The sequence below is a fragment of the Bubalus bubalis genome, chromosome 16 (assembly GCF_019923935.1).
Source record: "Bubalus bubalis isolate 160015118507 breed Murrah chromosome 16, NDDB_SH_1, whole genome shotgun sequence".
NCBI lineage: Eukaryota > Metazoa > Chordata > Mammalia > Artiodactyla > Bovidae > Bubalus > Bubalus bubalis.
Window position 1 is genome coordinate 3,116,473 of NC_059172.1, and position 111,306 is coordinate 3,227,778.

Genomic DNA, 111,306 nt, shown 5'->3' on the forward strand with positions numbered 1-111,306 from the left:
GACTCTTTGCAACTCTATGGACGGTAGCCCGCCAGGCCCCTCTGTCCATGGAATTCTCCAGGCAAGAATACTGCAATAGGTTGCCATGCCCTCCTTCAGGGGATCTTCCCAACCCAGGGATCAAACCCACATCATGGTTCTTTACCACGAGCACCACCTGGGAAGCCCGTCTGTCTTGGATGGTTTGCTTTAATTATTTAATGCACTCACCGTGCAGGTATTAGTTCTCCCGTGAACTACCAGGTATCCTCTAATTGCTCACCATTCTGCAAAAATCCAGTTCTAGGGCTTCCCTTGTGGCTGGTAAAGAATCCGTCTGCAATGCAGGAGACCTGGGTTCAATCCCTGAGTTGAGAAGATCCCCTGGAGAAGGGAACGGCTACCTACTCCAGTATTCTGGCCTAGAAAATTCCATGGACTATACAGTCCATGGACTGCAATGAGTTGGACATGACTGAGCGACTTGCACACACACAGAAAAAGAATCCAGTTCTAGTCTTTCATTTGCAAAATCCTCTATGAGCTCATCCTCTCCTGTTCACACGCAGTCCACTTCCCAGATGTTTCTTTGCCTCCACATTCTCTCCCTTGAGGCAGTTTCTGCCAATTATCTAAAGTCATCATTCTTTTTTCTGTTTCTTTCATTTTCCTTGGCCATGCCACGCAGTTCCCCAACCAGGAATAGAACCCATGCCCCCTGCCTTGGGAGTGTGCCGTTTTAACCACTGGACCGCCAGGTAAGTCCCAAGGTCATCTTAATTTGGATATTAAATAGCCATCTCAAGCTGAGTTTAGGGAGAAGAAACCCCTCCCCCTCCTTTAGAGCCTGCTCTCCGTTTTGCTTCTTAAACACAGAAAGGCTCAGGGTGCAACATTGAAAGCATCTGTGCTTGCCCACACTCTTTCCTCACGTTCAGTCTCTCACTGAGCACTCCTCTCCTCTCCATCCCACCCTCAGATAACACTGCCCTCACGTGCCTTTTTCATCCTCCTCTCCAGCTAAATTCGTGATCATCTTCCTGAGTTCATTTAATTTTTTGCTTCTACACTTTCAAACCTTGCCCTAAAAAACTACTCACTTTCCTTTTTCACACTTCCTTCTATTTTCCTCAACAAATTCTTCCTCCACTTACATTTCCTTCCTCATCTGCTGTCCAGATGAGAACATTTCCCTCTTCTTTCTTTACTCAGTGCTACCTGTCAATTCCAAACCTCTGGTAACATCACTCAAGATACCGACTTTGTGTTTTCAGAATCTACCTTAAACCGAAGGATATTCTCGGATGGTTTGCTTTAATTAATTCATTCACCGTGTTGTGTATTAGTTCTCCAGTGAACTACCAGGTATCCTGAAGAAATATTCAGAATTCCTTTCACTTTTTCATACCCAGTTAGCATTGCCTCCCATTAACCTCATTTCCCTACCTTAACTTTTCACTCCCCCCTTTACTTGTGAAAAAGTACTTTTTCTGAACGTTCACCTCGGTTAGAAATCTAGGTTTTTACCTTAGAGGGTATGTTCTGTGTCTACATACTTTAGCAACTTGCAGAGGGCAAAAGTTTATGAGAAATATTTTGGCTCACATGAAGTATAACTGGAAACTGACAGAAAAATAGTACGAAAGATGTTAAGTTCTTCATAAGACACAAATTTGGCCTGTGCCTCTTGAGCTATCAGAATTTAAGAGTAACTCCACGCGGGGTTGAGGGGTATTCAAGTTGAGAACACTGTTTTGAAATGCCAGTAACTACTGTTTACTAGCTGTCTATCAGGTGCCAAGCTTTTTTTTTTTTTTAGATGTTTACATATTATCTCACTTTACTTCACATGTCCCTGTGGTAAATATCAGCTTCATTTAGCAGAAGGAGAAAACAGGGGCACACAAGTTATCAGGAACTGGCCCAGTGGTTCCTGGTAAGTGTATTGGCAGAGCTGCGATTCCAACTCACGTCTCTTCCGAGACCAAAGCCAGACACTTGGACAACGTCTGAAGATGCAACTCAACTGCTGTTTTTTGAGCATCTTCTGTAGGCAAAGCTCTGCACTTGGCATTGCAGTCCTGGGATGCAGAGAGGAGTTTCCTTTTTCCCTCAAAGTTCAGAGCCCAGCAGAGAATCTTATGTAACATGGGTGTCTCCGTGCGTGAAGCACAGTTCATTTGGAAGTAGTCGATAAGAGGTTTGCCTGTCAGAGGTCATTTTTGGTCTGTGACTCCTTCGGGGGCCGGGGGGGGGGGGGGGTGGGGGGTGGGAGGTGTTGAACCGGAGGCTTTGAGGCTTGGAAGCGCCTGGTACAAGCTTGGGGGCGTCCCATGCCATCCGTGACCATTAAAATGGCTTGCTTTCCCCCACATCAGTATCAGAGCTGAAATGGGAAATGTAGCATCTTGACTGTGCGCACGGTGGGTCCTGACTGTGAATCCGGCTCTCAGCCTCTCGTCTTTGGTCCAGCCCCGCCACCCGTACCGCGGACTCCATCCTTGCCCAGCCCTATCCTCCCCCCAGCTTCTGGCGGTCTCCTTGGCCAAGGGGCCCTCCTCCCCAGCACCCCGGCTCCCCTCCCTGCCCGCCCCTGGCTCGCCCCCCGCCCCCCGGGCATCGCTGCCCCAGCCCCAGGCCCAGCCCTCGACGCCTGCCCGCTGCCTGCCTCCCAGCCCGCCTCCTGTGTCTCCCAGCCCCGCTCTGACGTGGGAGGTGAGGGGGGTGGGGGCCCGGATGACTCACAGTGTTATGATGCAGTCCCACAACACACAGCTACATTCACCCACAGACCGGGGTACCGGCGGGAGGCCGCCTCTGGCCCCCCCCCCCCCCCCCGCCCCCCGCAGCTGGGCCAGCTTGGCAGCCCGGGTCTGGAGCCCCTCACCACCACCCTCCCCGCCTCCCGCCCCTTCCCCACTGAAGGAGCGGAAGGAGCCGCGAAGAGAGCGCAGAGAGATTGAGAGAGAGAGGGGGAGATAGACGGAGATCTCTGGAGCCGGCCTCAAGGTGAGGGGGCAGCCCTTCTCCAAGCACACCTTTCCCCGTCTGTGCGTCTCCCCCTCGGGCTGCGCGTGGCTTTCCCCCCTCGCCAAAGCATTTTCCATCCACCCTTTGTCCTCCCTTCCCCCTCCCCGCCTCATCCCTCTGCGAGCTCTTCCCGACAACTTTGGCCGCAGCCTCAGGCACCCCTGTTTGATCAAGCAGCCCTGTTTATATTGTTTGGCCGCTGGGGTGCAGACCCCCCCTCCCCTGCCACCAAGCACGCCCGGGAGCCTGCTGCACGGCTCATCATTGGGACCATACCGTACCGAGGATGCCAGGCCTTCGGGGGGGGCTCGCGGCCTCCGAGCAGATGCGAGCATCCATTGTGAGCAGGTGTCCCCCTCCCTTTTTCCCTTTTCCTTTTTTTCCCCCCTAAGAGGCACGGGATTCGCACCTGGCTCCGCCAGCCTCCGCCTCTGCCGTCAGCGCCGCTTGCTCAGCAACCCCTCCCTCCCCCCCCCCCCGCCTCCCACGGTCCAGCCGCGGCTCATTCGGGGGGCCGTCCGCACCCCGGCGCGCTTCTGCCCCGGTCACTGGCTCCCCTTGCTTCTCCCGGTCATCTGAGATGGGAAGAGAAGTGACCCCGACGCCCCCTGCCCCCGCCCCCCCCCAGAGGGGCTCTCTGTGCAGCCTCCCCTGGGCGGGATGGAGAAGCAGGGAAAACAGGCGGGGTGAGGCTGGCGGGTCCTTGCCCCCTCCCCGGGCCCCGAGAAAGGGGGAGGGGGGGGCGCCAGGTGGAGCTTGCAGCCGGGAACTCATTGGCGGGCAAAGTTGAAGGCAGACGTGTCCAGCGGAGGCTGGCCGGTGTTCTGCTGGTGAGGACCCCAATGTCACCCTGAACTCAGCCCAGGGTGCTCTTCCTGAGTCCCACCAGGGGCCAAGGGCCTGAAACGGCCGATGCCCTCTGCCGGGAGGCTTTGCAGACAGCCGACCTGGCGGCCCCAGGCAATGCTGGAACAGCTGGGGTGCTGGTGGTCCCCGCGGAGGGCAGGACGGAGCCTGCGCACACCGGCTCCTCTGCCTACTGTTGCCAGGGCACCCGGCTGGCATCCCCGAAACAGACCGGCGCTAAGCCACACAGAGCCGGCCAGCAGGCCCCACCGAGGAGCGGGCCGAGGCTCCCTGGCTTATCAGGGCCGACAGAGGACACCTCCCGCCTTATCCCTGCCTCCAGCACCCGCGGCCACTGTGGGGCTGAAGCCTGCGAATCCTCCTCAAGATTCTTAATCAGAACCAGGCAATTCTTTTTATCTCGCGTCACCCAGAGTGCCTGCCCCTGGGAGAAGGGGGAAAGAAACATCCTGTACCTTGTGCCCCCAAACCACGGGGCTGTGACGCTGCCCATCATGAGACACCGCGCCCGCGCCGCAAACACGGCCCGGGACCGCCGGCCTCTCTGACACCGGCCCTACTTGCCATTGGCCCCCAGCGGTCAGACGCGCCCAAAGGGAAGATCATTTCTCTCCTATGCTGGGTGCTTCACTGAGAGCCAAGACAACAATCCTAGGGGGCAGTAGAGAGAGACAGACGAGCTCAGAAGCTGAGAAGATAAGCCCAGTGATGCTCCAGGGCCAGAATGAGCGGACCCCAAGTGCAGGGCCGGGCAGCAGCCCCGTCCGAGGCCTTCGGTCCCAGCAGAGACGTCCATCAGGCTCTGGGCCCCAGCCCCCCGAGAGGACTGGAGTGTGCCTGTCTGCTTACCTGCCCGCGCTCCTTCCGTTTCTCATCACGCTCCTCCCACCCACACAAATCGTGTGCTGGGGCCAATTACCTTGCAAACCGAGGTCACGGGAAGGAAGGACCGGCATGCACCCCCAACTTTTTCAAGGCTTTGAGCCCCAGAGACACAGAGCCTACCAGCGCACGTGGGACGCATCCTCACAAAAGGATGGAAAAGCGAGGGAGGAAGGAACATTTGCCAGTGACGCGGCTCCCATGGCAGCGGGCCGCTCCCGGTGGAAAATGGTGGAGGCTGGCTCTGGCCCCAGGAGGGCGAGACACCGCCTCCCGGGCTGAGACCCCCCCTATCCGCTGCGGGGCCGGCCCTAGCAGACGGTCAGCCCGGGTGGCAGATGCAGTGTGAGCGCGCGCGCGGAGCAGGGCTGCTGCGGATGGGTAAAGCAGGAGTGGAAGTGATCGCAGGCGCCCCGGCTCTTCCGTGCCCCCGGTAGGGGCTCCCCCGGCTTTCCTGGTGACCCTGCCCTCCTTCCCAGGTGACCTCCATTTCTGCCTGGCTCACGTCTGGGGGGGCCCTGGCCCGGCAGCCCCCCCGCACCGCTCCCGTCCTGAAACACGGCTCTAGCCAACCTGCTCCGCTGCTTCACCTGCGACCGTCTGTGCGGGGGCTGCACGGCGCCCGCGCCCCCCGCCCGCCAGGGCATCGTCCTCCAGCCCGTCATGCCCAGCTGCGACCCTGGCCCGGCCCCCGCCTGCCTCCCCGCCAAGACCTTCCGCAGCTACCTGCCTCGCTGCCACCGCACCTACAGCTGCGTCCACTGCCGCGCACACCTGGCCAAACACGACGAGCTCATCTCCAAGGTAACGCCCTTCCATCACTCCCACCCCCACCCTCGCCCCCCGTATCAGGCTCCTCCAAACATCACCCGGGGATGACACCACGAAGCCTGGCCTCCCTCCTCCATGCCCCCGCGGGGGGTTCAGGGAGCGCGTGACCCCCGGGGTCAAGGGTTCCCCGCAGTCACCGCCCGCCCTGTGTCTCCGCAGTCCTTCCAGGGGAGCCATGGCCGAGCCTACCTGTTTAACTCCGTGTGAGTCTACCCCTCTCCCTTGTGCGTGTGTGCCGGTGTGGGTGAATAGCTTTCCTCTCTGGAGAGAGGGGCTGAGCCGCCCGAGGGGGGTGCCCTGCGCCCTCTGGGTTTGCCTCTCCTTTGGCGGAAGCCCGGTCTGTTGCTCTTTTGTGGGGAGCCCGGGAGAACTGGGGTGCCAGGCGCTAGACAGCAAGGGGTGGGGTGCTGGAGGCAGGGCTCTCAGCTGGGTGGGTTGCGCTCTCTCCAGAGGCTGGGCCTTCTGGGCTGTTTTTGGGGTGCGCTGACGGAGTGACACACCGCCCCGCCCCCCCCGCGTGCTGGGTCCTTCCCGTCTCCCAGGGTCAACGTGGGGTGCGGGCCAGCTGAACAGCGCCTCCTGCTCACGGGGCTGCACTCGGTAGCTGATATTTTCTGCGAGAGCTGCAAAACCACCCTGGGGTGGAAATATGTAAGTACTCGGGGGGAGGGCCACCCTCTGAAGGCCGGGAGTGGGGGGGGTCTCCGTGGCCCCCCAGGCCCCAGTGGCCACCCGTCAGGTGTCTGCCTGACCCAGAGGGAGGCGGGAGCTAGGAGTGGGGGGACCGGGTAGGGGGCGGGCTTACGCCGGCGGCGGTAGGCGGGTCCGTCGGCCCACATTGCCGGCCTCCCCCCGCCAGGAGCAGGCTTTTGAGACGAGCCAGAAGTACAAGGAGGGGAAGTACATCATTGAGATGTCGCACATGGTGAAGGACAACGGCTGGGACTGAGGGCTTCCGGCGGCCTCTGCCCTCCCGACGCATGCCCCACCCTCCCACACCTGCCCCCGCCCGGCCGCGCGTCCATACCAGCATGAGCACTGCCCCACCCCTGGGGGGGACCCTGCTCCCGCCGTCCCTCCCCCCGCCGCCACCCCATCACGCCCAGGCCCCCTTGGAATGGGGGTCTGCGGTACCCCAGGGGTGTTGAAGGTTCAGGCGTGGGCAGCAGTCAGGGAGAGGCAGAAACGGAGGGGAAAGGGGTGGCCGTGGGGACTTGTCGCCCCCAAGGTTCTGAAAACCGAGGGGCTGGCGGGGCAGAGGCGCAGGCTTAGAGGACCCTCGGGAGGAAGCCGTGTTTGCTCCACCTCTGCGAGCGAACAGAGGACCAACCTCGAGTCTTGGCACTGGGAGATCCTAGGCCACAGAATAGCAGGTGAGAAGAGGCTCGAGGTGGAGTGAAATGCTGACCTCAGACGCCGGGAGGTACCGGAGTCTCTTAAGGGTGACGTTTTCCACCCCCCATTTGCAGCAGCCGGGATTCGTGGGGTGGGGGGCGGGCGGAAGAAAAAAAAAGTCCGGAGTCCCAGGCCCTGGGAGATCATCAAAGCATCCCAGGGGTTTGCATTTTACTCCACTTGGCAGTTTACCTTGGCACTGAAGAGGCACTTTCGAGTATCTGACCTTTGCCATGGGGTGGGGTGGGGGGAGGTCCCCCCGGAACAGCCCCACCCCCGGCTGGCAGTCTCCAGAGCGAGCAGGGTTGGTGGGCGTCCTCCTGCCCGGCTACTGCTCCCTGGGACCTAGGCCCTCGGAGGGAAGGTGGGGGATCAGTGCCATGAGGCTAGGCGTCCTCGCGGCTGCCACCAGCGAACGAAACTTTTGTATGATATATAAAGTGTTCGGGTCTATTTTTAATAAAAAGGGGAAAGCAACATGTGAGGCACTGGGTCCTCTGACTTTTCTTGGCAGGTACCACAGATCGTCCCACGCACACCCCTGCCCCAGGCCTGACCCTCCTCCTCTGTTGTTTAGCAGCTAAGTCGACTCTTTTGCAATGTGGACTGCAGCCTGCCAGGCTCCTCCGTCCATGGGGTTCTCCAGGCAAGAATACTGGAGTGGGTTGCCATTTCCTTCTCCAGGGGATCTTCCGGAACCAGGGATCAAACCCAGGTCTCCTGCATTGCAGGCAGATTCTTTACCATCTGAGCCACCTGGGAAGGCCGCCCTTCTATCCCTAGGGGGCAGCAATTGCTCTGTCTATGGCAAGACACCAGGGGATGGAGATTCAGGTGAGGTTTTGCTTCTGAGATGGTTTGTTGTTGTTGAGTGAGATTCCAGCGGGAGCATCCTTAATAGCTTCTATCTTTTGGAGCCCTTGACAAGGAATCCACTTTTGCCAAGTTTGAAGAGATTCATTCCAGAACAAGAGCTTTCTTGGGTCCCATTGCCTTTCAGCCTGGTTCTGGAATCTTTTGGTCAGCTCATGGCTGCTCTTGAAGCTAAAAGGAAAATCGATCAGCCAAGGTGCTGCCCTGGCAGCGGTTACAAACTGGAACAAAATAGCTCAACGCTGCAGCGTCAATGCAACCACGTGACCCACGTGCGATTGTTGGCAGTGCTGTGAAATTCTTATTGTTGTGGGGTCACCAACAACTGCAGGGAGGGTTGGATGCACCATAAAAATCTTTTTTTTTTTTTTGTAAGCTAGCTTGTTATTTCCACATTCATTCATTGGTACTGTAAATATTTGTAAGAGCACTTCTTCCTTGCCAGGCCTTGTTTAGCACTGGCAAAGCAGTGGAGAAGAAGGCAGTCATGGCCTGACTTCATGGAGCTTCCTGTCTAGTGGGAAGACGAACAAGATGCAGGCAATTCCAGTAGAAGGGGACAGGGGAGTGAGCGCAGGGCTTGTACTAGAGGGATCACCTAGAATTGAGGAAAGCAACCTTTGCAGAAGTGATGACTTTGAAAGCTGAGAGGCTGGGTGGGCAGAAAGGAAGAGTAAGGGGAGGGGGTAGTTCAGGCTGAGAGAACTGTGTCAGGTGGCTCAAGTTTAGTTAATTTGAAGAGAAATAAAAGTTTCTTTCCTAAACTGGAGCGCAGATACGAGTGGGTGAGAGGTGAGCCAGCCCAGGAAAGACAGGCTGGGGCCATGAAACACTCAAGGACTTCATCCCAAGGGCACTGAGTAAACACTGAACATTTCTTGTCCTTTAACAAGTGGACTCACATCACCAAATGGCCTGAAAAGAGGCTCAAGTAGGAATGCTAAGAATGAAAAAAAAAGAGACTTGAAGCTAACTGTAGTCTCAGATACTGTTGTCAACATCAGAATGAAAAGGCTATCTGGGCAGAAGAGCTCTGGAAGACACAGGTGCTAGAAGGCAAATCAAGCCCTGAAGGAATGATGTCCAGCACCCCCATCTGGGGGACCTCGGGTGCCCAGCACCCCCATCTGGGGGCCTTGGGGTCCACCCCAGCACCCCCATCTGGGAGGGCTCGGGGTCCGCCCCAGCACCCCCATCTAGGGGGCCTTGGGGTCTACCCCAGCACCCCCATCTGGGAGGGCTCAGGGTCTGTCCCAGCACCCCCATCTAGGGGGCCTCGGGTGCCCAGCACCCCCATCTGGGGGGCCTCGGGGTCCGCTCCAGCACCCCCATCTGGGAGGGCTCGGGGTCTGTCCCAGCACCCCCATCTAGGGGGCCTTGGGTGCCCAGAACCCCCACCTGGGAGGCCTTGGGGTCCGTCCCAGCCTGCCTGGCGATGCCCAGAGCCTTCTCTCAGGTTCCAGCAAGGGACCCAGAAACCCTGTCCTTCTGAATCCCACTTCTTGCACTAAAGTTCAGGAAGGCTTGTCCTTGAATATTTCTGACCTTGAACATCAGGCACAAACTAGCTGCCTTCTTAAAGCTCCCCAAATCTGCCTCTCTCTCAATTTACTTATTAAGCCAACTAGGAACTGTGGGAAACAGGAAAGTAAATGGCACCCATGAGTCTCGGTTCTTTGTAATCTCTCCTGGAAGAATCATTCTGCGAGTTGGGTTCAAGGGATCCTATGTAATCTTTGCGATTAGGCCATGGGGCGGGACTGTCCAAACTCTGGATGCTCAGACAGGTGTCAAGTACCCTGTGACCAAGAGGGGTAGGTGGAGAGGAGGTCTCCTTTTTCTGCCTGAGAGCCAGGGAAGGAGCTGCAGGCACGGAATGCCAGGGGCGTACCAGCCCCTCCCCAGGGTGCAGTCCTTTCGGGTTAGCCTTTTTTCCTTGCCTGTGCACCCCCTTTTTCTAATGGAGGTCTACTCTGGACCCAACAGTGATTCAATCTTCTCCACCCACCCTCCAATCCCAAGCTGAGTCTGGGAACTTCTTGGCCAACCAGTCACTCCCTCCTTTCCTCCTTAAAGCATTGAACCTTTGGAAGATACTCATCTACAACCAGCAGGTGGCACCAAAAACCCTCTACCCCTCAGCTCGACACCCTTCCTCAACCCTCTCCAAGACTGGTAAACTGTGATTTAGGACAGGATTAGATCTAGGCTCTGAAACGTTAAGCACCATCAAACTCTGGCCGTGCTGCTTAAGCCTCTCCTGACTCAGTTTTTCCATCTGTAAAATGGGGATGTTACTTTTCGGTCCTGAGGACCCACCATGATGCACTTGGTGTCTGGCACACAGGCTGCAGACGGACGTGCTTCCGTAAGTGTGAGCTATTCGTCTGACTTACTCAGAGGGAGGCCTCCTGAGTTCCCACCAGGTGGCTGAGGGGTGCCCAGGCCGGAGAGGAGGGTCGATGCCTGGGAGGCAGCCGGCGCTGGGCAGCGCTGCGCGGCCAATGCCCTTTTAACATTGCACTGCTAGTGACAGGCGCAGACAGTAGCACAATGTGAAAAGAGCCCCGGCCCGCAGCAGAGGGGCGCGGCCCTGCTCCCAGGCCCCTGCTTCCCCAGCCCTTCCCCACCCTCAGCACAGCCCCCCTCCTTTCTCCAGGGTCCCTTCTGTTTCCTTCCACTCCTCCTCCTGTCTTCTTCCTCACCTCCTTCCTAACATGGAGATCATCTTTCCCCGGAGGTTTCAGGGCAGGGGGAACAGAGTGCCAGGAAGCAGCCTGGCATTCCGTCTTCACGGGAAAATGACTGGGAGACACCCCTGCCCCCAGATCCGGAGGTGAGGAGAAGCCGGGTTTACCTGGGTTTGTAGGTCTTGTCAGCTTCCCTCCAGAGAGGAGCTGGCTGCCCCAGACCACAGAGCTTCCTCCCCGCTCTAAAGCTCTCTCTCCTTTTTTACTTTAGATAAAGGGTAGGTCTAGGCCTTCACGGGACAGTCTCGGATGGGGGCGAACAGGCTGCACAGACAGACCCCCAGGTCTGCAGGCGGAAGCTGTGGGTGAAGTCCCACCTCTGCAGCTCCTCTCGGAGGCCTGCAAAATCCACTGAGTGGATTCAGCGTTGAACAAAATGGTGCGGTTCATTCCCTCGCCATTAGAGACAGGCTTTCCTTGGCAGTAGGGTCAGAATCTGTTTCCTGTTTATCCAGGGACTCCGGTTAGGGGGTTTTTCAAGCTCACCGGCATCTTCAGACGTCCCCATCCTATCAGGTCTAAGGGGCTTACACCCCCGACAAACAATCCTGAGACCGACCAAAGGTTCAGAGTCGGGCAGAGATCTGGGGCAGCAGGCTCCTGGCTAGAGCTGCGGCCCTCGGGGGCCGGGCTGTGGGGTAATTCCGGGGTGCACCCATCAGAAAGGCCCCTGGGGGATGCCCGGTGCCCTCCCCGCTGGGAGCTCTTCCTGGGGGGGAGGGGGGGTTCCCTCCCACTAGCTCGAAAAGCAGGAGAGCCTGTCCCCTGCCTTTCCATGCAGTCTGTTCCTGTAATCGGGGCCCGGGGCCCACAGTTCTAATGGACGGAGATCCAGGCTCCGCGAGGGTCGGTCACCAGCTTCTGCTGTTGGGTTGAGCAAAGCCGTCCCCGTGGGGAACCGGACGGTGTCAACAAGGGGCCGAGGGGCCAAGAGCACGGGCCAGCCAGCTTCCTGGAGGCCAGGGGGAGATGCCCCCCAGGGGGCCCAGATCGCACCCGGGGTGGGGGGCGGGGGCCGGACCCCGCGGCTCTCACGGCCCCCTCCGCCCAGAGCCGGGCGCCCCGGTCCGGCCGCCGGCGGGGCCCTCCCCAGCCCCGGGCCCGGGAGCCGCCCCCCCGGCTCCTGGCAGAGGCGGGCGTGGAGGCCGAGGAGGAAACGGGGGAGGGGCGGCTCAAGTTCCCCGCGCCCCACTCCTCACCGGCCACCATCTTCCGGCCCTGGCCCCCCGGAGCAGCGGGGGATGGGGCCCAGCCCGCGGCAGGGAGAGAAAGGGCAGGTGGAGGGGCGGCGGGAGCGGCGGGGCAGGCCGGGCCCGCGGCCATGGCGACCAGAGGGGCAGCCCGGAGGGCTCCAGGAACGGGGCGCGGGGGACGGGGTGAGGGGGGCGTGCGCTCCTTCCACACCCAGCTCTGCGCCGCCCCCCCACCCCCACCGCCCCCGGGACACACACACCTGAGGCTGGACCACACACGGGCGCGAGCGCACACACTCCAGCCACACTTGCCGCACGGCTCAGCTTACTACACACTTACCCAGACGGCGTGCGTGGGGGGGAGCCCGCAGCTCGCGCTCCGAGCGCACCCCTCCAGGCCCGGCAACTCTTAAGGCAGGGGCGGGCCTCACTCCCGCGCGCAGCCCCCCGGCTCGTCCCACAACTTCTCCCGACGCACAACTCCGCGCTGGGTTCAGCCCTGCGGCCCCTGCATTCCCCCCTCAACGCCCCCGCCAAGTCCCCTGTGCCCCACAGCCCCTGCACACACACACACAGACACACACACACCCCCTGCGCGCGCGCACACACACCCCTGCGCGCGCACACACAGACACACACACACCCTGCGCGCGCGCGCACACACACACACCCTGCACACAGACACACATACACGCACGCCCGGGCACACACAGATGGCCCAGCGGAGCCCCCCGCCCCGGCCCCACCACACCCCCACTGGAAAGGCGCAGGGAGCCACGCCAGCACGACACGCCTGCTGCTCCCCCGTCTCAGTTGCGGCGAAAGAAGAAACCAGAAGAGATGCCCGCGCGGAGGGGACGGCGAGGGCAGAGAAGACGGAGGAGGGGCCCGGCCCGCCCCCGGCCCTCGCCGAGAGGATGCGCCCCCCCCCCCCCGTCCGCGGCGCTGGCCCTCGGGGCGCCCCGATACCTACATGCCGCGCCTCCTTCCGCTCCTCGGCCCGCCGCCTCCCTCTTCCCGGGCCCTTTCTCTGCCCTCCCCGCCCCGGCGCCCCCCCCCCCCCCCCCCCCGGCGCCCCCCCCCCCCCGCCCGCCGCCCTCCCGGGCCGGGCTCGGGCCCCGCGGCGGCCGCGGCCGAGACGGGGGCCGGGGGCGCCGGGCGCCGCGCCCGCGCCGGGTCCCCCGCGCCCCCTTCTCCTTCCACACTCCCTGCCGTCCATCTTGAATACTTGGGATTCTTGAATGGAGTGAGCAGGATCCGCTGCCCCAGGCTCCCATTGGCTGCGGGTTCACCCTTTTGAAACGAGATCCTCCCGCCCATTGGCTGCCGGGCTCCCCTCTTAGCCCCCAACCCCCATCCCCCGCGCCCCCCCACGGCCAGCGAGGTCGGGGCGCTCCCAGGCGCCCCCTCCGCGGGCCTCCCCCCACACCCCACGGGCACCCCCCACCCCTGGAGGTCGGCCTCCCGGCTCGTTCCATCACGTCCCCCACCCGGCTGCAGGTGAGGGCGGACCGGGTTCCCGCCAAATGCGGCTCCCGAAGCCCGGCTCGCGGACGCCCCTGGTGCCGGACTCGGAGACCCTAGGAGACGAGAGGTGCGATTTCCTGCCCGCCTCCCGACGCCCCTTGAGCCGAAGTCCCTCTCCAACCGGGACCCTCCTGGCCTTTCAGCCTCAGCCCAGGCGATCAGAGCAGCGCTCCTGAACCAGCCAGCCCCCTGGGCTGGGCAGGAAGAGGGCAGCTCCGGAAAGATCTGGGCCCTTCTGAGCGGCTTCAGCCTGGTTGCCGCGGGGCAGGTCTGACCCTACCAGGAATGTGCAGCATCTGGAGCTCTGCTCCGTCACACACGTCCCCTGGGACCAGCCCGCCCAGCCCCGCCCGGCCCAATACTGGGCCCACTCGGAGCTGGGAGCCCAGACCGGCACGGAGGAACTAGGGAGTAAGAGCAGTGAGTCAGGCCTGGACGTGGGGGTCCCTTTATTCTGGGCCCGGATTTGCTGTAACATGCTTCTCGAGGTCACGGTCTCCTCTCTGGGCCTGTTTCCTGATTTACAAAAGTTTGATCTAGAACTTCCTATAGAAGTTTCTATGTGAGGATAGAAATGATCTGTACTGTACCATCCAATGTGATAGCCACTAGCCACGTGCAGCTACTGACCCTTTGAAATTGGCTTCTGTGACAATTGTTCAGCCGCTCAGTCATGTCCCACTCTTCGTAACTCCATAGACTGCAGCACGCCAGCCTTCCCTGTCCATCACCAACCCCCAGAGCGTACTCAAACTCATGTCCATTGAGTGGGTAATGGCCATCCAACCATCTCATCCTCTGTCACCCCCTCCTCCTCCTTCCCTCAATCTTCCCCAGCATCAGGGTCTTTTCCAAGACTCTGACTGAGGAAATGGGGTTCTGATATTATCTAATTTTAATCACTTCTAATAGCCATATGTAACCAGTGACACCAGTTTGGACACTGCAGGTCCAGGATGCTGGTGTTCCTGCTGGTGAAGAGCATTCTAGGAATCTTGCTTGGCAGAAAGTCTTTTCTCCTTGTCCCTAGGTGCAAAGTCCTCCAGATCCAACGTGTGTTAGTGTCTAGAAAGTGAGGCTCAAATCCCTGCCCCCTTCGTCAGGAATGCTTTCCTTACCGCTGTCGGATTGTCAGTCTGCTCTGTGGGGCTGAAGTTACACATACCCACAGGACACAGAAGGTTAGCGGTAGTAGAGGATTTGCAAGTTTGCCCAACCTTCATGTTTTTCCAAGGATAAACACCAAGGTGTTGACCGGAGTTAGGGTGGGGGATGTCCTTGGCCCAAAACTTCCCTCGTAGCTCAGTGGGTAAAGAATCCGCTTCCAATGCAGGAGACCAGGGTTGGATCCTTGGGTTGGGAAGCGCCCCTGGAGAAGGAAATGGCAACCCACTCCAGTATTCTTGCCTGGGAAAATCCCATGGACGGAGGAGCCTGGCAGGCTACAGTCCACAGGGTTGAAAGACTTGGACACGACTGAGCGACTAAACCACCAGGGGCGCACAGCACTTAGTACATCTTTTCTGAGCTTTACAAGGCGTGTGGGATCTTACTTCCTGGACCAGGGATTGAACCCATGTCCCCTGCAGTGGAAGCATGGTGTCTTAATCGCTGGACCCGGAGGGATGTCCTCTTCAGAGTTTTTGTGAGCCTGCCACCCCCACCCCGCTGCTGCCACACACACCATTAAGTTCATTCAACAAATGCACTTCTCTGACCCAGGACATAGAGGACCTGGGGTGGAAATCCACCAAGACTGATACCGAGGGACAACCAGCTCCATGGGAGAGGCTGAGCTCCTGGGTCTGCCAGGGTGATGAGAACATGGGCAGCTCAGAGCACGTGTCCTAAGCCAGGGTGGTTCAGAGACCCCAGTGTGCACCACCCCCAGCATGAGGAGCAGAAGCTGTGAGGCAGAAAACCAACTCTGGGTTTATCCTTGGGTTGACCAGGAGGCCGAATTAGCAAGCAGCTGTGGTTTCTGCAGGTGGAGTGGAAGGGTATGAGTGTCCAAGGTTCTGGTGGTTACAGGCAAAGACTGGTGCACACAGGGCCCTAACCCAGCAGAGAGAGGAGCCACAGGGGTTGGTAAAAGGGACTGGGCACCTGCCTGAACTTGTATGGTATTGGTCCAGTCCCTGCTCTTGGAGGACGTCTGCCTGGGCAATGCGCTGTGGGTAAGGGGAAGACCCAGAGCTGCCTGGGGAACGGCTTCTGTGCTCAACACTGCGTTATTACAGCTGAAAACTGCTAAAAGACTTCTCTGGTGACAGACGGGTAAGGAGTTCGGAGGCAAGGATGGCTCCCAGTGGGGAAGGGAATCTAAGAAGTCTTCCTGGAGGAAGGAGCATCTGACACTTGAAGATGAGAAAGGATTTAAAGGAAAAAAGATGAGGACTTCTCTCGTGGTCCAGGGGCTAAGACTCCACGCTCCCACCGCAGGGGGCTCAGGCTCGATCCCTGATCAGGAAACTAGAGCCCACGTGCCTAAGACTTTTCAGGCCACGACTAAAGATCTCGCGTGCTTCAACGAAGATCAAAGGTCCCGCCTGCCGCATCTAAGGCTGGCACGGCCTAATTAGTTATTAAATAGAAGACAAGAAGATGGGAGGAAGGAAGACCAGAAAACGGCAAGAAGAGGCAGCAACACAAAGGCTGGAAGATGGGGAAGCGGCAGTCTGTACTTAGAATGGGTTGTAAATTCCGTGGGAACCCAGGAGGTAGGAAAGAGAATGGCCAGGATGGAAAGTCAGGCTGAGACAGGTGGTGGCGGCCTTGGACACTTCCCCCTGGGCCTGGCTCAGCTCCAGTGACATCATGTTTCTTTCTTTTTTTTTTTTTTTGACATCATTTTTTCTTGAAGACGCCCTAACCCTTTTCCCTGCTGAACAGTGATGCTTCTCAACTGTTCATCAGGCTCCCAGCGCCTCCACCCTCAGCCTTCTGCAGCTTCTACCTTCGTCTGCAGGCCCCCATTTGCATTCCACAAACATCCTTCCCACGGCAGAATGGACTCTCCTCGGTCTGCCTCAGCTCTGTGTCCAGTCTCTGGATTCCCTGTGCCCAGGAATGAGCCTCACAAAGCTCCTTTCTCTCTCATGTCTGTGCTCAGCCCTCCAGGCTCCTCTGTCTGTGGAAATTCCAGGCAGGAATCCTGGAGTGGGCTGCCATGTCCTTTTTCACTTATCATATTTTAAACTCCATCCCATCTTGGGAGTTTAAAATGGAGGCCAGGGGACTTCCCTGGTGGTCCAGTGGTTAAGACTCCACCCCTCCACAGCAGGGGGCACAGGTTCGATCCCTGGTCAAGGAACTAAGATCCCCCATGCTGGTCAGCTGAGGGTAGGGGTTAGGGGGGAAATGAGGGCCAGGAGCAGATAGACATGGTCTAACTTGTCATCAGTTCAGTCACTCAGTCGTGTCCGACTCTTTGCGACCCATGGACTGCAGCATGCCAGGCTTCCCTGACCATCACCAACTCCCAGAGTTTACTCAAACTCATGTCCGTCGAGTCGGTTATGCCATCTGACCATCTCATCCTGTGTCATCCCCTTCTCCTCCTGCCCTCAATCTTTCCCAGAATCAGGGTCTTTTCCAATGAGTCAGTTCTTGGTATCAGGTGGCCAGAGTATTAGAGTTTCAGCTTCAGCATCAGTCCTTCCAATGAATATTCAGGACTTATCTCCTTTAGGATGGACTGGTTGGATCTCCTTACAGTTTAAGGGACTCTCAAGTGTCTTCTACAACACCTCAGTTCAAAAGCATCAATTCCTCGGCGCTCGGCTTTCTTCGCAGTCCAGCTCTCACATCCGAACTTGTTATAGGAGTGTTAAAAAAGGCACTAGGAGCTATTTGGCTCCAGCCTCCGCCCCTACATTCTTTCCCCCTTGTCTGGGAGTTCCAGAATGCTCCTGGGCTCTGCAGAGGCCTCTCTTCCGCATCGTCTGTGTCCAGGGTCACTCAGGAGGTGGCCCTCTGCCTTTCTCACTGATCTCCAGGGTCCCTCCAGATCTCTACTCGGGTATGTGTGTGTGTGAGAGCTCAGTAGTGCCCAGGAGATCAGTCGTGTCCAACTCCACCACCCCCTGGACTGTAGCCCCACAAGCTCCTCTGTCCATGGGATTCTCCAGGCAAGAATACTAGAGCGGGCTGTCACTTCCTCCTCCAGGGATCAAACCTGTGTCTCCTACATGTCTCCGGCATTGCAGGCGGATTCTTTGCTGCTGAGCCACCAGGGAACCTCGTGGAACTGGGTAACTGTGAGTCAGCAAGACCTTCTGCCCCAGTCCTCTGCCCCCTGGAAGGACCGAATCCGAAACACTGGAGACATGCTGCCTCTCTGATTGAACGTCAGTGGAGGGGACCGGGCTTCATGGCTCCACACTCACCGAGCCGACACAGGCCTTTCCATGAGGAGCTCTTTCCTTCTCCTCCTTCCACAATGAGCTGTTTTGTGTCTCCTCTCAACTGCTTCTGTGTCTGAGGGCTTCCTGTGTGGAAATCTCTGGAATCACTGCTGGGAGAATTCCTAGCCCTGAGGTGCTCCTAGTTGAGGGTTGAAAGGCAGACATACGAAGAGGGAGTCTGAGAGCCACAAGTGTCCAAAGAGGTGCGAGAACCTTCTCTCCGAGGCAAACCCACCTCCCCAAGGTCTTGATGCTGGTCTTCCTTCATCAGTCGCCCCGTTTACTAGCATCTCCGATCCCCTTCCAGAAGCCCAGAGCAAGGGTCAGCGAGTTAGAGCCCACAGACCGGGTCCTGTCCGCTGCCTGCTGCAGATTCTTTTGTTTGTTTGTTTGGGACGTTTGGGGTTTTGTTTGCTTTGGGATTTGTTCTTTGTTTTTGCGATTAAGGTTCACCGGGACGCAGCCCTTGCTCCCTGGGTTACACACCGCCTGTGACCGCCGTTGCGCTACAGTGGCTGGGTTGAGTGGTCGTCACCGCAGAGATCCCACAGCCAGGACAGCTGAGCCTGTTTCTTAGCCGGCTCGTTACAGCAAAGGCCTGTGGATGCTTAGGGCCCTGATGTGTCGGCTGTACCAGCGCTCAAGGAGGGCCACTGAAATTACCCTGAGATGGGGATGGAAAGACGTAGCAGAGGCGTTCGCCATCAGCCTACACTGAGGCTCAAATCGGGCCAAGTCGACCACTTCTCGCAGAGCCGGTTGGCTTTCCACATCTCTCCTTCACGTCCCACTCACTCGTAAACCCGTGCAGTCCAGCCCCTGCCCCTGCTTTCTGCTGAAACGGTTCCCACTAGGACCACCCCGACCCCCTGAAGCCTGGTCCGTCATCCTTTGCTCAGTCCCGCCACGCTCGAGCTCTCTTTAGCACCTGCCTCTCTTGACTACATCCATCTTGAAATTCTGGTGGCTTCCAGGAGACTAGACCAGCCTTGAGTTGCCTCTTCTCCCGCGATTCCTTCTCCGGTCCCTTCCCTTGGGTCTTCTTCCTTCCCCTCCTGCCTAAGCACACGCTCTGCGAGGATCTGCCCAGGGCCTCTGTCTTCCCTCGAGGTTTCTCGCTGCACAAAATCATCCCTTTGCCTGCTTTTAATATTAATACTCACGTTGGTGTGGGTGTCTTTCCAACATCTAACTTCTGACCTGACAGCCCAGATTTTCATCTTCCTGAAAAAAAAAATCCCCGGCAGTCCAGTGGTCAAGCCGTCACCACCCAATGCAGGGGATGTGGGTTCGATCCCCGGTCAGGAAGCCAAGATCCCACAGCCTTGTGGCCAAAAAACCCCAAAGAGAAAACAGAAGCAAAACTGTAATGAATTCCAGAAAGGCTTATAAAAATGGTCCACGTTAAAAAAAAAAAAAGGTGGTGGAGGGGGAAGCCCAGGTTTCTAACAGAATGCAGCAACTCCTCAGATGCTTGTCTCCTTGACCAGATAAGGCAAATTCATTCAACGTGAAGGAGAGGTAACATGCTGACCCCTTCCCTGCCCTGCACGCGTCTGCCTATCCTCCCATCTCCGCCTTCATGGCTGCTCATCCTAAGAGATCCTGTCCTCGATGCATCCCTCCTCGGGGGCAGTCTCATCCATTCATGCAGTTTCAACAGCCACCTGTGCGTGAATCACTGCCCAGTCCATCTCTGGGTGTGTTCTCAGCTGCCTCCTGCATTCCCAGCGTATGAGGTAGGTGTCAGGTGTTTCTGCCTGCCCAGACTCCATCCTGAACGTGGTAACTGCCCCTTAGCTTTCCTTTGGGGAGACAACCGTCCCCTGCTTTCCCTCCGCGTGGGTCACCCAAGGCTGACCTCGTCTGCCCCTTCGGGGGGCAGTCCCAGAAACCAGGCGTATCAGTCATCTCTGGCTGTGTAACAAATTAGCCCCAAACTCAGGGGCTTAAGACAGCACACATTTATTTTCTCGCAGTTTCTGTAGGTCGGGAATCTGGACAGGCTTCGGTTGGGTCCTCGGATCGTGGTCTCTCGTGAGACTTTAATCAAAGTGTCACCCAGCACTCGGGTCTCATCTGAAGGCTCAACGACGCTTTCAGGGTTGTGGGCAGGATTCAGTTCCTCAAGGGCTGTCGGACTGAGGGTCTCGGCTCTTTGGTGGAGATTGGCCACCCTCGGTTGCGGGCCACGTGGGTGTCCGCCCCGTGGAGGCTTGCATCAGCAAAGCCAGCGAGTCTGCTAGAGAGACGGAAGTCCAAGCCTTGGGTCACCGCACCCCAGAAGTGACAACAGCAGCGTGTTGCCTTATTTGGTGAGAACTAAGCTAGTCACGAGGAGACGGCGGCACAAAGGTGCCAGCTAGGACGCAGGCTCACTGGAGGCGCAACTTCCAGGCTGTCAGCCACAGAAGTGTCAGCCAATGAAACCACAATAATTGAGTCAAGGCTGGGTCTCTAATCAAAGTCAATCAGAATTAGACCTGAGATGTTTGCCAGGAGTGTGGAGAGAGTGCAGCTGCTGGCATTGTTCTGGAGGAGAGGGTAAGCTTGAAACTGCTGGAGGTCATAACCTCTGTCTTGTGGAGGAGAATCTGCCTAAACTGCAAATGGATTAAGGAACAAGATGAGGAGAGAGATACGCCTGATACAGCCACACCTGCAGCAGAACCTCGAGAGTCTTTGGTGATAGCAGCCCGGATGTTCCTTCTGCTTCCATCGGTTTCAGACGAATTCTGCCACCCACAGCCCGAGGATTCCTAGTGGATAAAATGTCTCAGAAATACCTGGATTCAGTTTGCCCAATTATCTTACCTTGGTCTCCCCAACAGAGCTGCTGCTTTTCCTAGGTCCTATTTTGCGGATGAAAGCATGACGCAGTTGCTTAGGGCGAAAACCTTGAAGCCATTTTTGCCCTTCCTCATCTGCTCTGGAGGTGAAATAGCCTGTGCAACATGGATTCTATAGAACCGGTAGGAGAGACTGTCTTCCTTCGCAAAGATGGAGGAGGCTCTACGGTGACCCAGAGAAAGGTAAGCTGAACAAGTGAGCAGGTTTTCCTCCTAGTCGTTTGAATTCTACAGAATTTCTGGAGGTGAATCCCATGATTTAGAGGAGGAAAATAGTGTACCTGACTCTCATATCAAAACATACCACAGACAAAATGAAATTCTGACACTGCCTGGTGACCTTGGCGCTTGGCTGGTGTTGTGAAAATATTCCCTCTGACTCTAAGGCAAATCATAAGAAGTTGCGTCGTTGGAAAGTCACTCATACTTTCTTTGTCATCTTTCTCCTTGGAGTCCCAATCGTAATTCTGATCTTTCTTGTTCTTTCCCTGTGCCTCTTTCATCCAGAACTGCTCTGAATCCTGTGCGTTTAGATGCTATTCGCCTGTCAGCTTAATATCCACCCTGGGGTTTTGGATCATCCTCTGAAAAGCCTTCCTTCCAACCTCCCCTCCATCAAAGTATGAGTCCACAACACAGACCTCTGACCATTCATCTGCCCCGAACTGTGATGGCTTTCTAGTGCCCAGACCACATTTTCTAACCTTTATTGGGTTGTTGTTTTTTAGTCACTAAGTCGTGTCTGACTCTTTGCGACCCCACGGACTGTAGCCCACCAGACTCCTCTGTCTATGGGATTCTCCAGGCAAGAATACTGGCGTGGGTTCCCATTTCCTTCTCCAGGTGATCTTCCCAAACCAGGGATCAAACCAATGTCTCCCGCATTGGCAGGCAGATTCTTTATCTCTGAGCCACCAGGGAAGCCTTTATTGGGTTAAGGATCCTTTTTTAAAAAGCTGATGAAATCTATGGGTAAGGTAGATCTTTCTAGAAAAATCTATATTTTGTGTTTTGATGTACATTTCAAGATTATGAACCCTCCGAAGTCCATTTACTACATATTGCGCCCACCTTTCATCAATTCAGGTTAGCTTCATACAGAGAATACGTTCCGAACTTGTTAGAGTGGCATTCAATGCCTTCCAGACTGAACCCTACCCGCCTTTCTAATTGCAGCTTCTGCCTCGTACAGTCCTGGTTGGTTTATGTCTGATTCCCCATCAAGCCCCGAGTCTCCCTGAGAGGAGAGAGTGCGCCTTTTAATTTTTCCTTGTTACACCTCCCCAGACAGAATAACAGTTTCCCAGGGGCAACAGTCAGAACACTTAGTACAAGATCAACTGTTAGTTCACTGCTAGATTTTTTAAAAATTATCTTATTATGGTCAGTATGCTTAATATTTAACATGAGATTTACCCTGTTAACAGATTTTAAAGTGTACAATGCAGTATTATTAACCACAGACACAGTGTTGTACCACAGATCTCTAGAATTTATTCGTCTTTCCTAATTTAAGCTTTATGCTGGTTGATTAGTAATTTTCCATTTCTCTTTCCCTCCAGCCCTTGGCAATCACTGTTCCATTCTTTGATTCTGAGAGTCTGACTATTTTGGGAACGTCGTATAAGTGGAATCACACAGCATTTGTCTTTCTGCGATAGGTTTATTTTATTTAGCGTGATATCCTCAAGGTTCACCCACGTTTTCACTCATTGCAGAAGTCCCTTCTGGTTTTAAGGCTGAATTCTACTCCAGTGTGTGCCTTTACCACATTTTCTGTACCCATTCGTTGTCAATGGACATTTATGTTGTTCCCACATCTTGACTATTATGAATAGTGTTGCAATGAGCAGCTAGATTTATTAATTTCTAGCAGCAAAAGGATTTTAGGGTGACATGCCAAGCCAGTATGATTCAATGTCATATGCCCCAAATCTGTATCTGCAGAGAGCTCTGATTTCAAAACTTTCCAGTTGTCGTGGACCCCACAGGGACAGGCACTGCTCAGACACTGTGCCATGATTTTGGTTTAGAAAATACAGGTCTCCACTGGGGAACTTTTTACTGCCTTGGCCAATACTAATATCAGGAATTGTTTTCGGCAGCTGGAGCCCTTTGGGACGCTGGAGAAACTTAAAGAACCGGCTCCACTGGTGGATTCTCAGGTGAGTTCATTGATTTCATATTGCAGCTCTCGGCTCCACCCCCATCCGCAGAGCAAGCCAGAACAAGACATAGGAATGTCTCCTCTGTTGCTCCAAAATGGGCTTTCTCAGGAGATCTCCTGAGAGTCTCGGGAGAGGTGCAATTTCCTCTTGCCCTCTTTGGCCCCATTTAAAAATTCCCTCCCCCACCCCCACCTCCCATGGGCGAGGGACATTTCGTATCACACGGTAGGAAGTAGAAAGAAGACAACGTGAGTCCATAACAGTCCAGGACCTCTGGGGACCAGGGCTCTGTCTGGTTTGACACTGTATTTCCAGGGCTACAGCAATGCCTGGCACATAGTGAGGCCTCAAATTATACTTGTTGAATGAATGAATGGGAAAACAGGAGAAGTCAGTGGTCTTGGCTTCTAATCTGTAAGTGTTTGTCTCCAGAACCTCTGTGCTTTCTCTGTGGGCACTTGGTGTCTTGTGATTTCATCCAACAATCAGCCCTAGAGCATCTGGGTCCCGCTAGGCCTGTCAGGACCAATGAGATGACCTCAGACCTCTCACATATGCAGCAAACCCATCGTTGATAAGTCAGAGCCCTCCTTGTGTGCAGGGGCCTTACATGATGGTATCGGTGTGCTACGGTTGGGGTTATCAGCTAATATTAGTTTCTACCTCATGATCCATAATGGCCACTCAAGCTCCAGCCATCATGTTTTATTCCAGCCTATAGAGGGGAGAAACAAGGACTGAAGAAGGATGTGCTCCTCTTTTAAAGAGACTTTCCAGAGGTTGTCTATGATACTTCTTACATCCCACTGGCCGGAACGTAGTCACATGGTCCCAGCAGATTTCGAGGGAGGAGTTCTTTATATTTCAGGTGGCCGGGTAACCGACCAGCTAAATATCAAGGGTTCTATTACAAAGGAAGAAGTGGGGAGCGTACTGCGGGGGACTGTTGGCATGGTTGAGGAGGTGGTTTGGCCTGGTAAGTCTGGCCTTGCAAAGCCAGAGGACTTTCTCTGCTCCCAGTCTCTGCTCTCATCTGTGCAGTGGTGGACTCCAGCCCAGTCCTGCGTGAGGGTGCAGGCGTCCACAGCGGTCAGAGAGCATGGCTGCTGGGAGGCAGATGGCCACAGGCTCAAATAGGCCTGCAGGCCTCTCTGTTCCTCCCTTTATGAAGTGAGGAAAACAGTACCCATCGTGTACGATTACGGTGAGTGCTTCACTCCTTGGAAATCCCTGGGACAGACTTGTGGCCCATGAATGGTGCTTTTTTGTTTGTTTGTTTGTTTTAAAGAATTGTGGTTAAAAAAGTATACAAGTCACCTTTGGGGCCATTTTTAGTGTATAGCACTACTATACTACTACTGCACGTTGTCGCGTAACAGATTTCTAGAACCTTCTCGTCTTGCAAAACTGGACCACCCCAGCTATTAAAGATCAAGACCCCTGCCCCCTCTCCCTCCAGCCCATTCTTTTCTCTAAGAATTCGGCTCCGTTAGACCCCTCGTATCAGTAGACTTGGACGTTATTTGTCTTTTGTCCCTGGCTTATTTCAGCAGTGACCAGAGGCAAATAGTGTCCAAGTCTACCGATATGAGCATGACGTCCTCAAATTTCATCCATGTTGTAGCATATGGCAAAATTGTCTTTTTCTTTTTTAAACTGAATCACATTGCATTGTATGGATATACTTCCTTTTCTGTAGCCACATATTCTTTGTCCAAATGGATGTTTAGATTGCTTCTGCCTCTCAGCTGTTGTGATTGATGCTGCAAGATTGGTGCTTCTTGGAATTTCCCTGGTGGTTCAGTGGTTTGAGTTTCCATGCTTCCCATGCAGGGGGCATGGGTTCCATTCCTGGTCTGGGAATAAGATCCCACATGCCTCATGGTGCAGCCAAAAGCTAGACAAACAAATAGCTACAAAAGAGAATGGTGCTTCTTATCAGAGACTAGTTAGCATAAGAGACTAGTTCTCCCCTTTCTTTCAATACGTTTGGCGGGGAGCTTCATGGTTTGCTGGTTTTTTGTTTTCCGGGATGTAAATAATTGTTAGATGAAACATCTTAGGTGGAAACAAACAAGGTGGATGGATCTGGGAGTTCTGTAGATGCTGCATATCATTTAGAGGGACAGGGGACAGGGAAAGGGGACAGTTACAGAGCGCAGATTCTCTTTAGGTGCCCATTTGAATAGATGAGACATCTGCAGTGTCACGCTGTTGAATCCCAGAGTCACGAACATTCCAGGCTCCAGACGTTTCATTACAGGCAGGGTGCAGAACCATCACCCAGCTCCCACTGAAGCCAGCCCTCCACGAGTCCTCAATCCCGACCCCAGGGACACAGGCCTGGAGCAGCAGGGAGGAGGAAGGACCATGCAGTGCAAATGTGTGATTCCTTCCTTGAGAAATAACCTGTTAGGCAAAACCCTAGCTGATAATAACGACGAGAAGCGATGCCTTGGGTTTCCTACCTCCAGCGGTTTCCTCAGGAGACACAAAAGCTAAGAATAATGTCTCATTGTTTTAGGGAAAAAAGGATCTTTACCCAAATACGGACGTTGCCCACTTTGAAGCAAAAGCGTTTATAGGCCTAGATGGTGTCTGCGGTATTCCCAAGGAGCTTCCTAGTAGCTGGAGTGAAAAGGCAACCACTCATGAATATGCTGGTGTTGACTGGGAAGCGCAGAGGGCACTCCTGGGGGAGGGGAGGACGTGGCTCGCACTGGGCTCAGGAGTATGACAGCATCTGAATAAATGGACAAGGAGTTCCCTGGTGGCGTGGTCGATATGAGTCCACCTGCCAATGCCGGGGACACAGGTTCAATCCCCAGTCCAAGAGGATCCCACGTGCTGGGGAACAAACAAGCCCGTCCATCACAACTACAGAGCCTGTGCCCAGGCCTGTGCTCTGCAGCGAGAGAAGCCACCGCTGTGAGGAGCCCGTGAGAACACTGCCACTAGAGAGCAGCTCCTGCTCGCCACAGCAGAGACGGCCCGCACGCAGCAACGAAGACCCAGCGCAGCCAAAAGTGTAAAAAATAGAAACGGACAGGATTCAGAAAGGCGTCTCCCTTTTGTTTCGTTTCAGCCAATAGGTACCGAGTGCCCGCTTGGTAGGTTCCAGGCTCCCTGCTTGAAGCTGAGGCTAATGACAAAAAGACACGGTCCCTGCCCTCCAGAGGTTTTTCAAAATTATCTAGGCAAGGAGAGCAGCTTTTTCTTTTTTTTTTTTCAATATTCATTTTCTTTTTCTTTTTTTTAAAAAATTAATTTATTTATTTTAATTGGAGGCTAATTAATTTACAATATTGTAGTAGTTTTTGCCATACATTGACTTGAATCAGCTATGGGTGTACATGTATCCCACATTCTGAACCCTTCTCCCACCTCCCTCCCCATCCCATCCCTCAGGGTCATCCTGGTGCACCAGCCCTGAGTGCCCTGTCTCATGCATCGGACCTGGAGCAGCTTTTTCTAATGAGGACCACACTGCCCTGGTCCTCACGCTGTGAAGGGGCACAGAGTCATCTCCAGAGGACCCAGTCCCCACGAGGCAGGGCTGGATGAGCAGGGGTGGGGACCAGGGCTGACCAACCCACTGTGGCCGCAGGGCAGGAGCTGGCCTTGCCGGTGATCCTGGAGCCGGCTGTCAGGCACCTGTGTGTCTGGTGGCCCCAGACCCCCCCTCTCATCTCACCCTGTAACCAGGCATCTTCTGCTCGGCCCCTGACCCTTGGCCCTGGGGCTCCTGTTCGTGTCCACTGTGGATCTCCTTGAGACTCTGGCCCTGAGGCTGGTTTAGGAGAGAAGAGGAGGACGAAGTCCCCGTGGGGTTTCCAGGAGGAACTCCTCAGCTGTGAGCAAGCCCTTCACACCTGAGACCTGAGCTGGGGAGTCCCCAGCCCAGAGGTGGGGCAGGCTGGGAGACGCACCGGGATCCCAGGCAAACTGCAGAGTCTGGTTTGAACGCAATGGAGCCTTCCCAGCTGGGGTGACCTTGAGCAAATCATTTCGTCGAGGCTCCTTTTCTTCATCCGCGAAGCGGCCCAAACAGTACCAGGGATGACTGCAAAGTTTCAGGGAAATGCTGAAATGGAAGCCCGGTGTGGGGCAGGTGGGAAAATCCCCGCGTGAAGGGGGCTTAAGCAAGGGAGGGGAGTGGGGGATTCATGGGAGCCCCCAGGAGAGGAGAGGCGAGGAGGGCGTCAGCTGAGCCGGACCCTGCCCCTGACTCTGTGGAGCCGGTCTGCTTGGTCACCCAAGGAGAAACGGGGCGGCGGGGCGCGGGGCCGGGCGGCCAGGCTGTCACCGCAGGATGATGGATGAGCCTGTTTCAGGCTTGTAATTAACATAGAGCAGCTCTGAGATCCTTCCCCTGGAGGAGTGCTCCCCGGGTGAACACTCCAGGGAGTGCCTGGGAGGCCCTCCTCAAGGGCTTGGAGCTGAGGCGGGGTGTAGAATTTGCAGGGAAATTCTGACACAGCCTTCCAGAAGTTTGTACGTGTGTGTGTGAATGCGAGTGAATGTGTATATTTGTCACCCAAACATTAGCGTTTTTAAAAAAATATTTAGTTATTTACTTGGCTGCTTTGGGCCCTAGTTGCGGCAAGTGGGATCTGGTTCCCTGACTGGGGATCGGACCTGGGGCCCCCGCTTTGGGAGCGTGGAGTCAGCCACTGGACACCAGGGGCTTCCCTCGTAACAGTGAGTGCGTGTACGTGTGTGCGCATGCGCACGTTTGCATGTACTCGCACATACCTGGGCTTCCCTGGCAGCTCAGCTGGTAAAAACTCCTCCGGCACTGCAGGAGACCCTGGTTCAATTCCTAGATCCGGAAGATCCGGGGGAGAAGGGATAGGCTACCCACTCCAGTATTCTGGACTGGAGAATTCCGTGGACTGTATGGCCCATGGGGTCGCAAAGAGTCGGACATGACTGAGCGACTTCCATATCTATGGGCTTCCCAGGTGGTGCTGGTAGTAAAGAACCCGCCTGCCAATGCAGAAGACGTAAGAGACGCAGGTTCGATCCCTGGGTGGGGAAGATCCTCTGGAGAAGGGCATGGCAACCCATTCCAGTACTCTTGCCTGGAGAATCCCATGGACAAGGGAGTCTTGCAGCCTGCAGTCCATGGGGTTGCAAAAAGTTGGACACGACTGAGCAACTTAGCATGCACAGCAGGCACACGTGTCTATATGAATGTACACGTGTGCTAGGTTGCTAATCAAGACACGGTTAAATATACAATGAGAGGAATATGTAAAATGTAGATTTTTGTCTGGGTCACTTAAAGCAGACTTGCAGTTTGAACAATTCACTTGGCAGGTAGGTAGCCTGGGTCCCCAGGGAGGAAATAATGATGTGTCCTTGCCCCATCCAGGGCAGGTCAGGATGGAAGAGGTGTCCCAATTTGCTTAAAAGCTTTTTTTCTGGGAGAAGGGAAATTGATATTTCCCCAACATTTCTTCTCAAGATTCAAGATGGTGGAGATCTCCCTGGTAGTCCATGGCAAAGACTCCGTGCTCCCAATGCAGGGGCCTGAGTTCGATCCTGGGTCAGGGAACTAGATCCCACGTGCCACAGCTAAGACCCTCTGCAGCCAAATACATATATTTTTTCAAAAGTCGAGATTGTGGAGAGATTTTGGTAATGGGTGAGTACAATTTCAAACAAGTCTTAGGACAGAGAATACGTAAGGTTGTTACAAAAAAAATTACCTTGAGAAAAATGGAATCTAGGTTACTAAGCACTGGGGTCTACTTCCAACTCTGCTATGAGCCAGTTTAGAGGCCTTGAGGGGCTGGATTAATTACTCTAAGGCTCCATTTTCCATTGGCAAAAAGAGGATAATAATGATATGAATTCTTGAGAGTCCCTCAGACTGCAAGGAGATCAAACCAATCAATCCTAAAGGAAGTCATCCCTGAATATTCATTGGAAATACTGATGCTGAAGCTGAAGCTCCAACACTGTGGCCACCTCATGTGAACAGCTGATCATTTGAAAAGACCCTGATGCTGGGAAAGATTGAGGGCAGATGGAGAGGGGATGGCAGAGGCTGAGATGGCTAGATAGTATCACTGACTCCATGGACATGAATTTGGGCAAATGCCAAGACCTAGTGAAGGACAGGGAAGCCCAGCGGGCTGCAGTCCATTGGGTGGCAAAGAGTCAGACACGACTGAGTGACTGAAGAACACGGTGGTGTGGGGCCATCATATTTTATTCAAATTCGAAAAGCAGCAAATCTTAAATTAAAAAAATCAAGGTTGCATGATTTCAGAATTGGTGTGCTGAGCGGTTTCCCCGCTGTTTACAGCTTTGGCCACCTGGCAGCGTCCTTCGAGTTGGCAAAGGAACTAACCTCCGTTAGGTTTCCATCGTTAAGCAAACTGCTGCTTATGTGTATCGTAACCTCCGACAGTGACATTACTGACAAGCGTGCTGTTATTCCAATATTCAACATTATCATTAAAACATTTTCTGTGTCCTAGAATGACGTTATCTTAGAGTCATTAAGTGGCTGTGTTCGTGCCAAAAAACACTCTCCAAAATCAATAGCTTTGTAATGGAAGTTAGATATGATAAAAAAACACTATGAAAAAGCCCAAGTAACTGTCATAACATGCCAAGAAGTTAATTTAGGAGTGCCTGCTCAGTGAAACACGAGATTTTTAGTGTTTAGTAAATGCAAAATAGCCGAAATACACAAGTGGTTGAAGATCCCTCTCCCTGTTGTAGTTTTTGTCGCTCGGTCACTAAGTCACGTCCGAGTGTTCACGACCCCACGGACTGCAGCACACCAGGCTCCTCTGTCCTCCACTCGCTCCGAGTTTGCTCAAATTCATGCCCACTGAGTCGATGATGCCATCCAGCCATCTCATCCTCTGTCGCCCCCTTCTCCTCCTGCCCTCACTCTTTTCCAGCAGCAGGGTCTTTTCTAATGAGTCAGCTCTTAGCATCAGATGGCCAAAGTATTGGCGCTTCAGTTTCAGCATCAGTCCTTCCAATGAATATTCAGGGTTGATTTTCTTTAGGTTTTTTTTTTTTTTTGCACTTTATTTATTTTTTTAATTGAAGGATAAATGCTTTACAGAATTTTGTGGCATTCTGTCAATCATCAACATGAATCAGCCATAGGTACACCCATGTCTCCTCCCTCCTGAACCTCCCTCTCACCTCACTCACCATCCCAACCTTCTAGATTGTCACAGAGCCTGTGTTTGAGTTCCCTGAGTCTTACAGCAAATTCCCATTGGCCATCTATTTTACATATGGTATTGCAAATTTCCATGATACTCTCTGTATGCATCTCACCCTCCATTTCCTTTGGGATTGACTGGTTTGATCTTGCTGTGCAAGAGTCTCTTACGAATCTCCTGCAGGACCACAGTTGGAAAGCGTCAGTTCTTTGCACTCAGCCTGCTTTATGGCCCAGCTCTCACAACTGTACACAAGTACTGGAAAAACCGTGGCTTGAAATACGGGCCTTTGTCAGCAAGGTGATTTCTCTGCTTTTTAATATGCTGTCTTTCATGATTATTCTTCTGGAAAATACAGTGTCAAATTATGTAAGTCAAATTATCCAGTGTCTTTGGTAACATATTTTTTTCATAAGGTGTGATCTCCTCTTAAAAGAAAGTATGCAACCCGTGAAAGTTTCTCAGTTTGGTAAATGCTCGGTGCCTGTTTCGGTGGGTTCACTGGTACTGTGGTTCTCGGTCGAGCCCTAAGGGTTTATGGAGACCAAGCAAACTCGCAAACAGCATGTGGCTCAGATCAGGAAGTCTTCTGGAATCCAGGCAGATCCTAAAGAACCACTGTTTTAAAATCAGTGGCTGAATGAGTATAAACTGTTAATTTTGGAGTCAAAGTGTAAATCCCCACATCGGCGGTTTAGGGCTTCCCTGGTGGCTCAGCTGGTAAATAATCCACCTGTAACGCGGGAGGCCTGGGTTCAAACCCTGGGTTGGGAAGATCCCCTGGAGAAGGGAACAGCTACACACCCCAGTATTCTGGCCTGGAGAATCCCATGGGCTGTATAGTCCACCGGGTGGAAAAGAGCTGGACAGGACTGAGCGACCTTCACTTTCACTTTTGGCTGCTTCAGAATCTTGGAACAGGTACTTCCCTGGTCGAGTGGCTAAGCCTCCTTCCTCCCAGTGCAGGAAGTTTGAGTTCAGTCTCTGGTCAGGGAAGTAGATCCCACATGCTACAACTAAGACCTGGTGCAGCCAAATAAATAAATAAATATATAAAAGTATTTTTTAAAAAAATCTGGAAGAGATCATGTGTGCAAGAGGCTACAGAGGACCAAGTTTCAACAGTGACACCACGCAGCAGTAAGGACTCACTGCAGCGCAACTCGAACCACTTCAGGATTTTTTCTCAGAATCAGTTCAGTTCAGTTTAGGCGCTCAGTTGTGTCCAACTCTTTGAGACCCCATGGACTGCAGCATGCCAGGCCTCCCTGTCCATCACCACCTCCCGGAGCTTGCTCAAACTCATGTCCATCACGTCAGTACCATTCACCACACCCACCAGGAGAGGACTGGGTCCCTGGGGATGGGTAGCAGACCCCTGGAAATCTGCCTCTGCCAGGGTGGGACAGCGGGGCACATCAAGAGGACGAGGGTCTCAGGTATATATGTCTATGAGTGTGTGGCCTTCTGTCTTTCTCAAAAGTGACAGTAGCCAAATGGAGGAGCTGGGGGTTAAGGATGCCAGTCACAGAGCTAGCCGAAAAGGAAGAGTGAATTATACACAAGTAATATGACACCTCATGTAAACCTAATAAATTGTTTCTAATATCATAATGATACAGACAAAAAGTTCTTGATGCCTTCAGGAAGATGTCAGAGTAGCAAGTTTCTGGGGCAATTCGCTAATACTTTCTGTACATACACGCTAAGTCCGCTGTGGTCGATTAGAACGGTGGTTACCATCATTCTTGCTTCCTTAAAGGCATGCCTTTAGCAAAAAGACTCTGCAGGTCTTTTCTTTAGAAGTGGACACGTTTGTTGAATTCCCTGGTGGTCCAGTGGTTGGGACTCTGAGTTTTCACTGCTCAGGGCCTGGGTTCAATCCCTGGTTAGGGAACTAAGATCACGCGAGTTGTGAGGCATGGCTGAAAAAAAAATGTGGACAGCTTTTCCTGACTCTTTGAACCTAAGCTGGACTGGTAACTTGGTTTGGCCAATAGAACGAGGCATCAGTGATGTGATGTTACTTCCTGGCTTCAGACTCGAGAGACTTTGCTTGTCTCCATTAATTTCTTAGACCCCTCCAACCTCCGTTTGAACAGGACCAGACTAGCCTCCTGGAAGAGGAGAGACCCACTGGAGCAGAGTCCATGAGCCGATTCGTTTCAGCCAAGGTCCCAGCCGTATGGAAGAGACTGTACAAGCCCAAAGCCAAACCTCATCAAACCCGCCAGCTAACCCCCCAGCTGACTGCAGCAGGCAGATAACCAAGGCCACCCTGACCTGCGGGGCCCTCATGGACTCACTTACTCACCAGCTAAGTAAATGTTAATCATATTAAACCAAACCCCCCAAACTGACACGTGCCCTCTTACAAGAAAATCCTCAGAACTGAGAATATTTAAATTCCCTTCAATCTCAGACTTTCTACTCTGTCTAGATGTAAAACAGTCTCTTCTTTCCCCCTACCTGGATGTGGTGATTCATTCATTCAATCATTCACTCAATAGTTTTGTTTCTTTTTTGTCTTTTTTTTAAGGGTAGAGCACTTTGATAGGCATGGTGGGGCACATGGTGTAGGACATAAACAGAGAGATCTGATTTATGGTCTCGTTTGGGCAACAAGGAGATAAGCCTGGCCAAGGAAGCCACCTGTTCAGGCAACCCTGAATCAGTTTACAGACGTGTGGTCTTAGGGCTTCCCAAATGACTCAGTGGCAAAGAAAGCACCTGCCAATATGGGAGATGTGGGTTCCATCCCTGGGTCGGGGAGATCCCCTGGAGGAGGGCACAGCAGTCCACTCCAGTCCTCTTGCCTGGAGAATGCCACGGACAGAGGAGCCTGGTGGGTTGCAGTTCATGGGGTTGCAAAGAGTTGGACATGATTTAGCCACTGAGCACACACAGTCTTTGGATAGTTGCTTAATCTTTCTGAGTTTCTGCTTCCTTATCTCACAAACAGAAGAAATACCCGACTCTCAGCGTGGTGGGGAGGATCACAAGCTCTGTAAAGCTCTGTGCCCATGGGTCAGGAGTACCTTCTCCTTCAGATTTGGGGTTGGGACTCAACACCGTATTCATCGCATCAGGGTCTCCCCAAAGAGGGGTGAATCTTCTGACATTTGGGAGGTGACTGCTTTCAACAGCTCCTCATGGAAGACTCAGTGCAAAGCCAGCCCCCTTGATGGAAATTTGGCATCTTCCCAGAAGGCCGAGGAAACGGGAAGAGAAGGGCCCGCAGAGATCGCTCTGTACACGGAGCGGGATGAGTGTCTCCCCGCACCCACCGCGCTGCCGGTCACGTCTGGATGACTCTTGGCTGTTAGCCTTGGTTGGAAGACTGAGCTGCAAGGAAGGCTCTGTCTGGGGACCTGGCCTCTGAGGTTTTGCCCCCAAAACAATCCACACGGGGAGCTGGGTCTGGAAGCACAGGCTGAGATGGGGAAGCAAGCAAAAGTGGATGAATAACAGGGAAGGGTTAAGCCATGAGCACCCGCCACGTCTTCCATTTCCCCCTCTCAGAACCCCCCGACAGAAACCAGAATACCTCTCAGAAACCAGAATGTGTGTGACCTAGAAGTAGCACATGGGAAGCTTGACCTCCCTGACGGGCCAGGGGCTAAGAGTCCGTGCTTCCCCTGCAGGGCGGGGGGCGTGGGTTCAATCCCTCGTCGGGGAATTAAGATCCCACACGCCACATGGTGCAGTTAAAACACAGGAAACTGGTACCTCCGATCCTGGCTTTCAGCCCTGAGCGTGGCACCCCAGCCCAGGACACGGAGAAGGAGACCAGCCTAACTCCATGGGGGAGGCAGGGTAAGTGGGAGAGGGCAAGGATGACCAGGCCTGCAGCTGAAGGGCTAAAGTCAGAAATTAATCGGCATGTTTAAACTGACAACACTGGAACAAGGAGAGGAGAAGAGGCCACAGGAGAGACGTGGTGGGCCGGGGGTGGGAATGGGAGGGATGGAGAAACATAAATAGAGACAGGAGACAGAGCCAAAACGATGGGATGAGAGGAAGCAGAACGGGAAAGAGGGAACGAGAAGGGCTCAGAGGTGGAGCATCCGTGAGTCTAGTGGTACAAGCTGGAAATGGGGACAACGTGTTGAGAGACATCTTTGGAGACTAAAAAAAGAGTGCTCTGTGTTAGAAGTCTATCTTCCTTTTCTGTCTCCCCCATCAAGGTGTAGATCTAAAGGGCCTTAGGTTCACGCCATCTTTGTCTCCTCTGCACTTAGCACAGTGCCCGACACATGCTGGGTGCTCAATAAATTGGTTGAGCAAAGGCACTATGAAGAAAAGCAGGATTCAGAGAGAGAAGGCGAGGGACAGAAGAGAGTGGATGAGAGCTCAGACTTCAGTCATAAGAATGTACTTTGCAATCCCAGGTCTGGCACCTAAACTGCAGGATTCTGGGCAAGACTTAGCCTCTTCAAGTTTAGAGTTTACCATATCAAGTTGTGAGGATTGATGTCTGCAACCTGCCTGCCAGTGCAGAAGACACAGGAGACGAGGGTTTGATCCCTGGGTTGGGAAGATCCCCTGGAGAAGGAAAAGGCAGCCCACTCCAGTGCTCTTGCCTGGGAAATTCCATGGGCAGAGGAGCCTGGCGGGCTACATCCACGGGGTCCCCACTAGGCATGCACGCATGCAGAGCTCTCAGCGGACGGCCTGTGTCAGTTCTCAACAACGTTAGCTACTGTTATTACTGTTGTTGTTGCAAACAAATGAACAAGATACAGGCTGTGATAAATAGATGGCATTGGAAGCGCTCAGTGAGTGGCTCCGCCCTTCCACTCTGTAGCGCTTTCCCACTCTGCTTCTAGGTCTGGCCATGTGCCTTGCTTTGGCGAACAGGACTGTAGATTTGATGCAAGCCGAGCCGCAGGGTGTGAAAAGGACTGCGTCTCTGACTCTTCACTTGGAAACTGTGCCACCGCAGGTGAGTGTTGCTGGAAGGATCCAGGAGACGGACGTGCAGAGGAGAGCCAAGGTGGTCCAGCCGAGGCCACTGTAGGTCAGTCACCCCCGGTCACCCCACCAACTCTTACAGACATATGAGCGAGCACAGGGAAGGTCTGCCTGGCCCAGCCCAGATCAGTGAGATCAGCCCTAACTCCCAGGCTTCTGTGAAATAATAAACAGTTGCTATTTAAAGCCATTAAGTTTGGAGTGACTTGTTACACCGCAGTAGCTAGCTGATACGGGGCCATGGAAGCCCGCATCTTCTAAAACTGGAAGGCAAATGAGAGAGAAAGTCATGGTTTGCCAGGTTTTATTTGTGAAGTCTGCTGTATCTGTACCAGAGAAAGTGGCAAAAAGTGCTTTGGAGGGGTCACGGTAAGGGAGGAGGGAAGCCGGGCCCCTCACGGGACCCCAGGGGAGCCCTTCGTGTGGAGGGCAGGCCTGAGGTGGGAGGCGGGGACGGGCAAGTGCTGCAGCTAGGTGAGCTGAGGCCCCGGGGGCGGGCTCAGCCCTTGGGGTCGTACACCCGGCCCATGAAGACCGGGAACTTGTGCTGCTGGTCCCAGAGCAGGAAGAGGAAGGGCTGCTGCACTTCGAAGAGCAGCAAGTTGCGGGCCACGGAGACGACCGAGGCCGCAGTCGCCTCCACCCCGCTCTCCGTCAGCTCCAGGGTGGCCTGGTGCCGAATCCCAGACACCTGCATGTCCGGGTCCTCCGTCAGCCCGCACAGGTTGACGTCGTAGATGAAGTCAAAGTAATCTAGGGCGCAGACGGGGGAAGCGACACGTCAGAGGCCTGCATGACTGTCAACACGGGGACGCGGCCCACGGTCGGCAGTCGCTGTAAACGGGAAGCAACCTCTAAAAACTATAAAAAGTGAAATTTAAAAAAGTCATCTAAAGTACTTTTTAAATTAAAATATTACATTAAGAAACAAAACCAAAAAAGACCAGCACGGAAACCTCAACAGTTGGAGACATGGGTCCTGATTTCCTGGGCTGATCCCAAGTTCCAACCCTCTCTTTCTCCTCCTCTTCCTTGCTTATCGAATTGTAGTCACGCTACAATGTGCCTTCCAGTCCCGTTCGTGGGCTCCTTAATCCATGGGCCCATCTTCACTCCAGTCACCACTTCCTCTCAAGTGATCAGAGGCCGGGCCCCAAGCCCCCCAAAACCCTGACAACTGATGCCGTGGCTTCCTCATCAACAAGGACCTTGGAAACGAGGTGACGAATCAGAAGGAGGACGTTCGTTCTCAAATGACATCACGTACCAGGGCGTGAAACGAGATCAGGAAATGAGATCATCTATTAGGAGACCAAGTTTGATAAAAGAAAACGAAGGGATGTGTATGGCATGTGTGTGTGTTTAGTCGTTCAGACTATGTGACCCCATGGACTGTAGCCCTCCAGGCTCCTCTGTCCATGGGATTCTCCAGGAAAGAATCCTGGAGTGGGTTGCCATTTCTTCCTCCAGGGGATCTTCCTGACCCAGGGATCGAACCCGGGTCTCCTGCATCTCCTGCATTGGCAGGCAGATTCTTTACCACTGAGCCACTTGGGAAGCCCAACCTGAGATGATGGATGTGAAAAATACTCAAGAGAGTGTTGACCACATTTTACGGCCCATCCCCCACACACACAACCTCTTCCCCTCCGGGGGCCTGGGATCAATCCGGGGCTGCCAGGACTCACCCAGCATGTCCTGGTTGCTCTGCACTTTGATGCGAGGCATCGTCAGGTGAGTGGGATGGAACTTGGTCATCTCCAGCTTCTTTATGACAGCTTTGAAAACGGCGGGGCTGAGAGCCTGCTCCAGGTCTTGGAGATGGTGTTTCACGGTCTGGGGCACCAGGATCACAAAGCTGAGGTTGTGAGACAGCTGCAGGCGGCCCACCTGGACAGGAAGAGATGCACCTTATCAGTCTTCCTGCCCCGCTCTCTCCTGGCCCCTACCTTCTGGGACCCGAAGCTGGTCTCCAGTCTGTACTGTTTCAGGAAGGAGCCAGAACTAGGCTCGCAGGCTTTGCCACAAGATGGGGTGGCCAGGTAGGCAAACAGTGCTGGTCTGACCCTGTGCTGGTGAGATGCAGAGAAATGAGCTAGAGTTTCTGATTTCACAGGCTGAAGGTCACACCCGTACTCTGCCACTGCTGAGCTGTGCGATCCAGGCAAGCAATGGGACCTCTGAGCCCAGTTCCTTTCACGTATGTCGTGCATAAAGTGTAGAAAGCACATGATGTACCATCAGAGTTATCAGGTCTGTCCTTTCAAAGACTTTTGATGGCTTTTCCCTGCCTATGAGGGTAGGTATAAAGCTCCTGGTCTGGCATTCAGCATGGTATACAAGCTGATCCCAGCCTACCTTTGCAGTTTGCCAGTAGAAAGACTTACAACCGGTGGCCAGACGAAAGTAGGAGAGAAGTACAGGAACCACAAGCGCCATACACGAGTGTTCTCAACTCGGGACGCTTTGCCCCCGGTGGACGTTTGGTGACGCTTGGAGCTGGCAGAAACGGGCGCTCAGAGTGCTACTGGCATGTAGCGGGCAGAAGTCAGGGTTGCTCCTGAGCCCCGCAGGGCCGGGGCCAGCGCCTCGTACGAGGAGTCACTGCCCCAAAGTGTCAGGAGTGCCAAGACTGGGAACCCCGGACGGAGAGGACAGAAGACTATCACCGAAATGGCATTAGGGTCGAGGCTGAGAGACGGACAAGAACAATCTAGAATGCAGAACTCCACTGGGCAATGAAGACGTTAACTGAAACCAATCAGTTGTTGGAATTTGAAAAACTGGTCCAGAAGAAGCAGGTTGCACACCGCGGTGTCACGTGAAGAGCACGGCCGCTCGGGCGCTGTCGACAGAGGGCCTGCACGGGGGCGCTGGCCAGACGCTGCGCCCTCCACGTCCTGTGTACGGGCCTCGCCTCTCTGACCAAAAATCACCACGCTGTGGCCTTGAAATTTCCAGCTAGTAACCCTAGCGTACTTGAGTTGGTAAACCTAACCCCCTTCATTGGGGAAATATTCCTTAAATTCCAGGAAAATTTAGAATGAAGTATGGGAATGACAGAATAAAGCAATTCTGTAGTATGAACGCTGGGTGATAAGTTCAGAGTAATCTGTGTTTGTTATTTAAAATAGCGTGTATAATTTTTAAGAGTCAGACATGCTAGCTTTATGCTTTTGGACAAAGAGGGGTAGGATAGGTGCATTCGGTTTGAGAATAAAGTTGAGATGTTGATTGAAAGTTGATTTACTCTTCAAATTTAATTTTCACAAGTGGGCTTGAGGTACCATAAGATATGGACAAACAGGGCTGTGATTCTGTCCAGTCAAGTATTTAACATGTTAAAAAAGAAAATCAAGTATGCCAAATGTACGAAGTATATTTATAAAGTATATACATAAGCTCATAATGCTTAGGAAAAGATTAATTAACCATATTTGTAAATGAAACAAATGGCTTAAAGGAGTTTAATCTGGTCAATATGGTTTAATTAAAGAACAAATGAAAATGTTTTATAAAAAATTATGATTAATAATGTAGTAACTTCAGCTAAAAATTTAAAAGCTTAAGTAAAACTTTGATGTTGAATTTATAATGTGACTACATCAAATAAGTGAAGTGAAGTGAAGTGAAAGTCAACTCAGTCATGTCCAGCTCTTTGTGACCTCACAGACTGCAGCACACTAGGCCTCCATGTCCATCACCAACTCCTGGAGCTTGCTCAAACTCATGTCCATTGAGTCGGTGATACCATCCAACCATCTCATCCTCTGTTGTCCCCTTCTCCTCCCGCCTTCACTCTTTCCCAGCATCAGGGTCTTTTCCAGTGAGTCAGTTCTTCACATCAGGTGGCCAAAGAATTGGCGTTTCAGTTTCAGCATCAGTCCTTCCAATGAATATTCAGGACTAATTACCTTTAGGATTAACTGGTTTGATCTCTTTGCAGTCCAAAGGACTCTCAAGAGTCTTCTCCAAGACTCTATACTCTTCTCCATGGACTCTATACAGTCCATGGGATTCTCCAGGCCAGAATACTGGAGTGGGTAGCTATTCCCTTCTCCAGGGGATCTTCCCAACCCAGGGATCGAACCCACGTCTCCCGTATTGCAGGTGGATTCTTTACCAGCTGAGCCACAGGGACGCCCATATCAAATAAAGTATTTGTTTAAAACCCATGGAACTGTAAAGAGTGGGGAAAGTGAAAGTGAAAGCCTTAGTCACTCAGTCATCTCCGACTGTTTGCAACCCCGTGGACTGTAGCCCGCCAGGCTCCTCTGTCCATGGGATTCTCCAGGCAAGAACACTGGAGTGGACTGCCATTTCCTTCTCCAGGGCATCTTCCCAATCTAGGGATCAAACCCAGGCCTCCTGCCTTGCAGGTGGATTCTTTACCGGCTAAGTCACCTGGCCAACCCCAAAGAGTGGGAGGGGGGTTGCATAAATACCCTCCTCCTTTGTCATTAAAAATCCCTCACCCTGATACTCTCCCCCGAAATACTCTGAGTTAGAGTGATGCCCCAAGCCTGCCCGGCATCCTCACGCTTTCTGCCTTGCACACGTATTCTGGTTCTGTTAAACAGTTGGCAATACTGAAAGCCATTGGGTAGGGATGGATGGATGGAGAGGTGGAGAAGTGCATGGGTGGTTAAGAGTGGTCAAAAGTAGCCACTTCTGTGACATCTTCCTAGCCACTCATTCTGAGTGAGCTGCTCCCTTTAGCATCTTCCATTGAACGCTCATTAGCAAACATAATGAGCACTTTTTATATGTGGCATTGCTCTAGGCCCTCAGATATTGTAGGGAAAAGAGAGAGAAAGTCTCGATCACAAAATCTCAGAGAGATAGACAATACTGCAATTAAATAGGCAAATAGACAACGTAATTCAGATAGTAGTAAGAACCCTGCTTTTGAACTGTGGTGCTGGGGAAGACTCTTGAGAGTCCTTCTGACAGCAAGGAGATCTAACCAGTCCATCCTAAAGGAAATCAACCCTGAATATTCATTGGGAGGACTGATGCTAAAGCTGAAGCTCCAATACTTTGGCCACCTGATGCGAAGGGCAGACTGCTGGGGAAGATTGAGGGCAGAAGGAGAAGGGGGTGACAGAAGATGAGATGGTTCGATGGCATCACCAACTCAATGGACACGAGTTCGAGCAAGCTCTGGGAGACAGTGAAGGACAGGGAAGCTTGGCGTGCTGAAGTCAATGGGGTCACAAAGAGTTGGGCACAACTTAGCAACTGAACAACACAAAGACAATACAGTCCATGGATATATTAGTAATAAAACGTTATTAGGAATAAAACAGGGTGAGGAGGAGGGGACTTTAAGCAGGGGGAGGTCTCCTCCACCTAGGTGACCTTTCAGCTCACACCAGATGAGCCAGAGGAACAAGTTATGTGACAATCTGCCTGCAGAGGGTCCAGCAGAGGGGAAGGGTAGGAAAGCTTCCCGGGTGGAAACAGCCCTGGCATGTTCCAGAACAGGTCCTGTCTTTCCCAGCCTGACCCCACGTCACTGGGCATTTCCTGCTGTTCCCTGTCTCACAGGTCTGTGGCCTGCTACCCTAACAAGGCAGAAATATCTGGTCACTCATGTGCACGGTGCTATATTTAAAATGGGAAACCAACAGCGACCTGCTGTACAGCACAAGGAACTCTGTTCAGTGTTATGTGGCAGCCTGGATGGGAGGGGGTTTGGGGGAGAGCGGGTCCATACACATGCAGGGCTGAATCCCTTCACTGTTTGCCTGAAACTATCACAGCGTTGTTTGTTAACTGGCTATGAGTGTGTGCATGTGTACGAGTGTGCGTGTGTGCTCAGTCCTGTCCGACTTTTTGTGACCTCATGGACTGTGGCCCACCAGGCTCCTATGTCTATGGAATTTTCCAGGCAAGAATACTGGAGTGGGTTGCCATTTTCTTTTCCAGGGGATCTTCCTGACCCAGGGATCAAACCCACATCTCTTGCATCTCCAGGATTGGTAGGCAGATTCTTTACCACTGAGCCACCTGGCAAGCCCTAACTGGCTGTACACCAAGAGAAAATAAAAGGTTTAAGAAAGAAATAACAACATAAAGAAGAAAACCAAGAAAACATCTGGTCTCTCTTCCTTCCCTCTTCATTCACTGAAATCATACTGTTCAATTTCTGCTAAGGAACTTAAGCCATTTAACACATGCACACGCATGCATTTACTACATACATGAACACATGGATATACCCAGACATGTGCACACATACGTACACAGATGCATGTGTACACCAGACACACACAGAGGAGTTCCTAAGCAAGCAGGGTCTATTGGTGGGTTGACTGGGAAGAGAAACCAAGACACAGAACAGGAACACGACTCACTTTTTGCCATTTGACGCAGTAGAGACGCAGGAGGAAACTAGAATCTTGCTTTCCAACCTCAAATATATAATGCCTCCCTTGGCCCAGGCTGGAGAAGGGAAGAAGGAGAAAAGATAGGGTGGAAACAGAGATGGAAGCAGGACAAAAGATGGGTTTTCAGTGGAAGGGTGTGCCCCACACCAATGGAGCCAGAGCAGAAAGGAAGTCAGGATGCGCAAGAGGCTCTGAGACAGGAGTGGGGAGGGCCAAGAACTCACCCGGGCGTTCAGAGTCCGGTCTGTGAAAGACGCCACAGGGTACTTCTTGCTGTTCATCATGGGCACTTTGATGGCAGAGGATTTGAGGTGAAAGGGCATTGTGCTTGTTCTGCCTTTATCAAAGGCTATCTTCCACTTGGCTAGAGGGAAGAGCAGGGGGAGGGTAACTCTAAGGCGGGTGGGGACCAGAGGAAAGGGAGTTAAACGCTCTGTGGGCACGGGGTGGGGCAGGTACCGCGGATCCAGGGGTGCAGCTTGGGGTTGAGTGGATTTCAAGCCAGGAAGGGAAGGAAGACCTCAGGATGGGGAGACGCCCCCTTACCGCTCAGGGCGACAGCGTTGAGGAGGATGAGGCGGGTGTCCTCAGGCAGGCTGTCCAGCAGCCGCCTGATCCTGAGGTTGGTCTTCTTGGCCACCCAGTCATTGATGAGCTCCAAGCTGGCTGTGCTGTCATTTCCCAGGGGTCTCGGGCTGCTGCCATAGAGCCTCTGAGAGGCGTCGGCGAAGGTGTCCCTGATGGTCAGGTCTGCAGGGATGGGGAGGAGGGGAGGGTGAGAGACGCAGGCTCGAGATCCGGGACACCCTCTCCCCTTCTGGGAGTAGCCCTACAGAGGGAGCTGGCTTCGACCCCGATGAACGCGGTGTGGAGCAGGGCTGCAGCCCCTCCTCTGACAGATGCTCTGTAGCCCAGACCCTGAGCTGAGAGCAGGAGGCCCCATCCCAGGCCTCTACTGCTAGGCGGCCGCGGCTCAGCAAGGCAGCTCTTTGACATCTTAGCTTGCATTCGCCTGTATTTTTCTTCTTTTCTTCCCTTCATTCAGACCGCTTTCTAGTCTCAGTGGAACGTTGTAACAGGACTTCCTGGGTTTTGCTCTCCAAAACCCAGGCCTACTAGAGAAAAAAAGTGTTCGAAACAAAAAATTTTCCCGAACTAAATATGAAATATTGACTGCAGCTGTATTTTCTGCCAACCTAGCAAGGCAGAGGATAAATTCGATTTATAGCAAATGAGTAAAAAAGGCAAAGTTTCTTGAACCCCTCTGAGTCATAATTTTCCCATCTCTAAAAGAAGTTTTTTTTCTTTTTTTTAAAGATGAGTTTTCTTTCTTTCTTTCTTTTTTCTTTCCTATATTTTCTCTTTTTTTTTTTTTTGGCCACGCAGAGCAGCACACAGGCTCTTAGTTCCCGGACCAGGGATTGAACCCGTGCCGCCTGCAGTGGAAGTGTGGAGTTCTAACAAGTGGATGGCCAGGGAATTCCAATATTTTCTCAGTGTTTTTTTTTTTAAACAATGAATGGGTATTGCTTTTATAGTTAAAAAAAAGACAGAATTTTTTTCCCCAGTTTAAAAGTGGATCACACTAAACCTGTAATTTTTAAGCTCAGGAGAACTGAGGTTTCAAATGTAGTCATGTCTGAAGCCCACTACACTAAAGGGCTCTGGTTGAGGCTGGGTGGGAGTTCAGAGCCCACCTGGCTCCATCCCTGTCTCACAGAAAGTGCTGCCCCACCCCCCACCCCCATCCCCTCCCCCCACCCAGCCCCCTCCCCTCAGCCTCCCTAACTCCCACTCCCACCTGCAGCAGTTCTGCAGAAACCTCGGGCTCTGGGGAACAAAATCTGAATGAACTGCATTAGATCATTTTGGAAGCTTATTGCTCTGATGTTGTTATCGTTTAATTGCTAAGTCATGTCTGCCTCTTTTGCAACCCCATGGATTGTAGCCCGCCAGGCTCCTCTGTCCATGGAATTTTCCAGGCAAGAATCCCAGAGTGGGTTGCCCTTTCCTCCTCCAGGGGGATCTTTCCGACCCATGGATCGAACCCATGTCTCCTGCATTGGCAGGCGGATTCTTTACCACTGACTGCTCTGATCACCTTACCTAATAATGCAACATGCATAAATGGCAACAAATTCATGTAACAAACATACAAAGAACAGGAGTCCCAAGACCCCTGACCCTGGTTCACACACTTTCTCTGTTTTTTGGCCTCACAGCTGGCGGGATCTTAGTTCCCCAACAAGGCTCAAACCTGAACTCAGCCAGTGAAAGGTCAGTCTTCAGCACTGGGCCACCCGGGAATCCCCAGACTGACATTGTTTGGTCTATTTCACGTCTAGAGCCCTCCAGCCCTCCAGCCCTCTCTGCTCCTGAATGCAGAGGACTGTTCTTACTTTGATGAAATTGATGACTGCAAATGACTTGCCCACGGTCTCACCTGGGCACCTATCTGGCACCCAGGAGCCACCTGGTGTTTCTCAGGCCCCGCCCTGCTCTGCATGCCTCCCCGCCCTCCCCGCCCCCGCCCTCCGGCTTCTGGTTCTAACATTCCCTCTGTCCTCTCTTTCCCCAGTGCTACAGATGGATGGTTTAGTCGCTCAGTCATGTCCTGCTCTTGCAACCCCACAGACTGTAGCCTGCCAGGCTCCTCTGCCCATGGGATTCTCCAGGCAAGGATCCTGGAGTGGGCTGTCGTTTCCTCCTCCATCCCCAGTGCTAGGCACCCACTCAAATCCTGAGGGCCCAGCTCAGCCCTTGCTGTCCTTCCCCCTGACGCTCACCTGAGCTGTGGAAGATCTGAGAGAACGAGGTGAAACCTTCGGACGTGAAGGCCTTCAGGGCGTGGTGGACACAGCTGAAGTTCTGGGGGTAAGAGAGGAGGCGCTCCAGGCTGACCCTGGTTTCTCCTCCAGCCCCTGCAGCCAAGAGCAGAGAGCGGAGGGGGGTCAGGGTTAGGAGACCAGGCTGCAATGGCGGGGCGGGGGTTTAACCCCGTATCATCAGAGCCAGAAATGGTTTCAAAGACAACACATGTCAGAAAGAGAAGGGTGGGGGAATTATGAACAATCCAGAATTTTCTAGGACTAAATATTCCCTTCCTGCATTTTCCTATCTAATTTTAATACCACTCGTCACCCAAAGCCTGGTCCAGTCATCACCTGTCCCACATGACCTCTTATTTAGTCGGTTCAGGTTTACAAAGGTTCAGCCTGTAACCAGGGACACTAGCTCGTCATTAAGAAGAAAGAGCAGAGACTCATAAAAGATGCCCAATACCCTTTCCCTTGTTCATCATTAAATACTGATTGTCCACACCTTCTGTGTAGTAATAGATAGAACTCAGCAAGCACTCACTTTGTTCCAGGCATCGTAGGTGCTTCTCCTATAGTATCTCTTTGAATCTTCACTATAACCCTTTTATGTAAGGACAGTTACTATCCCCATTATGCAGATGAGAAAACTGAGGTATAAGAGAGGAAGTAATCTACTCATTTTAAGATCATGGAGTTCATAACTGGAGGGTGGAGAAAAGATTCAAGCCAGTTTTGGGGGGAGGGGCAATAACAAAATTAACTGAAACCAATCAAACGAAATGTGCATCCCAGGGGACACTTGGCCACATGTGGAGACATTCTGGGTGTCACACCTGGAGGTGTGGGATGCCGCTGGCATCTATCGGATACAGGCCAGGGACGTTAGGATTCTGGGACTCTAGTAGAAAGGTTCCCCTGTTCCTCACTGTATTGGCTGCAGTAGCCTTCCTGGAATTCCCCTTTGGAGCAACAGCTGTTCCCATTGCCTGGAGCACTTTTTTGTGCCATTTCTAAGGTAAATTACCCCAGGGGACTTGACAGTGGTCTTTCAGGGAAGTGGAGGGATTAACACTTTTTTGACCTCCTGCCACATTAGGCACTGGGCTATCTGCTTAATTTTTCTTTTTTTAAGGGTGGCTCAGATGGTAAAGTGTCTGCCTGCAATGCGGGAGACGAACCCTGGGTTGGAAAGATCCCCTGGAGAAGGAAACGGCACCCCACTCCAGTACTCTTGCCTGGAAAATTCCATGGACTGAGGAGCCTGGTAGATTACAATCCATGGGGTCGCAAAGAGTCAGACATGACTGAGCAACTTCACTTTCACTTTTCACTTTCACAACCATTTCCATTTTACACAGAGGACTCAGGCTCAGAGAAGTTAAGTGATCCACCCAAGGTCACACAGCTGAAAAGCAGCATTGTTATGGTTCTACTCTATGTCCCTCTCTTGTCGTTTCCTTATGGCCTTGCCCTGAACCATGATGAATGGGCTGCAACCTTATTTACATGTTCTTGCACAGTTCATAGGATTTTATAAGTCATGCTGCTGCTGCTGTTGCTTAGTCACTAAGACGTGTCTAACTCTTTGCAACCCCATGGACTGTAGCCCGCCAGGCTCCTCTGTCCATGGAACTCTCCAGGCAAGAATACTGGAGTGGGTTGCCATTTCCTCCTCCAGGGGATCTTCCTGACCCGGGGGTTGAACCCATGTCTCCTGCAATGGCGGGCAGATTCTTTACCACTGAGCCACCTGGGAAGCCCTTTAGTATAAGTAGTGCCTATTAAATCATTGTTAAATGAAAGAATAAATGTAAGTTCCAGAATAAAAAGATTCCCACCCCCAACGTAGCCCATTTTCACAGCTTCCTTCCTTTGGCATAGCTGTATCTATATCCAGATACCTACCCTGCCTCAGTGAGTGAAAGTGAAAGTCACTCAGTCATGTCTGACTCTTTGTGACCCCATGGACTATACAGTCCATGGAATTCTCCAGGCCAGAATACTGGAGTGGGTAGACTTTCCTTTCTCCAGGGGACCGTCCCAACCCAGGGATTGAACCCAGGTCTCCCACATTACAGGTGGATTCTTTACCAGCTGAGCCACCAGGGGAGCCCAAGAACACTGGAGTGGGTAGCCTATCGCTTGTCCAGAGGATCATCCCGACCCAGGAATCAAACCGGGGTCTTCTGCATTGCAGGCGGATTCTTTATCAACTGAGCTATCAGGGACCCTGCCTCAAGGGAACGTCAAACACAGGAGCTGGAGAGAACTCGGGTTCTTACCAAGCAGGATTTGGGTGAGGAGGTTGGCAATGCTGAAGGGGGAAAAGATGAAGTTGGTCTCCTTCTTCTTCAACACTGAGAAGTCCTGGTAGAGCCTCAGGGAGAAGTCTGTCAAAGCCTCCCCCAGCACCACCTCTGCTGAGCGGATCTCCGAGTCAGAGCAGGAGGTGACGGGCGCCGGGCAGAAGGGCTCAGCAGTGGGCTGGATGGTTGATTGGACCGGTTCGGTGGCAGGCTGGCTGAAGGGCTTGGTGACATTGGCTTGCACGACGGTCAGGTTAGTTATCAGCAAGGTGGGAGAGTCCTCGTTGCCTTGAATGGACTCGCCGTCGAGAATACCTCCTTTCTGGCTGTCTTCTTCACTTTCCCCTTCTTGTAAGTTCCCTGGGCCGACGATCATATCTGAGGTGACTCTGTCCTGTGGTTCAAGAGACTTTCTTTCTTTCTTTCATTATGAGGCACAGTCCCCTTTAAACACAAACACTCAAAGAGAAGGTGGGATGTGTTGCTTGGTGGCTAAGTCTGTCCGACTCTTTGCGACCCCATGGACTGTAGCTCACCAGGCTCCTCTGTCCGTGGGATTTCCCAGGCAAGAACGCTGGAGTGGGTTGCCATTTCCTGCTCCAGGGGATCTTCCCAACCCAGGGATTGAACCCGCGTCTCCTGCATTGGCAGGTGGATTCTTTACCACTGAGCCGCCAGAGCATCAAAGGTGGGATACCAGAGAATTGTTCCTGACAAAGCTTGGTAGGACAGGGGCCTGCCCTGGAGCCTCACCATGGATTGCTTCAGAGAAAGCCCGCATTATCCCATTTAACTGATAAAAGAAGCCGATGCTGAGACAAATTCAGCAACTAGCACAGGGTCTTAAGAGAAGCTGGAGGAAAAACTAGGGGTCAGACTTGGGTCTCTGCTTCCAGATGCCTTGATCACCACCACATCATCTGATCCATCTCAAAGGGCAATGCTAAAGTCAACTTCCGCACACGCCCACTGAATGCACAAGCCAAGGCAAACACCCCCCTTTCTCCCTGGCTCACCCCTTACCCCTGACCTCCGGCACCACTGGGGGGAGCCTTCCCACCCTCACCCCGCAGCTCAGGTTTCCACGAGGAGCTCTTGCTTTTTAGTTTCAAAATGCTGTCCATCTCCTTCGCCTTTCTGCTTTATTCTCCACCTTGTGCAGCAGGACTGGTCAGCTCGCCTAAGTGCCAGGCTCCCGGCCACCGCAGCGGGTACGGGGTGGCGGGCCAGGCAGGATTAGACCCTAGGTGGGTCTGAGTCCTTGCTCTTTCCAAGCTGTGTACTCAACTCTGGTGGGAGGACCCCTGGTGTCGATCCCAGGAGGAGCTCTCCGAATTCCCCGGAGCCTGAAGGGTTAACCTCAGCCCTGCTCCCGCCTGGCCCGCGCAGGGGTCACTCACCCCAGCCAGCAGCAGCAGTAGAAGGAGGGTCAGCGGGGTCAGCCTGGAGGCCATCTGGGAGGCGACTTCAGCCCGGACCTGCAGGGTCAGCCAGCTTCGGGTGCCAGCTCGGAGCCTGGGGTCTGGGGGCCCTCCCGCACGCCCACCCCCACGGAGCCCGCCCCCATTCAACTCCCTCTACCGCCTCCCGCCCGGGCGCCTCCTCCCGGCGCCTCCCCCTGTTTTGTTGTTCCCAGACCGCGTCCCTTTCCCGGCTCGGCTGGCCCCTCGTCCCAGCCCCCTCCCAGGCCCGGGGGCTGGTCCACCTGCTCCATCTAGAGGGTCCCGCTGCAGCTCAACAATGAGGCCGGGCGGGGAGGGGGCGGGTCGGAGGGGAGGGGAGGGAAGGGGCACTGGCGACGCCCAGAGACCGCAGAGACAGGGGGGCCTGCGGGAGGGAGGGAAGTGAGGACGGGAGACCGCCTTCCTCCCCAAACCCCCATCTGCCAGCACAAACCTGCTCCTAAGTTCCGATCGCTGCGCTGCCTCGGGCCGACTCAGCGGCTAGTCCCCCAGGGTTAGGGAGGCTGCGATGGGTGGGGGTTCGGTCGTAGCTATTGGTTGGCCCAGGACACTGCCCAGTTACAAATTAAGGCGGATAGAGCGCTGGTGTGGTTTCCCGTAAATCAGGCTGGGCCGGACCACTTGGTCCAGCCCCCTCCTGGAATTTCAGCTCAAAGCCCCTGGAGATCCGGGCTGGGGAAGCTGGGGTGCGGATCTCAGCTGGACACAGCTGTGTCCTGCTCCCTCTGCACCGGGCGGTGATGGAGCCATCCCAGACCCCAAATGTCCCAGACCTGCAGCTTACCAGCAAGCTGCCTTCCTGGAACTGCTCTTTGGACTGGATCCCTAAAGGAACGCTCTGGAAAGAGGCCCAGCGGTGCCCATTTGATGTAATAGCTAAGAGCCTCTGGCTTACTTGGTGAGCCTTCTCCTGAAGATAAAGCCTGGACTGGACCTCCTGAGGTCCTGACTTCACCCCTGCTCTCCTCCGTGGCTGTTTCCCCTTCTTTTCTTGGCTACCTGGAGTCCGTGGTTCTACCTCTCTGTAACACGCGAGGAATCTGGGACACCCAGTTCAGCAAGCATTCACCTTAAGTGAAAAACAGAAAACTGGGAAAAGCAAAACCAAAACCAGAAAGAAAAAAAAACAACCCAGAAAGCTGGGTATCTGTGTCAAGGGGTGGGAGGCTGGAGACTGGGGGCCGACGGACCCCGCTGTGAGACCTGGCTTGTGTGTGAACCGAGCAAGTTGCTTTCCCTCTCAGTATCTAGCTTCCCTCTCAGGGTTCCCAGGTAAAATACACGAAGAAGCTCAATTAAATTTGAATTTCAGATTAACAAAGAAAAGTTTCTTTGAAAATATGTCCCATGCAATATTAGGACCTACTTACATTAAAAAAAAATTTTTTTTTGTGGACGTTTATCTGAAATTCAGATTTAACTAGACATTCGGCATCTTATTTGCTAAATCTGGCAACCCTACCTCTGCAAAACACGGTGATCTCTGGTGGCCTGATACAGCTGTGATGCCCTGTGGTCGGGTCACTGCCAGGCCTGTCCTGTTTGGCACATTCTGGAAAGTTGGCTGCTAGTACCAGAGCTGCTGTTCCAATGGGCCGACCAGGAACAGGGACAAGAGAACACTTATGGGCTCCTGGGGGCATCCGTGGGAAAGACTCACAAAGACGGTACCGGCTTCGCAGGTCCTCATTCCTTGGGGCCGCAGGGGAACCTCCCAAGTCGGGGGTGGGGGGGAAGTCCCTTTACATCAAGCCGTGGCCGCCAACAGCTGTACACGCAGTGATACTCCTCTGTCCCCCGGGCTCGAGCTGCGCCAACCTGAACGTAGGAGACAGCTGAACAAAAAGAAGCTGGTGGAAAGCCACCTCCTTCATCCTTTCATTAATGCTCATGACATCTACGACATGGGTGCTAACATTAATTCCATCTGAAACGAATTTTAAAAAATGAGACTCTGACTTCCCGGGTGGCGTAGTAGATAAGAATCTGCCTGCCAATGCAGGGAACCCGGGTTTGATCCCTAGTCTGGGAAGAGTCCACGTGCCTCCAGCTCGGCCTGTGTGCCACAATTGCTGAGGCCTGCCCCCCCGCGCCCCCGCCCCCATGCTGCAGGTACTGAAGTCCATGTGCCCAGAGCCTGTGCCCCAGAGCCAGAAAAGCCACCGCAGTGAGAAACCCGTGCACCACAATGAAGGGGAGTCCCCGCTCGCCGCAACTCGAGAAAGCTTGAGCACAGCAACGAAGACCCAGAGCTACCAAAAATCAATTAATTAATTAAAAAAAACGAGACTCAACAGAAAATTATTTGATTCACCTGACATCACACAGCTAGTGACAGAGCCAGGGTGTGTCCCACGTCTGTCTGAGCTCCAGACGCGGCGCTAACCCCTGTGGATTCCCAGCACAGGCCATGAGCCCATCTGAGGCTGGCAGCAGAGTGAACGCCCTGTGTCCGGCGGCAGGACCGTGGAGCTCTGTGCACCAGGGTCTCAGGGCGGACAAGAACCGGCGCAGTGGTCTTCCCAAGCTCCTCCGGACTCCTCAGCTCTTTGCCAAAGCATCTCTTCTGGACATTTAAAGGGTGTCTCTGCTTTGTGGCTACTGTCTTGCCCGATGAAACTGGGAACCAACCTGAAGCCCTTTTCCACTGTGAATGGCCTGAGGTTGACTTAAGCAGGGTGTTTGCCTTAGTGTGGGCAATCGGATGGCTTCCCTCATAGCTCAGTTGGTAAAGAATCTGCCTGCAATGCAGGAGATCCTGGTTTGATTCCCGGGTCTGAAAGATCCGCTGGAGAAGGCATAGGCTATCCACTCCAGTATTCTTGTGCTTCCCTCGTGGCTCAGCTGGTAAAGCATCCACCTGCAATGCGGGAGACCTGGGTTCAATCCCTGGGTTGGGAAGATCCGCTGGAGAAGGGAACAGCTACTCACTCTAGTATTCTCGGGCTTCTGTGGCTCAGCAAGTCCAGGGTTTCTCTGTCATGAGAACCTTCCCTTCCAATGGGTGAGGATGGATAAGCTCACAGGAGGCCCTTTCCCCTCCATGTGTGTGCATGGCTTTTCCTTCCTGCAGGGCTCCTGGTGTTGGATAAATTTAAGTTCGCACTGAAGCTCTTTCTGTAAAGCGTTTTATCTTTTTTTCCCCATCTCTGGTCCACCCTCAGGTACCAACTGCTATGGGTGAAGCTTTCTCACAACCTGCATGCCCGCGGTTTCTCCTCAGAAGAAGAATTACCCAAAAGCCGGGATTAGGGCAGAAGACTCAGGGTCACCAGACTCCCAGAACACAGAGAATCATTCGGAAGATTATTTCCTCGTTTCACTCACAGAAGCCACACGAGTATCACTACAGACCCAGAGAGGTCGTGATTATGCACAAATAGTGTCTTGGGCATTAGGTCTCAGTCCTCTCTTCGGAATCCTAGCTGAGGAACACCATTCAAGGAGAATAAAATTTTGTTTCTTTTTTTTTAATTTATTTATCTGGTTGCACCAGGTCTTAATTGAGCCTGTGGGATCTAGTTCCCTGATCAGGGATTGAACCTGGGTCCCCTGCATTGGGAGCCCAGAGTCTTAATCCCTGGACCACCAGGGAAGTCCCTCATTTTTTATTTACTATGGATCAGGGCCCAGGGTCTGTAATATCAGATGTTGACCTGCCAAAAAAGGATAAGATGCAAATCTTTTCTGTCTGCCAGAGAGGCAAGTGAGGTGTAAACATCTCTTCTGTATTAGCCCTGCCAGGTAGACCAAATGCATAGCTTTACCTAGGATGTGTATGACTTTTAGCTAATTGTCTCTCTTATGTATGTGCAGCAACACACCGCCTAATCGACCACACGCGCGCACGCACGTGCACACACACACCAGCTTCTTACATTGTTCTTTGAACCTGCTCTGTCAAACTGATGGTTGTCTCATTAATGGTCTTGCTGCATATTTGTGTGGGAATCATGTTTCTGCCATTCTGAGGGCTGTGTCTTAGCTTTCGTTTTTTAACTCTTATTTTTTTTTTCTGAAGGGGAAGGGAGGGGAGAAACATCCACAGTGGCACCGGGGCAGCCCGGCCCCTACCCTGGCTCTCCCTTGTGTGGGGGGTGGTGCTTAGTGAGGACAGGTGGAGTGCTGGCTGAGCCTGTCTCTGGTTTCCTGCAGTCTTCTCGGTGGCAGGCCAGGGTTGGCCGCCGTGGCTGGTGGCCAGGTGAGGGTCCGCAGCCGATACCCCTTTACATCTTCTCACCAAGCTGCCCCCTGTGGGCTGTTTCCTGCCCCACATCCCAGGGAGTGTGATGTGTACATACAGTGCAGAAATATTCAGCCATGAAAAGGAAGGACATTCTATAACACGAGACAACAGGAGTGGGCCTGGAGGACACGATGCTGAGTGAAAGAAGCCAGACATAGACAAGTATTACACGCGATACCTCAAGTAATCAAATCGATAATATCAGAGACTGGAATGGTAGTTACCAGAGTTGGGTGGGAGATGGGGATGGAGAATTATTGATCCCTAGGCATAAAACTTCAGTTAAGTAAGAAGAACAGCGCTTGGGAATTCCCTGGTGGTCCAGTCGGTGGGATTCCATGCTTTCACTGCTGAGGGTGCAGGGCCAATCCTTGTCAGGGAACTAAAATCCCACAAGCCACAGCCAGAAAAAGGTAAACAAGCTCTAGAGATCTGCTGTACAACGCTGTACTTACAGTCCACACCAATGTACATTTAAAACCATTTAAGAGACTAGATCTCATGTTGTTATCACAATAAAATAAAATAAAACCCTCTATTTTCATCTTCCATCAGTCAACTGGTAGGACATAGTTGGGAATGAAAGACAAAGACTTGGATTAGGTCCAAATAATTATTGAGAAGCACACACCAAACCCTGACTCACAACCTATTTGAAGACCCTGGAAGGTCAAGGAAAATAAAGCTTTTCTGATTGGAACAAAAATGTATTATGACTCCTGATGGGTATTCTAAATGGGCTCATTTACTTCTTTTTAAGGAAATTTTATGGGCTTCCCTGGTGGCTCAGACGGTAACGAATCCACCTACAGTGCAGGAGACCCAGATTCAATTCCTGGGTTGGAAAGATCCCTGGAGAAGGCAACGGCTACCCACTCCAGTATTCTTGCCTGGAGAATTCCACGGACAGAGGAATTCTCTGTCCTGGCGGGCTACAGTTCATGGGTTGCAGAGAGTCTGAGACGACTGAGCAAGTAACACTTTCACTTTCAAGGAAATTTTATACTATGCTTTCAAAATTACCACTACAACATCACATGTGTACTTTGTAAAAAATTTTCAAACAATCCAGACATTTATAAAATGAAAAGTTACTCCAGATACAGCTTTGGGTAACAGTTTCTAGTGTATTCATAGAGACTCTCTAATTGTGAAGTTACGTCTGCCTCTCACACACATAATTATTACTCTTCCATAATTTCTTGTCTCATCTGAGTGTCACTGACATCGTTCCATGTCGTTGCAGGCAGCTGTGCCTCGTTCTTCCTTATGGCCGCCTAGTGTTCCTTTGTGTGCATATATCACCATCTGTGGACGGAGGTTCCTGACATTGTCCAGGAGACAGGGATCAAGACCATCCCCATGGAAAAGAAATGCAAAAAGGCAAGATGGCTGTCTGAGGAGGCCTTACAAATAGCTGTGAAAAGAGGAGAAGCAAAAAGCAAAGGAGAAAAGGAAAGATATAAGGATCTGAATGCAGAGTTCCAAAGAATAGCAAGGAGAGATAAGAAAGCCTTCTTCAGCGATCAATGCAAAGAAATAGAGGAAAACAATACAATGGGAAAGACTAGAGATCTCTTCAAGAAAATTAGAGATACCAAGGGAACATTTTATGCAAATATGGGCTCAATAAAGGACAGAAATGGTATGGACCTAACAGAAGAAGAAGATATTAAGAAGAGGTGGCAAGAATACACAGAAGAACTGTACAAAAAAGATCTTCACAACCCAGATAATCACGATGGTGTGATCACTCACCTAGAGCCAGACATCCTGGAATTCGAAGTCAAGTGGGCCTTAGGAAGCATCACTACGAACAAAGCTAGGGGAGGTGATGGCATTCCAGTTGAGCTATTTCAAATCCTGAAAGATGATGCTGTGAAAGTGCTGCACCCAATATGCCAGCAAATTTGGAAAACTCAGCAGTGGCCACAGGACTGGAAAAGGTCAGTTTTCATTCCAATCCCAAAGAAAGGCAATGCCAAAGAATGCTCAAACTACCAAACAGTTGCACTCATCTCACAGGCTAGTAAAGTAATGCTCAAAATTCTCCAAGCCAGGCTTCAGCAGTATGTGATCCGTGAACTTCCAGATGTTCAAGGTGGTTTTAGAAAAGGCAGAGGAACCAGAGATCAAATTGCCGACATCTGCTGGATCATAGAAAAAGCAAGAGAGTTCCAGAAAAACATCTATTTCTGCTTTATTGACTATGCCAAAGCCTTTGACTGTGTGGATCACAGCAAACTGTGGAAAATCCTGAAAGAGATGGGAATACCAGACCACCTGACCTGCCTCTTGAGAAACCTATATGCAGGTCAGGAAGCAACAGTTAGAACTGGACATGGAACAACAGACTGGTTCCAAATAGGAAAAGGAGTACGTCAAAGCTGTGTATTGTCACCCTGCTTATTTGACTTATATGCAGAGTACATCATGAGAAATGCTGGACTGGAAGAAGCACAAGCTGGAATCAAGATTTCCGGGAGAAATATCAATAACCTCAGATATGCAGATGACACCATCCTTGTGGCAGAAAATGAAGAGGAACTAAAAAGCCTCTTGATGAAAGTGAAAGATGAGAGTGAAAAAGTTGGCTTAAAGCTCAACATTCAGAAAACGAAGATCATGGCATCTGGTCCCATCACTTCATGGAAAATTGATGGGGAAACAGTGGAAACAGTGTCAGACTTTATTTTTGGGGGCTCCAAAATCACTGCAGATGGTGACTGCAGCCATGAAATTAAAAGACGCTTACTCCTTGGAAGGAAAGTTATGACCAACCTAGATAGCATATTCAAAAGCAGAGACATTACTTTGCCAACAAAGGTTCGTCTAGTCAAGGCTATGGTTTTTTCCAGTGGTCATGTATGGATGTGAGAGTTGGACTGTGAAGAAAGCTGAGTGCTGAAGAATTGATGCTTTTAAACTGTGGTGTTGGAGAAGACTCTTGAGAGTCCTTGGACTGCAAGGAGATCCAACTAGTCCATCCTAAGAGATCAGTCCTGAATATTCATTGGAAGGACTGATGCTGATGCTGAAGCTCCAGTATTTTGGCCTCCTGATGCAAAGAGCCGATTCATTAGAAGAGACCCTGATGCTGGGAGAGATTAAAGGCAAAAGGTGCTGGAAGCAGAGGATGAGATGGTTGCATGGCATCACCGACTCAATGGACGTGAGTGTGAGCAAACTCTGGGAGATGGTGAAGGACAGAGGAGCCTGGCGTGCTGCGGTCCGTGGGGTCGAAAGGGGTCAGTCATGACCTGGCCACTGAACACCAGCCAGGCTCCTCCCTGCACTATGGTTCCAGGAGGCTCCCTCTGGCCTGCGTGCTTTTACTCTCCTTACTCAGCCGCTTGCCTGGCTTCTCTGCTATATTTATGCCTCTAACCTTTGGTTCCAACTCTCTGCTGTCACCTTTTTGGGTACAAAACCCAGATCTGGACAGTTCACTCAGTTCTGAATCCAGTTCCTCCCGGACTGGGAGTTCTTCTTTTCACCCGCTACTCCTACCTGCCGCCCCCAGGGATGACAGCGCCCGCCCCAGCCCCAGGGGGCCAGCCCGCCTGCCCATCCCTTATCCATCCCCGCCTGACAAGCGGGGCAGGGAGCCAACACCCTGGTGCAGCCGGAAGTGGACGCAAAGCCCACGTAACCGCTAGCCCCGCTGAGGACTCTTCTCCACTCCACCCTCTAACATGTAATTTACCTTTGCCCTACAAACCTTGCAAGCATCTCATGATACAAATATTTACCTGCCACAAATGGGAGTTTTTCAGATAGAAGAGGGGCTATCTGCAGCCAGGGGCCCTGTAGTCAGATACAGGGCAGAAGGGAAAGCACATGTATCTTTGAGTCACCCTGACTCAGATTCAAATCCTGTTTTTCTACTTTAAAAAATTATTTATTAAAAAACATTTATGTATTTGACTGTGCTGGGTCTTAGCAGTGGCACACAGGATTTTTGGTTGCGGTGTGTGAACTCTGAATTCGAATGTGGGACCTAGTTCCCTGATCAGGGGTTGAACCCCTGCCCCCTGCATTGGGAGTTCGGAGTCTTAGCCACTGGACCACAGGGGAAGTCCTTACTTTTCTACTCATTGACTGTCTTGGGGAGGTGGGGGGTGTTAACCTCTCTGAGGAGTCACAGTTTCAGAATCTGATTGATATGGAGTTTGTACTATCTCCCCTACAGGGTCATTTTGAGGCTTGGGTAAGACAGGTGACAAATACTTAAAACGTATTTGAAAAGATAGCTTTTGAGTGGTGATGACTACCTTCCCATAAGTTCCAGAAAAAGCCATCATTTTTGTTTCCCGTTAGTGTGATCATAAATTGGGTGCTCATGAATGGGGTTTTGCATCAAAAGGGGTTTGTTCTTGAGTCAAGCATCCTTGCAAGCCCATCTAGACTCTTAATTCTATTTACTTTTATATTTTGGTCTCACCTCCCAGCCTGTGGACCTTCATTCCCCAGCCAGGGATCGAACCCACATCCCTTGTGCTGGAGGCATGGAGTCTTTACCACTGGACCATCAAGGAAGCCCCTAATTTCATTTTATGATGAGACACATAACCCAAAAGAAAACTGCAATGGCCGCCCGGTGTCTTTGTGTTTGTAACATTAAAAAACTACAGTGATTCATAGAGAAAATTACACAAGATAAATGTACAGTTGAACAAATATTATAAAGTTCACATCCACGTAACCACCACCCTGCTCAAAAACTAGGTTATTATTGTCGAGCTATGAGCATCCTCTGTTCGCCTCTTAATCACAAGTCCATTTCCCTACAGGAAGCCACGGTTGGAACGCTGCAGTCACCACTCCCTTACTTTTCTTTATGTGCTTGCCTCCTATGTCACCACTCTCAGGCAACATTGTTAGTTTTGCCCATTTCGGAAACTTATATAAGTGAAATCACGCAGTGTGTATTCTTAAGCATCTGCGTTTTCTCACTAGCAGTGTGCTTTTATGATTTGTCCGTACTGTGGCATGGAGCTATGGTTCATTCATCTCCGTTGTCCTGTAAAGTTCTGTTGTGTGAACACACCCACAGTGTCGTCTGCTCTGGTACGGACGGACACTTATTTCCAGCTCTGTACGAGGCAGCTATGAATATACCTGTGCTGTGGCCAGTTTCTCTAGGGTCTGTACCCAGGACGGTCACTGCTGAGTCAAAAGGTGTGAGCACCTTCATTTTCTCTACCACTTCCAAAGTCAGTTTGCGATTTAAACTCTCATAGCAATGTATCACGGAGAAGGCAATGGCACCCCACTCCAGTACTCTTGCTTGGAAAATCCCATGGACAGAGGAGCCTGGTAGGCTGCAGTCCATGGGGTTGCTAAGAGTTGGGCACGACTGAGCGACTTCCCTTTCACTTTTCACTTTCATGCATTGGAGAAGGAAATGGCAACCCACTCCAGTGTTCTTGCCTGGAGAATCCCAGGGACAGGGGAGCCTGGTGGGCTGCCGTCTCTGGGGTCGCACAGAGTCGGACACGACTGACGCGACTTAGCAGCAGCAATTTATCAAACTGTTGTGTTAGACCTTGGGATGGTGAACTTAATGAATCAAATGGACTGGGCCATCGTGCCCAGTATTTGGTCGAACATTATGCTGGAAGTTTGGATATTTCTCTGGAGCATTTTTTTTTTCATAAGATATTAATATTTAAATCAGTGGACTTTGAGTAAAATAGATCACCCCTTATAATGTGGATGGGCCTCATCCAATCAGCTGATGGTCTTAATTGAACAAAGACTGCCACCCCTAAACAAGAAGAAACTCTGCCAGCAGACAGCCTGTGGACTCTACCAACGATTCTTCCCTGAGTCCAGCCTGCCAGCCTACCTCATCAGGTTTAGGACTCACCAAGCCTCAGAATCATGTGAATCAGTTCCTCAAAATAAACTTCTCCCTTTCTCTCTCTCTCTCCCCTTGTCTGTCAAAACATCCAGAACACACACATACACCCACACCATATATATATGAGATTCTGCACACACAGTGCCAATGTTCCAAGTTTGACCCTGCATGCCATGGACGGAGGAGCCTGGTGGGCTGCAGTCCATGGGGTCGCTAAGAGTCGGACACGACTGAGCGACTTCACTTTCACTTTTCACTTTCATGCATTGGAGAAGGAAATGGCAACCCACTCCAGTGTTCTTGCCTGGAGAATCCCAGGGACGGGGGAGCCTGGTGGGCTGCCGTCTATGGGGTTGCACAGAGTCGGACACGACTGAAGCGACTTAGCAGCAGCAGCAGCAGCCATAACTAAAGACCCTGCATGCCTCAGCCAAGGTCTGGTGCAGCCAAATAAGAAAATAAATATTTTTAAAAATTTTCTGTCCTAACTTGAACCCTTGACCTCCACCTCGGGCTCTCTGTATGAGGCTGGAAGGTGGTAGGAGACTGACTAACCTCTCATCCAGGGAGTCTGGAGCTTTGCCTCCATCCAGTCCATCAGCAGGCCTTTCAGTAACATCTCCAGAATGTATCCTGAACCCACTCACCTCTCTCGTCTGGGGATGACCCCAGTCCCCCAACAGTCCATCATCACCGGGCCACTGAACAGCTCCCTAACTGGCTTCCATGCTTCCGCGCTGCCTCTTCCATGCATTCTGCATTTGGCAGCCAGAATTGTAAAAAACAGCAGATGAACTTCCACGGAAGACCATTCTGATGGGAAGTCACACGAACAACTTTCTTTCCGCACTCATAATAAGATCTCAGCTCTCTAGCCTGTCTAGCCTGCGAGGCTGGGCCCAGCTGACTTCTGCTTTCCTGTCCAGTCTCCCCTGGTATTACTCGGCTCCCCTATCCCATCAAGTCCCCATTGTCTAGAATATGGACAGTCTTGCTGCCTCTGTCCTTTCTGTTCCTGGGACAGGACTTTTCCTTCACTTTCTGCACGGCTGGTTCATCCTTTGGATCTGAGCCTTTATATTCTTTTAAATATTTTATCTATTTATTTGGCTGCACTGGGTCTTAGTTGTGGCATGGTGGATCTTAGTTGCAGCAGGGGGATCTAGTTCCTTGGGAGGGGCTCGAACACAGGCGCCCTGCATTGGGAGCACAGAGACTTAGCCCCTGGACCACTAGGCAAGTCCTACGTTTGAGCCTTTGAATGCTTCTCCTCAGAGTGGCCTTTCTGACCCCTTTCACTGTTATTCTCTTCCACACTGTCCTTTGGTTTTTCTCACTATGTTTATCATGAGGGACAGTTATTTTTTTAATTTATTTGTTAATTGGAGGAAAACTGGTTTACAATGTTGTGCTGGTTTCTACTGTACTGGATGTATCTTGCCTGAGTGAAAAGGCAGAGGTCCTGAGCGTGGGGACTGCTCATGGGAACTTGATGAGCTGCTGAGAATCTCAAGGGATCACGTGTAACCATCAGGGACAGCCTCACGTGTGTGTCTGGGAGAGGAGTTGGGTCACTGAGTCTCGTGGACACGTTCCCCACCCAGTGAGAGCATGCCAACCACAAACTTGCTGGGCACCGGCTCCACAAGGATGGAGGCACAGGCCCTGGAGCCACTGGCCTTCAGCACCCCCTGAAACGGGTTCAGGGAGGAGGTCAGGAACGAGGAACTCTGTGCTCCAAGAAGAACTGGCAGAATAGGGCTTCAGATAGTTTCATGTTCTCAGGAGAAGATTTTATGAGCCCAGTTATTCCTGCATCTCCTCCTATTCAGAAAAGCACTGAAATCATCAAAGTTGGTGTCTGGTGGTACATATATGTAATGGAATATTACTGAGCCATAAAAAGAAGTGAAATTGGGTCATCTGTAGTGACGGGGATGAACCTAGAGTCTGACATACTCAGTGAAGTAAGTCAGAAAGAGAAAAACACATATTGTATATTAACACATATATAGGAAATCTAGGAAAATGGTGCTGATGAACCTGTTTGCAGGGCAGGAACAGAGACTCAGATGTAGAGGGTGGACGTGTGGACACGAGGGGAAGGAGAGGATGGGAGGAACTGCGAGAGTAGCATTGATACAGAAACCACTGTGTGCAAAGCAGAGGCCTAGTGGGGAGCTGTTGTGCAGCACGGGCGCTCAGCCCGGGCCCGTGATCACCCAGAGCACGGGCGCTCAGCCCGGGCCCGTGATCACCCAGAGCACGGGCGCTCAGCCCGGGCCCGTGATCACCCAGAGCACGGGAGCTCAGCCCAGGCCCGTGATCACCCAGAGCACAGGCGCTCAGCCCGGGCCCGTGATCACCCAGAGCACAGGCACTGAGCGCGGCCCCGTGATCACCCAGAGCACGGGCGCTCAGCCCGGGCCCGTGATCACCCAGAGCACGGGCGCTCAGCCCGGGCCCGTGATCACCCAGAGCACGGGCGCTCAGCCCGGGCCCGTGATCACCCAGAGCACGGGCGCTCAGCCCGGGCCCGTGATCACCCAGAGCACGGGCGCTCAGCTCGGCCCCGTGATCACCCAGAGCACGGGCGCTCAGCCCGGGCCCGTGATCACCCAGAGCACAGGCACTGAGCTTGGCCCGTGATCACCCACAGCACGGGCGCTCAGCCCGGGCCCGTGATCACCCAGAGCACGGGCGCTCAGCTCGGCCCCGTGATCACCCAGAGCACGGGCGCTCAGCCCGGGCCCGTGATCACCCAGAGCACGGGCGCTCAGCCCGGGCCCTGATCACCCAGAGGGGTGGGGCGGGGTGGGGGGCTCAAGAGGGAGGGGAGGTGTACACACAGGGCTGACTCACTAACACCAGGCAGTAAAGCCATTCTACTCCAATTAACAAAAGAAAATAAAGGAGGGGACCTCTGCTCTTTGTGGCCAGCAGCAAGCATTTGCCAAAGTGTGTGCTTGACGGTAATACCCCTTCACCGAAATCACGGAGAATACTGGCTTTCCCGCTGTGAGTTAAAAATATCAAGAAACAAAGGGTGTGGCAATTGTGAAACCATCATTAGAGCCACCCGATCGGTGAGCCCTGAGGAGCTCAGGGTGGAAACGGCAGGCCTGCCATTGCAAGCACCCCCCACACACCCCGACGGTGCACCCTGAGGAGGCTCAGGGAGAAAACGCAGGGCACTGGCCCCAGGTAGCCGGGGTGCGTGTCAAAGGAGTGATTTCTATGGGCCCAGGTTTTGCATCTTCCCAAGCACAGAAAGGGCTTCCCTGGTGGCGCAGATGGTAAAGCGTCTGCCTACAACGTGGGAGACCTGGGTTCAGTCCCTGGGTCGGGAAGATCCCCTGGAGAAGGAAATGGCAACCCACTCCTGTACTCTTTCCTGGGAAATCCCATGGATGGAGGAGCCTGGTGGACTACGGTCCATGGGGTCGCAAAGAGTCGGACACGACTAAGTGATTTCACTTTCACTTTCTTTCATACATAGAAAGCACTAAGTTAATTTGAGATACCTTGTTTTCTTTCATTAACAATAACCTTTTGATGTCCCAACTATCTGGTCTTTGTCACAAAAACTCCTGTATACCCTTCCTATCTCCCCCTTGCCTCTTCGAAGCAGTCCCTCAGAGTGATCTGAGAGTCTTGTCTCTGGGCTTGAAGTCCTCAGAATGTCTGCTGAATAAAACATAACTCTCAACTTTTAGGCTGTGGTTTTCTTTTTCTTTTTTTTTCAGTCAACACCTACCTCTTCAGAGAAGTTTCTCTATGAAATTCCATCTTTCAGGCTACAGTCCTCATTTTTTCCGGAATAAAACTAACTGGTGGTCCAGTGACTTAAGAATTGTCCTTGAATTCTCCTTGCGATGCAGGGGACCCAGGTTCAATCCCTGGTTGGGAACTAAGACCCCACATGTCCTGGGGCAATTATTCCATGACTATAGCATCCCCATGCCATCTGATACAACCAAATAAGTAAATAAATAAAAGTAAGTTAAAAAGCTTAACTCACAACTCCCCCATTGTGCATTTTTTTTCCCATTGACCAGGGGATTCCATCTGCTGGTCCCTAACAATTCCATCTTTCTGATCCCTCCCCACCCTCACTTGAGTGGAAGGAAGACAACCACCCATAAACAGGAAGAGTGGGCATTAAAGAAGCATGCCAATGGCGCACTGGTGCCAGCTGCTAACTTCTGCTGCGGCTGGGGGCTAACAGGGTACACTCTCACGGTTCAGAATCAGACTTCTCACCAACCTTGTGAGAAGTTCTAATTCCATTCCTGGTCCACGCGATTTCCTTTCACCCGCTGGTCAGATCAGATCAGTCGCTCAGTCATGTCCGACTCTTTGCGACCCCATGAATCCCAGCACGCCAGGCCTCCCTGTCCATCACCAACTCCCGGAGTTCACTCAGACTCATGTCCATCAAGTCAATGATGCCATCCAGCCATCTCATCCTCTGTCGTCCCCTTCTCCTCCTGCCCCCAATCCCTCCCAGCGTCAGGGTCTTTTCCAATGAGTCAACTCTTCGCATGAGGTGGCCAAAGTACTGGAGTTTCAGCTTTAGCATCATTCCTTCCAAAGAAATCCCAGGGCTGATCTCCTTCAGAATGGACTGGTGGGATCTCCTTGCAGTCCAAGGACTCTCAAGAGTCTTCTCCAACACCACAGTTCAAAAGCATCAATTCTTCGGCGTTCAGCCTTCTTCACAGTCCAACTCTCACATCCATACATGACCACAGGAAAAACCATAGCCTTGACTAGAAACCTTTGTTGGCAAAGTAATGTCTCTGCTTTTGAATATGCTATCTAGGTTGGTCATAACTTTCCTTTCAAGGAGTAAGTGTCTTTAAATTTAATGGCTGCAACCACTATCTGCAGTGATTTTGGAGCCCAGAAAAATAAAGTCTGACACTGTTTCCTGTTTCCCCATCTATTTCCCATGAAGTGATGGGACTGGATGACATGATGTTCATTTTCTGAATGTTGAGCTTTAAGCCAACTTTTTGACTCTCCACTTTCACTTTCATCAAGAGGATTTTGAATTCCTCTTCACTTTCTGCCATAAGGGTGGTGTCATCTGCATATCTGAGGTTATTGATATTTCTCCCGGAAATCTTGATTCCAGCTTGTGCTTCTTCCAGTCCAGCATTTCTCATGATGTACTCTGCATATAAGTTAAATAAGCAGGGTGACAATATACAGCCTTGACATACTCCTTTTCCTATTTGGAACCAGTCTGTTGTTCCATGTCCAGTTCTAACTGTTGCTTCCTGACCTGCATACAGATTTCTCAAGAGGCAGATCAGGTGGTCTGGTATTCCCATCTTTTTCAGAATTTTCCACAGTTTGCTGTGATCCACACAGTCAAAGGCTTTGGCATAGTCAATAAAGCAGAAATAGATGTTTTTCTAGAACTCTCTTGCTTTTTCTATGATCCAGCAGATGTCGGCAATTTGATCTCTGGTTCCTCTGCTTTTTCTAAAACCAGCTTGAACATCAGGAAGTTCACGGTTCACGTACTGCTGAAGCCTGGCTTGGAGGATTTTGAGCATTACTTTACTAGCGTGTGAGATGAGTGCAACTGTTTGGTAGTTTGAGCATTCTTTGGCATTGCCTTTCTTTGGGATTGGAATGAAAACTGGCCTTTTCCAGTCCTGTGGCCACTGCTGAGTTTTCCAAATTTGCTGGCATATTGAGTGCAGCACTTTCACAGCATCATCTTTCAGGATTTGAAATAGCTCAACTGGAATGCCATCACCTCCACTAGCTTTGTTTGTAGTGATGCTTTCTAAGGCCCACTTGACTTCACATTCCAGGATGTCTGGCTCTAGGTCAGTGATCACATGATCGTGATTATCTGGTCATGAAGATCTTTTTTGTACAGTTCTTCTGTGTATTCTTGCCATCTTTTCTTAATATCTTCTGCTTCTGTTAGGTCCATACCATTTCTGTCCTTTATCGAGCCCATCTTTGCGTGAAATGTTCCTTTGGTATCTCTAATTTTCTTGAAGAGATCTCTAGTCTTTCCCATTCTGTTGTTTTCCTCTATTTCTTTGCATTGATCACTGAAGAAGGCTTTCTTATCTCTTCTTGCTATTCTTTGGAACTCTGCATTCAGATGTGTATATCTTTTCTTTTCTCCTTTGCTTTTCGCTTCTCTTCTTTTCACAGCTATTTGTAAGGCCTCCCCAGACAGCCATTTTGCTTTTTTGCATTTCTTTTCCACGGGGATGGTCTTGATCCCTGTCTCCTGTACAATGTCACGGACCTCATTCCATAGTTCATCAGGCACTCTATCTATCAGATCTAGGCCCTTAAATCTATTTCTCACTTCCACTGTATAGTCATAAGGGATTTGATTTAGGTCATACCTGAATGGTCTAGTGGTTTTCCCTACTTTCTTCAATTTCAGCTTGAATTTGGCAATAAGGAGTTCATGATCTGAGCCACAGTCAGCTCCTGGTCTTGTTTTTGCTGACTGTATAGAGTTTCTCCATCTTTGGCTGCAAAGAATATAATCAATCTGATTTCGGTGTTGACCATCTGGTGATGTCAATGTATAGAGTCTTCTTGTGTTGTTGGAAGAGGGTGTTTGTTATGACCAGTGCATTTTCTTGGCAAAACTCTATTAGTCTTTGCCCTGCTTCATTCCGTATTCCAAGGCCAAATTTGCTTGTTACTCCAGGTGTTTCTTGACTTCCTACTTTTGCATTCCAGTCCCCTATAATGAAAAGGACATCTTTTTTGGGTGTTAGTTCTAAAAGGTCTTGTAGGTCTTCATAGAACCGTTCAACTTCAGCTTCTTCAGCGTTACTGGTTGGGGCATAGACTTGGATTACTGTGATATTGAATGGTTTGCCTTGGAAATGAACAGAGATCATTCTGTCGTTTTTGAGATTGCATCCACGTACTGCATTTTGAACTCTTTTGTTGACCATGATGGCTACTCCATTTCTTCTGAGGGATTCCTGCCCGCAGTAGTAGATATAATGGTCATCTGAGTTAAATTCACCCATTCCAGTCCATTTCAGTTTGCTGATTCCTAGAATGTCGACATTCACTCTTGCCATCTCGTTTGACCACTTCCAATTTCCCTTGATTCATGGACCTGACATTCCAGGTTCCTATGCAATATTGCTCTTTACAGCATTGGACCTTGCTTCTATCACCAGTCACATCCACAGCTGGGTATTCTTTTTGCTTTGGCTCCATCGCTTCATTCTTTCTGGAGTTATTTCTCTACTGATCTCCAGTAGCATATTGGGCACCTACTGACCTGGGGAGTTCCTCTTTCAGTATCCTATCATTTTGCCTTTTCATACTGTTCATGGGGTTCTCAAGGCAAGAATACTGAAGTGGTTTGCCATTCCCTTCTCCAGTGGACCACATTCTGTCAGATCTCTCCACCATGACCCACCCATCTTGGGTTGCCCCACAGGCATGGCTTAGTTTCACTGAGTTAGACAAGGCTGTGGTCCTAGTGTGATTAGATTGACTAGTTTTCTGTGACTATGGTTTCAGTGTGTCTGCCCTCTGATGCCCTCTTGCAACACCTACTGTTTTACTTGGGTTTCTCTTACCTTGGGCATGGGGTATCTCTTCATGGCTGCTCCAGCAAAGCGCAGCCTTTGCTCCTTACCTTGGATGAGGGGTATCTCCTCACCGCCGCCCTTCCTGACCTTCAACGTGGGATAGCTCCTCTAGGCCCTCCTGCGCCCGCACAGCCACGGCTCCTTGGACGAGGGGTTGGTCTTCCCAGCCACCGCCCCAGGCCTTGGGCGTCACTGCTGGTACACAGAAGAAACTCACCAGATATTCCTTGAATGAGTGGATGAGCAAGGTGGCTGGACACTGGCCATCAAGGACAGAGAGGAAAGTGGCCCACAGCAGCGTCTAGCAGTTACTTCCTCCTACACACACCCCAGGAGGCACTTTTGGCAGCTGCTACTGGGAGGCTGGTGACGCCCGTTGCCTCCTTGAAAGAACTGATACGGCTAAGAGAGGGGAGACGCAAAGACATTACATGGAGGTAGGGGTGGACCGGGGAGAGCACACCCTCCCCCAAATTCCAGAGCAACGGCTGCACCAGGAGCTGTAACAATTCAAGGCCAAGGCGTAATCTCTATCCTACCCCAGCCTCAGTACTATCCCCTGGAGAAGGAAATGGCAACCCACTCCAGTATCCGTGCCTGGGAAACTCCATGGACAGAGGAGCCTGGCGGGCTACAAGTCCAGGGGGGTCGCAAAGACTTGGACACGACTGAGCATGCACGCACAGCCCCAAGACACACCACTCATGCTTTGCTTGTGACCGCAAGCCCTGATTTACTCTCATTTTCCTCCCTTACCAAATACGTAGACATTTAAACATTACCAGGAATCGCATCCATTTACATGTGGGCTACAATAAAAAGACCTTTTGGTTAAAAAAAAAAAAAATTTAATGTCACAGATAGGGCTAGATTGACGCTTCCTAGCCAACTCAAACACATTCCGTCATCGCTTCACCTCATCCAGGTTTTACTTGTGTTTGTTGAGGATCCAGATCTGGCTGAGTTTTTTCATTCCGTCAGAAACTCCCCACGGCCTTTCCGGCCAGGCTTCAGACCACAGAGCAGCTCGGACTAGTGGCAAACGCTCCCAGCTCAAAGGCCTCTGGTCCTGTCCGCATTTCAAAGATGACCATTTCATCTCCCACTGTCAGTTCTAATTGCCATCCAGAGAGCTGACCCAGAAAGCTGGCTCCCTGGCTGGGTTCTGCGTTTCCCGTTAGGTCTCTGGACTCTGCCCTTGCCTCTTCTCCTGTGGGCTGAAATGGAGAAAGAAGAGGGGACAAAACTCTGGGGGATGGGAGGGCCAGGGCCCTTCTTCCCAGCTGTGGAAGTGTCCCCGGATCAGGATGTGGTTCCCTGGGTGATGAGTCAGGTCTCAAGCCTTTGACGCAGCCGAGCCTGAATGCTAATTCACTCTTCTTCAAAGCTCCCTCATTGCTTTATTATTATTGTTATTCTTAACAAGGGGCTGCCAGCTGGATTTCAAGAGGCTTTGTCTTTTCTTGGCCTTTCAGAATAGTTTTGAAAGCAGTGTTCTGATGGAAACAAAACCCACTTCGGAGTAATTTCCTTGTAGTGTCCTCTGCACAGCAGACTCCCCAGTCCCAAGGGCTTGGCCAGAACAGGCTGTGGGGTAAGCCCCCAACTCCTGTGCTGAATGTCCAAGGCTCAGGGATCATCCTATTCCAGGAAATCCCATGGACGGAGGAGCCTAGTAGGCTACAGTCCATACAGTCCATGGAAGTCTGCAGGCCAGAATACTGGAGTGGGTAGCCTTTCCCTTCTCCAGGGGATCTTCCCAACCCAGGGATCAAACCCAGGTCTCCCTCGTTGCAGGCGGATTCTTCCCCAGCTGAGGCACAAGGTGCCTTGTCACAGACTGTCCTGAAGGATTGAGAAGGCTTAGGAACTCCAGTCCTGGCCCCACACGGTTTTAATCCCTAGACCTCTCATCTGTAAAACAGTGGGCCTTTTTTTTTTGCCATGTTCTCTCACTGCTGTACTAGTATGTACTTCCATATTTGCTGGGGACCGAGTTGTTTCTCCCCCGTGTGCCCGCCAAATTCATATGTTGAAGCCCTAACCCTCAGAGTGACTGAATCTGGAGATAATCTTTAGGAGGTAAGTAAAGTTCCATGACCCACTCCAGCATTCTTGCCTGGAAAATCCCACTGACAGAGGAGCCTGGTGGGCTACAGTCTGTGGGGTTGCAAAAGAGCCGGACCCAGCTTAGTGACTAAACAGCAACAATAAGTCCAGTGAGGGACTTCCCTGGCTCTCCAGTGGTTAAGACACTTTGCTTCTAATGTAGGGGGCTCGAGTTTCATTCCTGCTCAGGGAACTAAGATCCCACATGTCTTGAGGCCAAAAAAAGGTTCAGTGAGGCCCTAAGGGTGAGGTCTTAGTTCAATAGGACAAACGGCTTCTAAGAAGAGGCAGAGAGAGACACACACACCTCCTCCCCCTGAGGACACAGAGGAGAGGGACCTCCCTGGGCATCTCCTATGCTGGCGCCCTGATCTCAAACTTCCAGCCTCCAGAACTGTGAGAAAATTAATTTACATTGTTTAAGCCACCTAGAAGAGGTGTTAGAATTTTGTTATGGCAGCCTGAGCTGACTGTGGGACTCATTTTGCTTACTTGAATACACGTATATAAAAAGGAAATTTGACATTGCCTCTGTACATGGAAACTCAGTAGCCCTCACCAAAGACGGAATGAATCAGGGCCAACCAGACACAGGGCCTTGAGCCCAGAACACTTTCAGGGGCCTGTGAAAAGGCTTTAATTTTAATTTCTTTTAAAATCAGAAGGAAAAAACAGAAGTAGAGTCACGGATGTAGGAAACAAAGTTATGGTTCCCGGGGGGGAAGCTGGGTTGGGGGTGGATAAACTGTGAGCTCGAGATGGACCTACACACACTGCTGTACATAAAACATATAATTATTAAGGGCCTGCTGAATAGCACGGGGTTCTTCTCAATATTCTGTAATAACCTATATTGGAAAAGAATATAAAAAAGAGTGGATATATGTATATGGATGATTGGTACACTTTGCTGTATGGCTGAAACTAATGCAACTTTGTGAATCAGCTACACTCTGATAATTTTTTTTTAAATCAGAAGAAAAAATAAATACAATAACAAATCCAGTCTTGATTATACTCTTTTTTTTTTTTTAGCTTGCAGGATCTTCACTGCATCACGTGGGACGCTTGGTTGCCCAACAAGGACTCTCTAGCTGTGGCAAACGGCCCCGGAGCGCTCCAGCTCAGCAGCTGCGGTGTGTGCTCTGAGTTGGTGCAACTTGTGGGATCTTAGTTCCCTGATCAGAGATCAAACCCAAGCTCCCAACATTGCAAGCAGGATTCTTAACCACTGGCCCACTGGGGAAGTCCCTTGAGTATATTCTTATTTATATCAAAGAAGAACAAAGAAATAGAGGAAAACAATGCAATGGGAAACCCCTCTCTTCAAGAAAGAAAGAGATCTCTTCAAGAAAATTAGAGATACCAAGGGAGCATTTCATGCATAATAAAGGACAGAAACAGTAAGGACCTAATAGAAGCAGAAGAGATTAAGAAGAAGGGGCAAGAATACACAGAAGAACTGTACAAAAAAGGTCTTAAAGACCCAGATAACCATGATGGTGTGGTCACTCGCCTAGAGTCAGACATCCGGAAATGTGAAGTCAAGCGGGCCTTAGAAAGCATGACTGTGAACAAAGCTAGTGGAGGTGATGGAGTTCCAGCTGAGCTATTTCAAATCCTAAAGGATGATGCTGTTAAAGTGCTGCACTCAATATGCCAGCAAATTTGGAAAACTCAGCAGTGGCCACAGAACTGGAAAAGGTCAGTTTTCATTCTAATGCCAAAGAGGAGCAATGCCAAAGAATGTTCAGGCTACTATACAATCGTGCTCATTTTGCATGCTAGCAAGGTAATGCTCAAAATCCTCCAAATTAGGCTTCAACAGTACATGAACTGAGAAATTCCAGATGTACAAGCTGGATTTGGAAAAGGCAGAAGAACCAGAGATCAAAATGCCAACATCTGTCGGATCATAGATGAAGCAAGGAAATTCCAGAAAAACATCCATTTCTGCTTCATTGACTACACTAAAGCCTTTGAGTGCATCACAACAAACTGTGGAAAATTCTTAAATAGTGGGAATACAAGACCACCTTGCCCGTCTCCTGAGAAACCTCTGCAGGTCGAGAAGCAACAGTTAGAACCAGACATGGAACAACTGACTGGTTCAAAATTGTAAAAGGAGTAGGTCAAGGCTGTATATTGTCACCCTGCTTATTTAAATTACATGCAAAGTACATCATGTGAAAAGCCAGGTTGCATGAATCACAAGCTGAAATTAAGATTGCCAGGAGAAATATCAGTAACCTCAGATATGTAGATTATAACACCCTAACGGCAGAAAGCAAAGAGGAACTAAAGAGCCACTTGACGAAGATGAAAGAGGAGAGTGAAAAAGTTGGCTTAAAACTCAACATTCATGCCATCTGGTCCCATCTCTTCATGGCAAATAAATAGGGGAAACAGTGGAAACAGTGACAGACTTTACTTTCTTGGGCTCCAAAATCACTGCAGATGGTGACTGCAGCCATGAAATTAAAAGATGCTTGCTCCTTGGAAGAAAAGCTATGACCAACCTAGACAGCATATTAAAAAGCAGAGACATTACTTTGCTGACAAAAGCCTATCTAGTCAAAGCTGTGTTTTTTCCAGTAGTCATGTATGGATGTGAAAGTTGGACCACAAAGAAGGCTGAGCACCGAACAAATGAATTGTGGTGCTGGAGAAGACTCTTGAGAGTCCCTTAAGGAGATCCAACCAGTCCATCCTGGAGGAAATCAACCCTGAATATTCATAGGAAGGACTGATGCTGAAGCTGAAGCTCCAATACTTTGGCCATCTGATGCGTAGAGCCAACTCATTGCAAAAGACCCTGATGCTGGGAAAGATTGAGGGCAGGAGGAGAAGGGAGCAACAAAGGACCAGATGGTTGGATGGCATCACCGACTCAATGGACATGAGTTTGAGTAAACTCCAGGAGTTGGTGATGGTGTGCTGCAATCCATGGGGTCACAAAGAGTCAGACACGACTGAGTGACTGAACAACAGCATCTACTCTCTAAGCAACTTTCAAATATAAAATACGGTATCATTAACTATTAGTCACTAGGCTGTACATTACTTCTCCAAGACTTACTTACAACTGGAAGTTGGAACCTACTTCCCCCACCTCCCACCCCTCACCTCTACCAACCTACCTGTTCTCTATATCTATGTGCTTGGTTTTCGGTTTGTTTTCAGTTTCAGAGAGGTGACTTAGAGGTCTTTTCCCCGCAACCTTTTGCTGTCTGTACAGACACACGTCTCTGATTCAATGGTAAAGACAAAGGTTGACCTCAGCCCTCTCCATGTCCCGCAGAAAGCTCAGCACAGGCCTCACAGAAGCAGGTGCTGATTAAATTTTGTGGAAGAAATGAATACAAGCCAACTACATTAGAGAAAAGTAAAAACAGTTCTTCTGAAACCTTGTGACTCAGACTTGGACTTGAACCCACGGTCTTTTAGCTGAGATCACACACCTTAATTTCAAGACTTAATGAAGCTCTTGATGTCTCATCGCAGAGAGAATTTTGTGAGAGACAAGGTGATAGGTAGGAAGTGGATTTATTTAGAGAGCAACACACTCCACAGATAGAATGGGAGCCATCTCAGAAGAGAGTGGCCCTGAAACCTGGTGTGGTTAGTTTTTACGGGCTGAGTAATTTCATAGGCTAATGTCTGCAATTCACTTGTAATTAACTTTGTCTCTTCCAGGAAACCACTGCCCCTCTCTGAGGCCGGATCCAGTACCCTCCTGCAGGCTCCCACAGCATCAGATGATTGTCTGTAGCCTAACGCTTATCACTTTGCATTAAAAATGCAGGGACTGTATTCTTTCACCATCTCAGTAGCCAAGAACTTCTCAAGTACAAGGACCCCACGTTCTCACTGTGGTCACTGCCTGGTGCTCCCTAGTAAATGCTTATTAACTGAGATGAACAACCAGAGATGGGCTCAAAGGCCTCAGTTCCTTCATTTATACCTATGCTAAGAGCTTGTGGACAGTGTCCCGTTCATTTCTGGCAGAGAGAAGACACCCTGTTTGGGAATTCCCTGGCAGTCCAGTGGGTAAGACTGTGCTTTCACTGTTGTGGGCTCGGGTTTGATCCCTGCTCAGGGAACTACATTTTAAAAAAAGAGAGAGAGAAAGAAAGAAAACAAGAAGATTCCCAGTTAAAACTCATTGAATTCAATGAAACAGAGAATAAATCATTCTGCAAACACATACTGCACACCAGCAGAGAAGTTGTTTGGTATCAAGACACCTAGATAAACAATAAGTGAGGCCGTGAATTCAGAACTCAAAATATGTGCCCAAAATGTTCTCTGGTTTTCCGCCTCCTCTGAGCTGAAAGAGATGAGGGTAAGGGAGACGGGTTCACCCAGTCTCACCGTTACTGGGTGATTGCTCCCCAGATGCTGCCCCGTGCTCTGGGGCTCCAAGCCCATGAGGGCGTCACCTTCATGCTGGGGGAAAGAGCCCCGGCCCTCGCACAAGGGCGGAGAGCCCTGCCTGTGTTCTGGGGCACACAGTAGGCCCGCGGTGTGTGCTGGACCCATGCTAAGATAAGGGAGGCCCCTGAAGTCTATGCTGGGGTGCCACCACCCAACTGTCCCCCAGATCTGCGTGTAATAGGTGCTTGTGAGCGTCCTTAGTCGCTCAGTCGTGTCCGGCTCTGTGTGACCCCATGGACTTTAGCCCACCAGGCTCCTCTGTCCGTGGGATTCTCCAGGAAAGAGTACTGGCTTGGTTTGCCTGTGCCCTCCTGCAGGGTAGTAGGTACTTCAGTCAGTCAGTCAGTCAGTCAGTTCAGTCACTCAGTCATGTCCCACTCTTTGTGGCCCCATGGACTGCAGCATGCCAGGCCTCCCTGTCCATCACCAACTCCCACAGTTTGCTCAAACTCTTGTCCATTGAGTCGGTGATGCCATCCAACCATCTCATCCTCTGTCGCCCCCTTCTCCTCCTGCCCTCAATCTTTCCCAGCATCAGGGTCTTTTCCAATGAGTCAGCTCTTCACATGAGGTGGCCGAAGTATTGGAGTTTCAGCTTCAACATCAGTCCCTCCAATGAACACCCAGGATTGATCTCCTTTAGGATGGACTGGTTGGATCTCCTTGCAGTCCAAGGGACTCTCAAGAGTCTCCTCCAACACCACAGTTCAAAAGCGTCCATTCTTCGGCGCTCAGCTTGCTTCATGGTCCAGCTCTCACATCCATACATGACCACCAAATAACGAAACCTAGAAAAGGACTGAAAGGCCCACCAGACCCCCGAAGCTAGAGGATGGGTCTGAGGGCGCCCCTCGGGGTGCTCTGCACCCAGTGGTCATGCGGGGGAGGCGTCTTTGCCTCCCCCACCCAGTGCCGGACAGCACAAAGGACCCCAAACTCCCAGGGGAGGGCCCTGGGGGCGGACATCGTCTCCGGTGTCTCCCAGCCATTTGTAGAGTTGGGACACGGGCCCGAGAGGGTTAATGGTTTGCCCGGGGGGGGGGGGGGGGCTCCGGGAATCCGCTGGAGGGGCTCAGGGCGCCGACGGTGGGGACCCCAGGCGGCCGGTCCGGGAGCTGCGCGTGCACGGCGAGGATCTCGTGTTTTCTCGGGGCCCGCGCGCGTCTGGAGCAGAGAGGGCTGAAGACGGGGGTGGAGCCCCGGCGCGGCCTCGGGCGAAGGCCGAGGCCCCGCGCCCCCCGAGTGCTCGCTGCCCGGTGCCCGGCGCCCCGCGATGCCGCGCGCTCCCAGGCCCGCCGGGCTTTAGACAAGAAAGCGCTCGAGCTCCCGGCTCTGGAGCCCATCGGGGCCCGGGCGCGCCACACCCCCTCGGTGGCCCCGCGGCCGCGGTGGGCGGAGCGGAGCGCGGGCGGGGCCCGTGGGGGCGCGGCCCAGGGGCGGGGCGCGCCGAGCCCGCAGGCCGCTCCAGAGTCTGGCTAGTCCCCCGGAGCCCCGCACTTGGTCCTAAGATGACGGCGAGCAAGCGGGTGGCGAAGGTAACCCCTCCCGCGCGGCTCCGCGCGCCTGCCCGGGCCCCCTCTCCTCGCATCCCGCCCTCTGCTCCCCGAGCCCGTTTAGGGGACCCGGGGCCGCTGAGTCCCTGCGTCCCTGCCCCCTCCCCGCGGACCAGTGGGGCTGCGAGAGGGGCTGCAGTTTCGGGGGGTGGGAGGACATGGACCGGGGTGTCGCCAGCTCTCTGAGCTGTGCTGGGGGATGAGCCGCCTCCCCCGAATCGGTTTCAGTTTCATTTCTCCTGCCAGAAACTGTGACAGTTACCTGCGTCCCCGGGTGCGGGGCTTCCCCGAGGGCTCAGCTGGGAAAGAGTCCGCCAGCAAAGCGGGAGACCTGGGTTCGACTCCTGGGTTGGGAAGATCCCCTGGAGGAGGGAAAGGCTACCCACTCCAGTCTTCTGGCCTGGAGAATCCCATGGACTGTATAGTCCACGGGGTCGCAGAGTCGGACACCACTGAGCGGCTTTCAGTTTTCGGTGCGGGAAGGGTTGGTTGGTTCCTTGGCGTCTTCCTGCAGCCAGGCGCTGTGGTGGCAGGTGCCTTTTAAGCAGAGATAACCAGGACCCCCGTGCTTTGGTGCCCACATTAGAGCCCCGAGAAGGGGGACGTCCCTGGCGGTCCAGTGGTTAGGACTTCCACTGGAGGGGCACGGCTGGATCCCCAGTCGGGGAACTAAGATCCCTCAAGTCGTGCAGTGACACCCCGCCTCCCCGCCGCGCTCAGGAAAAAAAAAAAAAAAAAAGTCCCAAGAAGTATGGGACGTTGAGTAGGAGTTGAGAGCAAAGTTCTCAGGGTTTTTTCCGGAAGAAAAGCTGCCAGGGCGAACCCAGGAGGTTACTTGGAGTAGATGGTGTGAGTTCATTTGGTCTACAGATGTTGTTGAACGCCTCCCATGCCCTGGTTCCTGCTCTAGGAAGTACGGAGGCAGAGAAAATGAAAAAAGTCTATCTTTTTTCTGATCAGGGACACAATTTTGAAGTGAGGTCGGGAAGGATGGTGAGGGAGGGATTTTCCCCAGGAGGTGGGAAAACCCAAGGTGTTTGGGGGACTGGGGTGTGGCTGGGATTGGAGATAGATGGGGAAGGTAGGGGAGTATTCCCTGGTGGCTCAGATGGTAAAGAATCTCCCTGACGGTGGAGCAATTCTGGGGAGGTGGGTCTGACACCCCTGAGGCTTTGAGTCTCTCAGAAGTGCCCCTCCTGTGTGCAGGCATGAGGAGGGTGAACAGGAGGTGCTACCCTCAGCCCCTGGGAAGAAAATGATCACAGGTTGGGGCACAGAGAAGGCTCAGCCCCAAAGGACTGAACTCTGGAGGTTGGCAGCGATGAGGCAGAGAGTTTTTCCCACCAAGCAGGAATGCTGGGAGCCAGCTTGTGTCTCCCCGGCACCATCAAATGGCAGGTAGTTTACAGCACTCATTTCAGCAACCCTGTGAGATGAGTCCTCTACCCCATTTTACAGATGGGGACGTTGAGGCTCACAAAGACTAAATTGATTGTCCTGGGTCACCCGGCAAGCAGTGGTGGGGCTGGGATTTGAGCCCAGGTTGGTGAGGCTCCAAGCCAGAGGTTCTTTCAGAGGCTTCTCTATTTTCATTTTCTGTTCCTCTGAGTCAGGTGATTTCTGAGCAGGCCTCAGGGAACAGCTGTGTCTCAACACAGCTGTTGAGACAGCTGTGGGTTTCAACACCTCCAGGCTTTGCAAAAGTCTTGACAGAACTCATGTATGACAGGTAAAGTCCAAGTTCCTTCAGTTTTGGTAAAGTTGGGAAAATGTCTCTTCCAGGGCTTTTCTGTGCACCATGGGGCTTCCTTCTTGCTCAGGAGTCACAGACGATCCTGGAACTGGTAGCAGCAGATGCTTCTAGTAGCAGATCAATGAGGTGTCATAGACTCTGGGCCCTTTGTTGGCATGAACAGAGGTGGAGTGTAGAAAGATAAGAAACAGGGGATAAGGGTGTGCTTATATTTTGGGGCTCAGAGAAAGTATAGCAGGGGCACAGTGTGAAGGGTTCCCCCAGCTGTGGACCGTCTTTGGGGACCTTTCTCTCTGCCTTTGTTTATACCAGAGTTTCACAACTTTGTCGCCACTGATATTTGAGGTTGAGTCATTTTCTGAAGGATGTTATCACACCCCCGGTCTCTACCCACTGGACGGAGCAGCACTCCTCCACATGTGGCAGCCAGAAATGGGTCTCAGTTCAATTCAGTTCAGTTCCGTCGCTCAGCCGTGTCCGACCCCATGAATCGCAGCACGCCAGGCCTCCCTGTCCATCACCAGCTCCTGGAATTCACTCAGACTCACGTCCATCGAGTCGGTGATGCCATCCAGCCATCTCATCCTCTGTCGTCCCCTTCTCCTCCTACCCCCAATCCCTCCCAGCATCAGAGTCTTTTCCAATGAGTCAACTCTTCGCATGAGGTGGCCAAAGTATTGGAGTTTCAGCTTTAGCATCATTCCTTCCAAAGAACACCCAGGACCGATCTCCTTTAGAATGGACTGGTTGGATCTCCTTGCAGTCCAAGGGACTCTCAAGAGTCTTCTCCAACACCACAGTTCAAAAGCATCAGTTCTTCGGCGCTCAGCTTTCTTCACAGTCCAACTCTCACATCCATACATGACCAGAGGAAAAACCATAGCCTTGACTAGACGGACCTTTGTTGGCAAAGTAATGTCTCTGCTTTTGAATATGCTATCTAGGTTGGTCATAACTTTCTTTCCAAGGAGTAAGCGTCTTTTAATTTTATGGCTGCAATCACCATCTGCAGTGATTTTGGAGCCCCCCAAAATAAAGTCTGACACTGTTTCCACAGTTTCCCTATCAATTTTCCATGAAGTGATGGGACCAGATGCCATGATCTTCGTTTTCTAAATGTTGAGCTTTAAGCCAACTTTTTCACTCTCATCTTTCACTTTCATCAAGAGGCTCTTTAGTTCCTCTTCACTTTCTGCCACAAGAATGGTGTCATCTGCATATCTGAGGTTATTGATATTTCTCCTGGAAATCTTGATTCCAGCTTGTGCTTCTTCCAGCCCAGCGTTTCTCATGATGCACTCTGCATAGAAGTTAAATAAGCAGGGTGACAATATATAGCCTTGACATACTCCTTTTCCTATTTGGAACCAGTCTGTTGTTCCATGTCCAGTTCTAACTGTTGCTTCCTGACCTGCATATAGGTTTCTCAAGAGGCAGGTCAGGTGGTCTGGTATTCCCATCTCTTTCAGAATTTTCCACAGTCTGCTGTGACCCACACAGCCAAAGGCTTTGGCATAGTCAATAAAGCAGAAATAGATGTTTTTCTGGGTCTAGACATTGCCAAAAGTGCTGGGGGCGGGTAGATAAAGGAACGCCCCGGTTGAGAACCTCTGGTTTACACCCATTCAGTGTTCCAGAAAAATATGACCTGCCCTTGAATGTCTCTTTTTAAATACATTTATTTATTTTTTGGCTGTGTCATGTGGCTTACAGGATCTTAGTTCCCTCGCCAGGGATCAAACTCTGTGAAGGCGTGGAGTCCTAACCACTGGACAGCCAGAGAATTCCCTAAATGTCTTTTTATCTATTTTTTTTTTTTAAGATCTATTGCTGAGGGGAGAGGGAGAAGGGAGGGGCAGTGTTGAGTAGGGAGTAAGAGGTAGAAACTATTAAGTATAAGATAAGCCACAAGGATATATATACTGTACAATATGGGGAATATAGCCAATATTTTATAATCACTATAGACAGAGTATAACCTTTAGAAATTGTGAATCACTGTATCATAACATATAATATTGCCCAGCAACTATATTTCAATTAAAAAAAAACTTCTTTAAAGAAAAGAAAATACATTTTTGAAAAGGTCAGTTGTCCCATGAAAAGAACCCCAAATGGAGAGCAGAAGTCCTTGGTCTAATACTGAATCTGAGGTGTGCTGCACGCTGGGGTGCATGTCTCAGAGCATGGCAACGTGCAGCAGAGTGTTAAGGGCTTTGGAAAGTCCCTCAGGGAAGAACTCGGTTTAGCCTAGAGTTTCCCAGCATGCTTGACCGTGGAATCCTTTTCCCGTAACAACTGTGAACTTCGCACAGGACACGCTGTACACATCTGCTCTAACTGGGCCCTCTGCCCTGGGGCCTCGCCAGCTCTCTGCACGGCAGACTCCTGTTCATACTGCAGGGCCCAGCTCAGTGTCACTGCTGTGAGGCTTTCCCGCTCCCCTCCCCTTCCCTCTCCTCTCTTCTCCTTTTGAGAGGGTAACTGGCAGGAAGGCCAGGGGTCTCCAAACGGAGGAAGCAGGCTGCAAGCGTCGGACGTTTTTTATCGCTCTCTTAAGCCGCAGGAGGGAACAAACAACTGTGGGATTTTTTTCCCTTCTCTATATTTTCCCTTCTCTAAATTTAAAAGGAGGTTTTTCTTAAAATTCTGTGTTGCCATCACGACCCCTGGCTCCACCTGAAGTTAACTTTTCGCAAACCTTGAGTTTACCAACGCGTTTTCTATGGAAATGTTTGTCTTACGCTATGTTAATGAGCTGTGTATTTACCCTGGACTCTGTCTTTCTTCAGGTCGGTTCAGAACCGATAAGGGCTCGACAAACCTGTGTGTTTTACTCATACATTGTTTTCCTCGTCGATGTTAAAGAAACTATATATTTCCTTGGAAACCTGTGTTTCTTCAGCATTCATGTCAATTGCTTTATGGCCCGGGATGACTCACATGGTGCCAAGGTCATCTCAGAATGCATACTGTGGGTGAGGGGCCTGGTGCCACTCTGAGGTTTGAGACATCTCCTGTCTCTAGTTAGCAGCGTGCTGAGAGTGTGTAACATGCTGCTAAAGGCTAGCAGGGCGGCACTCTTTCTGCCCTCTTCTGATGTCTATGTCAGAAGCTTTCTCTTTTTATGTTTTAATAAAACTTTATGACACAAAAGCTTTAAGCAATCAAGCCTCGTCACAGGCCCAGGATTGAACTCGGTCTCCTCCAGAGGCCAAGAATCCCGGCGTCTTTCACGACCCAGCGACCACCTTTCCGTTTCCCCTCCTATTATGCGTCCACACTTTATTCATAGAATCACAGCGTCTTCCTTCCACCACTCCAGTGAAGCTCTCGAGGGCAGGCCTGTGCCCTAGCGACCTGTCTGTGGAGGACGCTGTTGGGAGAGCTCAGTGGTGCTCAGGGGACGGGCCGCCTTCCTGGGAAGGCGAGTGGTCGCTTGTCCTCTGGTTTCCCTGCTTGCCGTGTGGCGTTCTCCTCTGCTGCCGTCTGCCTGAGCGGTGCCCCCTCCCCAGGCCTGCTCTGGGGCAGTCTGACGGGGACAGGCTGATGTCTCTGCTGCCTGCCCACCCTGCCCCGGGCACAATGAGGGCGCGTCACCATGCTGCTCACCAGTGGGTAGAGGGAGGCAGGGCTTCGTGGCTCCCTAGAAGAGAACCAGAGGACAGACGTGAAGCACCTTGGTTTCTGGAGAAAAGGCTTCTCGGAGAGCTGTGATGTTGTTATTTAGTCACTCAGTCGTGCCTGACTCTTTGCAACCCCGTGGACTGTAACCTGCCAGGCTCCTCTGTCCATGGGATTCTCCAGGCAAGAATAGTGGAGCGGGTTGCCATTTCTTTCTCCAGAGGACCTTTCCCACCCCGGGGTCAAACTGGTGTCCCTTGCATTCCAAGGCTGATTCTTCACTGAGCCACCAGGGAAGCCCCAAGAGGTTTACTCCCAGGTTATAATATCAAGACCTGGTGATTTGCATCATCCTCCACCTGGTACCTACTGAGCTGGAGTGAAGCTAAAAATCTGGTGATTCACTAAAGGCCCAGAGCACCAGGCCGGACGCACTCTGAGTGCGCAGTGAATGCCGGCTTCTGTCCTGCTTGGAACTGGGGACGGTCTGCTGTGGGGGGCAGGGGGGAGGGTGCCGGAGGAGGGGAGACTCGGCCAGCTGCCCGCTCTGTGCCCCTGCAGGAGCTGGAAGACCTGCAGAAGGAGCTTCCCAAGTACCTGCGGAACCTGTGCAGCGAGGAGGACAACGTGCTGGTGTGGCACGCGCTCCTGCTGCCTGTGAGTATCCGGGGGCCCTCCTGGGACTGGACCACTTAGGGCAGGGGCCGGGGCAGGGAGGGCTAGACTGGACGAGGACTTTCCCTGCCTGAGAATCCTTTCTTCTTATTTTTGGCTGCACCGGGTCTTCGTTGCTGCACGCGGGCTCTCTCTAGTTGTGGCTGGGAACCAATCTCTAGTTGGGTGCCGAGGCTTCTCACTGGGGTGGCTTCTCTCGTTCTGGAGTGCAGGCTCAATGACCAGCACACTGCCTTAGCTGCCCCACAGCGTATGGGATCTTCCCGGGCCAGCGATGAACCCGGGTCCCCTGCACTGGCAGGTGGAGTCCTAGCCACTGGCCCATCAGGGAAGTCATGGAATTCTTTTTTCACTGGAGATGATCATTGGCAGACGGGGGTGTCTCTCTCTACACTGATTGCTTCTGAGGTCCAGGCCAACTGATGAAGAGGCTAAAAGGCTTTTGGACTTAGTTGGAGACCCCTTTTTCAAGCCAGTAGCTACTAGCTCATCTTGGAAGCTTCGGCAGACAAAGAGCATCAAAAAAAAAAAAAAAAAAAAAGGCTTCCTTGTTGACTTAGTGGTAAAGAATCCGCCTGCCAGTGCAGGAGACATGGGTTCAATCCCCGACCCGGGAAGATCCCACATAGCCGGAGCAACCAAGCCCATGCACCACTCCGTTAAGCCTGTGGTCCAGAGCCTGCGTCCATGATGCCGGAGCCCACCTGCCACGACTGCTGAAGCCCGAGTGCCCTAGAGCCCCCCTTTGCTGAGGCCTCACCCTTGGTCTTGCGTCTGTGTCCCAGCCCCAGCCTCTGCACGTTATCGAGAACACATTTTCTTTATCTGTCCAGCATTTGCTCAGACACACCCATTACTACCACAGCTTCCTTTCTGCCTTCTGCTCAAGAAGAGGAAATTTCTTAAAACCTTGACTCTGAACTCGCGTATGTCATTCTTTTTTCAAAAGGTTTATTTATTTGGCCGCACCAGGTCTCAGTTGCGGCCTGTGGAATCCGGCTCCCTGACCAGGGATTGAATGCGGGCCCCCTGCATTGGGAGCACGGAGTCTTAGCCACCAGGGAAGTCCCACATATGTCATCCTGACGGTCATTCTCCTGCCTTCTCTGCCACGAAGGTTCTGAAAGGGTTTGGAGCTTTCGCAGCAGCCTGGAGGCCCCCGTGCACTGTGCTGGGGTCATCCGAGCCCTGGGGTCCCCCCACTAGGGGTGTGGATTACTGCTCCCATGTGGAACAATCCAGTCGACCGTGCTGAATCCCCATCTGGGCAGTGTTGCTGTGACCCTGGGCAGGTTACTTGTATGCACTGAACTTGTTTCATCTGGAAATCCTGATGCTAATACTATGAGTTCTCAAAATACTTACCCTAGTAGCTGACACGTATGGAGTGCTTGCCATGTGCCTGGCCATGCTCTACATCCCTAACGTGAATTAGCGCAGGACTTCCCTGGGGGTCCGGTGGCTAAGACTCTGTGCTCCCAGCACAGGGCACCTGGGTTCCATCCCTGGTCAGGGAACTAGATTCCACATGTTGCAACTAAGACTCAGTGTAGCAAATACATAAATAAATAGTAAAAAAAAAAAAAGAAAAAGAAAAAGAAAAGAAAAGCTGGTGCACTCTTCATTACCTTAAAAGAAAAGTGAAGTGACTCACTTAATTGTCACCCAAGCCCTGTGGAGAAGGCTGTGACTCTTTTTTTAAGGAGAGCACAGAGACATTCGGCTGCTCGCCTAAGGTCGCACAGGCATGGGGTTGACAGAGCCACGACTCACACTCCAGCCACGTGGCCCGAAGACCACATAACCCCTACACCCCGCTACGTGGGCTAATGCGTGTCAAGCCCTTAGCAGCAGGCAGCACAGAGCGGATGCAGGAAAGCCTTCCTGTTGCTCAAGTCTAGAGGGTCTTCTGCTGGCTCCTGGCAAGGCTTAGGCACTCCAGTTCCGAATTGTTGTTTTAAGATGGTAAAATACCCATAACAGTATGTACCGTCTTAACTATATATATATATATATATATATTTTTTTTTTTTTTTTTTTTTTTTGGCTTTGCTGGGTCTCTGTCACTGCAAAGGCTTTTCCCTAGTTGCAGTGAGCAGAGGCTACTCTCCAGTTGCAGTGTTCCGGCTTCTCGCTGAAGTGGCTCCCTTGTCGTGGAGCATGGCTCTAGGGCGAGAGGGCTTCTGTATTTGCAGCTCCCGGGCTCTAGAGCACAGACTCAGCGCTTCTGGCGCATGGGCTTAGTTGACTCCCTGGTGGCTCAGACGGTAAAGCGTCTGCCTGCGATTCGGGAGACCCAGGTTCAATCCCTGGGTCGGGAAGATCCTCTGGAGAAGCAAATGGCAACCCACTCCAGTACTCTTGCCTGGAAAATCCCCTGGATGGAGGAGCCTGGCGGGTTACAGTCCATGGGGTCACAGAGTTGAACACAACTGAGCGACTTCACTTTCATGAGCTTAGTTGCTCTAGGACATATGGAATCTTCCTGGACCAGGGATCAAACTCACGTCCCCTGCACTGGCAGGCGGATTCCTAACCACTGGGCCACCAGACACGTCCTAGAAAAATGGTCAAGAAAGTAAATCCTAAAGGCTCTCAGCACAAGGGGACATTTTTTTCCTTATCCTTTCTCTTCATTTTTTTATATGAGAAGATGGGTGTCAGCTGAACCTATTGTGGTAATTCTTTCACAGCATATGTGAATCCAACCATCAAGCTCAACGCCTTAAGTTTAGTGATGTGTATCAGTTATTTTTCAATGAAACTGGAAAGATGTTAATTACCGATATAATAAAAAGAAGCGAAGGTGTTCCTGAGGATGCCTCCAGTCAAATTGCACCCATTTTTCAAGAGAGGAAACTGAGGCTTAAGGGTGGGAGGCAGCTGGCCCTCAGGCGCACAGCAGAAGCCAGGATCTGACTCGTGCGAGCGCCAGGCCAGGGCGCTCTGACCCACAGCCCAGTTGCTAAGTGAATGCACGTGCCGTCTGTGTCTGCATTCACGGTCCTTGTTCGGAGTGGAGCGGAGGAAGCCTGGGACCCTGGGGCAGGGCGGGGAGGGCAGAAACCAGGCCCAGGTCCTGGGGGGAGGAGGGCAGCTGTGCCTCTGCCCAGAGCGTGACCCCTTCTCTCGCACAGGAGAGGCCACCCTACAACCTCAAGGCCTTCAGGCTGTGCATCAGCTTCCCCAGGGAGTACCCGTTCCAGCCCCCGATGGTGAAATTCACCACCAGGATCTACCACCCCAACGTGGATAGGGACGGGAGGGTGTGCCTGCCCATCATCAGCAAGAAGAACTGGAAAGCCAGCACCAGGACCTGCCAAGGTAGGGGGGCCCCCCTGGACAGGGGCCCTGGACTGAATGGGGTCGGAGAGGGGAGTCCCGGGACTGCTCTTATGTCGGTTGCTCCTGTTTACTGTCGCTTAGTCGCTAGGTTACGTCGGAGTCCTTTGTGACCCCAGGGACTGTAGCCCCCAGGCTCCTCTGTCCGTGGAGTTTCCCAGGCAAGAGACTACTAGGGCTTCCCTGTAGCTCAGACGGTAAAGAATCTGCCTGCTGTGCGGGAGACCTGGGTTTGATCCCTGGGTCGGGAAGATCCCCTGGAGAAGGACATGGCCACCCACTCCACTATCCTTGCTTGGAAAATTCCATGGACGGAGAAGCCTGGTGGCTACAGTCCATGGGGTTGCAAAGAGTCAGACATGACTGAGGGACTGAATTGTTGAATTCCCTTGTCTAACTCAATGAAACTAAGCCATGCCTTGTGGGGCCACCCAAGACGGGTGGGTCATGGTGGAGAGGGCTGACAGAATATGGTCCACTGGAGAAGGGAATGGCAAACCACTTCAGTATTCTTGCCTTGAGAACCCCATGAACAGTGTGAAAAGGCAAAATGATAGGATACTGAAAGAGGAACTCCCGAGGTCAGTAGGTGCCCAACATGCTACTGGAGATCAGTGGAGAAATAACTTAAGAAAGAATGAAGGGATGGAGCCAAAGCAAAAATACCCAGTTGTGGATGTGACTGGTGATGGAGGCAAGGTCCGATGCTGTGAGGACAGCCGAAGGGGCGGGCCTAATAACAATGAGTACGTTGCTTCATTAGGCACTCTGACCCTGCACTAAAAGCGTCACACGGTATCTTTTTAGTTCACTTTGTTGTTGTTGTTGTTGTTGTTGTTGTTTTTTTTTACTGAAGTATGGTTAATTTTGAGGGAAGGAAATGGCCACCCACTCCTGTATTCTTGCCTGGAAAACCCCATGGACAGAGGAGCCTGGCAGGCTATATAGTCCATGGGGTCTCAAAGAGTCAGACATGACTGAGCGACATGGCTTTACTTTTATGGTTCATTTACAATGTTGTGTTAGTTTATGGTCCACAGCAAAGTGATCCGGGTATGCATGTGTGTATGTATTCTTTTCATACTCTTTTCCACTGCTGTTTATCACAAGGCACTGAGAACAGGTGCCCAGGCTGCATAGCAGGGCCTTGCTGTCTGCGTCTTTTACGTACAGCAGTCTGTATCTGCTCACCACAAACTCCCGGCGTAGCCCTCCTCTCCTGCTTTCCCCCAGGTCTGTAAGCCTGTTTCTGTTTTGTAAATGAGTTCACTTGTATCTTTTTACGATTCCACATGTAAGGGATAACATATGGTCTTTGTCCTGCTCTGCCTGACTTCCTTCACTTCCTTTACTTGATACGGTGATCTCCGGGTCTGTCCGGACGTTGCTGCAGATGGGCTCCGTCCACTGTTGTTTGTGGCTGAGCAGCATTTCCCTGTGCATGTCTGCCACATCTTCTTTATCCCCTTGTCTGTCGACGGACATTTAGGTTGCACTCGTGTCTCGTCTGTTGTAAATGGTGCTGCTGCGAACGTTGGGGTACATGTAGCTTTTTGAATTAGCGTTTTCTCTGGGTATATGCTCAAGGCTGCGATTGCTGGACCATTCAGCAACTCTACTTTTAGTTTTTGAAGGAACCTAAGGAGATGGCGACCCACTCCAGTGTTCTTGCCTGGAGAATCCCAGGGATGGGGGAGCCTGGTGGGCTGCCGTCTCTGGGGTCGCGCAGAGTCGGATACGACTGAAGTGACTTAGCAGCAGCAGCAGCAGCATGCTGTTTTCCAGAGTGGCTTCACCAATTTACCTATCCCACCAACAATGTAGGAGGGTTTTCTCTTCCACCCACCCTCTCCAGCATAAAAATTCACTTTTTTCTTCCGTATGGTATTTTTGGTATACATCCATGGATGACCAATTGAAATTATAATGGATTAATCATAATTTAGGAATACAAAAAGGGAGCTGGGTGGCCCTTGAGGACTTGGTCTCACGTACGTCCCTGCACCACTGAGAACCTGAACTTTCTAACCCAGGCAACCAGCCATTTTTAACACACCAACCTCATTCAGTCCTCCTAGAAGCCCCTTGAAATAGTGCTCTCATCGGCCCCATCAGGACACAGGCGTGTGAGAGCTGAGCTCTTACCTGAGCTGGCAGGTGGTACAGCTGGGATTCGAGGCCTCCCTTGGCCGGCTCTGAACCTCGCGGCTCAGCAGAACTTTCTTCAGTGATGGAGTCGGTCCATAGCAGCCCTGTCCAGTGCCGCAGACACTGGCCCCATGTAGGTTTCAGGCACTTGACGTGTGGCTGTTGTGCCCGTGAACTGCTTTCCTAATTGTCATGAATTTCAATTAATTTAAATCAAGATGACCACACATGGCTGGCAGCTACATGTCGGGCACCGTGGCCCTAGTCTATGGACGTAATCAATATGTGATCAGTCCTGTTTCTGGGTACTTCCCTGGTGGTCCAGTGGCTAAGACTCCACACTCCCAATGCAGGGGGCCTAGATTTGATCCCTGGTCAGGGGACTAGATCCCACAGGCCGCAACTAAAGATCCATAATGAAGACCCAGAGAGGCCAAATAAATAAATAAATGCTTTTTAAAAATATCCCACCTCTGGATCAGCTCAGGAGTTCTTAACCCTGGAAACAAGAGTGCTGGGAAGAGAGGGAGGCGTGGTCCTTGGTGAGCACCAGAGCTCTGCAGAGCGCCCAGAGCCCAGGGCCGCAGTGTGCATGCCTACGGGCACGGGGGGAGGGGGACACTGTCTTCGCCCGGTTCCCAAAGTCACCCGTGAAAGATTTCAAGCCACGGGGCAGGAGTGGTTTCCAGTCTTGAGCCTCAGAACCCTTTTTCCCCAAATAAAAAACTTTTGGAATCCTATTACTGCCTCCATGGACATGAATTTGAGCAAACTCCAGGAGATAGTGGAAGACAGAGGAGCCTGCGTGCGGCAGTCCTCGGGGTCTGAGAGAGTCAGAGGCAACAAAAGCAGAGCGGTTCTGGCTGAAAAGGGAACAGAACCCAGAAACCATGTTGATCTCACCGACCCCGCAACGGGGCTTGTGACACTGTGAAAGCCACTGACTGCCATCTGATGTGCTCGTAGAGCCGTCCTCAGGCGTGGGTTGGTGTGGGTTTCAGGGGGATCCGGGAGTGGGCAGCATCACTTCCTTCCCAGGAGTTTTTTCTCTCCCTCCTGATGTCCTGATTCGACTTCTCTCCCCAGTCTTGGAGGCCCTCAACATGCTGGTGAATCAACCGGAGCCGGGAGAGCCCGTTCGGCTGGAGCTCGCGGAGCAGCTGACACAGGACCCAGAGCTGTTTGACCAGACAGCCCAAGAGTTCACCCTCCGGTTTGGAGTGGACCGGCCCTCCTAACCCGGCTTCGGACCTGCCTGCTTTCTGTGTGACGGATGGACGCCCCTCCTGGACGGGGGACCAGAGCCTTTTGCGATTTTGTACTTGCTCATGTCTTCCAAGATTTCCTTCTTAGGTTGCGTGTGTGTGTGTACGGGGAGGGGACTGCCGTTATGAGTGTGGACCCACTGGCCACAGATGTGCTTTCCCCAGCCCCTTTCTCTGCCCCGGAGCCAGAGGCATTTACGTTTGCAGACTCAAAATCCAGCTCTCCAGTGCTCCGTGATGGGGGTTCCTGGTCCCACCGGTTGGTCCGTCTTAGAGACTCAGGCCACCTTCCCGGCCAGATGAGCAGCCAGCCCGAATCCCTGCCCCCCACAGAGCCCTGCTTGGGGGGCAGCAGGTAGGAGGGGGCCGGGGGAGGAGGGACTCTTACAACTAAGTGCTCTGGGGATGGAGCGGTTGAATCGTAGACCTGTATAGATTTAGGTGCAAAACCTTTCCGTTCCCACTGATGAATCATAAAGTGGAGAATCTCCTCTCCACCCCAGAAATCTGACTGTACGGTCTTCCTTTTTGTTTTTAAAGATTTACTTATGTGTTTCTTTTTTTGGCCGCGCTGGGATCGTCACTGCTGGCTTTCCTGGAGTCTCCGCAAGGGGGAGCAACACGCTAGTTGCAGTTCCTGGAGTCTCGGCAAGGGGGAGCTCCTCGCTCGTTGCAGCCCCGGGCTTCCCACGCACGTCCGCTCTGGCCGAGCGGACTGCAGGACTCAGTAGCTGCAGCTCATGGGGGTAGCTGTCGCACGTGGGCTTAGTTGCTCCGCGGCCTGTGGAATCTTCCCCGATGAGGGATGGAACTGGCGTCCCTTGCAGTGCAAGGTGGGATCTTAACCACTGGGCCACCAGGGAAGCCCTGACTCCATGGTTTTTAAAGCACTGCTGTCCCGTTCGGAGGCCGGTTCCTAGCGTCAGGCGTTATGCCGGGAGGGGTTTCCCTTCCAGCTTGAGTCCAGGGGGAGCCAAGGAGACCGTGTGTTTGCTCAGCTGTTAAGCACAAGGGTCCACCTGAGCGTTCACTGAGCGGGCAAGTGGTTCATCAGGAGGAGGCTTGTTTAGCTGCAGTCGAATGAAAGATGCCTGCTTCCCCGTCAACGGAGGGCTCGCAAGGCACGGAGCCTTGTGTGACCCCAAGCGCTGTGGGGAAAGCTGGCTGTGAGGGACCCAGCCACCCTCAGCCAGAGGGATCGTCGACCCACCCGCAGGAATAACGCCCCCGTTTTATACAGGAGGCAGCCAAGGCTAACCGAGCACTCCAGTGGGTTGCCACGTCCATTCCGCTCATCTGGGCAGAGTCCGCACCTCTGGCCACAGTGCTGAGCTGGCGGGCTTTCATTTCTGTGTTTTTCCCGAGCTGTTCTCATCACCGCACATGCTCCCAATGGCTGATAAAGCTAGACAGGATTGTTAGCAGGAAATTAGGGTCAGCTCTCGGCTCCCTTGGTGGCTCAGTGGTAAAGAATCTGCCTGCAAGACAGGAGATCCCCCTGGAGGAGGGCATGGCGACCCACTCCAGTATCCTTGCCTGGAGAATCCCATGGACAGAGGAGCCTGGCGGGCTGCAGTCCACGGGGTCGCACAGAGTCCGACACGACAGAAATAAGCAGCTGCAGCAGTGTACTCAGCTCTAGGGCTCATCTCTAGTGAGCAGCAGAAAAACAGAAACAAAACCTCAGCCAGAGTTCAGGGATTACCTCAGCATAAAGGAGGAGCTTCTAAGAGGAGCTTCTAAAACCACTGTCCTTTTTTTTTTTTTTTTTTTTTCATTTTTTTGGCCGCACCACACAGCATGCCAGGATCTTAGGCCCCTGACTTGGGATCGAACCCATGCCCCCTGCAGTAGAAGTGTGGGTACTTAACTACTGGACTGCCAGGGAAATCCCCAAACCACTGGCTTTTCAGAGACAGACATGGACTATCTTAGAGTCAAAGAAATCACCTCCAGGTCCCATGAGCCTAGTCTTGAGTGAGAGTTCTAGAGAATCTTCTACTCCAGTCCCTGTCCTGGAATTCCCTGATCTAGGAGAAGTGTGGAAAGAGGGGAAAAGATGTGGGAAAGTGCCACCCGTGGCTGGAAACGTGAGGATGCCGTCACCTTGGGCCACTGCTTAGAGAGCGTTTATGTGGCGGCCCCGGCCGGGCCTTTTGTCCTTCGTTGCCATGTTGTTAGTCGCTAGATAGCTAAGTCACGTCTGACTCTGACCCCGTGGACTGCAGCGCCCAGGCTCCTCCGTCCCCCACTGTCTCCCAGAGTTTGCTCAAAATCATGACCACTGGGCCGGTGATACTGCCTACATCATCCCATTTAGCCCTCACGGCACCTGTGGGATTTTGAGTCGCTATTATCCCCCTTCAGATGGCGAACTGAAGCTCAGAGAGGTTCGCTCACTGGCCCAGGGACGCACAGCTTCTTGGCGATGGGACCCAGTGCACTGTCCTGTCCCAGATGCCTGTCATGGTTGTTGAGAAAATCACCTCAGGTGAGGAAAGCAGGCAGCCGAGGCTGCTTATCCCAGAGTGAGAGAGGTTCCCAGAAGGGTAGGGAGGGAGCCCCGAGGAGCCAGACGGGATTTTACAAAAGAGCCTTTAATGCAGTTAAAACTGGGGCCGCCTGCCCAGCCCCGCCGCTTCCGTGGAGCTGAAGGGGGCCTCCAGGCCAGCACCGGCCAGCCCTCACTTCTTCTTGGTCTTCACCAGCCCCTTCTGCACGAGGCTACGGTACAGCTCCTGGATGTAGGTGTAGACGCACTTGGAGTCGGGCACCGCCAGCCGCACCATGTCGTCCACCTCCAGCAGCTGGGCGCAGTCGGCCAGTTTCCTGAGGGGCAGACGGGGAGGGGTGAGAGGTGGGGATCAGAGAGCCGACAGGGGAAGAGGTGGGGGTCTAAGGGAGGGGTGGGGCAGGCCCCCAAGGATGAAGCCCGCAGGACTGTGTGCCGAAGCGCTGGGACTGTGGCGCACCTATCCCATTGTACAGATGAAACAGCTGAGGCCCAGCAGAGTCAAGACTCAGATTCAGCGTGGCTTGATTCCAAAGCCCGCGTTTCCACTGCCCCACGTGTCGTCACGTGGGAGTGGGGCCCTCAGGTGTGGGGTTCCGCAGTAACCCACCCGTCTGTGTGCACCTGTGTCTGTCCTCTGGAAGGACAGGGCCCGCAGGAAGAGTGAAGAGCACAGAATGCTAATCCCGGCTAGAGCGCAGGCTTGCAGCCTCAACTCTCCAGCCTCAGTCAGGCTCTGTGCATGCACTGAGGGGTGCCACGTGCTAGGTGTTCTTCCGGGGAGTTCAACACTGAACAGAATAAGAATCCCCCATTCTCATCAACGTTCTCGTGGCAGAACACAGGCAGTCGTCAAGTAGAAATTGATGGTACGTCAGAGGATGAGTGATGCTACAGAGAACAATAAGGCAGGGAAGGACTGGATGTATCCGTTTGTGTTCAAGGGGATTTGCTTTTGTAATATGTTGGTGATGGCATTTATTTATTTGTTGTCAGTGCCTCGCAGCTTCTTGGATTTTAGTTCCCTCACCAGGAATTGAACCTGGGCCCTCAGCAGTGAGAGCACAGAGTCCTAACCACTGGACTGCCAGGGAGTTCCCAAAAAGAGAGAGAAAGAGACAAGTCCCTCAGTCGTGTCCAACTCTTTGCGACCCTATGGGCTGTAGCTGACCAGGCTCCTCCATCCATGGGATTTTCCAGACAAGAATACTGGAGTGGGTTGCCATTTCCTTCTCCAGGGGATCTTCCCGATCCAGGGATTGAACCCGGGTCTCCCACACTGCAGGCAGACTCTTTACCATCCGAGCCACCAGGGAAGCCCGGAGTTCCCCTAAGGGATTTTTAATAGGAAAAGTTCTCTTAAAGAGTACTTTTAAGCTCAGGAAAGTAAATCGGGTGCATATTTGCAAGAAGGGGGTTCCAGAAAACAGCAGGTGCAAACATCCTGAGGCAGGCGAGCTTGAGCAACTGCGCGGAATATAGCAGCAAGTCCTGTTTCTCTAACTTCCCAGCTGCTCTTTGGGACCACGGGCTACTCCTGGCCTCGCCGAGGCCGACCATCTGATCGAAGCACTGTTGGGGCCTTGCCACCACGTGCCAGGAGCCTTATCAAGTGTTTCCCTCTCCCCTCTTTTTTTTTGGCCGGACTGCACAGCTTACAGGACTCAGGTCCCTGACCAGGGACTGACCCAGCCCAGCCCAGGGCAGTCAAAGCCTGGGATCTGAACCACTAGGCCAGCAGGGAGCGTCTAAATGCCTTCTCTTGAATGCCCTCATTCACTCCACTCCTCTGTGTTCAACCGGCAGAAGGGGAGCCGGAGACTCGCAGCATCTTGGTGGTTTGCCCAAAGTGAGCGGCACAGCTGGGACTCCACCGCAGGCCTGCTGGACGGCCTGGCACCCTGGCCCTGAAGCCGAGTCCCGGAAGGCCCCGCCACCCAACCGCGCGGGGTGCCGGCGGGAGGGGCCACCAGGGTCCCAGCGGGCATCCTTTCAGGGCTGAGTCAGCTGGACCGAGACCTGAGCCAGATGGGCCTGGGGGCAGGCGAGGAGCACGGACCAAAGGGCTTCAAGGCCCGGGACGAGCTCCCCGCAACCAACGCTGCCATGCTGCCGGCTCCTGGGTGTGGCTCGAGGTGCGGTTTCCACCCAGGAGAGGTGAACGCTTCATTCCCACCGGGCCTGGGGAGCCGGGGCGGGCTCCTCCAGCAGCTCACTAATCAAGCCCCCCAGGGGCCCAGCGCTGGGCTCCCGGGGAATCAGAGGAGCCTTCTAGAAGGGAGCCAGCTGTGGCCAGGCCCCTTACTTTGCACACTTCGTTTTCATACCCAGCCCTAGGAGAGGTTCTATCAGCTGCCAAGGGTCAGAGAGCGAGGGAGGGGGACTTCCCGCGCGGTCCAGCGGTCAGGGCTTGGAGCTTCCACTGGCAGGAGTGCACGTGTGACCCCTGGTCTCCCGTGGTCAGAGAACTAAGATCCTGCGTGCCTGATGGCACGGCCACACACGCACAGCCTGGCAGCCGCAGGAGGACAATGACCCCTGGCCCACAGGCCAGGGACGCCTGGTCAGGGCCAAGCCACACGCCCTTCTGATGGTGACCGAGAGCTCACAGCCCCGGCCAGGAGTTTCCCTTTCCAGGGCCGGGTTGGCCACTGCCCTCCTGCACCAACCTCCCATAACTCCCTGCTGGCAGCCACACAAGCATCGTCGTGACTGTCAAATCAGACAATCCAAGGGAAGTGCTTAGCAGGATGCCTGGCATCTGATCACGCTTGGTTCACGTGGCTTGTCATGGCCCTTAAAGGTGCTTCCGAGCTCAGAGCAGGACATGGGGCTCCCGACCCCTTCACCGCCACCCCCACCCCCACCCCAGGGCAGGATAATGTGAAACTGGAAGGGGCCTTCCAGAGCACCAACTCCACATGCATGGCTGTGTACCCAGTCGTGTCTGACTCTTTGTGACCCCATGGACTCTAGCCCTCCCAGGCTCCTCTGTCCATGGGATTCTCCAGGCAAGAATACTGGAGCTGGTTGCCATTTCGGTAAAGAATCTGCCTGCAGTGCAGGAGACCCGGATTCAATCCCTGGGTCGTGAAGATCCCCTGGAGAAGGAAACCGCAACCTACTCCAGTATTCTTGCCTGGAAAATCCTGTGGACAGAGGAGCTTGGCGGGCTACAGTCCATGGGTCTCAAGAGTCTGACATGACTTAGAGACTAAACCACCACCTCCAGGAGATCTTCCTGACCCAGGTTCAATCCCTGGGTCTCTCGGTGTCTCCTGCATTGGCAGGCAGGTTTTTTTAAATCACCTGGGAAGCGATTCTGGAGCACCAAGTCTGGGAGTTTTCAGATGGCATCCTTGGTGCCCGAGGGCCCAGTAGACATGCTTCAGGACCATCTTAGGAAGGGGGTTGGACACTGATCTGGGGTGCTCCGGGAGCCCCTCCCAGCCTACAAAGGCCACCCTTAAATCTGTTTACTGTGTTGGGCATCCACTTACTGTTTTGTTTGAGGAAGCTGCCAGTGGGGTGAGGGACCCATTTGAAAAGCACCGGTCTGTATCAGCCATCTGATTTTGCCGATGAGGACATGTAGACCCAGAGAGGGGAGGCTGGCTGCCCCAGGCTTCCCCACGGGCTGGTGGCCAGGCCTGAACTCGCTCAGAGGGCTCGGCCTCCCGGACCAAGACCCTGGCAGCATCCCCAGTGACTTGCCCCATGCTCCGGGCCTGCAGAAGTGCCCTCAGCCATCCCTTCCCAGGCCTCAGAGCTGTCCTGGAGGACGACACCCTCTGCCCAGACCGGGTGGCTCAGAAGCCTCCCCCAGGCAGGAAAGGATGCGTGAGCCAGGTATGAGCCCCGGAGAGCCTCAAGGCCATTGGGGACTGGCCGGCCTCTCCAGGGATAGAGGTGGAAGCCTTTGGCCCAGTCCAGCTTTGGGGCTTTGGTGCGGAGAGTGCCTCCGCTCCCCACCGCCTGGCAGCCTTGTGTTCGCCTCTCAGGGTCTTCCCTGGGCCCCGCTGCTCCTCACGCCCCTCCTGTCTGTCTAGTCCACCCCTTCCCCATCCCTCTGCGGCCCAGGCACCCAGCTGTGTGAACCTCAGCAATAAATCTCCCTCCGGGTCCCACAGGGGATAACAAGTATCATCACAGGGGCTTCCCTGGTAGTCCTGTGGTTGGGAATCCGCCTGCCAGTGGAGGGACCATGGGGTCAGTCCTTGGTCTGGGGTGATTCCACATGCCTCCGGGCAACTAAGTCTGTGGGCCAGCCACAACTGCTGAAGCCCAAGAGTCTAGAGCCTGGACAAAAGAAGCTTGAGCACCACATGAAAAAGAGTTGCTGCTGTTCACTGCACCTGGAGAAAGTCTGTGCAGCCAAAATTAAATTAATTTTAAAAATATGTATCAATTGTGATATCATTCGTTTTAGTATAGGAACAGCAACTAGGGGTTTTGTTTTTTGAAACGTTTGCCATGGGTTAGGCACTGTGATATGGACTTTAATTATTAATTCTCATCACAGCCCTGCTGAATGTCATGCCCATTTTAAAGGTCAGAATATAGAGGCTCAGAGAGGTGAACAAGACTACCCAAGATCACACAGCTAACAAAAGTCAGGGTCAGAATCTGGCCCCAGGACTCTGCAAACTCCCAGTCTTCCCCTCCTTTCTCTCTCACCCGCCTGCATTTTCTCCGCCTGTCCCCTCACATTTAATTCTGCATGTATGTGTATTTGCTGTCTGTCTCTTTAGAGTGTGAGTCACGGGACTTTGCTGGTGGGCCAGTGATTTAGACTCTCTGCTTCCAACACCAAGAGTGAAGGTTTGATCCCTGTTTGAGGAACTAAGATTCCACATGCGACGGGGCACGGCCAAAAAAGAAAATAACGTAAAATAGAATAGGAGTCACAGGCAAGCGGGGATTTGGTCGGTTTCACCCACTGCTCCGTCCTCCACCAGTTCCCCGCATCTGAGAAGCACCTGTCGGATTCAAGGAGGTGTGGCCATGGGCTCGGCCTGACTGTCCTTCCCCAGGGCCCCTGCGGCTGGGCCCCCCGTCCCCGCCTCCCGGCGCCCCCGGGCTTACTCTGCGGTGGAGAAGGCCAGCGTGAAGTTGTGGCGGCGCTGCGCGGGGTCCAGCGCCGCGTAGTCAAAGGCGTCGGGGAAGAACTTGTGGATAAGCGCGCAGAAGGCCATGCCGCTGCCCCAGCTCGAGGAGAAGTTCTGGATGTCCACGTGCTGTGGGGGCGGAAGCCGCGTCAGGGGCCTGCGCCCAGCCCCGCCGGACCCCACCCCCAGCCCCGCACGGCCACCCGCGCCCGCCGCGCGCACCTCGTAGCTCCTGGTCATGGCGCGGCACCACTCCAGCAGCATGTTCCGAACGCCGCCCACCGCCGCGCCTGCCGCCTTGGTGTTCCGGAACAGGGCCGTGGGGCCCGCGGCTGCCCTGTGCGCCGGAGCGGGAAGTGGGGTCCCATCAGACGGTAGTCCGCCCGGGGTGGGGGTAGGACCCATCAGATGTCCCTCTGGGGCTCGGGCTGCTCCCCCGCCCCATCCTCCCACCAATTCAGCCCCGCCAGCCCCTCGCCCGAATCCTACCCTCCGAACTTGTCCACGATGGCCTTGCGGTTCTGAGCTCGGGGTCCCCGGGGCCGGGTAGGAGCGGACACTCTGCGCTCTGGCGCCTTCTCTTTCTTCTTCTCTTCTGACGGAGGGGGCTCCGTGGGGCTCTGGGGCACATCGCTGGGCGAAGAGTCACTGCTTGGAAACGTTCAGAGGAGCATGAGGGGGGCTAGGACGCGCCTCTTCAGGGAGGAGGCTGGCTGGGCAGTGGTCCCTGCCGGCCCAAGAGGCTACAGAGCTACAGTCCCCGCCTCACACACGTGCCTCCAGGCCCAGCACTGGGAGGCGCTGGGAAGGAAGAGTGAGGTTCAGTCTGACTGCAGTAGGTTAGAACAAGGGCACACCTGAGGTCTGACCTGAGTTCCAGTCCTGCCTAGGCTTCTTATTTGCCATGTGATCTTGGGACTGTCAAACCAGTCCATCCTAAAGGAAACCAACCCTGAATATTCACTGGAAGGACTCATGCTGAAGCTGAAACTCCAATACTTTGGCCACCTGATGTGAAGAGCTGACTCATTGGAAAAGACCCTGCTGCTGGGAAAGATTGAGGGCAGGAGGAGAAGGGGATGACAGAGGATGAGATGGCTGGATGGCATCACTGACTCAATGGACATGAGCTTGAGAAAACTCCACGAGTTGGTGATGGACAGGGAGGCCTGGCGTGCTGAAGTCCATGGGGTCACAAAGAGTCAGGTGCGACTTAGTGACTGAACAACAACTTGGGACTGTCAGGTCACTCGTGTTATCCAGCACCTTTCAGGCACCAGGCGTCAGGCTGAGTGCTTTATACACAGACGTCATCTGAGCCTCACCAGAAGCCTATGAGGCAGGTACCCTGACTGTGTCCACGTCCCAGGGGAGGAGGGGGAAGTGATACAGCCACGATCAGACAGCAGGACTTCCCGACTGGCTCAGTGGTAAAAAAAAAAATATCCGTCTGCCAAGGCAGGAGACGCGTGTGCCATCCCTGGGTCGGGAAGATCCCCTGGAAGAGGAGATGGCAAACCCACTTCAGTACCCTTGCCTGGGAAATCCCACGGACAAAGGCGCCTGGTGGGCTACAGTCCATGGAGTCCCAAAGAGTCAGACAGGAACAACGTACGACCAAGACAAGTGGCAGCGTTGCTGTCCAAACTCAGGCTTTCTGCTCATGCGTGACTGGTGATGCTGAGACTGCGGAGACAGACAAGACTGGGGGCTCCCATGAAGAGTCCTAGGGGTGCTGGAGAGGAGGCTTCTTCAGCACTCCACCCAGTGCTGGAGTCCAACCAGGGATGCTCCACTGCCCTTTGCTCCCCGCTCCAACTCTTCTCATTTCCCAGGCTCTGCCCTGAGCTGCTGCTGCTGCTGCTAAGTCGCTTCAGTCGTGTCCAACTCTGTGCGACCCCATAGATGGCAGCCCACCAAGCTCCCCCATCCCTGGGATTCTCTGGGTTGCCCTGAGCTAGGGGGCAGCAATATTCCTGGCATATCTCGAGATTAGACGCTGGAGGCCCAGTCTCAGGGGACAGCAGGCTTTGTAGGGAGCAGGTTGTGGTGTGGAGGGGGAGCTGGGGCTCCAGCGTTTGACATTACCTGGCTGAAGGACCGAGTTCTTCAGAAGCAGCAGTGTCTGGGCTCAGCCCCTCTGAGGGAGAGGAACAGGAGGGAGGGAAGCGGGGCGACCCCGGCGCGCCCCCTGGGCAGGGCCTACAGCATGGTGGGCTCCTGGCCACGCCCCCCGACACCCCCTGGGTGGGCCATGCAGCAGGTGGGCTCCTGGGGCCCTCCACCCCATGTCCCACAGGGTGGCCCCTGCAGCAAGGTGGGCTCCTGGGGGCCTCGCATGACCCCAGGCGAGCAGTGCAGCAGGTGGGCTCCTGGCCCCCCTCTTCTACCCAACGCCCCCCTGGGGTGGCCCCCGCAGCAAGGTGGGCTCCTGGGCCCCTCTCCACCCCCAACCCTCACCCCCGGGACGGGCCCAGCAGCAGGTGGGCTCCGGGGCGCCCCCTCACCTGGGCTGGCGCTGCCGCCCTCCTCTGTGGGGCTCTCGGGCCATCCCTCCGGGGAGCTGGGAGGCCCCCCTGCCCCGTCCTCAGCCTCTGCCCCCGCACCCTGGTCCTGCTCCTCATCAGGACCACCTGGCTCCTGGAACAAACGTGCGCTGGGTGGGCTCGTGCCTGCCCGAGGCTTCAGAAAGATCTGGAAGGCAGCCTGGGGCCAAGCACGGCTTCTGCCACCTGCCGCCACCCAGGCTCTTGGACTTTCCCCGAGGAATAAAGCGGGACAGGGGCTTACTTGGGGGGGGGACTCTGGACTGCCATAGGGCCCCCTCCCTCCTCTCCACTCCCTCACTCACCACCCGCTCCGTCACCTCCTCCTCCTGTGGCTCGGGCTTGGCCTCGTCCTCCACAGCGGCCTTCGGAGAGTCAGGCTGGGCCGCTGGTGCGCCGGCTTCCTCTCGGGCTGCAGCCTGGGGCTCCTCGGTCTTGCCGCCCTCCTCCTGAGGCCCTTCGGCCTCCCCGCCTCCAGCCTCGGCCTCCTGCACCCCTGAAGCCTGCTTCGGCTCAGCCTGGGCCTCTCCGCTCGCGTCGACTGTCTCCCTAGACCCCGGCCTGGCCTCTTTCTCATCAGCGCTCCGCTCCTCAGAGGCGGACGCGATCTCCCCGTCTCCCTCAGCCCCCGCAGGCTCAGAGTCGGTCTGGTCTTTCCTGTCAGTCTTCCGAGGGGACGCGGTGGTCTCTCCCTGCCCTGGGTCTTCCTGTTGAAGCTCAGCCTCCCCTTGGGATTCCGCCTTGACCTCACCCAGCCCGTCTGCATGGCATTCAGCGGAGACGCCGTCCTCGGCCGGGGCCTGCTCCTGCTGTCCTGCTGTGGCCGGCCCTGCTCTGGCGGTGCTCTCAGCGGGGCCTGCGGCCTCCTCCTCCACAGAGCCACCACCTCCCGCAGGCTCCGGGGCCTCCGCGGCTGGGGGGACAGTGGCCCCGTCCTCGGAGGACTTCCCTGCCTTCTGCTCCATCTCTGGAAAGAGAAGACAGACACACCCGGTCATGCCCCCTCTCTCCAGGTGAAGGCCCTGGAGTCGGGACGCCTTCAATTCAGTCCCAGGGCCCCCATTGCTTGGACATGAGACACCAGCACCCACTTTCTGTCTGGTTAAAGGGGGAGGGCACCACTTCCCCCAAAATGGGGTGTTGGGCCAGCTCTGTTTACTTGATGTCCACCGAACGGTCCTCTGCGGATTGTGACTTGGGCTTTAAAGAACACTGGGTCAGGACTTGCTTGGTGGTCCAGTGGTTAAGAATCTGCCTGCCAATGCAGGGGACATGGGTTCAATGCCTGGTACGAGAAGATTCCACATGTGGAGGGGCAGTTAAGCCCTTGGACCACAACTACTGAGCCCACACTCTGGGGCCCGAGAGCCTCACAAGAGAAGCCCTGGGCATCGCAGGGAAGAGTCGCCCCACTCGCTGCCACTAGAGAAAGCCTGGGCACAGCAGCAGAGACCCTGCACAGCTAAAGGCAAATAAATAAACACACTTAAAAAAAAAAAAAACAGAGTCACATAATGCTTTTTCAATGATTTGGCCCCTTTTTGAATAAGTCAGCGAGGTGGTTACAGTTTGACACTCGCATCCCTGGACAGTTGCTCCTCTTCCCTTTTGATGGAGATAGCTGTCCGCAGGGCCCGCAGGCTCAGAGCCCAAAGCAGACAGGAGTCTCTAGATAGAATCAAATAAGACTGCTTTGATTCCAGTTGGATTTATTTTTACAGTTACGTTCTATTTCTGGCCAGTGACGTGGAGTTTCCATTTCCAATAGTGATATAAAGTTTCTTTTATAAATGCATTTATTGACGTTAAAATCAACTAATTCGAAGGAAGACGTTCAGAAAAGCAGGATACGAGATACCTAAGCCGCGGAGATGGTGTAAGGATGCCTGAGATTTGGGGAGCTCTGGGCCTGCATGGGGTCTGGGTCTCTGCCAGGCTGTGTGTGAGTCTCCGAAGAGCTGGCCCTGAGCCTGGCAGAGTTCCCTTTGGTGAAGAACAGATATGTGCTCTCCCTGATTAACCTCCGCAGGGAAGTCTGATCCTCCAGCTGCCGGGGGTGGGAGGAAAGGGAGCGCGTGACACTTCAACGTGAGGTTTCCTCTTCAAGCTCTGTATGTACAGTCAGCCTTCCATGTCCTCAGGCTCGGTGGATTAAACCAACCTCGGATGGAAAATATTTGAAAAAAAAAAAATCCAGAAAATTCCAAAAGGCAAAACTTGAATCTGCAGCTGCTCCAACTATTTACGTAGCATTTACATTGTTATTAACAATTGTTTACATAACATTGTCATTGTACAGGGTATTACAATCGATCTCGAGCTGACTTAACAGTATCAGAAAGGACTGTGTAGGTTATAAGCAGACGCTGCCCCATTTCATGTGAGAGACGAGAGCATCTGCCGATCTTAGTGTCCACCAGGGAGGCTGAGACTGCTTCCCCACTGACACTGAAGGATGGTTGTGCTGTCCCATCTACGAAAATAGCTGGGTAGGGGGACAGAGCCAGCTCCTTCTGCCCTTCTTGGGGGGTCTTTTTACAGAGAAAATAATCCCTGAATAATGTTCAGGGCATGACTCAGGCAGTAAAAGAAGCAGACATTGCTGTCACTGGCTAAAAATACCTCCTGCCCCCTGCAGGGCGGTCACTCTGGGTGCAGTACCGCTGGCACCTGGGCAGTTGGGACGGAGGCAGGAAGACGGGCATACGAAGGCCGGCCCTGTTCCTGCCAGCCATTCGGGTCCTGGGGGTCCCCGGTTCAGTCTCCCACAGTTTCCCCAGGAAGCGGGCTGGGATTTTCAAAGATGCTCACGCTGCCCTTCAATTCCATCACTCCCACTACAGCCCCTGGTTCACAGCTCTGGCAGTGAATTAAAGCTGGAGGGAAATCAATGAAGCCAGGAGATGGAACACCCATCGGCAGGGAGCTAGGAGCTTGTCCTGACCTCAGCCCTGAGCCTGGGACCGGAGCGAGTCTCCTTGCCTCTCTGGGGAGTCTTCACTTCCAACACAGACGGGACTGGTCTAGATCGAGTTGGCAAACTGTGTTCTGTGGAAAACTGTGCTGTGCTCAATCGCTCAGTCGTGTCTGACTCTTTGCAACCCCATGGACTGTAACCCACCAGGCTCCTGTCCATGGGGATTCTCCAGGCAAAAATACTGGAGTGGGTTGCCACGCCCTTCTCCAGGGGATCTTCCCAACCCAGGTCTCCTGCATTGCAGGCAGATTCTTTACCAGCTGAGCCACCAGGGAAGCCCAAGAATACTGGAGTGGGTAGCCTAACCCTTTTCCAGGGAATCCTCCCAACCCAGGGATCAAACCCAGGTCTCCCACCTTGCAGGGGGATTCTTCACCAGCTAAGCCACCAAGGAAGCCCCAGAATAGTGGAGTGGGTAGCCATTCTCTCCTCCAGGGGATCTTCCTGATGCAGGAAATTGAACTGGGGTCTCCTGCATTACGGGTGGATTCTTTACCAGCTGAGCTACCCCGGGAAGCCTGTGGAAAACTAGGGCCTCCTAAGACATTAATAGGGCTTCCCAGGTGGTGCCAGTGGCAAAGAACCTGCCTGCCCATGCAGGAGGCGAAAGAGACTCGGGTTCGATCCCTGGGTCTGGAAGATCTCCTGGAGAAGGAACTGGCACCCCACTCCAGTATTCTTGCCTGGAAAATTCCATGGGCAGAGGAGCCTGGTGGGTGGGGGCTGCAGTCCATGGGGCCACAAAGTCAGACACGACTGAGTGAACAAGGCATTAATGAGGGCTTCACTGGGGACAGGAGGGTGTTCACTGGCTAAGACTGTTTCAGAAACAGCCTACTCTTAACCCTTTTAGAGTCTTACAGCTTCATTAGCACTTAGAGTCCAGATACCCCATGGTAAAGAAATCTTAACTTTGTTTAGCTTCCTTTAACTCATTTTTCTCCAAACATATTTTCTTCCTTTAACTCATTTTCTCCATATTTGGCCTTGGATTTTCTTTTTCTTGCTTTCTTTTCATTTTGCTTTGTCTACCCTGAGGTAGCCTCTGCCTCGAGTCTCTTTCTCCTCCTGCATGGGCAGGTGGGTTCTTTACCACTGGCACCACCTGGGAAGCCCGATTAATGTCTTGCTGCTGCTGCTAAGTCACTTCAGTCGTGTCCGACTCTGTGTGACCCCATAGACGGCAACTCACCAGGCTCCCCCATCGCTGGGATTCTCCAGGCAAGAACACTGGAGTGGTTTGCCATTTCCTTCTCCAATGCATGAAAGTAAAAAGTGAAAGTAAAGTTCTCAGTCGTGTCCGACTCTTCGAGACCCCATGGACTGCAGCCGACTAGGCTCCTCCGTCCATGGGATAGTCCAGGCAAGAGTACTGGAGTGGGGTGCCATTGCCTTCTCCAGATTAATGTCTTAGGAGGCCCTAGTTTCCACAGGCTTCCCTGGTACAGATGTGAGAGCTGAACCACAAAGAAGGCTGAGTACTGAAGAATTGATGCTTTAGAACTGTGGTGTTGGAGAACACATTTGAGAGTCCGTTGGACTGCAAGGAGATCCAACCAGTCCATCCTAAAGGAAATCAGTCCTGAATATTCCTTGGAAGGACTGATGCTCAAGCTGAGGCTCCAATACTTTGGCCACCTGATGTGAAGAGCTGACTCCTTGGAAAAGACCCTGATGCTGGGAAAGATTGAGGGGCAGGAGGAGAAGGGGACGACAGAGGATGAGATGGTTGGATGGCATCACTGACTCAATGGACATGACTTTGAGTAGACTCTTGGAGATGGTGAAGGACAGGGAGGCCTGGCGTGCTGCAGTCCATGGGGTCGCAGAGAGTTGGACACGACTGAGCGACTGAACAGCAACCCTGAGACGCATCTACCGCCCTCTTGAGCAATGCCACCTTTAGCAGAAGAAACTATAGTGAATGCTGGTCTGCATGGTCAACACACCCCATCCCTACCTTGTGCTCTTGTTTGGAAGGTGATGTGGCGCAGTGGTGAAAATCACTGATTCTTCAGCTTCCTACAAGGGGATTCCCGGCTCCCACTGTGACCTTGAGCAAGCTTCTTACCCTGCCTGGGTTTTGATTTCTGGAGATAAAAATAGGTCTCACCTCATAGGGATGGTGGAGGGTTAAGAAAGCCAATGCATAGAACGTATTTGGGGGTGTTCCTGGCACGGAAGGAGGACTCAGCATACATCAGCTTGTACGGTGTAGGTTGGCTTCTGCCCTGCCCTGGGCCAGATTAAGGTCCTGACTCAGCCAGGAGGGCATTTAGTTGGTAAGACAAGGCAAAGAGAACTGAACACCGGTAAGATGAGGAGCCGTTTTTATGCCTCAAAGTGTGGCAGTGATAGGCTAAGACATAGCCGAGCCCTGCAGCCGCCTTACCCTACATCCATGCGCCACACACAGCACGGTGGAGGGGAGGGGCAGGTGTGTACACACACACACGCGCACACACACCAGCACTAACAATTGTACAGCTTGCACTGTGGGCACCCTCCTGTACCTCCCTGCTTCCTCACTCTAAGCCCTCGGAACAGGCGTTGTTGGCCCCATTTTACAGATGCAGGAATGTGAGGCTCGGGGAGTGGAAGCCCCTTGACTACAGTGGTGCTTAGGACAATTAAACGGCCAAACTGTGTGCAGAGCCCAGTCTCCCGACGACCAGCCAGAGCTTCTGCCGCAGACGCTGCCCCCTGTGGCTCCTCAGCCGGGGTCCCGTGGAAGGCGCCCGGCGGGGGTGAGGGGGACCCCAGGAGGGCAGTCAGAAGTGGCTGAGGAGGTCGGCTCTCGCTTCCAAGTACGTGGTAGCCTCCGTGCCCCTGCCCTGCCCGGGAAGCCTTCATTCTGCCCTGGTTTTGTGTCCGCTGTGGCAGCTTCTGCCTCTTCCTGTTGCCTTGGCAGACGGGAAGGCAAAGTGGCCAGGAGCCCGCGTTCCAAGCCCCGCATGGTGGAGACGTGCTGCGAGGCTCTGCTGACACCCCCAGAACCTCTGCCGCCTCATCTGTCTTCCTGTGGTCCTCCAGCCAGTCACATCCCTCGGAGATGCCCCCCTCAGCTGCTCAGAGACGCCGCCTCCCACCCAACTGGACTCGGAAGTCTCCGAAGCCCTCTCTGCCCATCAGGTCCTGGCGGGTGGCCACCTGGGGGCGACTCTGCTAGGCACCCCAGGGCCTCCGACCTCCAGCTCAAAAGAGTTGACATAGTGATGGAGAGAGTCAGAGAGGATTTCTCCAACCGGGGGGCGCTGCTCAGAGGCTCCTGCCCTTGGAGGTGGGCAGAGGGGTCGGCAGATGGAGGGGCTGCTCGGAAAGGGGCGCAGGGCTTCGCCTACCTGGGGGGCCTCTGTCTGGGGTCCTGGAGCCGTCTCCTCCCTTGAGCTGAGTGGTGTCTCTCCCGGGCTGTCTTTAAGCCCCCGGGCTTCTAGCCCCCACCTTCCCCCCACCTTCCCCCCACCCCCCCACTTCAAGGGCCTGGGGCCACGGACCAGCATTGTTTACTACCCTGTTGGTACAACACTCCCCCTGGACGGGGAGGCTCGGGTTTCCCGTGGAGCGCCGACAGGTGGCACCTTTCAATCACTGCCGGGCCCTCCCGCCTGCCTGGGCCCGCATCCATCCTGGGCCCGTTTCCTTCCCCGCGTCCTCGTCCTCGCCTGGCCCGGGCAGCCCCCAGGGCCCCTGTGGAGCGTGGTTGCCAGCTGTCCGGCCTCCCCTGCACATCCAGAGCCCAGGTCCTGCACCTCCCTGCCCTCCACCCTCTGTTAAACAGTCCCTTTACCCGTCCTCGGACTAAAGCAGCTGCAGGAGGTTGGCAAGGGAGGGGGTGAGTGGACAGCTGCCATGGGGACCTGTCCTGGGGGCCCCCCCGATGGATGGGGTGGGGGAGGGGCAGAGAGAAGGGAGAGGGTCCAAGCTAATGGCTTACGAGTCCAGATGATACAAACTGAGCTCTATTTTGTGCTGAAGTGACCAGGACACAGTAGGCTCGGAGCAAATTTTTGCACTGAATTGGGATTTTTGCTCTGAAAAACAGAACATCTTTCTTTACCTTCTCCAGGGGTCCTGTGGTCTAAGAAGGGGACTGCTTTCGGAGAATTCGTGATGGGGGCTGTGACTTAGAAAGCTGGGACTCCCCCAACCCTCCCCCCGCACTATCCCCACCACTTCAGCCATCCTGGCCTCCTTCCAATTCCTTCAATATATTGCCTCCTTTCCGTTCTCGGGACTACCACCGTTCCCCTCCTGCCCTTTGTAAGACTGTCTTCTGCTCTGAAATGTCATTTCCTCCTAGAGGCCTCCCATGACCTTGAGTTCCTCTCCATCATCTCCGCATAGTTTATTTCCTTCTTGTATATTTATTGAAATCCAAAATCACCTTATTCATTTGTCACTGGAGTTTCTCTCTAGACTCTAAGCTGCAGTAGGACAGGGGTTTTACCTTCCTGTTCATGGCTATATGCCTGGGAACTAGCAAGTTGCCTGGGTCAGATGGGGTGCTCACTAGATAGATATTAAATGAGCAAATACTTTAGTTAGCTTAAATATGGAATGAAAACTCGGGGGCTTCTGCCTGGCATGGTCTGAAAACCCGGTTTGGGTGCCAGTGGTTGAACAGTGCAATGTTGCTGATTGCCAGCCGTACTTAGTATGAAGACATCTATAACTTTAAGGGCCTGAAAATTGCAATGTGGAAAAAAGACTTCATCTGTTAGAGATACAGTTAGATGGAGAAAATACGGCTAAATGCTGACAACAAGTCCTGGTGATGGGTGATTACCATCTGAAAATTCAGTACGCCGTGCTCGCCACTTTTCCGGACTTGTATTTACTTATTATTTTTCATGTTTCTCCTTGCCTCTTTGTTCAGGTCTTTATTCAAAATCAGCTGCCCCAGATGAGTTGGCGTTTATGGAATAAGCAAATGTAAGTGTGCGCAGCAGCCTTCTTTCCCTCTGGGGTGGCCTTCTTTCCTGCGGGCTTCTTCTCAGCTGCTGGTTTCTTGGTGCCCTGCAGACTTTTTTCCCACCGCAGGCTTCTTGCCCCCAACCCCCTTCTCATCTGATTTGGCGTCTTGTGCTGCCGCCGCCTTATCCCGGCGGACTCTGTGGTTCTTGGCCTGTCGAAGAAGGGCGTTCTGGCGCGTGGTCTTTGCGTGTGGGTTAAGCTTCAGTGTGAGTCTCAGGGTTTTCAGTGCATTCTTTCTCAGGACTCTGTGATGAATCTTCTTGCGTGGTGCTCAGAGTGCTCTATGGATTTCTGGGCTTTTCAAGAGGCTTCTGAGGTCTGTATTGAGCATCTTGTGCATGGGGAGGTTGTAGTTACTCTTGAGGGAGGCTGCTTGATGCCGAGTGCCATACAGCTCATCTGGCTTTCGGAGAGCGCTTTCAGTCCGAATGCAGAAACGCCCCACATGACCGCCAGGAGCAAGTTTCAAAATGTTCAGCTTGCTTCCATTAATTCCAGGGATGTTTCTGAAGGCCCTGATGATACGACTGTCTTCGTTATAGATGAGGCTGGGTCCCCTGCGCTGGACACGCAAGGGTTTCTCATTTTACCTCTGCCAGCTCTCATTCGCTGAGAGGCGTAGACCTTTTTGATGTCATTTCAGGCCTTCACTTTCTTCAGAAGCAAAACAGCCTGCTTGGTCTTCTTGTAGCCTTCAACTTTATCTTCAGCCACCAAAGGAAGTTCAGGAGCTTCCCCTACACAATGACCTTTAGGCATGACCAGCGGTGGCGAGGCCAGGGCGGCTGGTGCAGAGCAGATGGCGTATCACTGCTGCGCTGTATTCGCTCTGCGGTGCTAACGTCATCAGGTCCTGGTTGGTGCAAACAGGTGGCCCCCACGACACATATTTCCAGAAGCACCCTGGCCAGAATGGGGAGTCCAGCCACCTGGAACCCTGGGAATTCGAGCCACAGCTCTGCCGGTACCCTGACACTTGGCACGGGTTTGATGACCTGCTGATCCACTGGCAGCAGAGGGCTGTCTGTTGCTTTTGCGCAAGTTGGTGTGAACCTAGTTCACACTATCTGGTCGAGTGGGAGCCTTGAACACAGCAGGCAAAGTGACATTTTTGCCAGAGGAGCCCCCCTTTTCAGAGCACACTGGGGTCAGTGGACAAGCACACGCCATGGCGGGGAGAGGAGAGTGGCGCCCACAGGAAACGTTTTCTGTACTTTTAAACTTGCCCTAATAAATGAAACTCCAAAAAGAAAACAACATTTCATTGTTATTGAGCAACTGTCATGGATTAGATATGCTATTTTTCCTGTTTGTTTTATAATGATTTTTAAAACTTCATTTTGAAATAATTATAGGTTTATAGGAAGTTACCTAAGTAGTACAGAAAGGGAACTGAAGGTTACATTTTACTTAAGATTTATCCACTGAAAGCTAAATCTTACATAACTCATGCAATATCAAAACAAGGAAGTTGGCCTGGATATGATGGCTTGTATGGTGTTATGACAGCTTAGATTTGTATAAAACCTCCACCCACAATCAGGACATGGAACCATTTCACCCACACAAAGATCTGCCTTGTGTTATTCCCTTAGGCACACTTCCCTCCCTCTCCCCACCAAATCTAACCCTAGGCAATCTCATTAATCTTTTCTCTCATCGCTATAACTTTGTCATTTTCAGAATGTGATTTAAATGGAATCATACAGTTACACAATCATTCATAAAATCTGATAAAAAAAAATCCCATCTAGGAAGCAGATTCTTCTCGCAAGAACCCATCTTTTTTTCCATGTAATTTCTTAATATTCCATATATTTATAATGTTTTCAAAAGCAAAAACCAGGATAACATATGTACAATAATATACATCACAGTATTATCTCAATAGCCAAAACTGGAAACAACCCACAAGTTCATCAACAGGAGCATAGATAAATGCATTACAGCTGATTTATACAATCAAACACTCGACAGCAATAAAGAAAAATGCATAAGAGATACACACGACAGTATGGCTGAAATCTCACTGATGCTACGTTGAGCTAAAGAGGTGAGGCACAAACAGAAAGTAATGTATAATTTTGCTTACACGATGTTCAAGAGTAGGCAGAACTAACTGATGCTGATAGAAGTCAGAATAGAGGTTCACTGCAGGAGAGGGGATATTGACTGGGAAGGGACATGAGATAACTTTTTAGGGTGCTGAAAGTATTTTGTATCTTGATCTGGGTAATGGTTATAAAAATGAATATCTGTTTAAAAATTAAGCTTAAGATTCTGCATGTTACTACTTTACTGTCGGAATTTTATACCTCAGTTTAAAAAATTTATTCATTTTTGGTTGCCCTGGGTCTTTGTTGCTGTATGCCGGCTTTCTCTAGTTGCAGAGAGGGTAAGCTCCTGTCCATCGCGGTGTGCGGGCCTCTCATTGCCGTGGCTTCTCTGTTGCAGAGCATCTGCTGTAGGTGTGCAGGCTCTGTAGTCGTGGCTCAGGGCTTATCTGCTCCAAGGCATGTGGAATCTTCCCAGACCAGGAATTGAACTCCTGCTATCCGCAGTGGTAGGCAGATTCTTATCCACCGTGCCTCCAGGGAAGTCCTAACCCTCAATTTTAAAGCATCAGGGCACAGGGTTTACAGAGGTTGAGTCCTTATAGCAGTGCTGTAATGAGACCCAATGTTCAAAATCATGGCTTTCCCAGGAAAGTACACCGTGACCAACCATATAAAGTGTCTGGCCCACCTTCTCCTACGGGCAGTGTACCCTTGCATCATTAACTCGCATCTTTAAATTTCGTTCACTGGGATGTCCCTTGAAAAATCCAGGATTGAGGTGGATTTTTCTTGGGGTGGGGGGAGGAGGGCGGGGAGCAGGAGACAGGCATGCAGAGAAGCACATTGTCTTGTTCCCTGGTGGCTCAGACAATGAGTCTGCCTACAATGCAGGAGACCCGGATTCCATCCCGGGGTTGGGAAGATCCCCTGGAGAGCGGATAGTCTACCCACTCCAGTATTCTTGTGTTTCCCTGGTGGATCAGACGGTAAAGAATCTGCCTGCAGTGTGAGAGACCTGGGTTTGATCCTAGGTTGGGAAGATCCCCTAAAGGAGGGTATGACAACACACTCCAGTATTCTTGCCAGGAGAATCCCCATAGACAGAGGAGCCTGGTGGGCTACAGTCCATGCGGTCACCAAGAATTGGACATGACTGAGCGACTAATACCCTTCACACTCACACACACTCACAAATACCCTTCTTCTTCACCCAAGCACGCTAGGATGGCTCTGCTGGCAGTTGCAATGGCTGCCTAATCATCTTTATGAAGAGATGGTCTGGGGCGTCTACTTCACTTCAGTTCAATCGCTTAGTTGTGTCCGACTCTTTGTGACCCCACAAACCACAGCACGCCAGGCCTCCCTGTCCATCACCAACTCCCGGAGTCCACCCAAATCCATGTCCATTGAGTCGGTGATGCCATCCAACCATCTCATCCTCTGTCGTCCCCTTCTCCTCCTGCCCCCAATCCTTCCCAGCATCAGGGTCTTTTCCAACGAGTCAGCTCTTCCCATCAGGTGGCCAAAGTATTGGAGTTTCAGCTTCAACATCAGTCCTTCCAATGAACACTCAGGACTGATCTCCTTTAGGATGGAGTGATTGGATCTCCTTGCAGTCCAAGGGACTCTCAAGAGTCTTCTGCAACACCACGGTTCAAAAGCATCAATTCTTTGGTGCTCAGCTTTCTTTATAGTCCAACTCTCATATCTATACATGACCACTGGAAAAACCATAGCTTTGAATAGATAGACCTTTGTTGGCAAAGTAATGTCTCTGCTTTTTAATATGGTGTCTAGGTTGGTCATAACTTTCCTTCCTAGGAGTAAGCATCTTTTAATTTCATGGCGCAATCACCATCTACAGTGATTTTGGAGCCCCAAAAAATAAAGTCTGACACTGTTTCCACTGTTTATCCATCTATTTTCCATGAAGTGATGGGACAGGATGCCATGATCTTCGTTTTCTGAATGTTGAGTTTTAAGCCAACTTTTTCATTCTCTTCTTTCACTTTCATCAAGAAGCTTTTTAGCTCTTCTTCACTTTCTGCCATAAGGGTGGTGTCATCTGCATATCTGAGGTCATTGATATTTCCCTCGGCAATCTTGATTCCAGCTTGTGCTTCCTCCAGCCCAGCGTTTCTCATGATGTACTCTGCATAGAAGTTAAATAAGCAGGGTGACAATATACAGCCTTGACGTACTCCTTTTCCTATTTGGAACCAGTCTGTTGATCCATGTCCAGTTCTAACTGTTGCTTCCTGACCTGCATACAGGTTTCTAAAGAGGCAGGTCAGGTGGTCTGGTATTCCCATCTCTTTCAGAATTTTCCACAGTTTATTGTGATCCACACAGTCAAAGGCTTTGGCATAGTCAATAAAGCAGAAATAGATGTTTTTCTGGAACTCTCTTGCTTTTTCGATGATCCAGCGGATGTCGGCAATTTGATCTCTGGTTCCTATGCCTTTTCTAATACCAGCTTGAACATCTGGAAGTTCATGGTTCATGTATTGCTGAAGCCTGGCTTGGAGAATTTTGAGCATTACTTTACTAGCGTGTGAGATGAGTGCAATTGTGCGGTAGTTTGAACATTCTTTGGCATTGCCTTTCTTTAGGATTGGAATGAAAACTGACCTTTTCCAGTCCTGTGGCCATTGCTGAGTTTTCCAAATTTGCTGGCATATTGAGTGCAGCACTTTCACAGCATCATCTTTCAGGATTTGAAATAGCTCAATTGGAATTCCATCACCTCCACTAGCTTTGTTCATAGTGATGCTTTCTAAGGCCCACTTGACTTCACATTCCAGGAAGTCTGGCTCTAGGTGAGTGATCACACCATTGTGATTATCTGGGTCATGAAGCTCTTTTTTGTACAGTTCGTCTGTGTATTCTTGCCACCTCTTCTTAATATCTTCTGCTTCTGTTAGGTCCATACCATTTCTGTCCTTTATTGAGCCCATATTTGCATAAAATGTTCCCTTGGTATCTCTAATTTTCTTGAAGCAATCTCTAGTCTTTCCCATTGTATTGTTTTCCTCTATTTCTTTGCATTGATCGCTGAGGAAAGCTTTCTTATCTCTCCTTGCTATTTTTTGGAACTCTGCATTCAAATGGGTATATCTTTCCTTTTCTCTTTTGCTTTTCGCTTTCCTTCTTTTCACAGCTATTTGTAAGGCCTCCTCAGACAGCCATTTTGCTTTTTTGCATTTGTTTTTCTTGGGGATGGTCTTGATTCCTGTCTCCTGTACAATGTCACGAGCCTCCATCCATAGTTCATCAGGCACTCTATTAGATCTAGTCCCTTAAATCTATTTGTCACTGCCACTGTATAGTCATAGGGGATTTGATTTACATCATATCTAAATGGTCTAGTGGTTTTCTCCACTTTCTTCAATTTCAGTCTGAATTTGGCAATAAGGAGTTCATGGTCTGAGCCACAGTCAGCTCCCAGTCTTATTTTTGCTGACTGTATAGAGCTTCTCCATCTTTGGCTAAAAAGAATATAATCAATCTGATTTTGGTGTTGACCATCTGGTGATGTCCATGTTGTCTCTTGTGTTGTTGGAAGAGGGTGTTTGCTATGACCAGTGTGTTTTCTTGGCAAAACTCTATTAGCCTTTGCCCTGCTTCATTCTGTACTCCAAGACTAAATTTGCCTGTTACTCCAGGTGTTTCTCTTGACTTCCTATTTTTGCATTCCAGTCCCCTATAATGAAAAGGACACCTTTTTTGGGTGTTAGCTCTAGAAGGTCTTGTAGGTCTTCATAGAACTGTTCAGCTTCTTACGTGTTACTTTCCGGGGCACAGACTTGGGTTACTGTGATATTGAATGATTTGCCTTGGAAATGAACAGAGATCATTCTGTCGTTTTTGAGATTGCATCCAAGTACTGCATTTCGGACTTTTTTGTTGACTATGATGGCTACTCCATTTCTTCTAAGGGATTCCTGCCCACAGTAGTAGATATAATGGTCATCTGAGTTAAATTCACCCATTCCAGTCCATCTTAGTTCACTGATTCCTAGAATGTCAATGTTCACTCTTGTCATCTGTTTGACCACTTCCAATTTGCCTTGATTCATGGACCTAACATTCCAGGTTCCTATGCAATATTGCTCTTTACAGCATCAAACCTTGCTTCTATCACCAGTCCCATCCACAACTGGGTGTTGTTTTTGCTTTGGCTCCATCCCTTCATTCTTTCTGGAGTTATTTCTCCACTGATCTCCAGTAGCATATTGGGCACCTACCGACCTGGGGAGTGCATCTTTCAGTGTCCTATCTTTTTGTCTTTTCCTACTGTTCATGGGGGTCTCAAGGCAAGAATACTGAACTGGTTTGCCATTCCCTTGACCAGTGGACCACATTCTGTCAGACCTCTCGACCATGACCTGTCCGTCTTGGGTGGCCCCACAGGGCATGGCTTAGTTTCATTTAGACAAGCCTGTGGTCCGTGTGATCAGATTGGGTAGTTTGTCTGTGATTGTGGGGGCATCAAACAGGAGTTGAATAAAACATACTGTATACTTGACTCCTCTTTCTATAAGAAGGCGCCTCGCTGGTCTCTGCAACCCCAGAGACAGTTCAGGGATCTCTGCACAGCTGTA

General features: G+C 52.2%; 4 protein-coding genes, 1 long non-coding RNA gene and 1 pseudogene across 9 annotated transcripts; 3 read left to right on the forward strand and 3 right to left on the reverse strand.

Annotated features, from left to right (window-relative positions):
• Positions 1–2,773: 2,773 nt before the first annotated feature.
• Positions 2,774–7,461, forward strand: YPEL4 (yippee like 4). Of its 3 annotated transcripts, none has more exons than XM_006080744.4 (5): positions 2,774–2,988; positions 5,238–5,562; positions 5,749–5,792; positions 6,132–6,240; positions 6,449–7,461. In XM_006080744.4, exons 2-5 carry the CDS (start codon positions 5,422–5,424, stop codon positions 6,536–6,538), a joined length of 384 nt encoding a protein of 127 aa, XP_006080806.1. In that variant the 5' UTR covers positions 2,774–2,988; positions 5,238–5,421; the 3' UTR covers positions 6,539–7,461. The 3 variants fall into 3 exon arrangements, with proteins under 3 accessions (XP_006080806.1, XP_044785030.1, XP_044785029.1); XM_044929095.1 differs by lacking the exon at positions 2,774–2,988 and adding an exon at positions 3,332–3,349; XM_044929094.2 differs by lacking the exon at positions 2,774–2,988 and having other exon boundaries at positions 5,146–5,562.
• A 10,032-nt stretch (positions 7,462–17,493) lies between these two features.
• LOC112579536 lies at positions 17,494–32,185 on the forward strand. Its single transcript, XR_003103849.3, has 3 exons — positions 17,494–20,765; positions 22,688–22,747; positions 32,052–32,185. It is a non-coding gene; the product is annotated as an uncharacterized LOC112579536 (long non-coding RNA).
• Positions 32,186–35,210: 3,025 nt separating this feature from the next.
• SERPING1 (serpin family G member 1) lies at positions 35,211–48,468 on the reverse strand. The gene is made up of 8 exons (XM_006080734.4): positions 48,337–48,468; positions 47,841–47,918; positions 46,417–46,834; positions 44,102–44,236; positions 41,862–42,065; positions 41,540–41,679; positions 36,612–36,813; positions 35,211–35,676 (listed from the first exon to the last, which is right to left on the reverse strand). The coding sequence occupies exons 2-8, from the start codon at positions 47,892–47,894 to the stop codon at positions 35,423–35,425; spliced, it is 1,407 nt and encodes a 468-aa protein (XP_006080796.3). The 5' UTR covers positions 47,895–47,918; positions 48,337–48,468; the 3' UTR covers positions 35,211–35,422.
• A 24,875-nt stretch (positions 48,469–73,343) lies between these two features.
• On the forward strand, positions 73,344–87,039 carry UBE2L6 (ubiquitin conjugating enzyme E2 L6). Its single transcript, XM_006080733.4, has 4 exons — positions 73,344–73,703; positions 79,660–79,755; positions 82,911–83,097; positions 86,350–87,039. Exons 1-4 carry the CDS (start codon positions 73,677–73,679, stop codon positions 86,499–86,501), a joined length of 462 nt encoding a protein of 153 aa, XP_006080795.1. The 5' UTR covers positions 73,344–73,676; the 3' UTR covers positions 86,502–87,039.
• Positions 87,040–89,106: 2,067 nt separating this feature from the next.
• On the reverse strand, positions 89,107–103,171 carry SMTNL1 (smoothelin like 1). Of its 3 annotated transcripts, none has more exons than XM_006080732.4 (8): positions 103,013–103,171; positions 97,015–97,661; positions 96,656–96,788; positions 96,237–96,288; positions 94,638–94,799; positions 94,371–94,485; positions 94,126–94,277; positions 89,107–89,357 (listed from the first exon to the last, which is right to left on the reverse strand). In XM_006080732.4, exons 2-8 carry the CDS (start codon positions 97,657–97,659, stop codon positions 89,213–89,215), a joined length of 1,404 nt encoding a protein of 467 aa, XP_006080794.1. In that variant the 5' UTR covers positions 97,660–97,661; positions 103,013–103,171; the 3' UTR covers positions 89,107–89,212. The 3 variants fall into 3 exon arrangements, with proteins under 3 accessions (XP_006080794.1, XP_006080793.1, XP_006080791.1); XM_006080731.4 differs by having other exon boundaries at positions 94,638–94,796; positions 97,000–97,661; XM_006080729.4 differs by having other exon boundaries at positions 97,000–97,661.
• A 122-nt stretch (positions 103,172–103,293) lies between these two features.
• On the reverse strand, positions 103,294–107,647 carry LOC112579538 (annotated as a pseudogene).
• Between the last annotated feature and the right edge of the window lie 3,659 nt (positions 107,648–111,306).

What these genes read in the sequence shown, in the direction of transcription:
- YPEL4 (XM_006080744.4), top strand. Translation starts at nt 5,422, where the DNA reads ATGCCCAGCTGCGACCCTGGCCCGGCCCCCGCCTGCCTCCCCGCCAAG. An exon ending in ACGACGAGCTCATCTCCAAG is followed by an intron (nt 5,563 to 5,748) that starts GTAACGCCCTTC and finishes GTGTCTCCGCAG; the next exon opens with TCCTTCCAGGGGAGCCATGG. An exon ending in GCCTACCTGTTTAACTCCGT is followed by an intron (nt 5,793 to 6,131) that starts GTGAGTCTACCC and finishes CCCGTCTCCCAG; the next exon opens with GGTCAACGTGGGGTGCGGGC.
- SERPING1 (XM_006080734.4), bottom strand. Translation starts at nt 47,894, where the DNA reads ATGGCCTCCAGGCTGACCCCGCTGACCCTCCTTCTACTGCTGCTGCTG. An exon ending in TACTGCTGCTGCTGGCTGGG is followed by an intron (nt 46,835 to 47,840) that starts GTGAGTGACCCC and finishes CTTGAACCACAG; the next exon opens with GACAGAGTCACCTCAGATAT. An exon ending in ACCGGACTCTGAACGCCCGG is followed by an intron (nt 36,814 to 41,539) that starts GTGAGTTCTTGG and finishes CTTCCTGTCCAG; the next exon opens with GTGGGCCGCCTGCAGCTGTC.
- UBE2L6 (XM_006080733.4), top strand. Translation starts at nt 73,677, where the DNA reads ATGACGGCGAGCAAGCGGGTGGCGAAG. An exon ending in CGAGCAAGCGGGTGGCGAAG is followed by an intron (nt 73,704 to 79,659) that starts GTAACCCCTCCC and finishes GTGCCCCTGCAG; the next exon opens with GAGCTGGAAGACCTGCAGAA. An exon ending in GGCACGCGCTCCTGCTGCCT is followed by an intron (nt 79,756 to 82,910) that starts GTGAGTATCCGG and finishes TCTCTCGCACAG; the next exon opens with GAGAGGCCACCCTACAACCT.
- SMTNL1 (XM_006080729.4), bottom strand. Translation starts at nt 97,659, where the DNA reads ATGGAGCAGAAGGCAGGGAAGTCCTCCGAGGACGGGGCCACTGTCCCC. An exon ending in GAACTCGGTCCTTCAGCCAG is followed by an intron (nt 94,800 to 96,236) that starts GTAATGTCAAAC and finishes AACGTTTCCAAG; the next exon opens with CAGTGACTCTTCGCCCAGCG. An exon ending in CTGGCCTTCTCCACCGCAGA is followed by an intron (nt 89,358 to 94,125) that starts GTAAGCCCGGGG and finishes TCTGCCCCTCAG; the next exon opens with GAAACTGGCCGACTGCGCCC.